Below are 144179 nucleotides of genomic sequence, written 5' to 3'. Positions count from 1 at the left end.
TGCTTTCGTCTCCTGAGTCCTGACGTCAGCGGGGATTTCTCAGTCCCGCCCGCCTCTCTTCTGATACGTTAACTATAGTCAGCGGGCGGGACTGAGAATTCCCCGCTGACGTCAGGACTCAGGAGACACGTGAGCGGAGAGCAGAGAGGGAAGAGGAGAGGGGCGGGACGGCCGGGAGTCACATGATCGTATACCGGCAAAATTTGGTATGAAGTGACATCGTTTTTTAAAAGCACATACAGCGGGGGCACACCATCCTTTGTAATATATTTATTAAAAGAAAGTAATTGGGGGGGGGGGGTCAGTGATGGCTGCGTTTGGCGGGCACAGGTGGCTGCGTTTTGGCACAGGTGGCTAAGTTTGGTGGGCACAAGTGACTGCGTTTGGGCACAAGTGGCTGCGTTTGGGCACAAGTGGCTGCGTTTGGGCACAGGTGGCTGCGTTTGGGCACAGGTGGCTGCGTTTGGGCACAGGTGGCTGCGTTTTGGCACAGGTGGCTGAGTTTGGCGGGCACAAGTGGCTGCGTTTGGGCACAGTGGCTGCGTTTGGGCACAGTGGCTGCGTTTGGGCACAAGTGGCTGCGTTTGGGCACAAGTGGCTGCGTTTGGGCACAGTGGCTGCGTTTGGGCACAGGTGGCTGAGTTTGGGCACAGGTGACTGCGTTTGACGGGCACAAGTGGCTGCGTTTGGGCACAGGTGGCTGCGTTTGGGCACAGGTGGCTGCGTTTGGGCACAGGTGGCTGCGTTTTGGCACAGGTGGCTGCGTTTGGGCACAGGTGGCTGCGTTTGGGCACAGGTGGCTGCGTTTTGGCACAGGTGGCTGAGTTTGGCGGGCACAAGTGGCTGCGTTTGGGCACAGTGGCTGCGTTTGGGCACAGTGGCTGCGTTTGGGCACAAGTGGCTGCGTTTGGGCACAAGTGGCTGCGTTTGGGCACAGTGGCTGCGTTTGGGCACAGGTGGCTGAGTTTGGGCACAGGTGACTGCGTTTGACGGGCACAAGTGGCTGCGTTTGGGCACAGGTGGCTGCGTTTGACGGGCACAAGTGGCTGCGTTTGACGGGCACAAGTGGCTGCGTTTGACGGGGGAGGTTCAGTATTTTTCAGTTTGTTTGCGCCCCCCAAAAAAATTTTGAGCACCAGCTGCCACTGGTCAGCACAGAGACAGTACAGGGAACTTCACAGGGCTGTTTGTCATCTGTGGTTTCTATCCCTTTTGACCTCCCAGCAGCAGTGTGTGTGAATCTCTGTACCTTGTAGTGCACCGGATTAGTGCACTTTTTAGGGAGTGAGGTTATTTTTAATTCAAAGCGGAGTTCCAGTCAATTTTTTGTTTATTAGAAGTCAGCAGCTACAAAAAAAGTGCATCTTCTGACTTTTAATAAAAAGACACTCACCTGTCCCACAATCCAGCGACGTGGCCACCCAAACCCTCCCTTCTCTCCCCCGCCTGTCCACAGCGCTGGCAATACTACTGTGGGCATCCGGCTGTGACAGCTTGCAGCTTCACAGCCGGGTGCGCATGTCTCACTGCGCTGTCCTGCATAGCCGGGCAATCTTTTGGGAACTGTGATGTGTCCCAGAAGATTGCAGGGTGGAAGGGCCACCTAGGCGGCCCAAGCGGAAGTGGGAGCTCGTCGGTAATCGTGATGCATCGTGATGCATCGCGGAATCGAATCGAATCGTTGACCAGATAATCGTAATCGAATCGAATCGTGAGACCAGTGAAGATGCGCAGCCCTACTTGTCATGCGCCGCTGCTGCCTATGGAGGGATCGGATGAAAACGGACAGCATATCCGTTTTGGTCAGATCTCACCCGATCCGATAGCGACAGATCTGGAAGTAGGGCCATCCGTCTGCTTTTAGCGGATCGAAAGGGGTCAGATGTCAGCGGACATGTCTCCGCTGACATCTGTTGCTCCATAGGCTAACATGGAGCGCCCGTTCAGGTCCGCCGTCAAAACTGACAGGCGGACCTGAACGGTCTGATCGTGTGAAAGGGGCCTTAGTAATGCTAGAATGCAGATAGTGATGCTATTTTGTTGAGGCTTGTGTGTCTTCTGTATTGAATACTAAAATCTAAACATTTTCGTCCTTTTCTTTGTTCTTGTTCAATATGGATACAGACATTAACATATTGGCTATATTACTTCTGTATTCTAATTGGTGTATTTTGACACTATTTGTCCTTTCTGTGTGTTACTCTTTCTTCTTGTATAAAATTGTCTCCTAATTAAGAATTTATTTATTTAAAAAAGTTTCCAAAGCAGGCCTGTATCTGATGGGAGATTGTAAACTTTCTTTTGTTCCTTTTTTGTGGGAAGGACAGCAAGGGGCATGTTTTGGGTTTGTTTAAAAATTCCTCTCCTGCATTCCAAGCAGTGATTCCTAGATCACTGACAAAAGGGGGATTGGTGGACTGGTACATACATGTACAAAAACATACACCCTAAAATGCTTTACATTCAAGATGGTGCTGCTATAAGACTAAAAACAGTACAAAACACTTTATAGTATATAGCACTATATGACCATATAGTGTGACCAAACCCCTGTATTTTTGAATATGTTCAGGTGTTTTTAACTAGCCTTGCGGGATAAATGTCATTTTTGTATGTGTGTGCTGTAATCTGTTTTGTACTGGTACATACATGCACACTCTAAAATTATTATTAGTTATTATTTCAGATTTTCTAATTTTCGGATTTCCGATATTTCCGAATTTTCAATTTTTTTCAAATTTCCGATTTTTTTTCGAATTTACGTTTTTGTTTTTTTTTTCGAATTTCCGAATTTTTTTTCGAATTTCCGATTTTTTTTCGAATTTCCTTTTTTTGGGGGAATTTCAGATTTTTTACGAATTTCAGATTTTTAACGTATTTCAGATTTTTTTTTAGTTGACGAATTTCTGATTTTTTTCCAATTTCTGAATTTCAGTTTTTTTACGAAAAATTTACGAATTTTTCAAATTTACGAATTTTCGAATATTCTAATTTATGAATATTCTGAAAAGTTTGTTAAACTGGTTTTCGTTAATTCAGATATTTCCAAATTAACGAATTTGTTGACATTCATTAAAAAACAAATTCGGAACGATACAAATTGCACAAGTCTACTTGGGGGTACGGGATACACCCAAAAAAAACCTCAATATATCTGGAGTGTATATCCTAATTGCTCTATGCCTTTTTCCCTGCCACTGCTCCCCTACCGCAAACACCGGTGATTGTATTGCATACTAAGAGCCGCTGGCAAAATTCAGCCAGTGTAAAACGACACTTGCAAGTGTCATTGGGTAAATACAGTATAACAATTGTTACCTTGTATTAATTTTTTCTTTCATATATAGCAGTGGCGGCTGGTGCTCACAATCTTTGGGGGGGCACAAACAAACTGAAAATATTTTTAAAAAAAAACATCAGCCACTGTGCCATCAAACGCAGCCACTGTGCCCATCAAACGCAGCCACTGTGCCCATCAAACGCAGCCACTGTGCCCATCAAATGCAGCCACTGTGCCCATCAAACGCAGCCACTGTGCCCATCAAACGCAGCCACTGTGCCCATCAGACGCAGCCACTGTGCCCACCAAACGCTGCCACTGTGCCCAAAAGCTGCCACTGTGCCCATCAAACGCTGCCACTGTGCCCATCAAACGCTGCCACTATGCCATCAAATGCAGTCACTGTGCCAAACGCAGCTACTGTGCCCATCAAATGCTGCCAGTGTGCCCATCATATGCTGCCAGTATGCCCAACTGCCCATCATATGCTGCCAGTGTGCCCATCAAATGCTGCCAGTGTGCCCAACTGCCCATCATATGCTGCCAGTGTGCCCAAATGCTGCCAGTGTGCCCATTAAATGCTGCCAGTGTGCCCAACTGCCCATCATATGCTGCCAGTGTGCCCAAACGCTGCCAGTGTGCCCAACTGCCCATCAAATACTGCCAGTGTGTGGGGCGTGGCCTGCTGCAGCATGGAGTAGGACGTGTTGGACCAGAGCTCCGTCCAGTACTCTTTAATCCATGCCCATCCTGCTTCCCAGCATCATCATCCAGCAGACCGAGGTACCTCCTGAGCCCCCTATAAACATACTGACCGGTTCCTGCAGGGTTTTTGATCGGACGGGCGTCCGAACCGGCACGGAGCTCCTCCGCGGCGGCAGCCGCAACTACAGGCCGCGGCTTCGGGCCTACTGGAATCCGGAGGCCATCCTGCCCTCCTGGGCCTCCCGGTCATCTGGCTCTCATCCCGCTCACGGACCCTACCCTGAGGGCTTCCAGAGGAGTCTCAGGCGGAGCGGTACAGGCCCGCACGGCGGTAGCCCCAAAATTTAGGCCGCGGCTTCGGCCTAGTCCGGAGCTCCGGTGGCCATCTTGCTCCTCCAGGCCTCTCCGAGGGTGCTGCGATCTGGCCCCTGGGACAACTAGCTTCCCTGCTACCAGCTGACCCCCCTGCATGGGACCCTGAGAGAAGACTGAATCACATAGTGCCCCCCCACACAGCGACAGTCTCAAATCCGAACCGGGGACCTGGCCTAGTCCCGGCGGCCATCTTGGTGCTCTCAGCCTTCCCACCAGTATAGTATCCTTACTTCCTGAGCTCTGCACCCTGCACTATCCGACCTGAAAGTGAACACAAACAATACCGGAGCTTCTCGGGACCGGTATGACCGGAGGGAGACACTCCCAGGCATCTCGCAAGCCCCGGAGTACTCCGAAGAAGCAGGCCTCCGTGGTGCGCTTGTCTCCCGCCGCGGCGGCTAGCATGGCGTCTCAGGCAGAGGAAGGAGAGGCAGCTCTACGGGAACAAACTAACTTTGAAGCCCTCATGCAGGCTATTACTACCTGCCAAACTACCCTGACGGGGAAAATAGAGTGCATACAGCTAGACATCAGCCTCATTCGTAGAGACATGGACGGTTTCCGCTCCAGGCTCACTGAAGTTGAAAGAAGAGTGGGGGAGGCAGAAGATATACTACAAGACCAGGGAGTCTCACTCCGCACGCTGCAGACCAAAATAAAAGTCCTGGAGGCCCGTGCGGAGGACGCAGAGAACAGAAATCGAAGGAACAACCTCCGGATAGTGGGACTGCCAGAGGGCGCAGAAGGTAAAGATCCTACGACGTTTACTGAGCGCTTGCTGTGCACCCTTCTTCCAGATGCCAAGTTCTCTGATGTCTTTGTGGTGGAGAGGGCACATAGAATGCCTGCTACCCGGGGGCCCCCGGGAGCTCCTCCACGCACATTTATTCTAAAACTCCTCAATTTTCGGGATCGGGATCTGGTTTTGCGGGAGGCGAGAAAGATCGAGGTGCTTCGCCATGAGGGAGCGAGGCTCATGATCTTCCCAGATTTCTCCATCGATACACAAAAGGCAAGAAGATCGTTTGATCAGATCAAATTGGATCTCCGCAATCGCAAGATCAAATATAGTATGCTATTTCCCGCCCGTCTGAGAGTGCAGGATGGAGAGTCAGCGCGGTTTTTTACATCTCCAGAAGAAGCATCCAGGTGGCTTGAAACAGTACCGCGAGGCTGATCCGATCGTTCTTACTAAATCCCCTTATAACATGTGTTTTACTGCAACAAAGATCACCTTCATCTGCTGACTACACTACAAGCCCGAACCCTTTACCTCGACTTGTCCAACTAGATCAGAATAAGTCACTTCTATATTCTTCTTAAGATCCGGTTCTGTGAGTATATATGCCCACTAGTTATAGAACATTTACGCAAAAAGAGATGAAGAATTGTTTGTGATCGTGTTTAAATATATGGTAAGGGGATCGGAATCCTCAGTTTGCAACGTGTTTCAGTTTAAGAATAGTACCCCCGGACTTTTGGGAGACAGTTTAATATGCTGGGATCGTTTATCCGGGAATTCTGGGTCTTGTTGGCTGCTCTTTATGAACACAGACTAAGTCGCTCCGATGGCTCACTGTTCACGAGCCCCACGGGCAGTTGCCACAATTGGTTTTGGGGAACGAGCATCCCGAAGTTTGGGGGGTGGTGCGGGGAGGGGGGAGGGTGGGAAAGGTTGGTTGCTGGGGTTCTCACCCCAGATCAGTTTTACGTTATGTTATTTTACTTTTACTTATTATACATTTGGCATTTATCTGCTCCAGATTGTACAATCAGTGCTCTACTCAAGGCAAGACATGCAGTATCAATCTGCTAATACTAGAGAGGGAGGGTTATTCGGTTCACTGTATTATCAAAAATGTGCATCTCACTAAGAGTATTATATTATCGTGTGAGCTCTGTATGGAGCGTATGCTGTACCAATCCTGTGGCACATGTATCAGGGCACCAGAATGAATCTCCTTAATGTTATGTCCTGGAATGTACGGGGCCTAAATTCCAAGATAAAACGCTCCTTGGTTTTTACTTATGTAAAAAAATACAACCCCCATATCTGCATTTTGCAGGAGACCCATTTAACGGGGAGCAGGACGCTGGCTCTGAAAAAGCCCTGGGTGGGTTCATATTATCACTCTACATACTCTACCTATTCTAGAGGAGTCAGCGTTCTGGTCCATAAATCACTGCCCTTTACACTGCTTGATCTCCACCTAGATCCTGAGGGGAGGTATGTGGTCGTACATGCCATGTGCGACAGGATTGAGATGGTAATAGTGGGTTTATATATTCCACCCCCAGCCTCCATGGCGATTTTACATAAACTGACCCCTATATTGGCTCAATACCCGGCTGCAGCCATTCTTCTGGCTGGAGACTTTAATATGCCACCGGACCCCAGTATGGATAGGCTGGGTGACGATGGAGCTTCTGACTCCCCACTGAAGAGATGGGCGGAGGGATATGGCCTTAGTGATGTGTGGAGATGGCGTCACCCCAGGGATAGGCAATATACTTGTCACTCTGCCACGTATGCCTCCTTCTCAAGAATCGATCTGTTCTATGCCGGGGGACCCATTCTCTCCCGTGTCCAGGAGGTTAAGATTCTGCCGCGTGGCATTTCTGACCACGCTCCCCTCCTATTGCAACTAAACACGGACTCGACAGCGGGCTCCGGCCTATGGCGGGTCTCGGGTTTTTGGATAACGGATGAGGGTGTTGCCCCTGAGATAGAGGGAGAGATGAATACATTTTGGCTACAAAATAAAGCAACGGCCTCCCCTGCAATGGTATGGGATGCCTTTAAGGCATATACACGAGGTCAGTACCGCATGGTTGTAAATAAAGTTAGGAAACTTAATAGGCTCGCACTGGAGGAGGCTGAGGGGCGGGCTCAGAGCTTGGGATCCCGCTATGTGACCACCAAAGACACGGGAACCTATACCACGCTTCAAGCTCTCCACCGTGAGATTGCGTTGTTGCGAGCAACTGCGACCCGCAAGCTACTGCTCTCACAGTCCCAGAGAATATTCGAACAAGGTGAGAGATCGGGGAGGCTGCTGGCGTGGCTGGCCAAGGAGCGCTCCACCATAGCACACATTGCCAACATTAAAGATGACATGGGGAACCTTTTGGCGGATCCCGCTAAGATCAATGCCAGATTCGCACAATTTTATGAACACTTATATACATCCAAAACTGACTACACCCTAGATACCTTGCAACACTTCCTAGGTCAAATAGAGTTCCCAGTCCTCTCGGAGGAAAATAAAACTAAATTAGATGCACCCATTACCCTCAAAGAAGTACAGACGGCAATCTCTTCACTGCAATCTGCAAAGTCCCCAGGCCCAGACGGTTTACCGGCCGAGTTTTATAAAACTAATAGTGAGTCATTGGCCCCTCAGTTTCACGAACTTCTTCTGTCTATGCTGGAGGGTCAAAACCTTCCTCCATCAATGTCAGAGGCGGTGATTGTTGTAATACCTAAGCCCCGCAAGGACCCCGAGCTATGTGAGTCATACCGGCCCATTTCGCTATTAAACGTCGACGCTAAGATCATCACAAAAATTCTAGCGAATCGGCTTAATACTGTTATCCTTTCTCTGGTTCATGGAGACCAGACGGGTTTCATGCCAGGTAAGGGAACCGACATCAATTTGCGACGATTGTATACAAATATATCCCATGCCCTTGCCAGAGGTACCCTCGGAGTAGTGGCCTCCCTAGACGCCGAAAAGGCGTTCGACTCGGTCGAATGGGAATATCTTTGGCATGTCTTGGAAAAATTTAATATTGGGCCTAGGTTTATCTCTTGGATAAAACGGATGTATGCTAACCCCACTGCCAGAGTCAGAACCAATGGGTCCCTCTCACCCCCCTTCAAATTACAAAGGGGTACTAGACAGGGATGTCCGTTATCCCCGGGTTTGTTTGCCCTAGCTATTGAACCTCTTGCTATCCTTATTAGGTCCTCCGTGGCTGCAGGGGGGATGGAGGTGGGCCCTCTACGGGAACAGATCTCCCTCTACGCGGATGACGCTTTTCTTTATCTCCCAGATGCTTCCCACTCCCTCGAGGAGACCCTAAGGATCATAGACTTATTTGGTTCCTTCTCAGGTATACGCATAAACTGGAACAAATCCATGCTTTTCCCGATCTCCCAACCGCCCCTACTCCCTCCCCACCATATACCCCTGCAAACGGTCACTAAGTTTCGGTATCTGGGCATTGAAATACAAAGGGATCTCTCTTGTTACCTGACTGATAATGTATACCCCATTCTACAGCAACTAATAAAATGCTGCTTAACATGGAAGTCTCTTCCCCTGACACCGGTGGGTAGGATAAACCTCCTCAAAATGATATTCCTCCCCAAATTCCTGTATGTATTTAGAAACACTCCAGTACCTATCCCTGAATCATTTTTTAAGCAACTAGATCGGGTGATTACTAACTTTATTTGGGCGGGACAGACCCCCAGAGTTGCCAAAACGAGCCTGCAGCTTCCCCTATCGGCGGGTGGGCTGGCATTGCCGTGCTTCAGGAAATATTATTGGGCGGCGGTGCTGGTGACGGTGCGCTGGTGGTTTGTTCAGTCTCGACATAACCCAGCGGTCAATTTAGAAGCAGCCATACTGGGGTCATATTCAGCATTGAGCAACCTGGTATTCAGGGGTCCAAAAGCACAGGGTAGTATGACCATCCCCATGCGCACGACCGCCAAAATTTGGGAACAGCTGACAGCTAAGCTCAACCCACCACAAACTTATTCACCCTATACACCACTCTGGGGTAACCCTAAACTACCACATCTGTTAATGATCCCAGACCCAGCAGTCTGGGCTAAATATGAAATTAAAATCTTACAGCATATAATGCCAGAGGGTAAACTTCTTACATTTGACGAACTACGTAATACCTTCCAACTCCCTACTAAAATGTTTTTCCGCTATTTGCAACCGAGACACGCAATTCAGGCTCAATTCCCTTCAGAAATTCAACTACAATCACATATGGTGGAGCGCTTCCTTATTTCCAAGCATGTGGACCGTGTCCTCTCCTCTTTGTATCTCCGGGTGTCCCTGGGAACTGATAACCAGGGGACTAGGCTATTTAACAAATGGAAGCTGGTTGTGCCCTCCCTGACGGATGACGATTGGGAAGAGGGAGTCCAACAATATATTCCTTTGATGATATCCGCCGGGGACAGGTACATCCAGCTAAAATTCCTTCATCAGGCATACTACACACCTCAACGGCTTGCTAAAATATATCCCTCTCACTCTGATAGGTGCCCAAAATGCAATACGGACATAGGTACTTTCTTACATGTGGTGTGGTCGTGCCCCCTTCTTCAACAGTACTGGAGGGAGGTGGTGCAGTACATCAACTTAATTGGGAACCTGACACTTACACTGGATCCCCGGGTCTTTCTCCTGGGGATCTGTGATACCCTCATCGCAAACACCCATAAGAGGCTATTCGTTTTCTATGCTCTATTCTATGCAAGGAAAACCATCCTATTTAAATGGAAACAGACAGACCCCCCAACAGTGGGACAGTGGAAAACACTCATTGATAAGACCCTCCCCCTATATAAGCTCACATTTATGAGCCGGAAGTGTCCCAAAAAGTTTGAAAAAATTTGGGGTCCATGGGTTTCTAAGTAAATGGCCACTGATGAAGATCCCCCCAGGAGAACTCGCTGAACTTATATACCACTAGATCGATTACGAAATATTTAGAATACACTTAAAATTACCACTAAAATATACCTCCCCCCTCCCCCCCCCCCCCCTTTTTTCTTTTTTTTTTTTTTTTTTTTTTTGTTTTGAGGAGGAGGTATTGCTCCTAAAATACAACCTTGCAGTGATATGAATACTTACAACTAAGATCTGAACTGATGTGCCTTGCTTTTTGATATAATACTTGAGATTATTTAACCTAGATTGTCACCTTCCTTCTGGAAATGGTTTTTCTTTGCCTCTCTTATGTAATCCTCTCTTATTGTGCCCTTTTATATTTCTATGTATAGGTATATGTACATTTATATATATATATATTTGTGAATGTACGTCTTTTTATCTTTGTATTGAAACTTTTCTCCTTTGGAGATGAATAAAAACGTAACTGTTAAAAAAAAAAAAATACTGCCAGTGTGCCCAACTGCCCATCATATGCTGCCAGTGTGCCCATCAAATGCTGCCAGTTTGCCCATCATATGCTTCCAATGTGCCCATCAATGGCTGCCCGTGTGCCCATTAAATGCTGCCAGTGTGCCCAACTGTCCATTATATGCTGCCAGTGTGTCCATCAAACGCTGCCAGCGTGTTCATCAAATGCTGCCAGTGTGCCCATCAAATGCTGCCAGTGTGCCCCCCGCCTGCTCGCCGTCTGCCCTGCACTTACCCTGTGTCTGGGGGCAGCGAGTGATGGTGACGAGTGGGGTCCTTCATGCGTCTTCTCTCCTGCCTCATCTCCCATCCTCTCGCTTTCAGCCAATCAGGTGACAGGTAAAAGACCCGAGCACCTAATTTGCGGAGAGGCGGTTCAGTGTTAGGAAAGCGAATGGTCATTTGTTGAAAGTCCGTGTTTCCCAGCAACAGCCCCAAAACATCACTGCTCTAGAGGAGATCTACATGGAGGAATGGGCCAACATACCAACAACAGTGTGTGACAACCTTGTGAAGACTTACAGAAAACGTTTGACCTCTGTCATTGCCATCAAAGGATATATAACAAAGTATTGAGATTAACTTTTGATATTGACAAAATACTTATTTCTTTCTCGAACATCACGGGACACAGAGCCTCAGTAATTACTGATGGGTTATATAGGTATCACTGGTGATTGGACACTGGCACACCCTATCAGGAAGTTCAACCCCCTATATAATCCCTCCCCCTTGCAGGGATACCTCAGTTTTTACGCCAGTGTCTTAGGTGATGGACGTGTAAAGATGTCCTGTGCTGAGCTCCAAAGGGAATATCCTAAGATCCTATACTGGGGCAAGCCAGGCGAACCGGATCCATTCAAAGTGTCTTTTCATGGCCGAATTGAATGGTACCCGGGCCTCGTGTCCGAAGAAACGAGGTTTTACCCGTAATGCTTCACTTTTTAGAGAGCTGGACCCCGCAGATCAGAAAATGGCTTTAAACTTCCTAATTTCTGGCGAGGTGCTTTACGGTCCCAGAACTGTTGGATCCCCCTATTCGTAGGGGGCCCCAGTCTCTGACAGTTTTTTCAAACGGAGCCCACCGTGAGAGGTGAAGATTGGGTCTGTGTAAACAGCACCCTGCAGCTGGATAAGGTAAGAGGAGATTCCACAGAATTTTTGAGTTCTAGTGGCTTTTCTCCTTTAAGGTAAATGCATGCTATGCCTATTGTGACCACCGGGGGCTGCCAAGAGCACAAACCTGCACATGCTGACTGTTTGTCTCAGTGTTTTCATTGCTGATTATGTCCCAACGTCTCAAGCCGGCTGCAAAAAGGTAAGATGGAAGGGGGGATTTCTCATGTTTGAATGTTCCCCCCCAGGCTAGAGAGGGGCCACAGGGGTCTAGAAAGTGGTTATACCACCCGGGCTCTGCGGCCTAATGGCCACCATCTCTGAAGATAGCCGTTTAGGCAGATCTTGTTACCAGCCTCCCTCCCTCCCCCCCCCATCCCCAGCCTTTCTCCAGAAGCATGACAGGAGAGTCGGCCAGCGCGGGAAGCACTCGTTTTTTTCAAAACTCGAGGGGGGGCAGGACGTCAGCACAGGTGCTTAGACTCCCACTCAGGCCAGCTGCAGGCTATTAAAGGCACTCTGTACAGGTGCACACAGCCTTCTGAGAGACACAGAGCTGACGGTCGCATGTAAGGTGGGACACAGGCATTCTCCTAGGCAGCATTTACTGAAGTAACACCAGACTGAGCATTGGGTAGCAAGGCTTTTAGCCAGACTACATCGCTCAGCGGGCAGTGTTCATTTGTATACCTCACACCTTGTTGCTTTGCACTATGGGTAGAAGAGGTTCAAGCACCCCAGGAACCAGAGACACTAGGGGATCTCGTTCAGGTTCTGAGGGCCCCCTGTTGGCAGCATCCTCCCCCCCTAAAGATGGGCCAGGGACGGCTAGCCAGGGAGAGCCATCAGGTCAGGGGCTACACCTGCTTCTGGCACTTCAGCCCCTGTATATATTACACAAGAGGTTTTTTCCTCAACCATTAATGGTCTAGAGGAAAGATTAATGGCCGTGATTACGTCTTCACTCAGTGGAAGAAAACGCACTAGGCTTTCTTCTGTTCCCCAAGACCCTCAGACAGAGGAGCTCTGGGATAAAGGAGATGAATCCCTTTCAGAGGATCGGGATGGGACGGATGATTCCTCTTCGGAGGAATCAGGTGGAGAGGGACTCTCTGCGACTTCCCAAGAGGAGAAAGTCTTAGTGCAGATCCTTACTGGATTGGTCCGCTCCACATTTAAGTTGCCCATACCTGAAACTGCTAAAGAATCCTCTTCTGCTTTGGGGTCACTGAAACCTTTCCAAGCAGCACATGCTTTTCCTGTTCATACTTTACTTGAAAAGCTCATTTATTCTGAGTGGGATCACCCAGACAAACGTTTTTTTCCGCCGAGAAAGTTTTCAACACTTTATCCGATGGAAGAAAAGTTTATTAAAATGTGGGGAATACCGGCTATTGATGCCGCCATTTCATCCGTAAATAATAGCCTGACTTGTCCTGTAGACAATGCTCAGATGCTCAGGGATCCTGTAGATAAAAGGATGGAATCCCTATTGAAGGATGTTTTCTCCTTAGCAGGATCAGTGGCCCAACCTGCAGTAGCAGCGATTGGAGTCTGTCAATACTTAAGAGACCATGTTAAGCAGGTCATCAAAGTATTACCTGAACAGCAGGCCCAGGGGTTTGCTAACCTTCCAGCGGCCTTATGCTTTGTGGTTGACGCCATTAGAGATTCTATCGTGCAAACCTCCCGTCTTTCACTGGGGTTGGTGCATATACGTAGAATCCTATGGTTGAAAAATTGGTCAGCTGAAGCACCATGTAAGAAGCTACTGGCTGGGTTTCCATTTCGTGGTGCAAGGTTGTTTGGAGAGGACTTGGATAACTATATCAAGAGAATCTCTTGTGGGAAAAGCACTCTCTTACCTGTCAAGAAGAAGAGTAAGCGTCCCTCTTTCAAACGGACTCTTTCCCCAGCGCCGGGGGCTTCAGCCTCCAGGCAGTCTCGACGGCCGCCTCCATCGGGGTCCAGAGACAAGAGTCAACCCCAGGGACAAAAGAAGTCCTGGGGAAAGAAGCCTACTAGGCAAAACACTAAGACCTCTGCATGAGGGGGCGCCCCCGCTCACTTGAGTGGGGGGAAGACTGCGACAGTTCTCAGAGCTCTGGCAGGAGGACTTCCAGGACAGATGGGTAATCTCCACGGTAACCTTAGGGTACAAGCTGGAGTTTCAGGAATTCCCCTCTCCTCGGTTCCTCAGATCAGGTGTTCCCAGAGACCCAGAGAAAAAGCAGTCGCTCCTTCTAGCGTTAGAGCGACTTTTGTCGCAGGAGGTCATTATGATAGTTCCCGCAAAGGACCAGGGATTGGGCTTCTATTCCAACCTTTTTACGGTCCAAAAGCCAAATGGGGATGTCAGGCCCATTCTGGACTTAAGGGATCTGAACCGATTCCTAAGGATTCAATCCTTCCGCATGGAATCAATTCGAACAGTAGTTCCCACCCTGCAGGGAGGAGAATTTCTGGCATCAATAGACATCAGAGATGCATATCTGCATGTGCCCATTTTTCCTGCTCATCAGAAGTTTCTGCGCTTCGAGGTAGGAGGGCGCCATTTCCAGTTTGTGGCTCTGCCTTTCGGGATAGCCACTGCCCCTCGAGTGTTCACAAAGATCTTGGCTCCTCCTCTGGCCAGATTAAGGGCTCAGGGTATAGCTGTCATAGCATACCTAGACGACCTGCTCTTGATAGACCGGTCGGTAGCCTCTTTGAATGGAAACTTGAGGACCACAGTCAGGTATCTAGAACACCTGGGTTGGACCCTCAACTTAGAAAAGTCTTTCCTAAAACCAGTAAGAAGACTGGAGTATTTAGGTCTGATTATAGATACAGGCCAGGAGAAAATATTTCTACCCCAGGCAAAGATCACTGCTTTGAGAGAGCTGATTCTGACAGTAAGGACCAAGAAGGGTCCCTCAGTCCGCCTTTGTATGAGGCTACTAGGGAAGATGGTGTCTTCATTCGAAGCAGTTCCCTATGCTCAGTTTCACTCAAGAATGCTGCAACACAGTATTCTGTCGACCTGGAACAGGAAAGTTCAGGCATTAGACTTTCCGATGCACCTGTCGCATGCGGTGCGTCAGAGCCTCAATTGGTGGCTCATACCCGAAAACCTGCAGAAGGGGAAATCCTTTCTACCGGTTACCTGGACGGTGGTAACAACAGATGCCAGTCTGTCAGGTTGGGGAGCAGTTCTGGAACAGGCTGCGGTCCAAGGGGTATGGTCCAAGACAGAGAGGACCTTACCCATCAACATTCTGGAGATCCGGGCGATACACCTAGCTCTAAAGGCCTGGACTATCAGGCTACAGGGTTGTCCGGTCAGGATCCAGTCCAACAATGCCACAGCAGTGGCTTATGTCAATCATCAGGGAGGCACCCGGAGCCGAGCTGCTCAAAAAGAGGTGAACCAGATCTTAGTCTGGGCAGAGATGCATGTGCCATGCATATCGGCAGTTTTCATCCCGGGAATAGAGAATTGGCAGGCGGACTATCTAAGTCGCCAGCAGTTACTTCCAGGGGAATGGTCTCTGCATCCCGACGTCTTTTGGGCCATATGCCAAAGATGGGGGGTTCCAGATGTAGATCTCTTTGCATCCCGATTCAACAAAAAGATAGACAGATTTGTGGCAAGGACAAAGGATCCTCTTGCATGCGGGACGGATGCGTTGGTGATTCCGTGGCATCGGTTCTCACTGATTTACGCATTCCCGCCTATTCTGCTATTACCACGACTCCTTCGCAGGATCAGGCAGGAAAGGAAGTCGGTACTTCTGGTGGCCCCTGCTTGGCCCAGAAGGACTTGGTATGCAGAAATAGTAAGGATGACAGTAGGTTCCCCGTGGACACTACCAGAACGCCCAGACCTGTTATCTCAAGGTCCAGTGTTCCATCCTGCCTTACAAACGCTAAATTTGACGGTTTGGCTATTGAGACCCACGTTCTGAAGAGTCGTGGGCTCTTGGGTCCTGTCATATCTACCTTGATTAATGCAAGGAAGCCAGCTTCCAGGATGATTTATCATAGAGTCTGGAAAGCTTATATAACCTGGTGTGAATCCAGAGGTTGGCATCCCAGGAAATATGTCATAGGTAGAATTCTTGATTTTCTACAATTAGGATTAGAGATGAAGCTGGCCTTGAGTACCATCAAGGGCCAGGTCTCTGCTTTATCAGTATTATTTCAGCGGCCACTTGCTTCGCATTCTTTGGTCCGAAACTTTATGCAGGGGGTGATGCGTCTTAATCCTCCGGTTAAAGCGCCCCTAAACCCCTGGGACTTGAACTTGGTCCTGGCTGTGTTACAGAAACAGCCTTTTGAACCAATAAGTCAGATTCCTTTGGTCTTGTTGACAAGGAAGTTAATTTTTCTGGTGGCCATCTCTTCTGCTAGAAGAGTGTCAGAATTAGCAGCTCTTTCCTGTAAGGAGCCTTATTTGATTATACACAAGGATAGAGTGGTACTACGCCCTCATCCTAGTTTTTTACCGAAGGTGGTTTCTGATTTTCATTTAAACCAAGACATTGTTCTACCTTCCTTTTTTCCAGATCCCTGTTCTCCGGAAGAGAGATCTCTACATTCGTTGGATGTAGTAAGAGCAGTTAAGGCCTATCTAGGGGCAACTGCTCAGATCCGCAGGACGGATGTTTTGTTTGTGCTGCCAGAGGGTCCCAATAGAGGACAGGCAGCGTCAAAAGCTACCATTTCTAAATGGATTCGACAGTTGATCATTCAAGCTTACGGTTTGAAACAGAAGATTCCTCCGTTTCAGATCAGGGCACATTCCACAAGGGCTATTGGTGCTTCTTGGGCAGTGCATCACCAGGCCTCTATGGCTCAAATCTGCAAGGCCGCAACCTGGTCTTCAGTTCATACATTCACCAGATTCTATCAGGTGGATGTGAGAAGGCATGAGGATATCGCCTTTGGGCGTAGTGTGCTGCAGGCAGCGGTACAGGGTCCTCAGGTCTGATTGCACCCTACTTGGTCGTGGTTCCCCCCCCCTCAGGTAGCATTGCTCTGGGACATCCCATCAGTAATTACTGAGGCTCTGTGTCCCGTGGTGTTCGAGAAAGAAAATAGGATTTTTTAAAACAGCTTACCTGTAAAATCCTTTTCTTTCGAAGGACATCACAAGACACAGAGGTCCCGCCCCTCTTCTAATACACTATATTGCTTGGCTACAAAACTAAGGGTATCCCTGCAATTGGGAGGCATTATATAGGGGGTTGAACTTCCTGATAGGGTGTGCCAGTGTCCAATCACCAGTGATACCTATATAACCCATCAGTAATTACTGAGGCTCTGTGTCCCGTGATGTCCTTCGAAAGAAAAGGATTTTACAGGTAAGCTGTTTTAAAAAATCCTATTTTTCCACCATAATTTGCAAATAAATTATTTAAAAAAAAATCTGACAATGTGATTGTCTGGATTTATTTCCACATTTTGTCTCTCATAGTTGAGGTATACCTATGATGACAATTACAGGCCTCTCTCATCTTTTTAAGTATGAGAACTTGCACAATTGGTGGCTGACTAAATACTTTTTTGCCCCACTGTATTTATGGAATTTTAATTTTTAAAATTTTTTTATTATTAATGGTGGTGATCAGCAATTTTTAGTGGGACTGTGACATTGCGACGGACAAATCTGACACTAACACATTTTAGGGACCAGTGACACCAATACAATGATCAGTGCTAAACAAAATGCACTGTCATCAGGGGCGATCAAAGGGTTAAGTTTGTTCCCTGGGAGTGCTTTCTTACTGCATGGGGGATAGTTTAACTGTAGGAAGACAGAGATCTGTGTTCCTGCTTAGCAGAAACACAAGATCTCTGTCCTCATTACTAGCAGAATGGCGATTTGCCTTGTTTACATAGGCAGAACGCCGTTCTGCCCCTTGGGAATGATCGCTGGGTTCCCAGTGGATAGCAGGTCCGCCAGACTCGCTGATTGGCTCCTGCTGTGTCCAATCAGGGTTGCCCCAGACCCAAAGAAAAAAATAATGTATAGGTACGCGATTTCACGCTTAAGGGCCACCCTGCCACAGTATATGTACATGGGGCGATCCTTAAGCGGTTAAAGCAAACTTACAGTAAACAAGTAAAGATGGCCATACACTGGTTGAAATTCACGCGGTTCAGCAGGGACTGGCTGAATTTTGATCAAGTGTGTGGATTTCCTTGCTCAGTGCAGATTATTGTATTCTGACAGTGGAGGTGCGGCTAATAATACAATACAATGTCCCAGTGGGAGGGGTAATTTCTCCTTCCACCTCCTTTCTGTGGATGAAGAATTCTGTTAGTTTTTCCCCATTCAGCAGTCTACCTTTTTTTTAATTTTTTTTATTACTATTATTTTTTTTTAGTTTCGCAACAGCTGGAGGGCCGACAGTTTGAGACCCCTGCTCTAAAAGGTTCTGCTGTATTGTAACTGTACTGTCTCCCTTACCTACTTGCCGACCGCCTAACAGGGAATGTACGTCGTGATTTTGACGTTAAATACCGGGGTTTTTCCTTAGGTGGCCGGTAAAAGTGATCCCAGTGGCAGATTTGTCACTAGATCACTTTTATAAGCGGCAGGAGAGGTGCCCCCATCCCGCCTCTCGTTGGTTCCCAGGCTAACGTTACCATTTGCTGAGCATGGGGACCATCGGGCGTTGGCTGTGTTTTTGTATAGGGATGAGTGATGCTAGATGGCCACCTCTCATCTCTATGCCCTTGGAGGACCGGAGTGATGTCAACGTCACTCCCAGGTTCTCGAGCCATGTAAACATGTTTTTTTTTTTCCTAAAGCAAAAGATAAGACTTTTTTTTTTTTTTACGAGCAGAGAAGAGATTTGGGGTCTTTTAGACCCCAGATCTCTCCATAAAGAGGATCTGTCACACTGTATAGTTATCGCAAGGGATGTTTACATCCCTTGTAATATCAATAAAAGTGATCGATATTTTTATTTTTTTAAAGGGACAGTGTAAAAAAAAAAAAAAATAATAAAAAAAAAATGAAATCGGAAATTCAAAAGAAAAATCAAATTCGGAAATTAAAAAAAAAAAAAAAAAACAGAAATTCGAGAATTAAAAAAAAAAACTTGTGATAGCAATACAAGTGATCAAATTTTTTTTTTTTAAGGGACAGTGTAAAAATAAAAAAATATATAATAAAATAATAAAAAAAAATTTGAAAACGTCCCCATCCCTTCGTGCTCACGCACGGTAGTTAAAACCTATGCCCACGTATGTAAATGGTGTTTGCACCATGCATGTGAGGTTTCACAGAAAACATCTGAGCAAGAGAAATAATTCTAGTAATAGATCTTCTCTGTAACTCTAAACTGGTAACCTGTAGAGATTTTTAAAATGTCACTTGCGGTGATTTTTAAGTACCATAGTTTGGCATCATTCCACAAGCCTGCGCAATTTTAAAGCATGACATGTTAGGTATAGATTTACTCTGCATAACATCATCTTTCATATTATACAAAAAATTGGGATATATATTATATTTGTTTTTTTTATTCATTAAAGTGCACCAATTATTGCGTTTGAAAGACCACTGCGTAAAAAACGTGTAAAAAAAAAATATAAAAAAACACCATTTTATTCTCTAGGGTCTATGCTAAAAAAATATATATATAATGTTTGTCTAGCAAAAATTACTGATTTTAACTTGTAAGCAACACATATCAGAAAAAAAAGGCTCAATCAGCAAAAAGGAGAAGAATAAACAAAGCTTTTTTGGCTGTGGGTCACAGGAGTGCAGTTAGTTCCACACTCCTGTGACCTGTTTTCAGCATACAGCAGGCTAAAGTCTGATGTCGGCTGCCTTCACAGAGCCAGTGCAGGCTCTGAAAAAATCCCATCAATATGTTCGGGATCTGCACAGAAGTCTGGACCAACAGCTGGCTGAGCCTTTCAGCGAGCCGATGGGAGCCTGAGCCAGCTGCTCCTGCCCCTTCCACAGCCCAGCGCTCCACTGAGTGCTGGAGGGGCAGAGCACAGAGTCATTGACTGACAGTCACTATCTCTCTGCAGGCTGAGGACCAAGAGCTGAGCAATCAGCGGTCTTTGACGGCTCAGTTCTCGGTCTTAAGCCCTGTACACACGGGCCGAATGCCGGGAGTCGGGAGACATCATCTGGTGCAATAAAACGCGCCCCACATTCGGCCCGTGTGTATAGCACCCTGTCCAAAAGCTGGAGAACCAGCAGCCGACCAGCTCCCAATCAGCGCTCTCAGCCAATGGCAGGGGAGATGGCTGTACTAATGTTGGTTCATTATTACAGCGGCTCCGTTTGAAGCTGTCAGTTTTTTTTTCGTTCAAAAAAATCTAGTAGTTTGTACCACTGGTGCTACAGGGATTGTGATTCCCACACCTCTCTTTCAAGTAGAAGTGAAAACAAATCTTTTTTCCATCTTGAATAGAGTAAAAGAGGGCTATAATCCCTAACAGTTTTTTTTTTTTTTGCCATTGGGAAACTTTCCAATCTCCTCCTGTTCCATAACCAAAGCCAAAGCAGGAAGTTAGATGATATCCCTCCAAAGTGAAGGATTCCCTGGTTGTCACCAAAACTAGGAACAACCCGAAATGTGGGATTTTATTTTACTTTTGGTGATATTGGTAAACAGGACAAATAGAAAGGGGGCGAATCTCCCTAAAGGGGGCACAGATAGCAATAAAACTTACACTTACTTACACTTTTCACTTACAGATAGCTTGCCACAACAAAAAACTGGTGGCTGCACAAAACTGTAGCATGGTCCGAGCAGTGAAGTTCACTGGTTGTTTGTTGTGGGCATGCTACCTAAGTGCATCTTATGGTTTTAACCACTTACCAACCGGCCCATAGCCGAATGACGGCTGCAGGGCGGTTGGATAACTCTGGGTGGACGTACTATGACGTCCTCCCAGAATTCCCCTCTCGCGCGCCCCCTGGGGCGCGCACCCGAACACATCCGTGACCGCCGGGTCCAGAGGACCCGGCGCATCACGGATCCCGGTAAATGGCCGCTGATCGCGGCCGTTTACCATGTGATCGCGCCGTCAAATGACGGCGCGATCACATGTAAACAGACCGGCGTCATCTGATGACGCCGGTTCCTCTCCTCCCCGATCGGTACACAGTGAGCGGGGAGGGGGGTGGAGGGATGTCTGCAGCGCTGTGGGCTGTATGTGTAGTGCCCACAGCGCTGCACAGAGACATCCAGGCATCCATCCATCCATCCATCCATGCTCAGCCATCCCCACTACACTGCAATGCTGAGCAATACTCTGCAACACCCCCACAATACTCTGCAATACCCCCACAATACTCTGCAATGCTGTGCAATACTCTGCAGCACCCCCACAATACTCTGCAATACCCCCACAATACTCTGCAATGCTGTGCAATACTCTGCAATACCCCCACAATACTCTGCAATGCTGTGCAATACTCTGCAACACCCCCACAATACTCTGCAATGCTGTGCAATACTCTGCAATACCCCCACAATACTCTGCAATGCTGTGCAGTACTCTGCAATACCCCCACAATACTCTGCAATACCCCCACAATACTCTGCAATACCCCCACAATACTCTGCAATGCTGTGCAATACTCTGCAATGCCCCCACAATACTCTGCAATGCCCCCGCCATACTCTGCAATTCCCCCGCAATACTCTGCAATGCCCCCGCCATACCCTGCCATGCCCCCGCCATACCCTGCCATGCCCCCGCCATACTCTGCCATGCCCCCGCCATACTCTGCCATGCCCCGCCATACCCCGCCATACTCCGCAATACCCCGCCATACTCCGCAAAACCCCGCCATACTCTGTTATACTCTGCCATACCCTGCAATACCCTGCAATACCCCGCCATACCCCGCCATACTCCGCAATACTCCGCCATACTCCGCCATACTCTGCCATGCTCTGCAATACCCCGCCATACTCCGCAATACTCCGCCATACTCCGCCATACTCTGCCATGCTCTGCAATACCCCGCCATACTCCGCAATACCCCGCCATACCCCGCAATACCCCGCCATACCCCGCCATACCCCGCCATACCCCGCAATACCCCTCCATACCGAGCCATGCTCAGCTGTACTCGGCCTCTGTATGTGGCCAGGCTGTGGAAGTCTCACACATGTGGTATCGCCGTACTCAGGAGGAGCAGGGGAATCTATTTTGGGGTGTCATTTTTGGTATGTACATGTTATGTGGTAGAAATATTGTATAAATGGACAACTTTGTGTTAAAAAAAAATGCGTTTTAACCACTTCCCGCCCACCGGCCGTCATACAACGTCCTTGACTTTGTGCGGAGATATCTGAATGATGGTTGCAGCTACAGGCATCATTCAGATATCAGCTTTTTCAGCCGGCGATTCCCTACACCATGAGAACGATCATAGCAGCTGTTCCACTGCTTGATCGTTCTTACGGGAGGCGAGAGGGGATGTCCCCCCCTCCCGCGCTTCTACCGACTCACCGCTACGATCGAAGCCAGGATCGTTTTTTTTTTTTTTTTTTATTTCAGGCTTCCCAGCCTAGAGGTGAGATGTGGGGTCTTATTGACCCCATATCTCACTGTAAAGAGGACCTGTCATGTCATATTCCTATTACAAGGATGTTTATATTCCTTGTAATAGGAATAAAAGTGGTCAAAAATTTTTTTTTTTGGAAAAAAGCATCAAACTAAAATAAATAAAGTAAAATGAACAATAAAAAAAAATAAAAAAATTTTAAAGCGCCCCTGTCCCTGCGTGCTCGCATGCAGAAGCGAACGCATACGTAAGTCCCGCCCACATATGAAAACCGTGTTCAAACCACACATGTGAGGTATCGCTGCGATCGGTAGAGCGAGAGTAATAATTTTGGCCCTAGACCTCCTCTGTAACTCAAAACATGTAACCAGTAAAAAATATTAAAGCGTCGCCTATGGGGATTTTTGAGTAGCAAAGTTTGGCGCCATTCCACAAGCGCGTGCAATTTTGAAAGGTGACATGTTGGGTATCTATTTACTCAGTATAACTTCATCTTTCACATTATGCAAAAACATTAGGCTAACTTTACTGTTTTGGTTTTTGTAAAGCACAAAACAGTTTTTTTCTCAAAAAAAAGCGTTAAAAAAAATTGCTGCGCAAATACCGTGCGAGATAAAAAGTTGCAACGACCGCCATTGTATTCTCTAGGGTCTTTGCTAAAAAAACATATATAATGTTTTGGGGTTCTATGTAATTTTCTAGCAAATAAATGATGATTTTTACATGTAGGAGAGAAATGTCAGAATTGGCCTGGGAGCTACAGAACGCCTGAAGGTGCTCCCCTGCATGTTGGGCCTCTGTATGTGGCCACGCTGTGTAAAAGTCTCACACATGTGGTATCGCCGTACTCGGGAGTAATAGCAGAATGTGTTTTGGGGTGTAATTTGTGGTATGCATATGTGATGTGTGAGAAATAACCTGCTAATATGACAATTTTGTGGGAAAAAAAAAAAGTAAAAAAAAAACCTTGATTTTGCAAAGAATTGTGGGAAAAAATGACAACTTCAAAAATCTCACCATGCATCTTTCTAAATACCTTGGAATGTCTTCTTTCCAAAAAGGTATCATTTGGGGGGTATTTGTACTTTTCTGGAATGTTAGGGTCTCAAGAAATTAGATAGGCCGTCAGTAATTCAGGTGTGATCAATTTTCAGATATTCGCACCATAGCTTTTGGACTCTATAACTTTCACAAAGACCAAATAATATCCACCGATTTGGGTTAATTTTACCAAAGATATGTAGCGGTATAAATTTTGGCCAAAATATATGAAGAAAAATTACTAATTTGCAAAATATTATAACAGAAATGAAGAAAAATGCATTTTTTTTACAGATTTTTCGGTCTTTTTTCTTTTACGGCGCAAAAAATAAAGAACCCAGCGGTGATTAAATACCACCAAAAGAAAGCTCCATTTGTGTGAAAAAAAGGACAAAAATTTCATATAGATACAGTGTTGCATGGCTGAGTAATTGTCATTCAAAATGTGAGAGCACCAAAAGCTGAAAATTGGTCTGGTTAGGAAGGGGGTTTAAGTGCCCAGTTGTCAAGTGGTTAAATTATTATGGGGCACATGAACTTATTGCCTCAGTTGACCTGAGCCTTGTTTCCTTCTGTTCAACACTGGGACATTAAAGGCTCTTCATGTTCATCCACCCCATTATCAACATGATGGTTTCAAATCTGTGGATTGGTTTGGGGTATTATTGCTGAATGAAAGACAGTAAACATCTTCTTGACTGCAACCTCCTAATGTTCTTTTTCCACCCCGGCAAAACACATTGGGGTCTTCTATTCATCCACAAACCGCTCTCCCTGAATAATTCATACCAGAACCCTGGACGCTGGTTACTCCTGGTACTATTGGTTAATTGCTTAATTTAAAAGTATTTTCATAAATAGTGGATAAATATTCCCAGAGGGTTTGCAATACATTTCCGGTTTCTTTGTGTTGTATTTCTTTGAATAGATTTTAATGATGAACCCATTTGGTAACCCATTTTTTTAAAAATAGGGTTTGGTGGCCTCAAGCTATGTTGTAAATAAAGGCTATGTTTTAATCTAAAAGTTGTAATGTTTATAAAAATTCACGCTTTAATGGTGTTGTGGGTTTTTCCAGACTATGATGATTAGTGTTCATTGTCTAGTTTATGCTATACCTCTTGGAATTGAGCTATTTGGATATAGTATTACTTTTAACTTTTACATTGTGTTATGACTACATAGAGCTCAGGGTTGCTACCTAGTCTTAGTCTACTGAATTTCTGTGACAAATTACTTTTGCTATCCAGTTAAACACCCCCCCCCAGTGCTTACTAGATTACCATTTGTAAACGTGACTCCAGGGATTGATAATTCTTGGTTATGAATGTTTCATCAAGGCCAATTTTATTCTGTTATATTTAGACAATATTTGTTTATGCTGGAGTTCAGCTTAAAACCTGCAGTCCCCAGCCCAGTGATGCCACAGGGGCATGTCTTTAAAAGCCAGGGCTCACAGAAAGTGGTTTGGATGATGTTGGACATTATCCAATCTGGAAAATAAATGGTGCTTGAAGAGGCAGGTCTGTGGAGGACATTGTTGTATATAAGGTGAGCATAGCGGCAAAAGTTGCTTTTTTTCATATTACAAGAAGGAAACTATCAAAAAACAAAAAAACAAGACTACCAAGACATGGCCGTTCACCTAAACTGAAAGGCCGGGCAAGGAGAGCATTAATCAGAGAAGCAGCCAAGAGGCCCATGGTAACTCTGGAGGAGCTGCAGAGATCCACAGCTCGGGTAAGAAAATCCGTATACAGGAAAACTATTAGTCGTGCACTCCACAAATTTTGCCTTTATGGAAGAGTAGCAAGAAGAAGAAAAGAAAGCAAAGAAAGAAAGCCATAAGAAGCCTCGTTTGCAGTTTGCGAGAAGCCATGTGGAGGACACAGCAAACATGGAAGAAGATGCTCTGGGCAGATGAGACCAAAACACTATGTGGCGGAGGTTCACCTTCCAGCAGGACAACGACCCTAAACATACAGCCAGAGCTGTACAGCTAGATCAAAGCATATTCATGTGTTAGAATGGCCCAGTCAAAGTCCAGACCTTAATCCAATAGAGAATCTGTGGCAAGACTTGAAAATTGCTGTTCACAGATGCTTCCTGTCCAATCTGACAGCTTAAGCTATTTTGCAAAGAAGAATGGGCTAAAACGTCACTCTCTAGATATGCAAAGCTGGTAGAGACATACCCAAAAAACTTGCAGCTGTAATTGCAGAAAAAGGTGGTTCTACAAAGTATTGACTCAGGGGGGCTGAATACAAATGCACCCCACAATTTCCACATATTTATTTGTAAACAATTTTGAAAATTATTTATAATTTTCCTTCCACTTCACAATTCTGTGCCACTTTGTGTTGGTCTATAACATAAAATCCCAATAAAATACATTTACGCTTTTGGTTGTAACATGACAAAATATGGAAAATTTCAAGGGGTATGAATACTTTTTCAAGGCACTGTATTCATAAATTTAATTGTAATTTGTAAAATGTCAGTTTCTATTGTTATAGCAGTGTGAATGTAATATTTTCTCTAATGCACCGTACACACGGTCGGACATTGATCGGACATTCCGACAATAAAATCCTAGGATTTTTTCTGACGGATGTTGGCTCAAACTTGTCTTGCATACACACGGTCACACAAAGTTGTCGGAAAATCCGATCGCTCTGAACGCGGTGACATAAAACACGTATGTCGGGACTCTAAACGGAGCAGTAGCCAATAGCTTTCATCTCTTTATTTATTCTGAGCATGCGTGGCACTTTGTGCTTCGGATTTGTGTACACACGATCTGAAATTCCGACAACGGATTTTGTTGTCGGAAAATTTTATAGCCTGCTCACAAACTTTGTGTGTCGGAAAATCCGATGGAAAATGTGTGATGGAGCCCACACACGGTCGGAGTTTCCGACAACAAGGTAATATCACACATTTTCCGTCGGAAAATCCGACCGTGTGTACGGGGCATAACATTTGATCCTAAGAGAAAAAAGCCTTGAGAACATTCCACCAGAAGAGTTGAAATGGTTCTAAGGGTAGAAGGTTTTTTTTTTGTTTTTTTTACCTTATTGCAATACAGTTGTGCTCATAAGGTTACATACCGTGGCAGAATTTATAATTTCTTGGCCATTTTTCAGAGAATATGAAAGAAATGTTTTTGTTTTATCATTCACTCATGGTTAGTGTTTGGCTGAAGCCATTTATTATCAATCAACTGTGTTTACTCTTTTTAAATCATAATGGCAACAGAAACTACCCTAATGACCCCGATCAAAAGTTTACATACCCCAGTTCTTAATACCGTATATTGCCCCTTTTAAAATCAATGACAGCTTGAACTCTTTTGTGGTATTTGTGGATGAGGCTCTTTATCTTCTGGAAAATCTGACCATTCCTCTTGGTAAAAAGCCTCCAGTTCCTGTAAATTCTTGGGCTGTCTTTCATGAACTGCACGTCTGAGATCTCCCCAGAGTGGCTCAATGATATTGAGATTAGGAGACTGAGATGGCCACTCCAGAACCTTCACTTTATTCTTCTGTAGCCAATGACAGGTCGACTTGGCCTTGTGTTTTGGATCATTGCCATGTTGGAATGTCCAAGTATGTCCCATGCGCAGCGAGTCTGAACACTGCTGATTGGCATTCTCAATTCCTTGGATATCTTTTTATGTCCCTTTACTATGGGCCAGTGTTGGAAAGGCAACACGTCGAAGTGTATGAGGTGATCTATTTGCAGAGAACAAATGGCCAGGTAATGGATGCCTTTGCTATTCAGGCATCATCTCATTCTGAGGAACAGTCAATGACAGCTAGGAGTATATCATCCCTATGCTAGAGGGATTGCCTTGTACTTGGTGGACAGCGGGTATTATTCCAAAGTTTATGAAGTGGCATGCCGTTGTCTTCAACCTATGAAAGGCCCTGACCAGGTTAAGGTCGCAAGCCCCCTTATGCTTGCCGTTTGGTAAGCGCGCATTTCATTTTTAGTTATCACAGTGGTGCGGTGAAGGATCCACTTTGTATCTGCATTCCTGCCTCAGACTGGGGCCTGTGCCTATGTCTCTTCACTATATCCATCTGGACTCCATTTAATGTGTTCGGACTGTTACCATATATCTCATGTTTTTGTTTATGAATTAAGTTATCCAATAATTGGGTTTATTTATCTATCCCATTTACACTGGTATATTTTCACTATATAAGTTTTTTTCACAGCGCTGCTCATTTATATTTATTTACGAAGTGTATGAGTGCCCCTCTGTCCCGGGGATAACTCGGTGGAGGTGGTCCTCCGAGTTGCATGCTGGGAGAGGGTATTTATGGGACAGACGCCATGTTTTGAGGTCGTTTTCCGTCCACCTGCTGGCCCTCCTGGCCGACAGGTATGCGCTAAGAGTACTACCTCGTGGTCCTCCAATCGGGAGGCCTACGTACCTTCTGTGTGTGGGTGGGCCCAGAAGCCTGTCTGGGGCCTACCACAGTGGCAGAGGAATGGTCCTGGGCTGTCTATCCTGTGTGAAGAAGCTGGACAACTGAATAGATCCCAGGGGAGGACCCGTCATGGAATGATCATGCAGAGTGCTGGTCTGGAGAGGGGCCTGGTGACTCAGTTGGAGGACGTATCCTAAAGTAATCCTATCGCATAGCATTGCCGGGTTGGCTTAAAGGTTCTAGTGCTGTGTTTGCTATTCACCGTAAACCATTACATCCTGTGGCAGAGGATCGTACAGGTTTTGTTCCGATCAAGTCTGTGGCAGAGACTTTTGTTCGTGCTGCGTGCTGGCTGCTAGGTTGGTGAGAGAAACCTATCCAGGCGGGCAAAGATTTAATTCTACAAAGAGAATGTAATCAGCTACGAGCTTTCAATTCCTAAAGTTACATTAAGAACGTTAAGAAAAGGTATTTGAGCTTCCCTACAGCTTTCCTTCTACCTTTTTCCTGCTACTTCCTGCAACTCAAGTTTATTAAAGCATTGGAAAAGATAATCAAGTGTCCGGTGCCTGCATTGTATGATGGTAAACTCAACAGGACCCTAGACCCGGTTCTGGTGAAATAAGCGTAGCGAAGGTGACGGTAACAGCCCGCTTTAAACCAGCAGCTCCACCGAGAGTTATTGCTACACTAATTACAAGCAAACAAATCACAGGTGAGGATGGTTACCTTTAATAGCCATTCAAACCCCTTTGTGTCAACTTGTGTGCATGTTATCAGGTCAAAATCACCAGGGTATGTAAACTTTTGATCAGGGTCATTTGGGTAGTTTCTGTTGTCATTATGATTTAAAAAGAGTAAACACAGTTGACTGATAATAAATGGCTTCAGCCAAACACTAACCATGAGTGAAAGAAACATTTTTGTGTTATCATTCATATTCTCTGAAAAATGGCCAAGAAATCATAAACTCTGCCAGGGTATGTAAACTCACGAGCACAACTGTATATACATTAAGGTAAAAAACTTTCTACAATGCATTTCCCAACTTTTACTCACCTGAGCCCAATCTCAATCCAGCAATGTGCACAAGATCAGTGTCTCTTATGGCTTGCATTGGCTCCTGCTGCAATCAATCACAACCAGTAAGGAGGGAGTGAGCTGGGCTGAGCCATGCTCTGTATGTCTTATGGACACACAAAGCCAGCTCAGGAGAAAGCACGCACAAGTGTCCCCATAGCAAGCGGGCACTCAGCAGGAGGGAGGAGCCAGTAACACCGGCTGGGGACCCAAGAAGAGGAGGATAGAGGCTGCTCTGTGCCAAATCATTGCACAGAGCAGGTACAGTAAGTATAACATGTTTTTATTGCCAACCGGGCCATTTCTGACACTTCTCTCGTATATGTAAAAATCTGTGTTTTTTGCTAGAAAATTACTTACCCAACCCCCAAACATTAAATATTTTTTTAGCAGAGACCCTAGAGAATAAAATGGCTATCATTGCAATATTTTATGTTACACAGTATTTGCGCAGCGGTCTTTCAAAGGCAATTTTTTGAGGAAAAATACACTTTAATTAATTGAAAAAAAACCTACAATAGTTATTAACTTTTTTTTGTATAATGTTAAAGATGATGTTACGCTGAGTAAATGGATACCTAACATGTCATATTTCAAAATTGCGCACGCTTGTGGAACGGCAACAAACTACGGTACTTAAACATCTCCATAGGCGATGCTTTAAAACTTTTACAGGTTACCTGTTTAGAGTCACAGAGGAGGTCTTTTGCTAGAATTATTGCTCTTGCACTAACGTTTGCGGCGTTACCTCACATGTGTGGTTTGAACACTGTTTACTTATGTGGGCTTGACTTATGTATGCGTTTGCTATTGCACGCGAGCACGAAGGGATGGGGCGCTTTAAACTTTTTTTCTTTTTCATTTAACTTTTTTAATTTCTACACTGTCTCTTTATTTATTTATATGTTTTGTATTACTTTTATTCCTATTACAAGGAAAGTACACATCCCTTGTAATAGAAATAAGGATGACAGGTCCTCTCTATTGAGAGATCTGGGGTCAAAAAGACCCCGGATCTCTCATTTACCTTTAAAAGCAAAATAAAAGAAAAAAAATGTTTGCATTTTTACGTAAAGAAAAAAAAAATCAATTGTTTTGACCCGAGAACCGGAAGTAATGTCAGACGTCGCTCTGGTGCTCCAAGGGCATAGAGACGAGTGGGGGCCATCTTGCCCTCACTCAACTTCCTGCCCAGCAAACCACCGCATCGGAATGTTACTGGGCTTTACCAATGGATCTGGCAACCCTCCCGCCGCTTCTAAAAGTGATCCCGTGGCAAATCCACTCACAGGACCACTTTTATCTTACACAGAACCGATCATAGTAAAAAATGATACGGGAGGCAACTAGCTGCTGCCATAACACCGGTATTAAACATCAAAGTAATGATGTATTTTTACTATGGACTGGTCGGGCAAGTGGTTAGGGAATAAAATGGCAATTGATGGATGGTATTTGCATAGCAGTTTTGCAATCGCAATTTTTTTGAAAAAAATACACTTGAATGAATAAAAAAAAAACACTATGTAACCCCAATTTTGTATAATATGAAAGATGATGTTACGCCGGGTAAATAGATACATAAAATGTCATGCTCTAAAATTGCGCACATTTGTGGAATGGTGGCAAACTACAGTACATAAAAATCTCCATAGGTGACGCTTTAAACTTTTCTACAGCATACAGGTTTGGAGTTATTGAGGAGGTCCAGTGCTAGAATTATTGCTCTCACTCTGATGTTCCCGGCGATACCTCACATGTGTGGTTTGAACACCGTTTACATATGTGGGCGTTACCTACGTATGCATTCACCACTGTGTGTGAGCACAGGGTTACTTTAAAGAAAAACATTTTTAATTATTTTATTACTTTTTTTTATTATTACACTTTCCCTTTTTTTTGATCACTTCTATTCCTATTACAAGGAATATAAATATCCCTTGTGATTATTATTATTACTATTATACAGGATTTATATAGCGCCAACAGTTTACGTAGCGCTTAACAACTTAAGGGTAGACAGTACAAATATAATACACTTTAATACAGTAGGAATCAGAGGGCCCTGCTCCTTAGAGCTTACAATTTAAGGAGGGAAGGTCAAGAGATACAAGAGGTAATAACTGTGGGTGATGTGCTGATTGAGAGAATAAATGTACAGTTGTTAGGTGGGGGCCAGATAGGCTTATCTGAAGAGATGAGTTTTCAGGGATCGTCTGAAAGTGGATAAAGTAGGAGAAAATCGGACGGATCGGGGTAGAGCATTCCAGAGGATGGGAGAGGCTCTGGAGAAGTCCTGAAGTTGAGCATGAGATGAGGTGACAAGATAATAAGCAGTAAGAGGTCCTCTTTATGGAGAGATGTGGGGTCTTATTGCCTCTACAATATGAAGCATTAGATAAACAAACATCTTTCCTTCGCTCATCTCTGTTACCAGCCGCCGCAACTGCCGGATCGGTTCCCGGGCTCACCAATCGTCCAGGCAAGCCTAACAACCACCGGGAAGCAGCAGGAGGAGGGGGGAGATCCAGCAGTGAATCCGCCGCTCTGACCACTTTTATCGGTTAGAGAATCGCCGGCTGAAAAAAATCAATACCGGGGTTATGGCATGTTGCTGCAGCCATTACCGAGGATGTCATTTGTCTATGGCCCGTTTGGCATGTGGTGTAGCCTCCCTGGCGGTTTTCCCGAGTGTGGTTCGGGGTTAAAATTCAGGACCATTAGTGGTAACCCCGAGCCACACTCGGGATTACATCGCAGGATCCTGGTGTGGCTTTACTTACCTTGTCCCCGGGATCCTGCGATGTCCCCCGCTCTGTCTGCGGGGTCTGTCCTCCTCCGAAGCCTCTCCTTGCCAGGCTCCGTTCCCTGCGAGCGTCGTGACGCACGGGGCGGAGCCTGGCGGCAAATTCAAAAAATGTAAAACTCATAACACATACAGTACTGTAATCTTACAGATTACAGTACTGTATGAAATGATTTCACATCCCTTTTGTCCCCAGTGCTTTGTCCAATGCCCTGCATGCAGTTTTATGTTATATATACTGTTCTTTCTGCCTGGAAACTGGAGATTGTCCATAGCAACCAAAAAGTGTCCCTTTACGTCAAAAGTGGCTTTAGACCAGCTAGAAAACAGCGATAGTAAATTAGAACACTTGCAGAAATGGACGATAGTGAATCGTGGGGAAATGTATTTTATTATTTATTTATTTTTTTTTAATTATTTATTTTTATTTATTATATTATAATTTATGTTTTTGTTATTCAAACTTTATCATACCCGGGATATCTACTAGACTATTGTTTGGACAGATTTAAGTGTGTTATTGTTAAGAATTACAGACCTACAATATAAAATGCCAAATTTCCATGCAAAATAATTGTACCGCTTTCAGCACCTAAAATCCGAAATAATCATACCGCCAGGGAGGTTAAGAACATTCAACCAATAAAGAAAATACCCTAAGACTATAGGCTTAAAACATTTGATTAGAAGAGATAAAGAACATTTGACAAATAGAGGAAATAGTCTTAATACTATAGGTTAAGAACATTTCATCAGAAAAAATAAATGTTGTACTCTGTACAAAGTGTATGGAGATTCCTGTGGTCATGACCAAAATTGTAATGAATGCAGTGAGTGAAGTGCTATACAGAATTGATACAGTGCTGCAGTGACCGAATTTCATCTTCTGGTTGAATGTTTTTAGCGCATAGTGTTAAGTTATTTTCTCTGTTGGGTTGAATGTTCTTAAGGCTTTTTTGCTTAAGATTGAATGTTAGGGAATGTTACATCTGCCCCGTGAAAGGAAACAAATAGAAACTGATTTTTCACACATATTATAAATATTATGGGTATGATATGTAATTTTTTATTTTTTTTTATAAATAGACCCCATAGTGTGTGTCCACCCAGTGTGTTCACTGTGACTTTCAATCAAGTGACAATATAGTCAATCCAACTGAGACATTACAGAGCATACATGTATGCAAATCAAAACAAATAATAAATAGAGGAGGACACCACAAGAGCGTAGACACAATGAGGAATGGCTTAGGGATAAGTGTGTTGAAACGTCCGCCTCCTCATCTGTAGACTTGTGTAACCTGTTTGCTCATGTGAGTCTCTATAAAGCAAGGCATCCCCAGCATGATATACAGAACTCATTTCCTCTCTGCAAGGAGTGAACACAAGAACATAACATAGACCATGCTGGGGGCTGCACTACTCCTCTTGGCACTGCTGCACTGCCAGGTGCTAGGTGAGTTTGGGGCACTGCCCTATAGGAAGAGCTCCTATAATTATTGTATGGTGGAAGCTATTGGACATTTTTTCTGTTTGCTACTGCAAAAACAGACTGCTTGTTAGTGAAACTTAATTTATAGCACACTGAATTAATAGTTAAACAAAAACAATAAAGTAGTTGAATCTATCAGTAGTAAAGTATTTTGATTGCCCATGTAGCCCTATACATTAACTTTTTACAAAGCTGTCATGTGTGAATAGAAGATCAAATGTCAATGACTTGCTGGGACATCGTAGTGTAGTCTGGGGTGAATTGATAAGTGTATTTCCGTGTTTGGTTTGCATACATGTTAATTTTAAAGTCCATGTATTGTTTGCAATGAAAGTGTATATAGACTTTGTTTCTCTAGCAGTAGATCAGATTACAGCAATCAATGGACAGCCTCCAGGCTTTGGGATTGTGTGTGATAACAAGGTATGCAGGCTCCACTTTTCTGCTTCTCTTCATAACAGGTTTTCATGCCTTCGACACACCCAAACCTGGAGAGCTGAGTCTGTCCCTGGAAATATTCTTTGTGCTTGAGATTTTTCAAATATGACATCCAGTGGTGTGACAGTAGCCAAAGAAGCCCATATGGCTGTTATGGGGTCTGGGGTAGGAGGGGGCCCCATTACGAGAAGCTGCTTCCAGTACTAAAGGGCTGAAACCAGGCTTCAGGTTGCTAGTCATAGATTCACTTCTGAGCAGTAAAGCATTTGCTTAGCTGTATAATGCTGGCCATACACGCTACAAATGTATATCCTGCAGCCACAGGTGTTGACAGGGGAATCCGCAATTGTCTTGTACCGGTGGGGGGTCGAAGCTATCCCTGCCGGAAGAAGACAGTGATTATTGCTAGTGGCTATAGCAGCCACTAGCAATAATCGCAAGAGAATCCGGCAGGCTGATCAAATTGGTGCATTCAGCCTGCCCATTAACGGGGCAATCTTGGCCAGTTCCTGCTGAACTGTCCGAGATTTGAACCATGTATGGCCGGCCTAAGTGAAGATGTATTACCCTCTGCTAAAGACTGAAATTAACCTTTGTAAGCCTAAATTAATCAAGAATCCCAGAGGCTCTCTGCAGCGAAAGCATTATAGGACAGCTGAGGTTTGTAGCACTAAAAAACATTCACGTGAAGTGTGATGGAACTGAGTTGGGCAGCTATTCCAGTGCAGCTCCATGGCAGGACAAGTCAAAATGCCTTGTTTTCAATGTGCCCGGTTCACACAAATGCATTAGTGTACACTGAAAAAAAATAGGGCAATCCACTGGCTCGCACCACTCAGAGGCCAACAGAACTTAGTGAAATGTCAGTGTGACACTTCATTAAAATTTGTTAAAAAAAAAAAAAAAAAAAAAATGAACAGTACAATCTGACAATCGCGTTGGATTAGCACTGCAGTTATGCAGTTGTACCCCTCCACATAGCAGCCACCAGCCGCTGCATTGTAACACAACAGCTGGTGATATATGGACCCTTAAAGTTAAGGTTTACATTTTTCTGTATTAGGAGTATAGAGTAACGTACTATAAAGAAAATCGGGCAAATATTTTCTTCCGAGGAACTTTCATACAATTTTCTGATAGTGTGTACACAACTTTCGACAGCCCATTCCGACCTTCCGAACAAAAATTTCCAAAAGGGACAAACTCTAAAATTTTTCTCGTACAGGAACAGAACCAACGATTTTCGTTTAACATGTACTGTTTTCGTACAAGAAATATCTGAAAGACTGCGCATGATCAGAAACAACAATAAAAAAGAATCCTTTGTCGTAGGAGAATTTTCATACATTTTTTTATTTCTAGCCTCAGTTTTTTTTCTATCCTCAGTTCTGACTTGCTGTGAAACATCGAAGGAAAACTGGCCGATCGCTCACCCAATTTTTCTCATAGTGTGTATGGGGCATAATTGTGGCATTAATCACTTTGTCATAAAATATAATTATAGTTATTATTATTATTATTATTGGTACTACAACTATAACTTTAATCCAAACACTAACCCCTAATAGTGTAAAGCTGTTCAGTTCCTGATGAACCATCTGACATTTGCTCAGTGGGCGGCTCTGTCGGCCCCCATCACTTGACATCCTTTGATTGGGTGGCAAATTGTCTGACAAACAGCAGCTGCAGCCAATCAGATATGGGCTGACCGTCAAAATACAATGGCCGAAGTGGGAGATTCATATACTATAATGTGGATGGAAGAATCTGTTTATTTTTTCTGTTTATCCCGCAGGCTGAACAAAAAAAAAATGTGCTTGACCAGCTTTTAGGCTTCATGTACACATAGCTTACCTATTTTGCCGTGATTTCAACCAGCCGTCAAAATGCTCCTATCCTGAACGCGATTCTTCCACGTTCAGGAGAAGAAGGTTGTAGAAGAGGTTGAACCTACTCTATCCGCAGCAGCTCCTAGATAAGGATGAGGTCAGGCGTGTTCGCAACTCTACGTGCCCGCGCCCACCAGGAAGCTCCGCAGCGCTAATCACAGGCAGTGAGTCATTTCATGAGCCGCGGCTGCACAGATCGGGAAACGTCTCACTACCTGTGATTAGCGATGCGGAGTGTCAGCTTCCGCGCGGGTGCGTAGAGTTGCGAATACGCTTACTTCTAAACGATCCTAAAAGCCTATGTGTACATGGACACATAGGGTTTTATGGAGTTGAGTTTAGGAGCTTTGGCAAAAAAAAAACACCAAAAGCTCCTAAAGGAGCTGTAGTGTACATATAGCCTTAAGCTAATTCACAGGTTTTAGTGATTTTTAAATAGTTTGTTTGGGCCAAGCTGGTCCAAACAAACTATTTCCTTAAGAGCCCTTGCACACTGGGGCGGTTTGCAGGCGCTATTGCGCTAATAATAACGCCTGCAAACCGCCCCGAAAGTGCCGCTGCTGTGTATCCAGTGTGCAAGCCCCGAGGGCTTGCACACTGGAGCGATGCGCTGGCAGGACGGTAAAAAAAGTCCTGCCAGCAGCATCTTCGGAGCGGTGAAGGAGCGGTGTGTATACCGCTCCCTTACCGCTCCTGCCCATTGAAATCAATGGGACGGCGCGGCTATACAGAGGCGCTTTGCGGTGGTATTTAACCCTTTCTCGGCCGCTAGCGGGGGGTAAAACCGCCCCGCTAGCGGCCGCATACCGACGGTAAAACGCCGCTAATAATAGCAGCGTTTTACCGCCGACGCCGCCCCCCGCCCCATTGTGCAAGGGCTCTAATGAACAAGTGCAGGGCTGTGTGCGCTTTATAAACTGTAAGTAGTGTCAGCTACATACACTATACAGTACTGTATTCCACCAGCAGGACACTCCCAGGACAAAATCGAGTCGTGCTGAGCGCTGCTCAGCCATTCACAGGAAGCTTTTTATTCTGTGATTGAATACAAAGCTTCCTCCGTATGGCTGAGACGGATAACATTACACTCTCAGCCAATCATAGAAGGCCAGCTTGGCCCAAACAAACTATTTAGAAGTTCACTGAAGCTTGGAGTTCTGCTTTAAGGACTATGCTGACATCTCCTGCTGCCTGTTCTCAGGGCCGGTGCTAGACTATTTTGCACCTTAGGCAAGACCAGCTACTTGCAGCCCAAAAAACAAAAAATAAAAACTGTACATATTGCTCCCCCTCCTTTAACCCTATGCTCCCCTTCCTGTATACACTGCCCCTTTAATCCTCCACCCCCGCTTCCTGTACACACTGCCCCCCTTTAATCCTACACCCCCTTCCTGTATACACTTCCCCCTTTAACCCTACACCACCCTCCTGTTAACACTGCCCTCCTTTAACCCTACACTTCCTTCCCACACAAATTGCCCCCTTTCCTGCACACACTGGCCTGCATAGACTATACCCCCCTGTGATGTGTGTTGCAGCAGCTTTAGAAGTGACATCTACCAGGGATGAGGTGGTGACAGGAGAGAAATGTGGTACTGGCCATGGCTGCGCCCTAGGCGGCTGCCTAGTTCACCTAGTGGTAGCACCGGCCCTGCCTGTTCTTGATTTAGACATTCTTTATGGTAGGATCAGTGATATGTGTGCAGGTGCCACTGCCAGTTGCTACAATGAAAGTTAGCCTGGTTACCCCTATCAAAGGTTTGCAATGAGACTCCATCGCCCCTGCATGTGCGATTACATTTTCACAATTTTAATTCAAGTCGCCTCTTCTAACAGTTAGCCCTGGTTCACACTATGAATTGCACAGAAATGCGCAGCGTATTCCTGTGCAATTCACATGTGATGTAGTGCAGTGCAATTTGAACTCATTCATTTTGAATAGGCTCAAATTGCATTGCATTGCACAAAAAGTAGTGCATGCACTACTTCTGGAATCGCAGTGCAACTGGATCGCATGGTGCTTTTGTACCATGCAATCCCACGCAGGCAAATGCACTGCATCTGGGGTGTCATTACCATAACACAATGTTTCTCAATTCCAGTCCTCAAGTTCCCACAACAGGTCATGTTTTCAGGATTTCCCTCAGATGAAACGGCTGTGGTAATTACTAAGGCAGTGAAACTGATCAAATCACCTGTGCAAAATAATGGAAAGCCTGAAAACATGACCTGTTGGGGGTACTTGAGGATTGGAGTTGATAAACATTGCCTTAACATTGACAACCCGCTGCAGATCGCAACTGATCATGGGATTCCCTCAACGCTTTTTAGGGTGAACCTAGCCGAAGGCTCCATTCACACTGGTGCGACTTGTCATGCAACTTTGGACATCAAAGTCACATGACAAGTTGTTTTCCAATGGTAACCATTCATATATGTGCGATTTAAAGTTGCAGCGACTTCATGCACTACTTTGGTCCGACTTTCTTGCAACTTGAGGGCTATAGACTTTAATGTTAACCCTCAAAATTTGCAGGAAAGTCATACCTGAATGTTATACAATGCAACAGTTGTCCATGATCACTGGTCAAAGCCAAAGTCGTATCCAAGTTGCACCCATACAAGTTCGAATGGAGCCTAAAGAACAGACTTAAATTGCAAATAATTTTTTTAATTAAATATTATACTGTAATTGGGTATAGACACCTTGTTCAATAAAATATTGTAAAGCCTTGATATTTTAGTTACAGGTAAAGGCAGCCCAAGTCAGCCCCTGGCTTCTTCTATAGAAGCTCCAAGAGCAGGATCTGTCTGGAATAATCTGCCTCCCTTCCTGTCCACCTGGGATTTTTTTCTCTGTTTCCGCCCAGCTCTGCATGTTCCAACACCTCCTGAGTGTTCTCTATATCTATACGATAAAATGTATTGAAAATCCAGAAAGGAAAGGAAGACCCCCCCCTCATAGCATTCAAATCAGACAGATACAGAAATTAAATTGCAGAGATCTCCCCCCAAAAATATATAAAAAAAAACTGTCAGAATCCTCCAAAATCTGAAATGCATATTTCAGATTAGTTGGAATTGCAGTTTAAAGGAAAATTTGTAATTTTTTTTTTTTTTTAACTTAAAATAAAAACACTTTATACTTAACTGCTCTGAGCAATGGTATTGCACACAATGGCCCTAAACCTCCTCCTCTGGGGTCCCCTCACTGCTGCTGTCTAACCCCATAGCAAGCGGTTTGCCATGGGGGCAGATATGAGGTCTTGCTCCCAAGTTGGCACACCCCTTAGTAAAAAAACAGCACACAGTGAATACACCAAGCACTGATAGGCACACATTTATCTTAATCCCCCTAGATGTTAACCCCTTCCCAGCCAGTGTCATTAGTACAGTAACAGTGCATATTTTTAGCACTGATCACTATTAGTGTCACAGTCCCCGCTTATAAGTCACTGATTACCGCCATTACTAGTATAAATAAATAAAAATTCCAGTAAATATATCATAGATTGTAGACATTATAAGTTTTGTGCAAACCAATCCATATATGCTTATTGGGATTTTTTTCCCAAAAATATGTAACAGAATACATATTGGCCTAAATTCATGAAGAAGTGGTGTTTTTTTTAATTTTTTTTTTTTATTAGTTATTTATTTTAATTGGATATGTTTTATAGCAGAAAGCAAAAAATATTGGGTTTTTTTTTCAACATTTTCTGTCTTTTTTTTTATAGTGCAAAAAATAAAAAACCCAGAGGTGTTTAAATACCACCGAAAGAGAGCTCTACGTGTGTGAAAATGTATTAAATTAATTTGGGTACAGTGTTGCATGACTGTGCAATTGTCAGTTAGAATAACATAGTGTTGTTAAAAAAAAAAAAAAAAAAAAAGGGGAATGATCATAAAGGGGGGTAAATCTTCCGGAGGGTTAGTGGTTAATGCAGGGAATGCATTAAGGTAAAACCAGTGTCATGACTTTACAATCACTGGGGATCCTAACAAGCTGGAATCAGTTTGAAGACGCCAATAATTCAGTGAAAAGGTTTTCATGTCTTTTGTGACTGATATGATTGGGAAGTAAATTGTATGATAGATTTTTTGCAATTGTTGTGTTTTACTCATCAATAGCAATTTCTATTGTTGTCTTATTTTACAACTGGCATATTTGTTCAGTTTGTCACCTAGTGACATTGTAGGTATTGAAGTGTATGTAAAGCCAAAACTTTTTTTAATTTTAGATAATAGGAAATTATTAAATCAGCTTTCGAGCTGTTTTATTTTTTTTTTTTGCCATCTGTACCCAATGGAGAGGCTATCCTTCAAATCTGTTTTGTAGATACAACAGGAAGTGAGAGAAAATATGTGAGAGAAAAGCGAGGGAAATCCCCCTCAGAGTTGTCACAGGAACATTTGTTCCTCCTTGGAAGGCTTCTTAACTCTTCTTGTTCTAGTTACCACTCAAACATTTTGGATCTTCCCTCACTTAGGGCATATGTTTGCAGTTGGGGTGTGGTAAAAACACTTGGTTAACCCACGTTTTTACCACCCCCAACCACTCCCTTTAAGCTGCAAATGCAACCAGATGGGTGTTGTACACATGCCATGACCATGATGCTTTGCCCTGCAGCCACAGCAAAAATTATCCCCCTGTTGGGTTCAGCAGACAGTAGCACCACTGAATGCAACCCATTCAAGTGAATGGGGCCATGCCGCAACTACGTGAAATGCATTTATTTATTTTTGGCATTTTTTTGTTGAGTGACAGAGATGAGCTCATCACTGTGCTGATTCTCTCTCTGTTCATTCATAGGCTAGACAACCGGGTCTCAGCAGAAGTGGGTTAAATGATATTGGTCATCAGACATAAGATGTCTAGTGCTGCAGGGAAATTCCTGCATTAAAATGAATATTACAGCAAAGTCTGGTTTTGTTATTTTATCTTTTTAAATGGGCTATTTATTTTTATCTTGCTTTTTTTTTTTTTTTTTTTTTTTGTGTGTATCGAGTTTGGAATTAAAGGGATTGTATGGGTTCGTTTTTTTTAAAGTAACAAACATGTTATACTTTCCTCCACTGTGCAGTTCGTTTTGCACAGCGTGGCCCTGATCCACCTGTTCTGGGCTCCTCCCCCCTCTGGGAAGCCCTATCCCGAGGGGGTGAGCTTGTGGGCGCGCTCCCTGTCATACACGCTGCGTCCATAGACACAAAGTGTATGACTAGGTCCCGCCCCCCCCGGCAGGCTGCGTCATTGGATGTGATTGACAGCAGCGTGAGCCAATGGCTGCGCTGCTATCCATCTATCCTATCTATCCAGTCAACGGCCAGACTCAGCGGAGAAGAGGACGCCGGGGGACGCGCACAGCAGGTGAACGGGCTCAGGTAAGTAAACGGGGGGGGGGGGGGGCAGTCATTGCCAGGTGTTTTTTCACCTTATTGCATAGGATGCATTAAGGTGAAAAAACATGAACCTTTACAACCCCTTTTAACCTCCCTGGCGGTTTTCCCGAGTGTGGCTCGGGGTTAAAATTCAGTACCATTAGCGGTAACCCTGAGCCACACTCGGGATCGCATTGCAGGATCCTGGGGCGGCGTTACTTACCTTGTCCCCGGGATCCTGCGATGTCACCCGCAGCGTCCGAGGGCTCCGCCCTCCTCCGAAGCCTCTCCGTGCCAGGCTCCGTTCCCTGCAAGCGGCGCGACGCACGGGGGCGGAGCCTGGCGGCAAATTAAAAAAAAAGTAAAAATCATAACACATACAGTACTGTAATCTTACAGATTACAGTACTGTATGAAATGATTTCACATCCCTTTTGTCCCCAGTGCTTTGTCCCATGCCCTGCATGCAGTTTTACATGATATACACTGTTCTTTCTGCCTGGAAACTGGAGATTGTCCATAGCAACCAAAAAGTGTCCCTTTACGTCAAAAGTGGCTTTAGACCAGCTAGAAAACAGCGATAGTAAATTAGAACACTTGCAGAATTGTGTGATAGTGAATTGTGGGGAAATTTATTTTATTACTATTTTTTTTAATTTTTTTTAATTATTTATTTTTATTTATTATATTATAATTTATGTTTTTGTGTTTCAAACTTTATCATACCCGGGATATCTACTAGACTCTTGTTTGGACAGATTTAAGTGTGTTATTGTTAAGATTTACAGACCTACAATATAAAACGCCAAATTTCCATGCAAAATAATGGTACCGCTTTCAGCACCTAAAATCCGAAATAATCATACCGCCAGGGAGGTTAAGGATTATTTGTGAATGGCTGAAGCCTTGTTTACTGGTATAGGTTGTATTTTATTATTTCTTCGTTGGAGTTCCTTGGTGCTTTAATACATGTACATTTAGATACGTAGGGTCAGCAGCACAGTGTCCATTAGACCCCTTTCACCCTGCGGCTGCCTTCGCAGTAATGCGGCGATTGTTTTAGTGGCGCTTTACCACTGTTTAAGCGGCGCTTTTCGGACACTAGCGGGGTGCTTTTAACTCCAAAGAAGGGGTTTGGACAGGGCATTTTGGGAGTGCTAAATACAGCGCTTCCAACCTGCCCCAAAGATGCTGCTTGCAGGACTTTTTGGAACGTCCCGCAAGCGCACGGCCCCAGTGTTAAGTCACACTTGAATGAATGGGAGGCGGCTTTCAGGTGCTTTGGAGAAGCGATTTCCAGTGCTAAAATGCCTGAAAACCGCCCCAGTGTGAAAGGGGTCTTAACATTACTTGACAGTGTTGGCTGTTCTGAGACTTCTGAGATCCCATTGGTTTACATAGTGGTTTTCATGGTGGGGGAAGATATGGTAGCTTCTGGGTAAAGTAAGTTCCTTCGAAAGGACATTGCTCAATCGCTGCGTAGTCTGGGTAGTTCCTAAGGAATGTTCTTGTTTTCTTCCCCTTTGGCACCTTTTACCATTTATGGAGCAATCTCACCGGGATGACTGTGCCAGCCACTTATTATGATTCATGCACAGGAATGGGTGATGACTTGCAGTAATAAAATATTACAATGATTTTAGGTACAGAGCATTGTTCCTAACTTCCTTTTGTTTCTGTGGTCAGTTTCATCCCGCGTACACACAAGCAAACTTTACGGCATACTTTGTCCTGCGGGCTTTTCGACGGACTTTATGACGGATTTTCCGAATGAACGGACTTGCCTACACACAATCAACCAAAGTCCGACGGATTCGTACGTGATGACGTACGACCGGACTAAAACAAGGAAGTTCATATCCAGTAGCCAATAGCTGCCCTAGCGTCGGTTTTTGTCCGTCGGACTAGCATACAGACGAGTGGACTTTTTCGACCAGACTCGAGTCCGTCGAAAAGATTTGAAACATGTTTCATTTCTAGGTCCGTCGAACTTTTGGGGAAAAAAAGTCCGCTGGAGCCCACACACGATCAAATTGTCTGACGGCCTCCGGTCCGCCGAACCAAGTATGCCGTAAAGTCCGGTCGTGTGTAGCATTAGGCTACTTTTACACTGGGGCGTTGGGGGGGCGTCGGCGCGGTAAAGCGCCGCCATTTTCAGCGGCGCTTTACCGTGGTTTCCGCTGTGCTTTTCGGCCGCTAGTGGGCCGCTTTTAACCCCTGCTAATGGCCGAAAAAAGGTTAACAGTGTCCGCAAAGCGCCGCACTTTGCTGGCACTTCAGCGGCGCTGCCCATTGATTTCAATGGGCAAGGGGCGCTGTAGGAGCGGCGTTTAGGAGAGGCTCTTTACAGGTGCTATTTTTAGCCCTATAGCGCCTGTAAAGCGCCTTCGTGTGAAAGCAGCCTTAGTTAGAGATTTGTCCCTAGAACATGTTTTTGCATACGGGCATTCTTTCAATCCATAATTAGTCAGATCAAAAATGAACTGCAATGTATCCCTAAGCGTAGCCGAAGGTACATTAGGGTATATTCAGCATTGCTGGACTAAATGCAATATGTTTGCATCCAAACCTGACTGTATGTAGAAAGATATAGGGGGACGCATGTCCGTTTACATCCATTCACCATAGGGTCTGTTTTTCCTCCATCAGGAAAAAAACAGAATGCACACGGATGTCACACATGCAACAATTGTTTCCATTCTGATCCAACTCGATCTAGGATCCCCAGATAAGACAGAAAGGAAGGCTTCTATATGAGAGGGACTGTAGTGATAAACCCTGATTGGTCATTATGATTCACCTTGGTGTATAACTTTTTCTAGGCAGTGGGCTAGTTCTCTGGCGGGGGGGTTTTAAATCCAACATTTGGAGAGATATTGGACAGATTGATTCGGGTAATAAAGTATTTAACCCCTTTGCGCCTAAGGGTAAAACAAATCTAATGCCTAAGCACAATTTTTGCAACTTTGACTTAGTAAAACCGTAAATATCATCACAACTACTTTATGCATTCAGGTAGATTATACCTTGTTTTTTTTTTTCAGGACAAATTAGGCTTTCATTTGGTGGAAAATGGTAATGGATATCTCCTGGGTTTTTTTTTTTTCTCTATTATCAAAAGGAAACTGGGCCAATATCGTAAAAAAAAAAAAAAAATTTTTTTTTTTTTTAAATTTAGCTGTACATTTCTTGCAACTACCACCAAAGAACAACTCAAATTAAATTCTCCTGCTCCTGACAATCGCAGAAATACAACATATGTGTATGCTGTTAGGTTAGTTGTTGTTTGTACCCGTAGTTCAGCCCAAAAACAATGGTGCGCATTTTCCTTTTTTTTTTTTTTTTTTCTATCCTACCTTAAACACACTGACACTGATACTTAACTTAAAACAAAAAAAAAATTCCGGTAAAAGAAAAAAAAAAATACTGATCCTGACCTTGACCCAAACACTAACCTTGGCACTGACCTAGATTAAACCGTGATCTAGGTATTTTTTTGTATTTTTTATTTTATTTTTTATTATTATTTATTTATTTTTACACACACTTTTTATTTTGAGAGAGAGAGAGAGAGAGAGAGAGAGAGAGAGAGAGAGAGAGAGAGAGAGAGAGAGAGAGAGAGAGAGAGAGAGAGAGAGAGAGAGAGAGAGAGAGAGAGAGAGAGAGAGAGAGAGAGAGAGAGAGAGAGAGAGAGAGAGAGAGAGAGAGAGAGAGAGAGAGAGAGAGAGAGAGAGAGAGAATATAAGTATCTCTTTCCTCCATTCAGAGAAGGAAAACACAGGGATGGGCTTCACAGTGATAGCCAATCGGAGGCTATCACAGCAATCAGGTGACCCGGAATCAGGAGATCCAGGTCCCAATCATTAGAACAGGGCTCTGGGCTCCCACTGAGACCCTGGACTCTGTGCTGAGAGCGTGGCATGCGTTGCGCTCCCAGCACAAAGGGATATACGCAAATATGCGGCCCCATGGAAAAAAAGCCCAGTACAGTGGGGCCGCATATTTGTTTACGGTCGGCGTCAATTGGTTAAAGAGGACCTTCAGGTTTTTTTTATACTGTAGCTGCTGAGTTTTAAATATCAGGTACTTACCAGTGCCTGGAGTCCAACGCTGTCTTCCCACTGCCTTCTTGCTGCGGGTCTCTAGTGCCACCATCTTGGATATAGGTCCCCACTATAAATGCACAAGCCCACATGGCACACTGTGAATGGTACTGCAGCCCCCTAGGACATGTGACATCTCCCAGGAGGGCTACATAAGGGGAGGGGGTGAGGCAGGCCATCCTTGCCTAGTCAAGGAGTGGGCACCTATAAAAATCAGCACTTGCTTTCCCCCCCAAAAAAACTGGAACTCAATTACAGGCTGGAGGGAGGAAGCAAACAAGCACTACTTCACTTTTTGAGTGAAGTTCCACTTTAAGGAGGGTTCCAGTGCAAGAAGCTTCATCAATTAGGTTTGAGGAGAAGTACAGAGACATATTATTTGTATATTTCTAAGACTGTCTATTCATGGTATATCATTTTGGGGGGGCTTCCGTGATGACCAATGACCAATGTCAGATGCGTCTTGGTCTTGTGCACACAGGTATGCAAGTGAACACTTGCAAAAAATCTGAAAAAGTGAAAAATCTGGATTTTGTTGGACTCGAAAAATGTTTTTCACTGTGAGCATTGATCAATAATCATTGCGAAATCCTATTCTACAAATGCATACAGCTTGAGGCAGCTCAAAGTGCGCTAGTTATTTCCTGGATTTACATGCACATTACTCAGCATTTTACTTAATATATAGAAGTATTCATATCCGCCCATACCCTTGGATGAACTTAAAGGTAAAGGCTGAACTCCAGGGCGGCTGGTGCTTAAAAGTTTTCGGGGGGGTGCAAACAAACTGAAAAATTCAGGAAAAAAAACCTCAATTGCAGCCTCACTGTGGCCATCAAACGCAGCCTCACTGTGGCCATCAAACGCAGCCTCACTGTGGCCATCAAACGCAGCCTCACTGTGGCCATCAAACGCAGCCTCACTGTGGCCATCAAACGCAGCCTCACTGTGGCCATCAAACGCAGCCTCACTGTGGCCATCAAACGCAGCCTCACTGTGGCCATCAAACGCAGCCTCACTGTGGCCATCAAACGCAGCCTCACTGTGGCCATCAAACGCAGCCTCACTGTGGCCATCAAACGCAGCCGCTGTGGCCATCAAACGCAGCCTCACTGTGGCCATCAAACGCAGCCGCTGTGGCCATCAAACGCAGCCGCTGTGGCCATCAAACGCAGCCACTGTGCCATCAAACGCAGCCACTGTGCCATCAATTGCCAAATTGCATGCCAAATCGCATTATGTGAACCTAGGCTGAATGTGGTTTTCATTTAGGAAAAATTATAAAAGGCACAAATGTAATAAAATGTAACAAATGACTTAATGGAGAGAAATACTGCTATGATTTTTCAGAATTTTCATACAAGCATTCAAAAGAAATTCTACTGGTGTATTGTCAGCTTTAACGTGAAACTAAACCACTTAGGAATGTTGGGGTCTCCAGGAGCTTTAGTCATCATTTGAAGTATGCTGAGCATCTTTGCACATTATGGCATACTTACCTTGTGAATGTCCTACTCCAGTGATGCGACTCCCACAGCCTCCATTGTCTCTGGCTCTTTAACCTCTCCCCCGTTTTAGTCCAGGTTCAGAGTGTTTGACCATCTTGATTGTCTAGGCCAAAATGACATAACTATGATGCATGTACAATGAGCTGCTTGTGCACGGCTTTGTGTTCACTTCGTAAAAAGAAGCATTGACAGGCAGGGAGAAGCATTAAAGTGGTTCTAAAGGCTAAAGTTTTTTTTTTTACCTTAAAAGAGAAGTATGGGGGATTTTTTTTTATTTTTATAAGAATCATACTTACCTAGGTGGATGCAGCATTGGTCCGATCCTGCATCTGTCCCCCACAGGCTCTAAGACTGAGATCTGAGCCTTTGGCTCCTGCTGCTGTCAACCATAGCCAGGGAGGAGAGAGTGGGGACAGGGTGGTGCGGAGCCGAGCTCTGTGTGTGAATGGACACACAGAGCACAGCTCGGGTGCGAGCCCACTCAAGTGCCCCTATAGCAAGAGGCTTGCTGTTGGGGGCACTCAGCAGGGGGGAGGAGCCAGGACTGCCAGCTGTGGACTTAAAAAAGAAGAGGATTGGGGCTGCTCTGCACAGAGCAGATAAGTATAACAGATTTTTTAAAATATATATATATAATTTTTTTTTATTCTTTCCTTTATAATCAATAACCTAAAAGCCTACCTTTTCAGCATTTTTTTCAAAGATAAGTTTTAGTTCCTCTTTAGCATTTGTGTTTGTGGTCATCCAGTTCCTAAATTTCAAGGGTATTTCCACTTTCACAGTCAAATTTGAGAGAACCCCATGTTTGTTATATGTTCCCCTAAGCATTCACGGGATGCCTAAAAAGTTTTTTTTTTTTTTTTTTTTTTTTTTTTTTTTTTTTATATTTCTTATCTTTTTTAGATGTTTCACGGGATGAGATTAAATGCTTGACTGCAAAGTTTTTTTAAACAATGTCAGAGTGAGACTGTCCCAAGTCTGTCCTTATTAACATCCAATGCAAGAAACCCAACTTCTACCCCCCCCAACACTTGTGCGGGTGGTTGCCACTGCTAGACCGCATCTGTTAATCCTAATGGCACCTCCACGCAGCATGGTTTCCTCGCACTGGAAACTGCACTGCACTTGCAGTTTCGGTGCTGGCCGCGTTTTCAGAAAAGGTGCAGGGACCTTTTCCCTGCGTTTTTTAGGAGGCAAAGCAGCCCATTCAAATGAATAGGTTGCTGTGCCCATGTAAATTGCAGCTCACAGAGCTGCACAACTGTGAACCTAGCCTTAGGACAGACAGTTTTCAAATCTAGTTAAAAATGATAAAGAAGATCTGCCTGCACAGTACATACAGGATTATATATGGCAAACACCACTGCCCAGCCCTCTCATAAATATGGTAAACTAGTAGGATTGTTCCTTGCTGGAAGGTCCAGAATGGAGCATCTAAAAAAGTCAGGTACAATCTTTAAATGTTTTTTAAGTTCTGCTACATGAATGGGGACATGTAACAAATATAGGATTTTTGTTTACAATCGAATTTTTATTATTGTAGTAGGTCATAGTTTAGTACAAATGTTTAACAGAAACATAGGTACACAAATATAAGATTTTTGACCATAAATAACCCACAACAATAAAAATCAGTCTGTATATGTAGTAAAGTATGCTTGTTGTACTCACTGTGGAACCTAAGAGGTTAATCCTGCATTTTGTGTAAAAACGCTGTTTGATCCTGTCTTCTCTGATCCTCCCCTTCTTCCATTATCCCCAATCTGTCTCCTAATAGAACAGAGCCTTTAGAGTCACTCTGTACCTACTCAGTTTGTTGTGTATTGATATTTTTTTTTTTCTTGGGAGAGTGCATGTGATCGGCACAGGACCAATCAGCACTGTCCAGACACAGGGTCAGGGGTCATGCTGCCTCATAAGACAGTCAGAGTAGAATGAAAACTCCTCCTACAAGCTTTAGCCAGACACTGAAAAATGCCATAAGACTGCTATATGCTGCTGATGAGAAAAGGTATTTAGCAGTTTATATTTACTTAAATAATTGCATTTCCATGTTCTGTATACTATGAGAGACCAGATATAGTGAATGCAGGGTCCTGGGTTTAGTAACACTTTAAGCTTTAAGCGATACATGCAAGGCTAATAATACTAACCCAAAGTAACCAATCACATTCCCTTAGTTATGGTATAGAATGTAAATAATTTAGGAGGATCCTATATGTAACTGTACTTAGAACACATCTGTTCTCTTTGCTCTATATTACTGTGTTAGCATGTGTGCATAAAGCAGAACTATACTCGCCTCTCCACCAGCAATGAAGCATCTGCCAGCTCCCTCGCTGGCGCTGGGAACTTTGCCTGATTTTTCTTACAGGTTCTGGATCTTCAGCCATTTTAATTGGCATTGGCATATTTGGATAACAGCCCCACTCTCCCCATTCCCTTTGTTTACATTTAGCTTTCGGCTGTAGAATCTCCCAGCCATCAGCTGAATGGAAGAGGGGATCCACCACTGTGCAGGAAGTTGTCCCATTCATGACCGGTTCTCAGCACAGACATGCCCTGCTCTGAGTGAACTGGCAGGAATTATTTAAGGAGGAGCTCCAGGCTCTCCACCCCCCCCCCCCCCAAAAAATGTAAATGTCAGCAGCTACAAAGACTGTAGCTGCTGACTTTTCATATAAGGACACTTACCTGTCCAGGGATCCAGCGAAGTCCTCACCCGAGCCGATTCTTCAATTGGCTTTGGTTGGGTGCAGTCGCTGCTTGCGGCTTCACAAACAGTTTCCTACTGCACATGCGCAAGCTGTGCTGCGCCTTGTGAATCGTCCTGTAGTCCTCTTGGACCTGTGATGTGTCCCAGAAGACGGGGGTGGGGCAAAGTGAGAATGGGTACCTGTCAAAACCAAGTACCAGCTCCCCCCCCCCCCCAAAAAAAAATACCAAATGTGGCAGTGGAGGGGGGGGGGAGGATGCAAACAAGCAGAAAGTTCACTTTTGGGTGAAGTTCTGCTTGAAGAATCTGGTACTGCCATAGTGGCGGGTTCTTAAAGTGGTGGCAGATAGCACTACTAGAATTTTTCACCCATCTTGTTAATGTTGCCAAATATGACACAAATGGTTGCCTGAATTAGGCGCAGGTAGTGCTAAAGGAACCCACTGCAAGAAAGGTTAAAGAATTTCCTCTTGCATCTGTCTAAGTCTAGACAGGAATTGAGCAAATTTCCCTTGCCATGTTCTGTCTGACCCTTATTAATAAGAAAGGAAGTTCATTAGTTGAAAAGCTGACAGAGGGCTTTATCCTTCCCCATTCTATCTAAAACTGGCAATATAATTGTCTGAGATGAACTTCAGCTTTACCTACAGTCTTGCACAGTTGTACAAGCTCCTCTCCTGTAATGAAATCACATATTCTGATTTCACTGCACACTGTGAGCTTCTCACAATGTGCATTATAATCTTCGTAAGTCAGCTAGAGCCCGCCTCATTTCCTGGCTGGAGTGCATCCAGCATCAGCTAGCCTTTTCCTTCCCAATCTTACACTGACCTTTCCCTTTTACTTAATTAATTTTAGTTCTTTCAGTCATAGAGTCTCTGCATCTCATGTGCCTAGGGCAGCCAACATGCAAATGCAGTCTGCTTAGGAATGCCTACTACTGCCTACTGTACTGACATCAGCGCAGGGTGCTGTGATATTTTCAGAAAGCACCCTGATGGCCCCTCCTACCAGTCATGATCTGCTGCATTGCATAGAGAAGCAAGGATGCCCAGTGATGACATTGCTGGGATTGAAACAAAATATGTAAAAAAAACAGATTTTTTTTTTTCATGAAAAAAGTAATTAGCAAATTAACAGAGTGAAGGGAGGAACCAGGAAAAGCAAAATATAACCAAGTTAAATTACAGCTTTAACCACTTAAGGACCAAGCCTATTTTTTACTCTTGGTGTTTACAAGTTAAAATTATGTTTTTTGCTAGAAAATTACTTAGAACCCCCAAACATTATATATTTTTTTCAGACACCCTAGAGAATAAAAAGGCGGTCGTTGCAATACTTTATGTCACACCGTATTTGCGCAACGGTCTTACAAACACATTTTTTTTTTTAAATACACTTTTTTTTTTTTTTAAATAAAAAAAAATAACAAAAACAGTAAAATTCGCTCAATTTGGGAAAAAAAAAATACCAGTTTATGAGCTCTTTCCTATGAATACCATTGGTAACATGCCCAATTTCACTGGCCTAGCAGTAAAATTCTGGCCAGGTAGTAGCCACTCCTACTGAGGCTTTAGACAACAGGCACATCGATAGGACACTTGATAAACCACAAGGTACCTGCATATACCCTACCAGTTCTTATGTGATCCTACATGCAGCAAGGTCTCTGGCCCTGTCCAGTCTAATGAGGACCAACCAAGGCCAAAGATAGCTGACATCCTTCAATATATAGTGGGTTGTGAGGCATAGCGGGTGCAAAGATGGTAAAAGTCATTGGACGCCAGGCACTTCTTGGATGTAAAAGAGGTTTTATTTCTTTTGACAGTCCTTTTTTGCATTTTTGGGGGAAAGGGGGTTAGGGCCAGGACACCCTTAAGTAGTTATAGATTCAATTGGCAGACTCAGACTTCAATAGGAGGACAGCCGTGCAAGGGAAAGACCCCAGCAAGGCGCCACTTCTGCACATGCAACAGTCCTTTAAAAGTTCCTAACTCAAACGTAACAGTTCTTCCAGCTCCACTAGCAGCCCAGGGCGTATGACTCTTGTCCACCCAGACAGCCGTCCAGGTGGCACAGAACATCGATCACCTGACCTCACCCAAATATGTAGGTTCTGCCAGCAAGCCAAGGGACTCAAGAAAACCTCTACCTATTGGCTGAGATACCCCATATACCCATAACCTGACCTTGGGTTGCCCTTCTCATATCTAGTACCACAAAGTTCCCGGCCACCTAGTGGTAGAAGAGTAGAAAAGTGCAACAAGGCCAAACTTAGGGAGAAATCAATAGATCTCTATCAATCGACCAAGATGACTACTCTTGGCAAGTAAATTTGTGAGGAGCAACCCTGACTAAACCCCAGGGTGCTACATACACATCCAGGGGTCCCCCAATATGGGTGTGTGACATAAAAATATAGAGATGAGCAACAGCTTGCAGTTTTGGAACTTCTCTTTATTATCACACAACGCAGACTGCGGATGCATTTTATTGTGGAATGGCATGAAGAGGGAGTGAGTGACAAAGCTTTGACTGCTGCAGGTATAAGATGCAAGCAAGCAAAGATACAAAGCTTTCCTACTCCTTCCTGTTTTCATCATATTCCCTTTTGTTCCGCAAGAGCATCTTTCATCGGCTGGATAACTATGTACATGGGTCTTGGCTTATTCTGACTAATGAAGTTTATGATCAGAAACTAATGTTTTGTTTTTTTTTTTTTCTTTTTTTCTTCCTTAGCAATGCATGGACTCCCAAGAGGGCTGGAGTATGAAGTTGTCTTTCCAGAGAAAATCCATTCTTGGCACAAGAGGGACACAGAGGTAAGTCGTACCTACATAATTAAGCTATCTGATCTGCACCAACCTGTTTCTTGTTACACATTTTACTCTGATCTGTCTTGTGTTAAATTAGAAATAAATATCTAGATTGATTAATATATCAAATATGCCACTGATAAGATCAGCTGATTTTGCTTGAAAATCTAGGCACAGGATTTCACTTCTGGAAACCAAGGTACTGTTACCTTGGAATATATACAGTATAACCATACAGATTATTGTGTCATTGGGTCCAAAACCCTACTCCATAGAAGCCATGGTTTCCATACACTGCTTTGATAATCGCCAAAAAGCCTGAAACATCTGTATGCACTTTGTAATAAATGGTTTTATATTATTAGGCCCTATTTATCTGATACTCCGATGGTTCTGCACAAGCATCTGCCCAAAGGGGCATAAAGCTTTTTGGATGGCTCAGCCCACTGTCCTGAAATGCAGAATAATCCATACATTTTTAGGATATGTATTAGAATGAGACTTTGGAATAACTTCTGTTCTAAGAAAGCTTTACTGTGCTATGGTTGAGATATATACAATTAGCAAATAGAGATTTGAGAGGATCTGCAATCCATGGATACACTATATAGCAGGGATATGCAATTAGTGGACCTCCAGCTGTTGCAGAACTACAAGTCCCATGAGGCATAGCAAGACTCTGACAGCCACAAGCATGACACCCAGAGGCAGAGGCATGATGGGACTTGTAGTTTTGCAACAGCTGGAGGTCCCCTAATTGCATATCCCTGCAATATAGAATCCTCTTTTTTAGCTTGAGTGGGGAGATGTTAGAGTTTTTTTTTTTCCTTGCTACTACTTTTCCTAATAATGCCCCTTTCTTTTGGAGATACCTGATCCCTCTATTCTAGATAATTCATGAATGACTCTCTGGTAGCACAGCAAACATTAGTGTTTAAGATCGGATTCTCAGCTGGTGGCGAGTCTACTTTAGCCTTTCTTTCACTCCCTGACTGCTAATGCTGGGTACACACTGATGAGATTTTTTTTTTTTTTCGTTCAATCCAGCGGGTTGAATGAGACAAACTAACAGATGGTCGTACCAACATAAGTGATGATAGTGCGGCGATCACCCCTGCTGTCCCCCACCAGAATTCACAGAGCAGTACTCACAGCCATTGGCTGCAAGTGCTGATCGGATACTGGTTTTCCAGCACGTCACTTCGCTAAAGATGGAAAATTTGGTGGTAGAGGCTGTTGGACTGTAATGGTACCATAATGATTAGGATACACAATTATGTAAAACAAAATACATTTTATTAATTTAACATAGACATTATTAAAACATACATATTTCTAAAATTATATCTGTCTGCTCAATTAAAAGAGGGGGGTAGAGCTGAAAATGAATACCAATTCACCCGGTGTTAATTAGATTGGCATGCTCGACATGTTTCTCGGATATTCACCACTTCTTCAAGAGCTTTATATTGCATAGTGTGAACAGAGACCATATATAATGTGTCAGCCAATCAGAAGGAAGAATCTCGGATGGCTGAGACACTCGTGGACATCACTGGACAGAGAGGGATCTCAGGTAAATGTGAGGGGGGGCTGCTGCACACAGAAGGCTTTTTATCTTAATATGCATTAAGATAAAAAAAAAACATCTGCCTTTAAAACTCCTTTAGGATAAAAAACCTGATGTAACACAAATATGCAGCCCCCACTGGACTGGGCTTCTTTCCAGGGGGCCACATATTTTACATACCTTTCCTTTTGTGCTGGGAGTGCGCCGGGCTCAACGAGAGCCCCGGGCCCCGTTTTAATGATCAGGGCCTGGAAATACTGCTTATGGGTCACCTGATAGCTGTGATTGCCAATCAGGGGCTATCATAGCAATCAGTCACTGTGAAGTCCACCCCCGTGTTTTCTGTATCTGTGAATGGACGAGAGAGATAGGAAAAAAAAAAGTGTGTGTAGAAAAAATAATAATTAAAAAAATAAATAAAAAGATTTGCTCTAGGGCAGTGCCAGGGTTAGTGTTTGGGTCACAGTCAAAGGTCAGAGTCAGTATTTTTTTGGACAGGATTTTTTTTATTTAATTAGTAATAGTGTCAGTTAGACCCCTTTCAGTGTCAGTAGTGTCAGTTGAACCCCTTAGACCCCTTTTCACACAGGCACTACAGTGCTAAAAATAGCGCCTGTAAAGTGTCTCTCCAGTGTGAAAGCCTGAGGGCTTTCACACTGGTGCGGTGCACTTGCAGGACGTTAAAAAACTCTTGCAAGCAGCATCATTGGAGCGGTGAAGGAGCGGTGTATACACCGCTCCTTCACCGCTCCTGCCCATTGAACTGAATGGGCACTGCAGCGGCTCTTTGTGGGTTGTTTTAACCCTTTTTCAGGCGCTAGCGGGGGTTAAAACCGCCCCCCTAGTGGCCCAAAACCCCCAAAAAAATGACCGTAAAGCACCGCTAAAAGTAGCGACGCTTTACCACCATTGGCGCCAATTCCCCAGTGTGAAAGGGGTTTTATGCCCCGTACACACGGTCGGACATTGATCGGACATTTCGACAACAAAATCCATGGATTTTTTCCGACGGATGTTGGCTCAAACTTGTCTTGCATACACACGGTCACACAAAGTTGTCGGAAAATCCAATCCTTCTGAACGCGGTGCCGTAAAACGCGTACGTCTGGACTATAAACAGGGCAGTAGCGAATAGCTTTCGTCTCTTAATTTATTCTGAGCATGCGTGGCACTTTGTGCGTCGGATTTGTGTACACACGATCGGAATTTCCGCCAACGGATTTTGTTGTCGGAAAATTTTATAGCAAACTCTCAAACTTTGTGTATCGGAAATTCCGATGGAAAATGTGTGATGGAGTCCACACACGGTCGGAATTTCCGACAACAAGGTCCTATCACACATTTTCCGTCGGAAAATCCGACCGTGTGTACGGGGCATAAGTGTCAGTGTTAGTGTGTTGTAGGTAGATTAAAAAAAGAAAAGTGCCCACTATTGTTTCTGGGCTGTACTAGAGGTACAAACAACAAACAATATACATGTATGTGGTATCACTGCGATTGTCAGGAGCAGGAGAATTTATTTTGGGTTCCTCTTTGGTGGTTGGTTATGGTAGTAGCAAGAAGTATACAGCTAACTTTAAAAAAAAATTATATATTTTTTTTCTATTTTGGGCCAGTTTTTCTTTTGATAACAAAAATTCCATTACCATTTACCAAATGAAAGCCCAATTTGTCCTGGGAAAAAAAAAAAAAACAAGGTATAATTCACCTGGATGCACAAAGTATTTGTGGTGATCTGTATGGTTTTACTAACACATGTCAAAGTTGCAAAATTTGGCTTGGGCATTAAAAGTGTTACTAAACAATTTATTTTTTATTAAAATAACAAACATGTTATACTTACCTGCTTTGTGCAGTGGTATTGCTCAGAGCAGCCCCGATTCTCCTCTTCTGGGGTCCCCGGCGGCGATCTTGGCGCCTCCTCTTCTTCTGCGGGACTGCCATAGCTGGCTATGGGGAGAGGTGGTCCCTGTGCTCCCGACCTGTGTGTCTATGGAGCTGCGATCCATAGACTTACACAGCGGGACTTAGGCCTGTCCCCCCACTTCCTCTGACAGCAGCAAAAGCCAATGGCTTGTGCTGCTCCTCGAATGCAGTGTAAAGAGAAAGTAAGGGGAGAAAAGATGCAGCCCTGCACATTGCTGATCTCTTCTCCCCTCTCTTCCCCTTCACACAGGGACACTGAAAATGTTTTTTACCTTAATGCAAGCAATTTTAGGCTTAGTAACACTTTAAGATTTATTTTACTCTTAGGCCACGAAGGGGTTAATCTCCAGTGCTGTTCTAGACTTACTCCTAATCTGTTGGTATCAAATATTTGCCTTGCAGTGTCTGATAACCAGTGCCTTGCTTTGATGCTAATACACTAGTATAGCTTTTTAAAATCAGGATTCAGTTTTACATCAGATTTTAGTAAACTTAAAGCCAAACTCCAGCTCTACCTTTTTAGTCTTGCACAGTTGTACATGGTCCTCTCCTGTACTGAAATGGCTTATTCTGATTCCAATGTATACTGTGAGCTTCTCACTGTATGCATTAGAAGCTGTGGCAAGTCAGAACCCACCTCATTTCCTGAGTGGGGACATCCAGTATCATCTAGCCTTTTCTTTTCCTCCCCAGCCTCACTGCCCCTTGCCCACCCATTTCATTCATTGGATTTTTAGTTCTTTCAATTAGAGGCTCAGCATCAGTGGACTGCCCCGGGTGACACACATTGGGGGGTGTCAGGCACTGCTCAGAGACCCCAGGTGCATCTGGGGCCCATGCACTTTCCATGGGCCCCAGAAACATTTCATATTCCTGATATGTACCTGCTGTACCATGTACTTGTATGAAAAAGCATCTTGTTCTCTTTGTATTGCTCCCTTTGTGTGAATTATCTGGTGTTCCTACTAGTCCCTCTGGTTTCCTATTAAAAACTGACCACACTAAGCAGGAGAGCACACCGTGATCAGTTCTCTAGCTATGCTGGGAACTCAGCCTGATCTCCTCCAAAGATCAGATTTGTCCTGACACGCCCCCCCAACAACCTTTCGCTGGGAAGCTTAGTGTGCTGCTGCTTCTCTTCCCCCAGCTCTTATGCATCTGAGAACAGAGAAAATGTGACCACTTATAAAAAGGGGGGGGGGAGAGGTTTTTATATTTATGCACAAATGTTTTGCCTTTCATTTCTATTTTAAACTGAATGAGTTGTTTTACAAGGTGATCGTTTACAATCACTTTAATGGCACAAGCATTGCAGAATCTTGATTGTCCAGAACTACATCTGAAAATGCATCATTTAACACGCTTGTTTCATTAGCATGTTGGTAAGGGAAGGAGGGAAGAACAAGAGGAGGGATAGTTTAAGCAGGTTAAAATTCAGCTTTAAATTTGACATAAGAAATCAAAGGCATGGATGACATTAAAAATCTGAAAGAAATTCTACCCATTCCCCACACTTTTCAAAACTTAAGACATGTTTTGGCTGGAGTTGGGTTTTAAGCTACGGTTTATCAGACTGCTTCTCATCCTCCATTTTTTTGTGCTTAACATGGGCTGCAGGAATACTGAGAAATGATACAATTTAATCTCATTTTTTTTTTTTTTATTCACCTTCACTAAACATTTTGTGTCTCCAGAGCAAGTATCCAGATTGGACCCAGTACAAGCTTTACATGGAGGGGAACCATGTACATTTACACCTCAAGAAGACTGAGTGAGTGACATCACTGTCATACAGCAATATATTTATTATTATTTATATGTGTTTGTATTCACTTAAAACATATTCACACAATACTAAGGATTTGTAGCAAACTACTCTTTGTGCTTTGTCCTGCAGTGCTCTAACTCTAATGCCCTGTACACACGATCGGACATTGATCGAACATTCCGACAACAAAATCCATGGATTTTTTCCGACGGATGTTGGCTCAAACTTGTTTTGCGTACACATGGTTGCACAAAGTTGTCGGAAAATCAGATCGTTCTGAATGCGGTGACGTAAAACACGTACGTCGGGACTATAAATGGGGCAGTAGCCAATAGCTTTCGTCTCTTAATTTATTCTGAGCATGCGTGGCACTTTGTGCGTCGGAATTGTCCACACACGGTCGGAATTTACGCAAACGGATTTTTTTTGTCAGAAAATTTTATAGCCTGCTCTCAAACTTTGTGTGTCGGAAATTTCGATGGAAAGAGTCAGATGGAGCCCACACACGGTCAGAATTTCCAACAACAAGCTCCGATCGCACATATTCCTTTGGAAAGTCCGACCGTGTGTACAGGGCATAAGTGTAATACAAACTAAGGGGCTCTTTTGTGATCAAAAATTTTGATATTAGGTCTACCCAAACCTGAAATTTCAGTTGGGTGGATGTTTTATTTTATCTGCTTTTAGAGAGCTATAGTGAAACGTTCTGTTTTCTATGTTCCCAGCTACAACTACTTGCAATGAGATCTGTGGGAGGTATCCCAGATTCCCAACTAGATAGCCTATTAAATTTTAATCTCTTATGAGCAGGGCCCTCTTAACCCTCTTGTATGTTATTACAGTGGTCATCAAACCTGTCCTCAGGGCCCACTAACAGGCCAGGTTTTATGTATTACCTTGGGGAGATGCAGACTAGAATACTGCAATCACTGAGCAGCAAATTATATCACCTGTGATGTATTTCCGTTATCTTGCAAACCTGGCCAGTTAGTGGGCCCTGAGGACTAGGGATGAGCTTCGAGTTCGAGTCGAACTCATGTTCGACTCGAACATTGGCTGTTCGCCGAACAGCGAACAATTTGGGGTGTTCGCGGCAAATTTCGAATGCCGCAGAACACCCTTTAAAAGTCTATGGGAGAAATCAAAAGTGCTAATTTTAAAGGCTTATATGCAAGTTATTGTCATAAAAAGTGTTTGGGGACCCGGGTTCTGCCCCAGGGGACATGGATCAATGCAAAAAAAAGTTTTAAAAACGGCCGTTTTTTCAGGAGCAGTGATTTTAATAATGCTTAAAGTCAAACAATAAAAGTGTAATATCCCTTTAAATTTCATACCTGGGGGGTATGCCTGTAAATGGGTGCATGTTTCCCGTGTTTAGAACAGTCTGACAGCAAAATGACATTTCGAAGGAAAAAACCCATTTAAAACTACCCGCCGCTATTGCATTGCCGACAATACACATAGAAGTTCATTGATAAAAACGGCATGGGAATTCCCCACAGGGAAACCCCGAACCAAAATTAAAAAAAAAAAATGACTTGGGAGTCCCCCTAAATTCCATACCAGGCCCTTCAGGTCTGGTATGGATATTAAGGGGAACCCCGGCCAAAATTTTAAAAAAAAATGACGTGGGGTTCCCCCTAAATTCCATACCAGACCCTTCAGGTCTGGTATGGATTTTAAGGTGAACCCCGCGCCAACAAAAAAAAAAAAAAAAAAACGGCGTAGGGTCCCCCCAAAAATCCATACCAGACCCTTATCCGAGCACGCAACCTGGCAGGCCACAGGAAAAGAGGGGGGGACGAGAGTGCGGCCCCCCCCTCCTGAACCGTACCAGGCCACATGCCCTCAACATTGGGAGGGTGCTTTGGGGTAGCCCCCCAAAACACCTTGTCCCCATGTTGATGAGGACAAGGGCTTCATCCCCACAACCCTGGCCGGTGGTTGTGGGGGGTCTGCGGGCGGGGGGCTTATCAGAATCTGGAAGCCCCCTTTAACAAGGGGACCCCCAGATCCCGCCCCCCCCCTGTGTGAAATGGTAAGGGGGTACTTACCCCTACCATTTCACTAAAAAACTGTCAAAAATGTTAAAAATGACAAGAGACAGTTTTTGACAATTCCTTTATTTAAATGCTTCTTCTTTCTTCTATCTTCCTTCATCTTCTGGCTCTTCTGGTTCTTCCTCCGGCGTTCTTGTCCAGCATCTCCTCCGCGGCGTCTTCTATCTTCTCCTCGGGCCGCTCCGCACCCATGGCATGGGGGGAGGCTCCCGCTCTTCTCTTCATCTTCTTCTTCATCCTCTTCTCTTCTTCTTTTTCTCTTCTTCATTTTCTTCTCCAGGCCGCTCCGCATCCATGCTGGGATGGAGGGAGGCTCCTGCTGTGTGACGGGGTCTCCTCGTCTGATGGTTCTTAAATAACGGGGGGCGGGGCCACCCGGTGACCCCGCCCCCTCTGACGCATGGGACATGACGGGACTTCCCTGTGGCATTCCCTGTGACGTCACAGGGAAGTCCCGTCAAGTCACCGTGCGTCAGAGGGGGGCGGGTCACCGGGTGGCCCCGCCCCCCGTTATTTAAGAACCGTCAGACGAGGAGACCCCGTCAAACAGCGGGAGCCTCCCTCCATGCCAGCACGGGTGCGGAACGGCCCGGAGAAGAAAATGAAGAAGGAAGAAGAGAAGAGGATGAAGAAGAAGATGAAGAGAAGAGCAGGAGCCTCCCCCCATGCCATGGGTGCGGAGCGGCCGAGGAGAAGAAGATAGAAGACGCTTCGGAGGAGATGCTGGACGAGAACGCCGGAGGAAGAACCAGAAGAGCCAGAAGAAGATGAAGGAAGAAAGAAGAAGCATTTAAATAAAGGAATTGTCAAAAACTGTCTCTTGTCATTTTTGACAGTTTTTTAGTGAAATGGTAGGGGTAAGTACCCCCTTACCATTTCACACAGGGGGTGGGGCCGGGATCTGGGGGTCCCCTTGTTAAAGGGGGCTTCCAGATTCCGATAAGCCCCCCGCCCGCAGACCCCCACAACCACCGGCCAGGGTTGTGGGGATGAGGCCCTTGTCCTCATCAACATGGGGACAAGGTGTTTTGGGGGGCTACCCCAAAGCACCCTCCCAATGTTGAGGGCATGTGGCCTGGTACGGTTCAGGAGGGGGGGCCGCACTCTCGTCCCCCCCTCTTTTCCTGCAGCCTGCCAGGTTGCGTGCTCGGATAAGGGTCTGGTATGGATATTTGGGGGGACCCCACGCTGTTTTTTTTTTTTTTGGCGCGGGGTTCCCCTTAAAATGGTATGGAATTTAGGGGGAACCCCACGTCATTTTTTTTTTTAATTTTGGCCGGGGTTCCCCTTAATATCCATACCAGACCTGAAGGGCCTGGTATGAAATTTTGGGGGACTCCCACGTCATTTTTTTTTTTTTTTAAATTTTGGTTCGGGGTTTCCCTGTGGGGAATTCCCATGCCGTTTTTATCAATGAACTTCTTTGTGCAATAGCCGCGGGTAATTTTTAAATGGGTTTTTTCCTTCGAAATGTCATTTTGCTGTCAGACTGTTCTAAACACGGGAAACATGCGCCCCTTTACAGGCATACTATAGACACCCCCCAGGTACGAAATTTAAAGGGATATTACACTTTTATTGTTTGACTTTAAGCATTATTAAAATCACTGCTCCTGAAAAAACAGCCGTTTTTAAAACTTTTTTTTGCATTGATCCATGTCCCCTGGGGCAGGACCCGGGTCCCCAAACACTTTTTATGACAATAACTTGCATATAAGCTTTTAAAATTAGCACTTTTGATTATTCATGTCCCATAGACTTTAACGGTGTTCGCGTGTTCGAGCGAACTTTTTTCCTGTTCGCATGTTCTGGTGCGAACCGAACAGGGGGGTGTTCGGCTCATCCCTACTGAGGACAGGGTTGTTGACCACTGTTTTATTGTATTGTAACTGTATTATCTGCCTTTATACTGTAAAGTGCTGCACACACTGTTGGCGCTATATAAATCCTGCACAATAATAATAGTCCTTTTTAATTTCAGTGTAATCCTTTTACCCCTAGGGTCAGATGACCCCCAACAGTTTAGTAGGTACACATTCTAAATACTCCAGTGCACTTACATTAGACTGAGCATCACTTCTAAGTGTAGGATCAATGGCTTGTACCAGGCAGGGGCGGATCCGGGGGGGGGGGTCAACAGGGCAATTGCCCCCCCCTGAAATAATAGCACACTCTGATGAAATGTCATTGTCTCCTGCCGCTCCGCTGCCGGCCCGAGTCTCTCTCTCACATGTGCCGATTGGCAGTGCCGAGAGAGAGACTCGCGTCTATGTGTGTGGTACGTACGGGCGGCGGCGGTCACTCACACTGAAGAAAGGAATACCAGGAGGAGGTGGGTGGAGCCTCTTCCCTGCACTCGATGCTAGATGCCAGGCGGCCCTGGCGTTTGCAACGAGTGACGTCAGGTCAGTCACAGTGAGTGAGTCACCGTCACGTCGGAGGTCGGACTCGAGTCTCAGACTCAGAGCCGACCGACGAGACAGTGTGACAGCCGCCCTGGACACGACACTAGATGCTCATCATGCTGGATGCTGGAGACTGGAGAGAGTAATAGGCAGACTGTCTGAGACTTCCGTTCTTCCGCCTCCCCTGTTACGTGGGGACGGCGGCCAATCAACGGGCAGGGGTGCAGAGAGATGACATCATCTCTCACCGCCCCCACATCTCTGCAGTAACTTCCGCCCTCACTGTGAAGGTAGCGTGGGCAGCAGGGAGATTACATTATCTCTGCCTGTCTCTGGGACAAAGAAACAAGAGACAAGCAGAACACCACCTTACCTGGCACGTGACAATACACATCTGGTGGCAGATGACGTGGCAAGTGACAATCCGCATCTAGTGGCAGGTGACGTGGCAAGTGACAATCCGCATCTAGTGGCAGGTGACGTAGCAAGTGACAATCAGCAACATGTGGCAGGTGTCAATCTGCATCTGGTGGCAGGCAAGTGACAATCCACAAAATGTGGCAGGCAACGGTGGCAAGTGACACACTCGGGGTTCCCACTGATTCTGCATTATGGTGAGTTGAATGATTTCATTTTATATTACAATGTATTAATAGAAATAATGCGCTTCAATCATCCTGACATCATAACAACCATGGTGCCGGGATGATTAAAGCACCAACAACAGCCATTTCCCCGATAAATTGTCCTCAAAAAAAAAAAGGTATATTCTGGCAGTGCCCCTCCCGAGATTAGGCTCTGGATCCGCCCCTGGTACCAGTTTGAAAAATACCTGGGCGCCAGTCACTTTAAGAAGTTACAAAGTGTATATTAGGCAGCGTAAAGTCAGGGAGGGGGCACAGGGTACATGAAAACAAGCAAAATTATGCAATCTTCCAACTACAGTCAATAGGAAATAAACCTTGAAATCAGCACTGATAATCTGAATTCATCCGACTGTAGATAACTTCAATATAGCACACTTGTTCCTTGGATAAGCTACCAGTACTTCTTGCAAGGCCTGCTGACAATAGATTCCACTAAGCTTCCCAGGATGCACTTCTGCAGCAAAGTCTTCACCCCGGGTGCTTCAGTCCAGAAATATCTTCCTACATCTCTACATTAAGCCCTAATGGGTGAAATGTGAGCAGTTCCTAGGCCTTGTTGTTGGCTTCATGGAATAAAGTTGAGCAAATTGTGACATCATTGGTATGCTGCAGTTTGTTCCTTCAAAGCCTCTGCTTCAGAACCTACATAAGATAAGACACAGGGATGAAGGAGGGTTAGTCACTGACTCATGACTTAAATAACTAACTTGCCATAAACTTGTTTGAGGAGATTAAGGAAATGAAAAATCCAAACCCAACCACCCTGTGTTTACACTTCCCTTTTATGTCTATTCTAATGAACACCAATCTCGGCACAATGTCCTGACAGCTTGTTGAAACGGCACATTCTTTAGCATGCCCCTGTCCAATATAAAAATTACTGGGGTCTGGTGATTGGCTAACAGCCCCCAAGTGCTACATTTTGGAAGTAAGGGGGTACCTCTTACTCTACCATACCTGGTAGTGTTTGTATTTTTACTTAATGGAGGAGTGGATCAAGCACCTACTTTATTTCTGGTAGACAGAGACCATGTGATCTTTGCCTAGACTTTAAGGCTACTTTCACACTTAAAATTCCGGCTGTAAGTGGTAAAGCGCCGCTCGGTTCAGGGGCGCTTTTTACCGCTGTTAGGCATGCTTTTGTGCTGCTTTTCGGTAGCTAGGGGGGAGCTTTTAACCCCAGAGAAGGGGTTAAAAACGATGTGTTGCGGCGCTTCCGAATCGCTTTTCAGGCGCTTTGGAAGCGCTGCCTATTCATTTCAATGGGCAGGGCAATGTATACAGCGCTCCCAAACCACCTCAAAGATGCTGCTTGCAGGACTTTTCCTAATGTCTCGCAAGCGCATTGCCCCAGTGTGAAAAGATACACTGAAATGAATGGGAGGCGGTTTTCAGGCGCTATTTAAAGGCTATTTCTAGCGCTAAAATGCCTGAAAGCCACCTTAGTGTGAAAGGGGTCTAAGTCACTTGAAGAAGCAATTGAGCAGCATTTTATTTGTATTCAGATTAACAAAGAGGTTCAATAGTACAACAGTACTTACAACATTTGATAGTACTGATGTATTCTAATAAAAAAAAAAACACGCATCCCTTTTACTCAAATGATAAAAGTGAATATTATATCATCACAAAAAAGAAGTTTAAAAAAAAAACTTAATATTAAATCAGCATAAATCATAAAAATCAGTCTAATGTGAAAGTGAATGTCCAAATAATTGATCCATGCTCAAAACAGACAACTTCCATCTTACATTTATGTCTTTGAACCCATGGGAGATTTAACATCTCATATGAGTCCAGCTGACATCCTGGGAAACCTGTAACAGCCGAGCTGAGATATATAATATCTTTGATGGTTGGAGCTTTCTAGGAGCAAATTAGATCGCATTAATCTGAGATCCTACCCTTCTGGTAGGAGGTGTGTATATGTGGAGATGGCACCCTTCTAAGCACTAGTGTACACAGTGTAATCTGTTTTGAGCACGGATCAATTATTTGGACATTCACTTTCACATTGGACCAATTACTTTGGGGCTGAATTTATAAATTTTCTATGCTGGTTTAATATTAAGGGGTTTTTTCAACTTCTTTTTTGTGATGATATTATTTAAAGTATTCACTTTTATTATTGGAGTAGGAGGGATGCTTTTTTTGACATGAGTAGCAGCACCTTTTTAGGTTGGTTATAATTGGGATAAGTCCTGGGTATTTTATAGTTCGAATACCGATGTATCCTGTTGATTTTCAAGAGTTGGTCCACTTTTAATATTCATAAACAAGATTGTGGCACAGACAGCTGATTTTCATTTTTTCATTATTTGGACATTGCAGACTGACGTAAATAATAGAAAATGATTTTAATGAAAAGAACGACTGTGCTAAAATGGGACAGTTGGTAGCCCCAACAAGCACAGTGGCAGCATTGGCTCTGTATAGATAGAAAAGCTAGTACAAAGCATGCAGTGTGTCAGTGACTTGTCACAGGGAAAATGCCAAAGTTTGTGTCTGCTGTGAAGGGAAATTTTAATAAGTTGCACAATATACTGTACAGGATAATAACATTTCGGATTTTTCTTTACGTCACAGCTGCCTACTCTTTCTCTGGTTGTATTTTGTACTTCCTCATTCCACACTGTCTATCAAGCTATCAAATCCAAAATCTAAAGAGAATTCTGTTTAATAAAAAAATATAATTGCCTGAGAAATAGTAATTGGCCGTGGAAAGATGTAAAAATGTTACAATTTCTCCTGTAACTGCTGAAAATCTTCATTCTCCGATCATGCACCTAGACCCTTAGCATTGGTTGTGTGGTGTCTGGCAAAAGGTTCAGGAAGAGTCAACCACAGGAACACTCTGTCTGCTTTCTGCTTCCCAAAAACCTTGTGACCAGCCTTTGAAGGGTAAAGATTTCCAACGGGGGGAAAGGGAGGGAAGAATTGAAGTGAGGATTGAAGATTTGTAGTGTTTACAAGAGAAAAGGTTCCTCATCCATTAATTAAAGCCCAAATGAACTTTCAGTTTAAATCCGCTAAATATTGCATTCTATGGTGCATCAAAACAAAAGATGCACAAAGACTTAAATGGGGTATACATGGACTGAAAATTGTCCGGTTCAGCAGAAACTAGACAACTTTTGGTCCCTGTGTACCACTGACTGTACAACAAAAGCCGGTCTGATGACCACTTCTGTCAAATGATCATGCTAGAAAACCAGCATTTGACCAGCTCTTGCATCCAATGGCTACAACCCCACCCAGCCGTAAACACTTAGGCAGGACATTGATCAGGTAGGTTAGGTCACCTTCTCTGATTTTTCCCTTTGAGTTAAATGGAGCAAGTTTAATCTCTCAGTGCCCTCATCTGTTCCCCTCTGGGATTCTCTGCTTAGCTAAATGTTCCTGTCCATACACTCTTCGGCCAATTCCATTGCCTAGCTGAAGTGTTGCAAATTTACATCCAACTGTTCTTATAGGATCATAGACAACCTACCTCTTGCTACTCTGTACATAGCTGTAAATGTTTAGGTCATGAAAATCACATACTGTATACTTGGAACCTTTTCTAGCTCTTGGTAACTGATTTGTATAAGGCAGCATTTTTCAACCTTTTTACTCAAGAGGAACCAATACATGATTTTCAGGCCTTGTAGTACCCCCCTGCTAAAACCAATTAATTGAGGGTCAGTAGGAAAAATGCACCAAACATTGGTGGTGAACGCAAAGAATGCTCCCTATACAGTGGTTGTCAGAATGCTCTCCTTACAGACAGCTAAAAACATCATTGGTGTCATGCCACTGGCTCTGCCAAGTGGAGTTAGCTCTGGAACTATGCAGGCAACTTTAAATGAGAGGTCAATTAGCCACAGCTCAAGAAGCCCCTAGCAACGTCTGGAGGAAACCTATGGTTCCACAGAACCCTTGCTGAGAATGGCTGCTCTAAAAACCAGAAGACAGGGAGCTCTCCAGTCTTCTGGTAATTTTTATCAATGATCCCTCTTCTGCTAATAATGAATGCAGTAACAGAAAAAAAAGCTGTAATATTCATGTGATATGGCGCAAAATGTCTAAAAAAACAAATTGCTAAATCTACTGTATTAACTGAGTATGGCATTAAGATATGGCTTAAATTGTTTTTCAGATCATGGGACTATTCAAATTCGTGTCCTATGATCCGGGTTGCAAAACAGGATTGACTGATGACCGCACATGCACAATCGTTAGCAAGCTTAATGTTTGACAGATTGGATAAAAATGTGTTTAAAAATTAATAATTGTTTTGCTTGGCTACCTGGAGTTAGTACAGGGCTTAGGAAACAAATATTTACTTTTTTCCCCCTAAATTGAATGACACTGTCATAAAAACTAACTACAATTATAACCGTTTACCTTGTGTTTTATACTGTGTTAGTGGTGCTGATTGGCATCTCACTGATCTATAAACTTCACTTTCACTCTTATCTCTTGTTAAATAATAAACTCTGCATTCTTGTTTGTATAAAACAGATATTTTTTACTGCTTATAAATTTGTTTTTGAAAGTACAGCTGCATATTTATTTATTTCTAACTCAAGGACTTTGTAAAATGACTTTAAAGTAGAACTACGGCCTTGCACTAAAACATATCTGTATTGCGGCACTATGCAATGCATTACAGTCTGCCTGCAAGGTTCCACAAATAATACTCATTAGACCTGTTGGTAAAGTCCATCTAATGCATCTTCCTGTAATAGTGTGGCAACAATGCTGCACTGCTCCTGAATTGAGAGTAGAGTTGCCACTTATGTAGGCTGTGTCTGCTTGCACTACATAAGGATGAGAAGATGTTGCAGGTGTTGGGCATATATGGTGCATCATGTGGCCTGTTGATTTGTTGACAAGCCTTGTGTACCCTTGGAATGTCTCTGCTGAGAAGCAGGAGAATATTGGCATTTCTGTCAAGAGCTGGTATGCAGTCAGCTATGCCTCTCAAGTTAGAGTGATGAGAGGAGGCTGCAGGAGTAGGGATCTCCTCTGTGTTGGTTGGAATCTGGTTGCATTTAATGAGAGTGGAAAAAAGTATTTCTACACTGCCATCCAGGGGAGCTATTAGAGGACCAGTGGCTCCCCTGTCTGAAATTTCTGTAATGCCAGCATAGATGTGCAGATTATATGGTATTTTTAACAGGTCTAAAAGGCTTTGATCTTGCAAGAGACCTGTTGCTATTATCATCTAGGACAGTATACAGTCTTTTCAGGTTGAACCTTAAAGTATACATTAACTAAGCATATTTTGGCACGGAATTTGTCAGAAGTCCTTCTCCACAAACATCTTTACATGTACAGAATCTGGAGTTTGAGGCAATGTTTGGTTTGTGCTCCTCCTGCCATGCTTTGCCTCGGGAGGATTACCTGTGGACAGAGTGGGACTGTCTTGAAATTGTGACAGTGATGATCACATGCAAGCACTTCATCTTTCTATGCACTTAACAGTAGCCTTACAGTCTTTAATATGGTGTTCAGTAGAAGCACAGCATTTGAAGCAACCCCATATTTTTTTAAAAGCTCTTCACCTACTTTCAAGGGTTTATTTTTGAAGACAATACATTTCCTAAGCAGGTGTGGTTTGTTATGTATGGGAGAATTGGTGATTTGGGTGCTCAATTTTCTTGTCCTGATTAGCCTTTCAGGGACTGGAGTAAGTTCAAGTAGAATATCAGTCCTTTTCACAGACACCACTTGGACCTCTTTGGTCTCCATGTAAAATGTGTGAGCTTGGAGAAGGTGGACCAAGAGGATTGGACTCCCTAAAGAAGCATCTGCAAATCTCTTAACTACTTGCCGAACGCCCATATACGTCCTCACTTTGAGGATGGATATTGTTGTTATGGCAGCAGCTAGCTGCCATAACTCCGGCATCCCTGTGTTTGGCCGGCAGTCGGCTACAAGATAAAAGTGGTCTCGCCGCGAGACCACTTTTATCGGCGGCGGGAGAGGGGCCCCCCTCCCGGCGCGCCCTGGTGCCCCCCGCTGCTTACCGGAGCCACCGGCAGCAGCAGAGGCGATCGGGTATGTTCCCTAGCTGTGCATGGAGATGAGTGAGGGGAAGATGGGCCCCCACCTGTCTCCATGACACTGCAGGGCGGGAGCGACATCAAAACGTCACTTCCGCCCATAGCTCTTAAAGGGCCATTTTTTTATTTTAAATAATCTTTTTAAATGACAATTTTTTTTTTTTTATTCTATTGCAATTTAGTGTAAATATGAGATCTGAAGTCTTTTTGACCCCAGATCTCATATTTAAGAGGTCCTGTCATGCTTTTTTCTATTACAATTTTTTTTTAAAACCGTGTAAAAATAAAAAATAAAAGGTAAAATAAATAAGCAAAAACTATTTTTAAATGCGCCCTGCCCCGCCAAGCTCGCGTGCAGAAGCGAACGCATACGTGAGTAGCGCCTGCATATGAAACCGGTGTTCAAACCACACATGTGAGGTATCGCTGTGGCCAGTAGAGCGAGAGCAATAATTCTAGCCCTAGACCTCCTCTGTAACTCAAACATGCAACCTGTAGAATTTTTTAAATGTCGTCTATGGAGATTTTTAAGGGTAAACGTTTGTCGTCATTCCACGAGCGGGCGCAATTTTTAAGCGTGACATGTTGGGTATCAATTTACTTGGCATAACATAATCTTTCACAATATAAAAAAAAATTGGGCTAACTTTACTGTTGTCTTATTTTTTTTTAATTCAAAAAAGTATATTTTTTCCAAAAAAAAGTGCGCTTGTAACCAGTGCACAAATACGGTGTGACAAAGTATTGCAGTGACCGGCATTTTATTCTCTAGGGTGTTAGAAAAAAAATGTATAATGTTTGGGGGTTATAAGTAATTTTTTAGCAAAAAAACAGTTTTTAACTTGTGAACAACACATCTAAAAAAGAGGCCTGGTCCTTGAGTGGTTAATTAATTTTCAGAAGTAGGAAAAAAAACTTTATTTTCTTCCTTGTACCTTGATCCAAGTGTTGCCCATTTTTCCTGTATACCATAAGGTAACTTGGGGACTATTGGGTTGACCCCTCAAGCTGTATCTAGGTAACTGAGGCTGGGTAGGTAGGTATCAGCTTTGGCAAGTTGAAGCTACAAGAGAAGGTCACTGAGCTCTTGTAAGTTTAGATTGTCTCTGCTTGATATTTTTGGTAATTTTAGCAACCTTTTAAATAAAGCATTCTCAATGGCTTCTGGGCTGCTGAAGCCACGCTCAAGTCTGTCCCAAACAGTGTTAAGAGCTGCGGCAGGGTTGTCAATGTGAACAGCTTTGAGCCTTTTGATTTCAGTAGATTGAGAATCTAGCCACTGGATAAGCAGATCTAGTGCTTCTGTAGTTCTGACAGCCCCCTCGCATGGAGAGGAGATCCTCCTCCCACCCCTCTCCTGTTTCTGCCCTGCCCACACTCCAATCCCTAGCAGTGCTGTTCCTCACCAAAGAGTATGTGTAGGCAGGAAGTTTGAAGCCCAACAGCTGGATGATCAAAGCCGTCAAACCATGCTTGAGCCCTCGTGGGTGAGTGAGCTCCCCCTTACATCAGGGTTCCCCTTTACAGTCCACAGCATTCCCCCTTACATCAGAGCCCCCCCCCCCCCAAAATCAGGGTTCCCTGAGCTCCCCTTACACCAGAGTTTCCCTTTACATTCCAGAGTCCACAGAGCTCCCCCTTTCCACAGACTTGGATGTAAGGGGAGCTCAGCAGACTCCAATGTAGGGGGGCTCTACGGACACTGATGCTACAAAAGACTGTCAGAGACTGCGGACCTACCAGATGAAATGACCTGTGGTGTGTTTGGAGCATGGCGAATTGCTGTAGAATACAGAGACCTGGAGGATATTACTGAAGATTGCTAGAGATCACTACTAATGTAACCCCTTTTAAAATCAGTGCTTTCACTGCTGGCTGCTGAGGTTAAGAGACACACAGCAATTGCCAAGGGACCACAGGCTGAGCACCAGAGGTGTGGATCCAGCACTCCTAGCTTTGTGCTAACAGGTCAAAAAGACTGATTTCAGCAAACATGGCCTTTTAACATAACACAGGGAGTGATGGCTCTGTACAAGCATGTTAATTTGCTCTGAAAGGAGACTTGTGGGTGAGAGGTCATTAGTACAATAGGAACTACACCTAGGCAGCGCTGCACAGCAGACACGCAGATATGTCCTGTCATTAATTCACGCTTGTTCGTTATGTGCCAATCTTATGAAATGCAATCTGTTACATGTCTATACAATTGTTAATGTTTTTATTCTTTGCTATCATCTACAGAGGATTGTTAGCAAAAAATTACACAGAGACCACATATCTGGATGATGGGACTCGAGTGACAACCAGCCCAGAGAATCAGGTACACAGGAAATTTTATGTTCTGTTTTTTGGACTCAGTGACTGTTCTATAATGAAAACTAGTGGTTTGTTTATAAATGATTGACCTTCTTGAGGATATACTATACTATACTATACATCCAATACCCAGTGTCGTTTAAGTGATCTCTCTACATATCCTACAGCTCACAGCCACTGTCAGCCTTTACGCTACCTTTTATAATAGCAAAAATGATTCCATTGTTCCAGCATACAAACACCTACATTTGTGTAGGTGAATGGATCTTTGTACAGTTGCTCTTACAAAACTGGAAATGTACAACAATTTGATTTTTTGGAATTGTAGAAAGCTGAAGTATTAGTGGAACAGTTGCCCATGGCAGATTCCTTACTTGATTTGAAGATAAAATACCAGTTGGTTACTCGGGTATACAGAAATAGATTCTGCAAACCAGGCTCCTCCGATTACTAAAGTATCACTTTTGTATAGACTAAAATTTTAAAGCTGGGGCTGGGTAAATGTGTAGGAAAACCCAATGGTTTGGTAACCTGTGCATAATGGCTCTGTAGTGTGCCCTCCTCATGCAATGCCTGTGCTCCTCCTTGTTATTCTGTCTCCACTTTTGTTGTTCCCCTGGGTCTGGCTTCCTCTAGGTCTGCCATATTCCGTTGGGCAGTCACTGATGATGTACACTTAGCTAAATTTTTTGCATTCTACAGACTACTCTGCACATGTGTTACAGGCAGTGTATAAAAAGTAAAATGTTGCTAGATGCCAGACGATTATGTTTTTTGTCAGAATAGAAACTGTATTTCTCATCTGCCAGAAAACTGTACATCCTGACATTTTTTTTACTTTTGGGACTTTAGTTTAAGTTATGTATATTGCACACAAAGTGTATTATTGGATTGTAATTTGTGTGGCCAAACTTAAATACAGCGTTCAAAGTAGGCACTGTATAGTGCCTGAACATCTCTGTGCTTCCCTACTACCCAAACCAAAGCTAAAAAAAACCTTCCTTTTAGAGAGTCACAATATGCACAGGGCTTTATAAGCTCTGATATACATATGTGTTCCACTTTTATTAGGTACACCTTGCTAGTACTGGGTTGGACCCACTTTTAGATTCAGAACTGCCTTAGTACCTTGTGGAATAGATTCAACATGGTGTCGGAAACATTCCTCAGAGATTTTGGTCCATATTGACATGACAGCATCACGCAGTTGCTGCAGATTTGTCGGCTGCATATCCATGATACAAATATCTCGTTCCACCACATCCCAAAGGTGCTCTATTGGATTGAGATCTGCTGACTGTGGAGACCTTTAGAGTACAGTGACCTCACTGTCATATTCAAGAAACCAGATTGAGATGATTTGAGCTTTGTGCATTATCCTTCTGGAAGTAGCCATCAGAAGATGGGTACATTGTAGTCATAAAGGGATGGACATGGTCAGCAACAATACTCAGGTAGGCCGTGGCATTTAAATGATGCTCAATTGGTACTAAGGGGCCTAAAGTGTGCCAAGAAAATATCCCCCACACCATTACACCACCACCAGCCTGAACTGTTAATACAAGGCAGGATGGATCCATGTTTTCATGTTTACGCTAAATTCTGACCCTACCATCTGAATGTCACAGCTGAAATTGAGACTCTTCAGACCAGGCAATGTTTTTACAATCTTCTATTGTGCAATTTGGTGAGCCTGTGCAAATTTTTTCTCAGTTGCTTATTCTTAGCTGACAGGAGTGGAACCTGGTGGGGTCTTCTGCTTCTGTGCCCCTTCATATATCCCATAAAGTCCCGCAAATGTGTAGAACTCAACAAAAAACATGTCCCTCAACAAAACACAAACAATACAATATATCCTTTTACCACTAGAGTACTGATACAAAAACAACAGTGAACTTCCACACCCTGTCCCTGCTGATTTAATGGTCAACAACATGGTAAACATTTGGCAATATTTAAAAAGGATGACAATCCTTAAAACCCCGTACATACTGACCAAATATCGGCTGAATTCAGCCGTTACAGTAGAAACGGGCCGATTTTCAGCCCATGTGTACAGCTGCTTTCCAACAGAAGCTGATCTCACAATTGGCTCCTGTCGAACGAGCATGCTGGAAAACCAGCAGCTGATCAGCATCAGATCAGTGCTTGCAGCCAATGGCTTTGAGCGTTGACTGGTGTGTTCTTGTGGGAAGCCTGCTGGATTGAATGAAAAAATGGAAACTTAACGTATGTACCAGGCTTTAATTCCACCTATGCTCAGTTGTCTATTATTCCTAAAACACTGTCACCTGAGACACAAATCCAGAATGTATGAAATACGACCTGTAGCATCAAGTTAAGAGTTTACACAAAATTAGTGATATAGGAGCACAACCTGGTGTTTCTAGCAATTTTTTTTTCAACATTTTTGTAAATTTACCTGGGCATTCTCTGTTAGTATACAATTTTTTTCTCTGGAATAGTAGCAACTTTTGGGTAATGAGATTTTGTGTGGTAAACAGTAATCGAGTTATGGATGTATATATCTGAGAAGTGAAGAGTTCATCCACCAACCCCAGAATACATATTTTGGGATCCAGGGCTAGGTTTGCATGAAACATAGCGGTTTATTTACTAAAAACAAATAGCCTGTCATTTGTTGCTGCACTCTGCAAGTGCAGTTGCTCCAGAGCTTAGTAAATGAGGTAAAGTTCACTTTACAGAGAATACCCAATCACATGCAAGGTAAATTAAAAAAACTGAATTTTTGCTTGAAAATGATTGGATGATGTAACTCAGCAGAGCTCTCCCTAATTTACTAAGCTCTGGACCAAATGGAATTGCAAAAGTGCAGTCTATTTGCCTTTAGTAAATCAACTCCATTGTGTTAGTTGTATTAGGAAAATCATTCCAAAATCAGAATAATTTAGGACAACCTCATAGTATATTTATAGGGATGCCTGCATTTCTCACATTGTGTACATAGAGGACTATCCCTTTGTCCCCACCGGTGTAATCTCTAAGGAGAATAAGAAGTCCTATGTAAGATAAACGATGAGTAAGCTTCTGAGCAAGAGAAACTGACACCACAGGGATTGCCCCTAAAGCCTTAGGACCAGGCTGCATCTGTAAACAGCCCCACATCTGTATCTCAGCCTTTCCTGCATGGCAAGGAATCACTCTGCACATTTTGAAGTAAAAGCATTTTGTGGACATTGAAAATAAGACCTACACAGACCCATATACTAATTTTGGATTGCTGCTGCAGAACGTGCCGTAATTGCACATATTGGTAGAATGTCTGTTTTGGTGTCACATATGCCTTGAAAGGTTTTCGAAATTCTGTTTTGACAAACATGGGATAAACCATGTTTAAATATTGTGATTCCCGCACTGTGATATATGTGCAAATTCAGTGAATAACCTAAATGGACTGCTACTGGAAATATACGGTGTTTATTCCTGTAAAGTATGTTATATTTGTGCCCAGCACTGTCTAAATATATCTTTCATATTAATATAAAAAATAGTTACTGAGACAAAACGGTACAAAGAGCAGCAATTGGCTACTACACATCAGAAGTTTCCAAGAAGCAGAAAGTAGGAACCAGTGACCAAAGATGACATTTGGAAATTTCTGGACTTAATACTTCAGGGAGTGGTGGGTAAACCACTCCCTGAAATTACTTGCCACTCCATTCTTTGGCATGGTCATGTCAGTACAGATTTTCCCTGATCATGAAATATTTACACTTTGAAAACAAAGAAGAATTTGATGAAACTACTCATCCTGCACCAAAGCTAAAGAAATTTGGGAAGTATTCTAAATGATTCTAAAGAATTTCCAATGGAGCTATGTGCCAGAAAGAGATATCAGCATAGATGAAAGTCGAACGGCCTACAAGGGAAGGCTCAGCTGGGTACAATACATTGCATCGAAGAGAGCATGATTTGGCGTAAAATCCTATATGCTATGCGAATCGTCAACTACATTTGAAATTCAGTCCTATACACTGGAAAAGGAACAGAATTTAATCCAAAATACAGCAATTATGGAATTGCAACATCTTCCGTTCTTTCACTCATTGAGCCATTGCTAAATCAGGGCTATTGCGTAACAACCGACAACTTTTATACCTCTCCTGTACTTTCTGAGTTTCGTCTGCAAAACAAAACAGATGCCTATGGAACCGTTAGGGCTAACCGGTGCGACATGCCGCTAATGTTTGGCAATAAGAAGCTGAAGACTGGAGAAATGGTTGCCTGGCAGGCAAAATGATTGCACTGCGATGGCATGACAATTAAGATGTGTGCCTAATCAGTACAGTTCATAATACTTACACTGTTATGGTAAGCACGAAAGGTGGGAAAGAAATCATGAAGCCACAAGTAGTGATAGACTACAATAACACCATGGGAGGTGTCAAGCAAGCAATGACATTCTATCCAGCAATGAGGAAACAGCAAAAGAAGTACTAAAAGATCTTCAGGCATCTTCTTGAGCAATGCTTGTGGAATGCCTACATTCTGCTCAAAAAAATGAGTGACAAGCCTGTTATTTATTCTGACTTCATTTGGAAAGTTGCCGAACCTATCTTTGCCAACCACCAAACAACATCAATGTCTGTGAAGAGAGCTGGACTTTGTGCTGTTGGTGTTGTCAACCCAGAATGCCTGACTGGTCATCACTTCATGGACTACATCCCACCAACCAAGAAAAAGTCAGCACCTACAAGGATGTGCGTGGTTTGTTGCTTGACGCAAGATGACAGTGGAAAGAAAATCAGAAAGGAAATCAGGTTCCATTGTCCTGATTGTGACGTCGGACTTTGTGCAGTCCCATGTTTCAACATTTTTCATACCCGGGATGTTTACTAAACCAATATGCAGTGACTAGTAAAATTGCACCCTTGTTTGAACAAATGTCAGTGTTTTTGGTTTGATTACATTATTGAATAAAATGCATTATATTATTATTTTATTATATTATAATTTATGATTTCGTGTTTCAAACTTTATCATACCCGGGATGTCTACTAGACTCTTGGACAGATTTAAGTGAGTTATTCATAAGAATTACAGGCCTACAATATAAAACAACAAATTTCGATGCAAAACAATGTACCGCTTTGACATTTAAAAATACTGACATAATCAGACCGCCAGGGAGGTTAACTACTGTTCATAGTTTTTGCATCCCACATATTTATCACATTATGGGTTTTTAAAGGCCTTAAATGTCTTACTAAATCTCTTGATCTCTTGCAGGATCACTGCTGCTACCAGGGATTTATAAAGCAGGATGCCAATTCTCGGGCCACTATCTGTACATGTGATGGACTTCGGTAAGATGTTAGGAAACACAAAGATAATTCTGTCCGGCTTTAATTAGCTTCCATGCTCTGTGCCTCTTAGAATTATAGATAATTATCTTTATTATAGAGCAATCATTAGCGTCTTAAGTTTGTTTTCTGTTCTTAAATTTTTTGTTTGGATACAACTGACCGCTGCACATTATAGCGCTATGATTAGTTCCACTTTATTAATGTATTGCACAATAAGTCCAAGAAAAGCGAAAACCAATAACCAATTCATTTTAAAGAAGCACTGACCTCAAGTATGTCAGGTGTAAAGGATTACAAATGATGAAATAGATCAATAATGTTGCTGTGTACTTTATGAGCAAACTCAAGTCATCTACCTACTTCCTTTTCTCTTACTGCCTGTGTGGGCTGACAATGTCATACTCCCCTCCCCCCCCCATAATGTCACACAAATCTATACCTAGAACCTGTACATAATGGGTAATGCCCTTGTACTTTTCTCCTCTCTTCTTTGTCAGCCACCATCAAATTAGGAAGAGGGAGTTTTGAATACTGATTGAATAAGTGGGAAAAAGAATTTAGGAGAAACCCTTGAACAGGCAGATTGGAAAACAAATTGGACAGCTACCTTGAAATGCTCTCTTAATATACTGATCCAAGAAAATGCATAATAACTTGCTTTCTTGCTGGTATATGACACCAGATTGTATAACCAAGTTTGTTTCTAGCATTTTCCTGACCCGTTTCCAAGGTTGTAGAGAGCAAGATGCCTCTCTATACATTTGTGAGCACTGTGCCAAGGCCACTCGCTTCTGAATACGTGTCTACACAACATGCTCAGAACTGTCGTAAACATTACTCTTGCTTGTAATCCCTGAGAATCCCTTATTACACAGGCCAATCCAGATCTCCCTAAATGTGTGTGGAGGTTGATGGAGTTTGCATTCTTGGCAGCTAGGCAAACACTGGCTTAAGAATGGAAACCATCCACTATTAAGTTTGCAGAAGTGAAACACAGAACGATGGGCATTATGGTATGTGATTATATAGCACACACGCGCACACTTCCTCAAGATCTCAACTTTATGACTGGAGTACAATATCCATGTGAACCTCGATCATTCCCTCCTTTCTCTGTAGCTGCACTGTACAGCTTATATTTAGTTGAATGCCCAGCCAGACTCCACGGATTTCTCCTGTCGATTTCCCCCTCATTATCAGGAACTCCCACCTTTTTATATATCCTTCTTTCTTCACCCTTCTTTCTCATCTATTCTCTTTCTTTTTTCCTCTCTCCACTGGTATACTGTGCAGTTCTGAGGCATAGTCCAATTAAAAAAATTCCCCTTCTAAATAATACACATTGATCCATCGAAGAAGAATCCCCTATGGGTGTATGTTATCCGTTTTAGACTACCCCAATAAACTTGAATAGCCATCCTAAGCTGTAATGACCTCTGGTTTATATTTTGTTTATTTTCCATGCTTTGTACATTTTTAATTTCTTTCCATTTGACAAGTGCACTTGTTTGCCTAAGATCTATGCTTTCTTCCATTGTTTAATAATTTATAAACCCAATAAAACTTTTGTGAAATAGCTGTGGACATTTAAGTAGTGTATATTCGTAACTAGCAGAAAATGACTGTTATCACTGATTTCTGTAGTTGCAGGTTCTGTGCAATACATTCACCCTGGAAGCAATGAAGTCTTTGTATGAGGCAGCTCAGCTCCCCTGCTCCCACTTCCTGCAGTGACCAAGTAGAGTTCCACCCTTCTAATCTTTAATCTAAACACAAAGCGTATTCCTTGGGAGGGGGGAGCAGGGTAAGCTTCGCTGCAAAGAGAATGACTTGAATGACTTCTGTGCTGCTGTGTACTTAGTGGATGAATTGCTACAGAGGCAGCAAATGTCTGTTTTAGTGCTCATTTACTGCTGGCTAGGAACATGTAAATACTTGAGTATCCAAAGCCTAACCAAGGGGAGAAAGACAAAAGAAGGGGAGCAAACAGGTAGAAGCATATGGACAAGAATACCTTTAAAAATGATAAAATGAGATTTCTTTTACTATCATTTCAGTGGTGCCATTCATACTCGTAATCGCCGATTTGTAATTGAACCTCTCAATCAGACAGACGATGGAGGACATGTTATATATGAAGAAAAAGAGACCCCCAAAACCTGTGGCGTAACCAATACAACTTGGACAGAGGGACGGGTTTTTAAATCTTCCCGATCGGGTAGCAATGCTGAGGTGTGGCATCCTATCATCCTGTAAAATCGAATATGTTGTAGTAAAGATAGCATAAGCATGCAAAATGATTAAATACCGTCCCATACACCTACTATGAGAAGTCATAGCTTACAGAGGAACGCAGAAGGTTTGAGTGAAATTGAGAATTTTTTCTTTGCTGAAATTTTTGCATAAATATGTACAATTTGACCATTTTGGCAAAATGTATTGGGGTCATTTGGGTTGGGGAAATTAAGGTGGTTTAACAGGTACACTGGGCATTAAATGGCTCCTAAAGGTGAGGGGAGGTTCTTGCAACTATCCTGGACATGCTCTTATGCCAAACGGCTCCCTGTTGGCTGGGAAGAGCACATTAGATATCGAGGATCACGAAACATAACCTTTAATCACTTCCGGACCGGCTCACGCAGATATACGTCGGCATTTTGAAGAGGGATATCGTTGTTATAGCAGCACCTAGCTACCATAACCCCGGTATCCTCTTCGTCAGTGAGCGGTCCGGTTTTAGATAAAAGTGGTCTCTGCAGCGGATTCACTGCAAGATCACTTTTATTGGCGGCGGGAGAGGGCCCGCTCTCTGGTGCCCTCCGCCTTACCGGAGCCGTCAGTAGCGGCGGAGGCGATCGGGTCCTCTCCCTGGCTTAGTATAGATACCATTGCAAGGGTGGAAGCGACGTCAAAATGTCACTTCCACCCATAGCTCTTAAAGCAACATTTTTTATTTATTTATTTATTTTAATGACATTTAATTTTAGTGTAAATATGAGATCTGAGGTCTTTTTAAACCCAAATCTCATAGATAAGAGGTCCTGTCATGCTTTTTTTCCATTACAAGGGATGTTTACATTCCTTGTAATAGGAATAAAACTGACACTTTTTTTTTTTTTTAAAGAACAGTGTAAAAATAAAAGGTAAAATAAATAAGAAAAAAAACGTAAAAACTTTAAATGCGCCCCGTCCCGCCAAGCTCGCGTGCAGAAGCGAACGCATATGTGAGCAGCACCCGCATATGAAAACGGTGTTCAAACCACACATGTGAGGTATTGCCGCGATCGGTGGGGTGAGAGCAATAATTCTAGCCCTAGACTTCCTCTGTAACATGCAACCTGTAGAATTTTTTAAACGTTGTGACTTTTAAGGGTAAAAGTTTGTCACCATTCCACGAGCAGGTGCAATTTTGAAGTGTGACATGTTGGGCATCAATTTAGCAGGCGAAACATTATCTTGCACAATATAAAAAAAATTGGGCTAACTTTACTGTTGTCTTATTTTTTTTAATTCAAAAAAGTGTGTTTTTAAAAAAAAAAGTGCACTTGTAAGACCGCTGCGCAAATACGGTGTAACAGAACTTATTGCAACGACCGCCATTTTATTCTCTAGGGTGTTAAAAAAAAAAATATATATATATATTGTATTTTTTGGGGGTTCTAAGTAATTTTCTAGCAAAAAAAAATGTTTTTAACTTGTAAACACCAAATCTCAGAAAGAGGCCCTGTCCTTAAGTGGTTAATAGAAATGGGTAAAAAAGTGATTTATTTTTTAAACTTTTATTCTAATATTGTTTTTTTTTTGGACACTGACTTTTTTTAGGAAAAAGGTTGCTTTCTAGGTGCACATCAAGTACATCTAAATAGTAAAATTGTTTAGAAAGGAAGCCATGTGACTTACACCTGACACAAAGTAAGGTTTCTGTTTACCAACAAAGCCATTCGATCACGATGATCTGACTAGCAGGATCATGATCACACACCATGTTTTTTAATTTTTTTTTGTCAAATTTTGTCTAAACCAGGGGTGTCCAACTTGTGGCTCACAGGCCGCATGTGGCCCAACACAAAATTGCAAGCTTACTTAAAAAATGTTTGTTTTTGTTTTTCTATAATTTTTGTAAAAATGTGTTTACACTTAGCGAACACATGTGGCCAAAGAAAATTTTGACCGTATCCCTTTACTGGAATTTTATACGTTTTTATCTTCCCAAAGAAAAATATCCCACTCTACAGAATCACTCCTTATTCATGTCATCAGTTTTTAGCAGCACCTATATTTTTGAGCAACTATTTCCAAGAATAAAGCACACAAAATTAAAACCAAAATATTTGATAAGCACCTTGAGAATTGCTGCTCCATCCATCCAACCAGATATTGATGTGTTAATCAAAAACCGTGTCAAATATCACACTAGTTTTGTCGCCCTTTTTTTACTTTTTATAATAAAACATATTACATTACATAGTACATTATCTATATCTGTGATCGTTCGCTTGTGATCTGTCCCGACTTTTTCTGCTCATCATCTATCCTTATTAAGCCTAGGACACACGATCAGAATATCGTCCACAAAATACCGCTTTTGAAGCGATCGTACTTTAACCTGATTGTTAGTACACAGATTTCATCTGAAAATTTTCGACAAACACGAAAAATTTTCTCATATGATACCAGATCGTACGAGTTTTATTTAATCAGTACAGTTTTTGTCCGAAAATACAATACAAATACATTACATCACTTCCAAATTTTTATTCTGTCGTACGAGAATTATTGTACTAGTAACCTATTCATTTTTGATATGGAGACTAGCATGCAAAAAAAAACAAAAAAACATTGTGTGTACTAGCAGTGGCGTAACTAAAACCTTCAGGGCCCCAATGCAAAAAATCATGAAGGGCCCCCCCGACCATCATGAAAAGCATCAAACGCTGCCACTGTGCCCATCAAACGCCACTGTGCCACTTAAATGCTGCCAGTGTGCCATCAAACGCAGCCACTGTGCCATCAATTGCAGCCACTATGCCCATCAAACGCTGCCAGTGTGCCCATCAAACGCTGCCAGTGTGCCCATCAAACGCTGCCAGTGTGCCCATCAAACGCTGCCAGTGTGCCCATTAGATGCTACCCGTGTGCCCATCAAACGCTGCCACTGTGCCCATTAAATGCTGCCAGTGTTCCATCAAACGCTGCCACTGTGCCCATCAAACGCTGCCACTGTGCCCATCAAATGCTGCCCGTGTGCCCATCAAATGCTGCCAGTGTGCCCTTGAATGCCCCCAGTGTGACCCCCGACCGCTCATCGGCACTTACCCTGTCTTGGTGGGGCAGCGGGTGACTGCGACGAGTGGGGTCCTCCATGCGTCTCCTGCTGTCCACATCTCCTGTCCTCTCCTCCTGATAGGCGTCCAATAGCGGCGCCTGTCGTTTCAGCCAATCAGGTGACGGGTAACAGACCCGAGCACCTGATTGGTGGAGAGGCAGTTTAGTGTTAGAAAAGCGAATAGAGTGGCCTGTGAAGGTCACCGCTTTTGATGCCTATTAGAGCCTATGGCTCTAATCCGGTGCTTCAAAAACACCCCCCGCCGCTGTAATTCAGGTTCCCTGTGCCCATAAAGGGGCTGGGCGCATGAATAGGGGGTGGCAGCGGCGGCCATAGATAGATTCATGCAATGCATGAATCTATCTATTGGTGCTAGAGGGGTGGCTGGAGAGAGAGGGCGGCGCCCATGCGCCCTTAATGCATGGACCACCACTGCATCTAAACACACACATACACATAGATAAACACACACATAATATACACACACATATACTGTATATACACAAACACATATACATATATAAGAACACACATAGAAGAACACACATAGAAGAACACACACATACAGAAAGCCTTTTAAAAAACGGCAGTGCTTTACCTCACCTCTTCCTGCCGGTGCTGCACTGTAGGGGGAGACAAAGAGCACAGCACACACTGCTTTCACTTTAGAACAGTGTGACAAGCTCCCTGCACAGTGCTGATTACAGGCTGATCGATCGATCTCAGCCACTCCTCCTACCAAGATAAACAGGGGGGCCCTCAAGGGCCCCCTGCAGCATGGGGCCCAGTCGCCATGGCGACCTCAGCGACCCCTATACTTCCGCCACTGTGTACTAGGGTTATTGTATTTTATGTGTGGCCCAAGACATTTCCTCTTCTTCCAATGTGGCCCAGGAAGATAAGATAATATAATTTACTGTCATTGTATACATACAACAAAATCAGGATACTCTTTACAACAGCAATAAAACACTTCTCAATACAACACATACCTACTCCTAGCACATGCCCACGTATCTGTTTAAATATAACAAAATATAAAATGTTATTTTAAAAAATTCCAGGTCAAAAGGTTGGACAGCCCTGGTCTAAACCATTCAAACCTTGAGGCCAAATGTGAGCTGCTCACAAAGTTGTATAAATGTTCGCTTACATTACATTGTGCTATCCTTATATTTCCTTTCATTCTCTGCAGAAGCAAAAATTCATGAATTCTCAAAAGTATGTCCAGCTTTACCTTGTGGCAGATAAAGCACTGGTAAGTATAATGTGCTCCTGCATATGATGGAGTGTAATACAAGGTCATCTACTGTAGGTGTCATTTTCTGCAGAACTTCTAAAGCCGTGTACACATGAGTGGAATGTCCGACAGAAAAAGTCAGACGGAAGCTTTTCATCGTCTATTCCGATCGTGTGTATGCCTCATCTGACTTTTTTTTTGGAAAATTTTGACGGACCTAGAAATAGAATATGTTCTAAATATTTCCTACGGAACCAATTCCTATCGGGAAAACCGCTCGTCTGTATGCTGTTCCGACGGACCACAAACTACGCATGCTCTGAAGCAAGTACGAGACGGAAGCTATTGGCTACTGGCTACTGAACTTCCTTTTTCTAGTCCCGTCATACGTGCTGTATGTCACCGCGTTCTGGACGGTCGGACTTTGGTGTGACCTTGTGTAGGCAAAACCGCTTAAGCAGAATTCCTTCGGAGTTCCGTCAGAGAAGCATTCGGAGTTTATTCCGATGGCAAAACCGGTCGTGTGTACAGGGCATTAGAGCTTTGAATCATTTGCATGCATAACACTTATAGGTGAATCTATGAAAACACTTATGCCGCATACACACGATCGGAAATTCCGCCAGCAAATGTGAGCTCTTGGTCGGAAATTCCAACCGTGTGTATGCTCCATTAGACTTTTGCTGGCCGAATTTCCACCAGCAAAAAAATTGAGAGCAGGTTCTCTATTTTTCCGAAGGAAAAAGTTCCTATCGGAAATTCCGATCGTCTCTAGCAATTCCGATGCGCAAAATTCCTACGCATGCTCGGAAACATTGAAGCATTGAACTTCATTTTCTCGGCTCGTCATAGTGCTCGTCACCGCGTTCTTGACGGTCGAAAGTTCAGAGAACTTTTGTGTGACCGTGCGTATGCAAGGCAAGCTTGAGTGGAATTCCGTCGGAAAAACCTTTGGATCGCGTGTACGCGGCATAAGGCCCGGTTCACAGTAGTGAGATGCCAGACATCGCATGTGATTTGCACCGCATTGCTGGGTAGTTCACATGCCATGTCTGTGCAATGCGAGTTCAGCCATACGAACCGTATGGCTGAATTTGCATCGCATTCGGACCAAACTCGTGCAGGACCCTTTTTTTTTGTTTTTTGTTCGCAACAGAATCAGATCGCATGGGTGTTCACACCCATGCGATCCGATTCTGCAAATCGTGCTGCGTTTTGCAAACTGATTGCGGAGTGTCATTAACTTAACTTACGCTCCGCAATTAGTTTGCATGAACAGGTTTGCGATTTAGACGTGGTGCGGATTTGCAGCGAATTTGCTGTGAATTCGCACCGCATCTAGTGTGAACTGGGTCTAAAAGTGGAACTTTAGTCAGAAAATGAAGTCCTGCTAGATCACTTCAGGCTGGCCCCTTTTGCAGGTATAACTATGTAAAACATTAACAATAAGTGCCTATACTGTTTAAAATCCAGTAATACACCACCTCACCCTGCAGTGCACATGCTCAGTTGCTCTCCATTTTTAGGTACTGCTGAGTTTTTAGAGGTCGATCTGCTGACAGCCTTAAAGCGGAATTAAACCCCCTATGCTTTACAGCCAAGGTAGCTGCTTCTGTTTTAACTGCAACTGCCCATGTAACCAGTTTTGACACCAGCCATTTGATGGTTTGACAGTTTTGTTGAGGACACAATCAAATGTCACCATTTGCATTTCCAACATTCCAGGAATGTAACTGTTTTTTGAAACCGATAAATCAATGGGCTTAGTTCCTCTTTATGATTTACTGCTGTTCAAGGGTTCTGGGCTTTAGCAAAATGGCAGCCTCCAGCAAAAAGAAACAGTAGCCATGCTGGAGGCAATTTACAGCGCACACACTAATTTTAGGTAGCGTAATTATTAATGTGGAATGTATGTTCCTTGTTAAAGAACATTATTTTTTTATCAAGTTGTTATGGGTAAAGTTCCACTTTAAATATACACAATTGTAGATGGTAACAAATTAGAGAAGTTCATTGTTGCGGTTTACAGACACTTTATGAAAACTAGAGAACTAAAAAGAACTAAAATGAAAAGTGTCATAACAGTTCACATTTTATAAATGAATATTTTGAGTAGCCTACTGTGTGTGTGTCTATCTATCTATCTAGTACTTATAAAAGAACAGTAGGGGGCACTAAATGCACATTTCCTTTGTGTCTTATTACCCTTTAGTGTGAAAAGTATAACAAAAGCAATGAAGTCATCAAACAAAGATTTTTTGAGATAATAAATTATGTCAATGAGGTAAGTTCACATTCTTACTGACTGTAGACATTTTGCAGTCTTTCAATGATGGTGTACTGTACATAAGTCTGTACTGATGTAGTTAATAAGAACTATCATGCAAGTCAAAATGAAATGTATGGATGTGCATTGCCTGTTTATTGCAGCTACATCTAAAATCAGAGCCAGATTTACCATTAGGAACAACAGGCATGAGCCTATATTTATGTGTCGCCTTCTCACTGACTGTTTTGACCCCAGAAATGCTGTGCCACAGTGTAGGGTGGGTAAGGCTCAGTCACATTCGTCTGAATGGGCCATGTTTGGCGACAGTACTGCCCACTGAACGTGAACGGGGGGGATCATTTTTGCCACAAAGCTTTGCATGGATGGCGGTGTACATTTGCCATGGCTGTGGCACATATACATGCTCACCCATTGCCTACGCAGCTTAAGATGGGCAATGGGGGGATTGTAAAAATGCAACTCAAAGGCATGTTTTTACACACACACACACACACACACACACACACTTGAAGCCTAAAAGGAGCCTTTAGAGTAGAAATTTGCAGACTTGACACTTTATGTGGAATAAATTAAATGGACACTAATAAGGTTTCATTATTTTGTTGTATCGATTCATGTAAAATTGCACTATGTTTATTTATGTATTTATTTACAGAAATTTGCACTATGTTTTTTTTCTTTTGTTTTTATGGTTTTGTGCACTTCTTGACGTTTATTTGCGTAGCTAAACACCAGTGCTAAAGAGCATCTGTGTCTACACCAATACAATGTACTTCTTTGTCTGTCACCCACCTGCAGCTGAAGGCCTCTTGAGCCCCTATAGGGAAAGAGCCTTGACTGATGAGGGCATGGTGCCGTACAAGGTGGTTGATGGTCACCAAGGATTGGTGGAAATATGGGGGATGGGCTGGACCTGAGCTCAGAAAAAGATTGCCCCCCCAGGGAATTCTGGGTCTTTTGAAGAAGTGGATGGAAGAGCTGCCCACCCTCCTGCCCCTTTTTTCCTTTATGGTATATCACAGCTTTCTGTGGTTTCTTGACCTTGCCAGCATTTAAATTTGCTGTAATGGGCTATGCCCTTGATGGAAAATTGGAAGTAGGCTGTCTGTCCAGCACTTATGGTAAGGACAGGCCCCCTTTGGAATTGCGTGCTCACAGTACAACTGTGACTGGCACTGGTTTAAAGTGTTCACATGTTATGTGTTGGAATTTAAATAAAGCTGTGGCCTTGCCCTTTCCAACCTAATGGTTGTAAGTGTTTTTATTTAATGGGGTGAGGGGGCAAGGGTGTTTTTTTTTTTTTTTTTTTCTTTATCCCATTATGTTACAGTTCATTTGTACCTAGGCCCATTGCGCCTCAGCAGTCATTACCATACATGGGAAAACACTGAGAACTGTACACTAGTGGACATTTGTGCCTCTCACTGTCCATGTGTATGAGCCCTGTATTGTATTGTAAATATGAGTTTAGTACAGGTATAACAAATCTTTTACTCTCTTCTAGGTGTATAAGCAAATCGGAACATTTGTGGCGCTCGTTGGGGTAGAATTCTGGAATAAGACGGATATGTTTCAAGTCGCAACCTCAGCCTCCATCGATCTTGACCGGTTCTGTAAATGGAGAAAGGAAGTTTTGCTCCCAAGACAATATCATGACAATGCCCAGTTTGTGACGTAAGCACCCCATCATTGTGTACCATACTATAAAAAGTTTTGGATATAGGGAATATTTTAAAGCGACCAAATCGCTTCCAAAAATACTTTAAAACAAAGCCCTGAATGTAAAAGAACATTAATACTTTCCTGTCCTGCTGCCCGAGCCACCAACCTTTCCACTGTTGCAGAGCTACTGCAGACTGGAGAAACTCCGGCATCTGACAATTCATCCCCCTCCTGAGCTCTGTGGTTCCTCCTTCTTACCCCTAAGGCACTTCAGAAGGAATAACAGTGTGCACCAGGTGACACGGGCATCAAACACGCCTTAAAGTATGCCAGATGCAGACATTTCTTTGTCAGCGGTAGAAAGTAAACATCAGTATAGTAGGCAGAAGGACAGGGAAATACTGTTTTTATAGGAAGGACTTTATTTAATGCTTTTCGGAAGCAACAGGGTCCCATTAAATTGGAGCAAAGCTACATCTGACCATTTAAAGAAGGATTCACAGCTGAATCTGTAATCTAGAATGACATTTTTTTCTGTTTTGTGATAACGTGTACCTGTTTTGTATAGGTTTATCAATGCAAAAATTAAAAAAATTCCCTTGAGTTGTTTTGGTGGAAAGAATCATAGTACATCAATTCTGAAGAAAGTTTTTTTTTTTTTTTTTTTAAATCTTTATTTTTATTTTTGAAAGAGGTAATCATATGAAAACACAGAAACAATCCCTTAAAATAAAAAATGAATACATACAATAACAGTCTCGTCCATGGCACTCCGATGTATAGTCTTCTATACATAAGTAAAACTTTTCGTTATCTATGGGGTACCCTCAGATTGTAAAGGAAAGGGAGGCTCTGTATGACACACGACCACTCTTTAAACGGCAAATACCATATTTTATATAGAGAGGAAAATAGTGTGAATCACTTTGATCCGGGATCAAGCGACCCAAGAGAGAGAACCAGAGAAGAAGAAGAAAGATGAATAAATGAGAAGAAAGAGAAAGCGAGGAGAGGAGAAAAAAATAAATAAATAAAACGGGGGGGGGGGTGGGGGGGTTGGGGAGGAGGTAAACATACCCCCGACCAGTTTCGCCACCCGCTTCGGGGGAAACATGCAAGATCGCTGTAACGTGGGTTAGACCATCAGCTCATTGTATTCCGCAGAGTATACAAACTCGTGCCACCAAAACCATTTTTTGGAGAATTGTTCACTAAGGCCTCTTTCTGTGGCCACCAGGTCTTCCATTGCCCTGATTTCTGACACCTTTCTCAACCACATGGTCACCGATGGGGGCTGCGCCCGCCTCCAACACAGGGGGATGCAATTCCTCGCTGCCGTGATCAGGAGAGGGACAATTGATTTCTTATAGACTTTGGTGGGAAACTCGTGGTGTTGAAGAAGAAAGAATTCAGGGGTCTCAGGTATCTCTCGGTCCGTGAATTTTTGCACTATGCGCCGTACTTCCGTCCAGAAAGGACGGAGGGTTCGACATGACCAGAAGACATGTAGCAGGGAGCCGGTCTCCTCTCCACATCTCCAACACAGGTTTGAACTCTGGGGGAACATCTGATGAATTTTTTCCGGGGTATAGTACCACCGAGCTAGAAGCTTGTATCCCGCCTCTTGATGTCTGGCGCATACGGATATCTTATGAGCAAAAAGAAAGAGCCGATCTATTTGTTTCTCTTTAAATTTCACCCCTAGATCCTTCTCCCACTTGGATATGTAGAGAAGTCTGAAGTCCTGAGGTTGATCAAGTAGCAGTTGGTAAGTCAGGGAGATGGCATGTCTCAGTGGAGTTTGTTCCACACACATCAGTTCAAAGGTGGTTAATTGCCTCTCAAACAACTCAGGCGTAGGCAGCGAGCCAATAAAATGAGTAAGTTGAATCTTCTGCCAAAACGACAAACCCGCCAGGGCTGGATCCTCTGTGATTTGTTGCCTGTTCTTCCACTGACCGTCGATAAGAAAGTGTCTTGCTTGAGATCGCTCAACCTCCAGCAGCTGCAAGAATCTGGGGTCATCAAGACCTGGGGCAAACGCTGGGTTTCCAACAATGGGGGTGAGTGGGGACGGGAGCGGAGCGACCAAAAAATCGCGGAAGACTTTGCGGGCTGTTTGCCACATTTCCCCCACTGTCGGGTGTTTAATTATTCGGTTGGGCATGGGCTTATGACACCAAGGCAACGATTCCAGTCTGGTTCCTGCTAAGGCGTATTCTATTTGCACCCACTGCTTCAAGGTACTGTGTCGGCACCAGTCTAGTATCCTGGTTAAGTGACATGCCATTAAGTAGAGATTCGCATCTGGTAAGGCAATACCCCCTCTTAGCTTTGGTAATCTAAGGGTGGTCTGGGGTAAGCGTGGTGGTTTTTGAGCCCAAACGAAACTCACAAATGTTTTATTAACTGCTTTAAGGAAGGAAACAGGAATACGTACAGGGAGAGCCTGGAAATGGTAAAGTAACCGTGGCATAATGTTCATTTTTAATATGGCACACCGCCCAAACCATGAAAACATTCCTTTCTGCCAGGTCTGGAGATCCTTTTTTATAGCCGTTAAGAGGGGAGGGAAGTTGAGAGAGAAGACTTCTTCTATTCTGCTTGGCAAATAAATGCCCAAGTATTTAATGTGGGATGAGGCCCATCTGAAAGGGAAGTCTACTCTAATCAACTCAGCCAAGGAAGGTGGCAGATCGATCTCTAGAGCCTCGGATTTCTGGTAATTAATGCGGAATAAAAACAGTTTTTCATAGGTCTTCAGTTCTGCAAGCAGATTTGGCATGGACGTCAGTGGGCTGGTCAGAAAGAAAAGCAAATCATCTGCAAAGGCAGCTATTTTTGGGGAAAGGGTGTCATTCAATCTAAGCCCCTTGATATTCAGGTTATCCCTGATAAATCTTAGGAAAGGTTCGAGGGTCAGAATAAATATCAGAGGCGATAAGGGACACCCCTGTCTTGTCCCATTTGTTATTTGAAATGATGAAGACAGGTGGCCGTTCACCTTGACCTGTGCCAAAGGGCAGGAGTAAATTGCTTGCACCCAGTTCATCATGCGATCTCTGAGACCCAGACTCCGGAGGGTTTCGAAGAGAAAAGGCCAGCTTACCTTATCAAACGCTTTCTCCGCGTCTGTTGAAGGAGCACCATCGTAGTTTTCCGTTTCCGTGCCGCAAATATTAGGTTGATTGCTTTAGTTGTATTGTCACGTGCCTCCCTCGAGGGAACAAATCCCACTTGGTCAGAGTGAATCAATTGAGGGATCAGGTCTATAAGCCGAATGGAGAGAATTTTTGTGAACATTTTCAAATCAATGTTTAGTAATGAGATCGGCCTGTAGCTTTGGCATAGTAGGGGGTCTTTGCCCTCCTTTGGAATAACCGTAATGTAAGCACGTAGTGTGTCTCTGGGAAGGGCAAGGCCTTCACCTGCAGCGTTGTATGCCGAAATGAAATGCGGGGTCAAAAGACCCCCAAAGGTCTTGTAGTATAGCAGGGAATATCCATCCGGACCCGGGGCTTTACCCAATTGCATGCTCGCCATCGCTCTGGTTACTTCGTCCGCCCAGATGGGTTTCTCCAGTGCTGTTAAATCCTCGTCTGTTAGTTGAGGCAAGCCAGATCTTTGTAGGTAATCTTGTATCTTACCCTGTTCCACCTGTGACGCCCCTTCAGAGGACGGACGTGTCAAGTTGTATAAAGAGGTGTAATACTTTCGAAACTGTTCTGCTATGGCTTCTGTGGTGTGAACCTTATGGTGGGTTTCAGTATATATTTCGGGGATAAACGTTCGTGCTCGTTGGGCTCTGAGAGCTCATGCCAGCAGTTTACCACTTTTGTTACTGTGCATATAGAACGTTTTCCTGCATTTGGCTATCACCTCTTTTGCCCTATGTAGAGCCATGGTACGTAATTGATTCCGCAATGCTGTTAAATCTGCCAATGCTTGTTCAGCGAGCGACCATTTGTGGGTGGCCTCCAAGGATCGGATTTTACCTAGGAGTTCCAAGGTCTGTTGCTCTCTGGCCTTCTTGATGCGGGACCCTATTTTTATTAAGAGACCCCTAATGTAGCTTTTGTGGGCTTCCCAAACCATTGTTGAGGCTGTTTCTGAGTTTGTGTTTTCGGCAAAAAATTGCCTCAATTCCTTAGACACCTCCGCGACCACCTCAGGCATCTGGATCAAAGAATCGTTGATCTTCCACATCCACTGCTTGGTTGTGGGTGTCAAGATGTCTATGTCCACCATAACCGGGGCATGATCTGAGAATGTAATAGATCCGATCTATGCTGACGTAACCCTAGACAGAAGGGATTGGGGCATCATAATTAGATCAATTCGGGTGTATGAGTCGTGGGGGTGCAAGTAGAAAGTGTAATCTCGTTGGTTCGGATGAAGAATCAGCCACACGTCTACTAGATGGAAAGCATAAAAGCTTTTCTTTAGGCGTTTCAGTGCCGCATAGGAGAGCTGGGAGGTGGTCTTAGATGAGTCCAAAGTAGGGTCCATGATGAAATTCATGTCACCTCCCAGTATCATTGCCCCTTCACCAAACTCTCCCAGCTTGTTCAAGACTGGCTCTAGGAAAGTAATCTGGTTTGTGTTTGGGAGATAAAGGTTCACTAGGGTAACCATAGAGCCGCCCAGTGTCCCTTTCACAAACAATGCCCTACCCTCCGTGTCACTCCACTTATCTTTCTCCTGCCACGGAGTAGTATTGCGAATTAGAATGCTTACCCCCCTGGACTTGGAATCCGACGCGCACCCATGGTAAGCCATCGGGAAGAGACGATTCTTGAGACCAGGTATTTTGTCAGCACGAAAATGCGTCTCCTGCAGGAAACAAATGTGAGCCCCTGATCGTTTCAGATTAGACATAACAATAGTGCGCTTCTCTGGGGTGTTCAGACCCTTTACATTAATCGAGAGCAAGCGAACTGGTTCCTGACCACTCCTGGTCATGGCGAGAACTGGCGGAGGGGGGAAAAAAAAAAACAAAAAACAAAAAAAAACAAAAAAGGGGGGGGGGAGAGAGGAAGATACGAGAGAAGAAAGAGAGAACAGAAACAAAAATACACAAATACAAAGACAGCTAATACGCAAACGCGTATGGGAGACCTAATCTCCAAACACCCTAGTGACCCCAAAAGAGAAGCCACTAACTGGATGTAACCCTATGTGGGGAAAGTGGTTGTGTACAGCAGGGCATAGAGGCTCCCTATCCCCCACCAGTCCATAACATAAAACAATGATAATAAATGACTGATATGTCCGGCTAAGTCTATGTAATGGCCCCAAATCTTTGAGCTAGCTAATGGCGTAGCCCTGACTGGATATTTAACATTGCAAACTCTGTCAACAAAAAAACACCATCAAAATAAACTTGTATAAACAGGGAAATCTCTCCTCCTCACTGCCCAGGAAGAGGGATTTACCAACAGAGTGGAGGATATAACCCCACTGCAAGAAGTCCCCGGGATATTCTGCATTACCCCAGCAGCCGCTTGGCAATTAATCCCCTGAACCACGTCCCCCACCCCCAATGAAGGGGCGGGGAAATGCGGAAAGGACGTGGCAGGGAGAAGGCAAGGAGGAGGGAGGGAAGGAGACGGGGCAAAGGGGGCGGGTAAATAGGAAGGAGGAGCCATGAACTCGCGGGTCAAGAGGAGAGGATGGAGGAAGGAAAAGGGGGGGGAGTGGGGGGTGAGGGATGTGCAAGGAAGAGGGAGGGGGGTCCTCTAATACAGGCCGAGCAGCATCTCCAGTATATCCGCTCATTTCACGAGGTTACCCTCAACTGGATGCTGTGTCAGCCTGCCCCAATTGGGACATTAAGCTCCATACAATTAGTCCCCCCTTAGTAAACCCGCAGACAACACCCCCCCCCACTCGACCCTCTTGAAATCAATGAAATAGGACAGAGACAATACATTTTACACGTAAAGCAAATGCTAGGCAAATGATCTCTGATCCAACTGTCCCTCCAAGCAAAGTCCTCTGTACTTGATCCGCATCTCTCCCCGTAGCTATCCTCATAAGTTCGTGCTAAGGAATAAGTATTCCCCCGCCCTCCCGGCCACTCCCCCCCCCAACAAGCTCCCAACCCCCCCCCCCACCACCCAAAAGCTAAAGGTCCCAGTGCAAACAGTTCACACAATCAACTGGTAACCTTATTGCTGCTTCGGGTTCCACAGTCTGAGTAGGCGTCATAAGTTGGATTCCCGTGCATACCAGAGATGCGAAATGGTATCACTGTCCCGGGGTCGGGAAGAAGCGCACACCGGGTGAGGGGAAGGGAGGGCGGAGGGCCAAGACAGTCTCACACTTCCAGATGGGGAAGGGGGGCCAGGATCCGATCGTCTTGGGGTCAGACCTCAGGGGCCGCGGGCATAGCTAGAAAGCAGGGCAGGGAGGGAGAGGAGAGAGGGAGAGGGGGAAAGTCCTTTAGCCTAGCGGCAGAAAGTTCAAGTCCCGGGAACACTCACTTGTGGGCTTCCGCTGGTGTTACGGCTCCGGATCTTGGGCTCTGATCGGTGTGTGATCCCTCCGTCTGCGTCTTGAAGAGCGGCGTGGCTGTGTCGGAGGCGGCACCTGTGGCCTCAGACGAAGATCTCCACCAGAAAGATAGCACAGCCAGTCCTGGATGGGGATCTCCTCCATCTCCAGGAAATGAAACAGCTCCGGGAGATCCGAGTGGCGTCTCAGTGTGTAAGAGGTGCCCGCCTTACGGACCGTTAACTGTAGCGGGAATCCCCAGCGGTATTGAAGTTGAGCGCCGCGCAGATATTCCAGCAGGGGTTTGAGCACGGCTCTCCTCCGTAGGGTTGCCCGAGAGATATCCGGAAAGACAGAGATAGCCGCCCCGTCGAAATCCACCACTCCCTTCTGCCAGGCGGCTCTCATGATACTTTCTTTCTGCGCGTACCTATGAAGCCGGCAGATCACATCTCTGGGACGATCTTGTTCCCCTGGCCGGGGGCCGAGCGCCCTATGCACCCTGTCAAACTCCCACTGCACAGCGGGTTCTGGCTCCATGATCTTTTGTAGGATTGCCCGCACAGTCTCCTGCAGATTCTCAGACTGCAGATTCTCAGACCCCGTGGCCTCAGGTATCCCTCGAAGCCGCAAGTTGTTCCTGCGGCTTCGTTTCTCGAGATCCTCTGCATGCAGCTGCATCTCCGCCAACTGTTCTTGGCTTAACTGCTGTGTCCTTTCTAAGTGAGCAATACGAGCCTCCAGAGCATCCATATTTGCCTCCCCGCTGGACAGTCTCACATCTATACTCTGCACTTCCTCTCGCACCTGCTGGAAGTCACGGCGGTGCTGCTCCTCCACCTGCGACACCATGGCTGCCAAGTCTGCTTTGGTCGGGAGGGCTCTCAGTAGCGCCCTGATGTCGTCCTCATCCCTGGGTGTGAGAGTAGGCATCCCCTGGCTGCTCGAAGTGCCGGACTGAGAGTCTAACAAAGGCGGGATGCCTGTGAGGGAGTTATGCATTGGGCTGTGTGAGACCTCCATGATGGGAGAGAGGGTTGAAGAGGGCCCACTGTCGCCACGTGTTCCTGTGCAGTTCACTGCCGGCGCGGAGCGGGGTTTGTCTCTGAAATATCGGTCAATCTGGTCCGCCTGAGCCGCTGTGGACGATCCTCTGCCCCTCTGTCGCTTATGATATCTCATGGCCAGCAGAAATGTTGTTGAGAACGGGCATATCAGCCAGGTTAGACTAGCCAATCAGCTTCTAACTTCAACTTCTTCAATTAAGCTTTGACAATAAAACTAGAAGTTTCTATGCACAGCTGCACCATATTTTGCACGCTTCAGTTTTAGTAGATTCCCCCAATGTGTATTCTTCCTTGAATCTTGGATTGTGTATTTCTTCAAGATCTGTGCAGTAATCTAGTGTGAAACTTTGTACAGGAGCTTCCTGTCATAAAGGCCACGCACTGCTGCTCTCTCCTTGTGCAGGGTGACTGGTCTTGCCTCCGCCCCCTCCTATAGTTTTCTGCAGGCAGCCTGTAGTGGGTGGGGCCTGCTGGCCCCCTCCCACAGCTCTGCTGCCTGCACAGTCTATGTACAGCACAGTAATGATATCACTGCTAATTGTACAAGGTATCTGGGCTTGCAAAGACATTTTGTGCACACAAAATACATTTGTATCCTTTGTGGCTCCTGAGGAATATATCTGAATGAGTTTATGTGCCCACAGTTCAGCTTTAAACTAAAATTCCACTTTCCAGTAGTTATTTGCATGTCCCACAGGAGAGTTCCTGCATTGCAGAGTGGCACACAGGCTTTCTTAAATCTCAGGCTTCTTCCAGTTGTGGATTCCCCCAGGTAGAGAGACAGTAATAGACAACTTTCCAGAAAAAATGGTTGGGCATTCTATGGTAGCCTGTATTCTTTGGAAAGCATCAAATATAAAGTATTAGACCTTTATTGAATAGATTATACATTTATATGAATGTGTGAAATGAAGTATTGTTAAAGAAATTACATATTCAAAATTGATCTGTTTGGGTTTGCAGGAGCACAGATTTTGATGGACCCACAGTTGGTTTGGCCTTTGTGGGTACTATATGTTCTGACTCCCATTCTTGTGGTGTCATTCAGGTAAGCTGATATTTTCATTTTATTCTTTAAGCTGGATAAAAACTGAATGTGGCCACATCACTGATCATCACTTATCATTGTCACATTACTGACCATGAATACATTTCTGATCATCATCACTTTACTGATCAAGTGATCATCACTGATCACATCACTGATCATCACTTATCATTGTCACATTATTGACCATCAATACATTTCTGATCATCACTGATCATCATCATATCATATTACTGATCATCAATACATCACTGATCATTATCATAGCACTGATCATCAATACATCATTGATCATTATCACATAACAAATCATTAATGCATCAACAATCATCATCACATTACTAAATACTAATCATCACATTGCATCACTGATCATGGCTAATCATCATACCATCACTGATCACCAATGACCAATGATCACATCAATGAACATCACATTGATGGAATACAGTGTGCCCTTGTACACCTTGCACCCCCTAGAGTCCTCCTAGAGTCCATGAGGTTATATCTATACAGGCTCTTATGTGACAGTCCAATGACCTGTAGTACATAGATAGGACTGTACTCACCCCCCGCACTGTCTGCTCGGACTCCAGGCCGGGATGGAGGTGTCAGTGTAGAGAGGAGGGAGGGCTGTTTGCTGTCTTACAAATTCGGGAATCGGATTCTGAATAAAAAAAAAGCTCCGCTCGGGCCGTGCGTTCCACGGAGCTGCTGACGTCACTTCTGGTTTATCACTGGCACAGAAAAACCGTAAGTGATGCCACAACTTCGAGGGAAAGCACTGCTCATGCCCTAGGGCGGTGCCAATCAAAAACAAGGCATCTGTAGTAACACTACGGAAGGGAGTATTCCGGAGCACTGCATTGCGCCACAAAGCAGGCCAAAGCCCCACAAATGAAGCTTTTCGTTTGCACGTGATTGCATAGATGTCACGCTTCCCATAGTCCTCAGTGTCCGGCGCCTGAACACAGTGCACTTAAAGGACCTTTTTTATTTATTTATTTTAAATGGGCTTTCTTTTTTTTTTTTTTTTTGTGACTGCCCTAGAGGGGGCGGCGCCCGTGCGCCCCCTATGGATGAGCTGCCACCGACCCTGACAATGGCTGCATGTGCTAAAAGTATTAGGCCTTACTGTAATGTCAAACCTGCATTTATATGCATTTAGAGGACATTTCTAAATGCATATACTGTAAATGCATGTAATGATTCTTCAATGGTGCTATTCACATTGTGCGTTTCGTTTAGCTGCATGTAGAGAAAATAGAATTCTGTGAGTCCAGGCTTCAATTAGACACTCCAAATGTGTGTAAATGTAGATAAACACATGTAAATGTGACTAAACATTCCTAAATGCAACTAAACCTGTTTTTAAGAGCATGTAAACACAAGAAAAAACAATCAGGGAGACATAAGGCCCCATGCACACTGTGCTTTTAGCCCCGATGCACGGAGCCCTGGTGTTAAGTTGCAGGAGGAGGGCACAGGTGCATTGGCTAGCCCTGGAGCTGGTAGCCTGTCAAATACTATGAGATGCTGACAGCTGCTGGGGCTGGACAGTGCATCTAGCAATACAAACATTTAGGGCAGTATAAGTTCAGGGACTAATACCCGCAAAAGACTTCTTGAGACTTTTCTTGTTTCATGCATTCCTCCCTAGGTACATATTGCCCTAAATGTTCGTACCACTACATCCACCATCCAGCAACAACAGCTGTCAGCCTCTCATAGAGTTTGGCAGGTTGCAGGCAGTCGGGGTGGATGGTGCACCTGCCCATTGCCTGCAGCTAAACGCCACAGCCTCATGCATGGGAGCTAGATTTGCATGTTTATATTGCCCAGATTACTTTTCCAAACACAGGAATGCCAGTGTAAATAAGGCCTTAAATTAAATATGTGCCATTGTGTATCGACAGCTGTAGCCATGGCAAACAGCAGTGGGGTTGATTTACTAAAACTGGAGAGTGCAAAATCTGGTGCAGCTTTGCATAGAAACCAATCAGCTTCCAGGTTTTTTTGTCAAATCTTAATTGAACAAGCTGAAGTCAGAGCCTATTGGCTACCATGCACAGCTGCACCAGATTTTGTACACTCCAGTTTTAGCCCTGGTTCACATTGATGCGATTTGGCATGCGATTTGACATGTCAAATTGACGGCAATTGCCGACAAAGGCACCGTCTGTTTCCGTACTACTTTTGGCGATTTTGAGGTGCGATTTTTATTGACAGAAACCCGCACAGATGTCTCTGAAATCGCCCCCGAAGTCAGGACTGACATGCGGGAATGAAATGGTGCGAGTTCAGAACTTGCACAATTTCAGTGAACCTAGGCTGAATAAATCAACCCCTATGCGTACGTGAAATAACATTTAAGTCTGACCTGATTTGGTTCAGAAAGCGAAGTTACTGTCATTCACTGTCCATTAAAGCGTATGTGAAAGCAAACGAAAAAAAAAATGCAGTACATTTCTACAATACATGTATATTTACCCATGTGTTATCACTTTAAAGACTTTAAAGCTGATCTGTCAGAAATGCACTCGGCTACTTGTTTCTTTTTTGTGGGCTGATGACACAGCATTGTGTCAGCTCTGCCCAGTTTTTTTTTTTTCCTAAACTACTTAACCGTTGTCTTATTCTTTAAAACATAGAAGTTAATTGACTTTATAATTCCAAGATGAGAACTGGGAGGGCTAAATAATCTCTTTGCAATAGCACAGGCAGAGACAGCTCTGAATTTCTGACAAGTTCAACAGAAAAACAGATATCCCAAAATACTATCAATGGTACATTTTTAACAAAGCAAAAGGGAGCAAATAAAAAAAAGTTGATTGGGTTTGCAAAGACTTTAAGATTGTCCCAAGCGCCATCTTCTCACTCTTCTAATATGATGTTTCCTGTTTTACTCTCTCACTTGCTTCCAGGATCACAGCAGGGTCGCCATATCTGTCGGTGCCACAGTTGCCCATGAAATGGGACACAACCTGGGGATGAATCATGACACCGGCTCCTGCACCTGTTCTGCTGATTCCTGTATCATGTCGCCCACTCTAAGGTGGGTTCATGTACTCCAAAAGCCCCATACACGCTATCAGATTTTCTGCTGATTTTTGTCTTCAGATTTACCAAAACCATATAATATGAGGTCAAACCTTAAGAGTTTCAATTTGTATGCAATCATGCAGGCCCTTGCACTACATGGTTTTGGTAAATCTGAAGACAAAAATCAGCAGAAAATCTGACAGTGTGTATGGGACTATACAGTATTTCTTATAAACTCATCAATCTCTGCCAGGAGCAACAAATCTAATTTCATCTATCATTTTTTTATTTATTTATTTAATTTATTTTTTCCTATAACGATCAGGAAACAAATGTGCATATTTAATTGTTTGCTAAGGAGACCAATGTTTCAACATCACCCATTGTGCCACTTAAAGCTGAACCCCAAGGCAATATAAATATAAGTGCAGCGATAAAAGCACCTTTGTACTTTACAGCAAGCAGTTTAAGTGCCTGAATTCAACTTGGTGTCAGACTCTTCCGATCCACTATACAGCAAAGCTTTAAAGTGGTGTTCCGGCCAAAATTATACTTTTTAAATAAAAATACCCATATAATACACAAGCTTAATGTATTCTAGTAAAGTTAGTCTGTAAACTAAGGTCTGTTTTGTTCGTTTATAGCAGTAGTTTGTCATTTTATAAACTTACAGCAGGCCGTGGCCATCTTAAGTGTGGGCATCTGAAGCCAGATTGTATTTCTTCCTGGATCTCATCCTTGCAGATCTCGCACATGCTCAGTGCAGCACAAGCAGTGTAATAGGTTTCAGGTCAGGGTTTCCATAGCAACGTCAGTGTCAGAGGAAGTTGCCGCCCCTTCCCAGAAGGCATTGCAAACAGGAAATGATGCGATGAGCCACGGCTAGGGAGGAGGAAGTGAAAAATGAATACAGCAGATATACAGTAGGTGCTGAGAAAAAAAATTTCAAAATATCCAATTTGTTTGCAGTGCACAGTTTAGTGAGGGATGCTGAAGAGTTGTAAAAGTGGGTGGAACTCCACTTTAATTGGGAGAGGGAACCAAAAGGGCCAATCCGTTGTATGCTGATTGGAGGAGAGATCACAATGACAGAAAGATGAGCTCATTAGTCTACTGCTTCTCTTTTCATTGTCCAGTCAGTCACACACTGGGGAAAGGACAAGACCTGTAAGAGCTATTTAAAGGAGAAGTTTGGCCAAAGCTCTTCACTGTGTTGATGGGGGAATGCCTCCCACAGCGCTTTTGTGTTCTGCCAGTCTGGCCGGCAGAACTCAATGATTACTGCTAGTGACTATAACCGCCGGCAGTAAATCAAATGCAAAAGAATTCGACAGGCTGGTTGTACCCAAGACAATCGATGGATTTTGAGGCTTCTGGGGTGCATTTTGAAGTGTGGGACATCAACCACTAGTGTTGCTATCACTTAAAGGAAGACTTCAGAATCCCTGTTCAGAACTGCGTTGTGGAAAGATACCGTATACTTCACTTTGTTGCGAATACCACAGGGACACAGGGAAAATGGTTTGTATGTTATTGTGTAAATACCATTGCACATTTTGGAGGACACGCTGTCCTGTTTGAATGGTGGCAGAATGAGGGGTTATTTTTCTTAGTGTTTGCGATAGGGTAACACTAATTATAGGGAATGCACATCTTTAAATTAAGCATCACTTATGACAGCACATTACTGCAGGGACCTGATCATCATCATTTTCTCTCCATACAGCTATAACACCCCCCATGTCTTCAGTTCCTGCAGTCTAACAAACTTCCGGGAGTTCATTTATGACCGGATGCCAGCGTGTATGCAAACTGAGCCATTAAAAGAGTTTATTGAGTCCCCTTCTGTTTGTGGCAACAAATTCACAGAGATGGGAGAGGACTGTGACTGTGGCAATGTAAAGGTAATCATCTGGTAGAATATCTGGTGGATATTTAATGTGATTGTCTTTTTTAGTATATTGTAAACTTGCAGAAATACCTTTTTATTGGTGAGATGTGCTCAAGTTGAAAAGTCAATTCTTGTAAAAAAAAAAAAAAAATTAAAAATGTGTAGCGGTACCCCCATGGGGGCTGCTGATTGACTCTATATCCCACTGGCTACCCCAACTCTGCAGATGCTCTATTACATCTGACACCTTGGGTTCCATTCTGCAATGTGACATTAGTAATAAGAAACTCACACGATATCACTGAACCACTCAGAAAAGTTTACTGAGATAAGTAATGGAACACAATAAAGCACATGAATGAACACAAGTTATGATTAACAACGGTCATCACTTAATACACATATACAAAACCTATAACCTTATAATCACCTCAAAGAGTATATGTGAACAGGTGCACAGGATAGGTACTCAATATCTCCAAGACATATATTAAATACCTTCCCACTGAGGCTTCAACACACAGACCAAATGCAATATATATTCTTTGCATTCAAGAACACAGGCTATACCTAGGCTATAATTCAGAGATCAACTTGTGGGTAGAGCAGCAATGCTTAGTAAAGAAGAAGATGGTGAAAGTTCTTTTAACTCTTCAGCTAGCCTAATGGTTAAACTGCAGTATATTGTGGTAATTTGTAATCCACAAAGACAAAGGGAAAGAAATGACTGTAGAACAAGAGGTGTGCTGATGACTGCTTAACTGAAGAAATATCACCACTTGTAGATTCCTCTTTACATGTGAGTACAATACAGTACTAACCTTACAGCACAGGGGGAGAAAGACAAGGCCACAAAGTCCAGCTGTATGATGCCTGTGAAGAAGTAGATTCACCTCCGTGGAACTTCAAGTCTCACCAGCAGTCTGTAGAAAGAACTCACTCAGCAATACTGTAATCTCTACTGGAATAGGCAGGTGCCCTCTCACCACAATAGACTCCAATGGCTGTGAGGCTCCGCCGATCCCCTCCTGGTGTCTGTCTGGTGAAGATGGCGCTGCCACGCCGTGCTGCAACTCCCGATGGACTGAAGTGCAGGTGGCTTCCAGTTGCTCTGAAGCGCAGGCCGATCCACTTGCTGGAATAGCAGGACTGTCCTCGATATCCCTCAGAGGCGGGCGATCCGGCTTTCTGCTGTATAGGACGCGCAGTCTCTCACTCCTGGTCACACACAGACCTTCTGCTGGCAGGTGTTGAATGGCGTCCAGAGAGGCTAAAAGCAGGCCGCGCCTGTCCTTTTATCACTCCTCCCAGCAGGCAGTTCTGCGTGCTTTGCATTGTCTGTCCTGTAGTTCAGGGCTGATCCAGCTAACAGAGTCACTTCCTCTTCCAAACTACATCTCCCACAATACTTTGCTGCATTCCTTCTCAAAGAGTGAGGAAAAATCCTGACAGTCCAGCAGCCACTAGGGGGAGACAAACTCCTTTGCAAACGCAAACAAGCTGTTAAACTATAATGACTATAGTAGCAAACCCTTGACTACATATGTTTATTAAAAAATTAGCTAATGGCTACAGGATACATACTAAATTACAGAATATAAAATAGTGTAAAAAGGTTCAGTTATATAGTTGAGATAAGGTTTCCTTGTTAAGTATGCATATGTGTATTTGTGTATAGGTCCTTCTTAATGTGTGCTGCAAAATCTTTTGTCTCCAAAAAGTGCAGCTATATGCCCCTTCCTTCTAATGAACAGGCTGACTTAAAGAGCAACTGCAGTCTGCTCACATACTTTGTAATAAAAACATCTTTGCCATTATGAAACTTCCCTCCAACCACTTTGCATATTGTTTTATATATACTGTAATTCTGTACTTGGCAAATATGCTGCAGAAATCTCCCTCCTCTGAGTCTGGCTGCATCCATTTTAACTGTGGGCAGCTGAAGCTGCTGCCTGTTCACTTCTTGGATTTACACAGACACACAGAGGCACACCTCCAGCTCTGCAGCTCTCATTGGCCTGCTTATGACTCCTCCCTCCCATCCTGCCAAACTCTCACAAGAGTGAGATACAGAGCTGTGCATGATTAATGACCAGACAAGAAACAGGAAGTGGGCTGTAAAAGGTATTTACAGGCAGAATAAAAATGTTTTACTATCCAAATTTAAAACAACAAGGGCAGATGATTCAATAGAGGGAAAGTTGAAAAAAAAATGACTGAAGGTAATATTAATCGTACAAAAGTACAATTCATACAAAAGTTACATGCCACAAAAGTAGCAGGCGTGGGTGCATCCATGATTAGGGTAGAGAGCTCCATCATTTTGGTTAACATGGATCTGTCTTGCCTGTGTGTGACTACCCAGGGGTCTGCTAATACATTTATAGCTAGGGGGAACTGTTGGTGTTTAGCTTTGGTCATATTTATATGTTGCCGATTGTTTTGTAGGAATGTACCAATCCTTGCTGTGATGCTGCTACCTGCAAATTCAAAAATAAAGCCCAATGTTCAGATGGAGAATGTTGTGAGAATTGCAAGGTAAGTGGAATATAGAGGATAGGGAAATGTAAGTTTTTTTTTTTTTTTTACATCTTTCCATTCACATTCTAAAGTTAGCATAGAGGAAACAATCCCAGCATCTTTACTACTGTACCTCCCAGCACTCCAGACACTACACCCTAACACCCAGGGCCGTCTTTAATATTGATTGGACCCTGGGCAAAACTTTTCTTGGCCCCCCCCCCCAGTTTACTGAATCAGATCAGGCAGCTATTGCGATTGGTTGCCAGAGATCACAGTGTATCATTACCGCTCACTGACTGGTTGCTAGAGGTTACAGCACACATTACGGCTCACTGATTAGTTGCTAGAGGTTACAGCACATGATTTCTGCTTGTTGATTGGCTGCTAGAGATTACTGTGGATATGACCTCAGGGGGGCATGATATACATATCAATGCCACCGCCCGCCGCTATTTACATATGATTGCTGCCGCTATTTACATATGAATGCCGGTGATTTACATGTAAACACAGGGTCTGCAGGTGAGTCATCTGTACACAACAAAAGGGCAGAGCTGGGCAGCATTAGTAGCAGCACTTCACACTGAGATATTGGGACACAGCATGGGACTAAAACCTCAAGGGACGAGGGAATTTAAACCAGGATAGTTGGCAAGTATGAGGCAGATGCTTTGGGCCCCACAACAATGACAGGGCCCAGGGCAGCTGCCCCTTTTGCCCTGCCTTAAAAACGGCCCTGCTAACACCCCAGACACTGCATTATTCTGCCAGCAATCCTGCCAGTGCATACTCAATCCCTGCTTCCCCTTGTCACCTTTGTCAGGGATGTGGATAGAGGACAAGAGGCTGAAACCTCAGTTTCTGGAGTCTTTACCCACTTCCTCCTCCCTCTGATAACATTGTCTCCTCCCCAGTACCGCTTGTAGGGACCAGTCCAGTATTTCAATTTTGCTGGCCTATGAGAGTGCTTTTGCTTGAGAAGCCATTTAAATTGCTGTTGCAGCTCAATAAACCAAGGCAAATATTGAGTGCAAGTTTTAGGGTGCTATAGGTTCTACAGCAGCTTCATGAATCAGATGCATCCATATTGGTATTTGGGCTCTCTAGTTTCTAAGAAGAGCTGGGTACTTGCCAAGCTATAACAAATTAAGAGAGGGTCACACAATGAGAAGCTGAAAGTTTTTACTTTTCGCCTTTTCATATTTTATTTTATTTAAAGTGGGAAGTTAAAGTTTGTGAAACATTTGTTCAAAAATGATTAAAGGAGGCAATCGTAGTTGTCTTTACCAACACATCTATGGCCGGCAGAGCTATGATTAAAATTATTGTCCTCTTTCTAAGGCTAGGTTCACACTATTGCGAATTGGAATGCGGGTTTCCCCGCACCCAATTCGCATGTCAGGGGACCGTGACCAGTTCACACCGCTCCGGGACGGCTGCGGAGCAAATTGCACAAGAGTTCTGTGCATTTTCTGGTCCGAATTCAACCAAAAATTCGGACCGAAATCGGACCTGTGAATAGGGACACACCGGACCCCTGCTGTGAGCCGCTCCACCCGGCAGTGTGAACCCACCCTTAATCAGACTTTCTACTCACATTTCTTGTCTCCTTGCAGATCAAGAAAGCAGGCATTGTGTGCCGACCTGTAAAGGATGAGTGTGACCTTGCAGATATGTGTGATGGGAAGAATCCAAAATGTCCATCTGATCGTTTCATATTTAATGGACAACCCTGCAATGATGGCCAGGGTTTCTGCTACAATGGGACGTGTCCGAGTTTGGAAGGCCAGTGCGTGAACCTATGGGGAGCAGGCAAGTAAACCTTAACAGCTTTTTTAACTAGGATATATATATATAATAAATATACACACAGTATCTCACAAAAGTGAGTACACCCCTCACATTTTTGTAAATATTTTATCATATCTTTTCATGTGACAACACTGAAGAAATTACACTTTGCTACAATGTAAAGTATTGAGTGTAGAGCTTGTATAACAGTGTAAATTTGCTGTCCCCTCAAAATAACTCAACACACAGCCATTAATGTCTAAACCGCTGGCAACAAAAGTGAGTACACCCCTAAGTGAAATGTCCAAATTGGGCCCAATTGGCCATTTTCCCTCCCCGGTGTCATGTGACTCGTTAGTGTTACAAGGTCTCAGGTGTGAATGGGGAGCAGGTGTGTTAAATTTGGTGTTATCGCTCTCACTCTCTCATACTGGTCACTGGAAGTTCAACATGGTACCCCATGACAAAGAACTCTCTGAGGATCTGAAAAAAAGAATTGTTGTTCTACATAAATGGCCTAGGCTGTACAAAGATTGCCAAGACCCTGAAACTGAGCTGCAGCATGGTGGCCAAGACCATACAGCGGTTTAACAGGACAGGTTCCACTCAGAACAGGCCTCGCCATGGTCGACCAAAGAAGTTGAGTGCATGTGCTCAGCGTCATATTCAGAGGTTGTCTTTGGGAAATAGACGTATGAGTGCTGCCAGCATTTCTGCAGAGGTTGAATGGGTGGGGGGTCAGCCTGTCAGTTCTCAGACCATACGCCACACACTGCATCAAATTGGTCTGCATGTCTGTCGTCCCAGAAGGAAGCCTCTTCTAAAGATTTTGCTGAAGACAAGCAGACTATGGACATGGATTACTAGAACCATGTCCTGTGGTCTGGTGAGACCAAGATAAGCTTATTTGGTTCAGATGGTGTCACGTGTGTGTGGCAGGAACCAAAGAAAAGTGTGTCTTGCCTACAGTCTAGCATGGTGGTGGGAGTGTCGTGGTCTGGGGCTGCATGAGTGCTGCCAGCACTGAGGAGCTACAGTTCATTGAGGGAACCATGAATAGCAACATTTTACTGTGACATACTGAAGCCGAGCATGATCCCTCCCTTCGTAGACTGGGCCACAGGGCAGTATTCCAACATAACGACCCCAAACATACCTCCAAGAAGACCACTGCCTTGCTAAAGAAGCTGAGGGTAAAGACGATGGACTGGCCAAGCATGTCTCCAGACCTAAACCCTATTGAGCATCTGTGGGGCATCCTCAAACGGAAGGTGGAGAAGCGCAAGATCTCTAACATCCACCAGCTCCGTGATGTCGTCATGGAGGAGTGGAAGAGGACTCCAGTGGTAACCTGTGAAGCTCTGGTGAACTCCATGCCCAAGAGGGTTAGGGCAGTGCTGGAAAATAATGGTGGCCACACAAAATATTGACACTTTGGGCCCAATCTGGACATTTTCCTTAGGGGCGTTTTCACTTTTGTTGCAAGCGGTTTAGATATTAATGGCTGTGTGTTGAGTTATTTTGAGGGGACAGAAAATTCACACTGTTATACAAGCTGTACACTCACTACTTTACATTGTAGCAAAGTGTCATTTCTTTAGTGTTGTCACATGAAAAGATATTATAAAATATTTAAAAATGTGAGGGGTGTACTTACTTTTGTGAGATAGTGTGAGTGTGTGTGTGTGTATTTTTATATATATATATTAGGCATAAGCCCATCTAGTTCAACCAATAAATATATATTTATAGAGAGAGAGAGAACACATATTGTTGGGTGATTGCAGTTATCATTAACTGTATGTTGATTACAAGGCTTGGCACATTTTTGTGAGGAAGTATTTAGTGAACAAAGATTTGTCAATTGATCAGTTGACGGTGATGTACAACTTAGAGCCAGTATATATTATGTTATTTAATGTGACAGCAGCTGTCATCAAATCCACTTGCTATAAAAAAAAAAACTGAGTCTGTTTAGAAAATATTAATTGTATGAAGGATTGGACCAAATGTCATTTTCTGTAATAGAGTAATTGAATTACTGTATCCTCTTTGCCATCGAGTGGCCAAAATGCAGAATAGTTTTCGGAAATACCTACAGAGAAAATATACTGCCGTTTGGCCACTAGATGGAGCTAACAATATAAGAATTATTCCATTACAAAAAAAAAAAAAAAAACAGGTAAAAATCGTCCAGGCTGCATAAATACTTCTGATGAAAATTAATAGACCCCTATTAAGAAAATTAATAAAAGGATCTTTGATTATATCACCCCCATTAAATCATTCTCTGCAGCTATTACTTTGTACCACTACCCCCTCCCTTTAGAATGTAAGCTCTGCGAGCAGGGCCCTCCTCTACCTTTTGTATTGAACTGTACTGTAATTGTGTTGTCTCCCCTATACATTGTAAAGCGCTGCATAAACCGTTGGCGCTATATAAATCGCATATAATAATAATAATATCAGCACTGAGTTCTTTGGGATCTCTATCTACAGCTGTTTTTTATTATGATTAAAAAGGTTTAAAAATCAGTCATTGATGATCAGTTTACCTCTTTCCACAGGTGCTTCAGTAGGACAGGACTTTTGTTTTAAATACAATCAGAGAGGCGCCAACTATGGATACTGCCAGTACATTGCCAATAACTATGTCGCATGTGGGGAAAAGTGAGTATTCTATTGCAGCTTTGCCTCATTCATAGCCTGTGAGAAATATGGAGGCTCTTGTGGCTGTCCTGAGCTCCTTTTGAAAATGCTAGCTGTCTGGTTGTCTGACTTTCAGAGCAACATTGCAGAAAATAAAGTCAGAATCCTGATCTACATAATTCTTCCAGTCAATGACCCAACATTGTGAAGCTAGAGAACCAAAATGACAGAACTTTTTTAAGCCAATGAAGGTCACTCATTTCTCTCCAATTTTCACTTCTAACCCTTCAACCAATAGTATGGTAATATTATGCAATATCCTTCAGCCTCTACAGGGAATCAGAGTAATATGTAAATTAAAAAAATGGTGGGGAGTGGGGGCAAGGTGTCTTAATGGACTTCTAACACTAGGGGCTCTAATAGGCTTCAAATATAGGGTGGACTCGGGGCACAGAGCACTGCGCTCAGAACCCACCCAGTTGTGTGACAATAGTGAATTAATATTTGCTATTGTCACACTGATCCTCCTCCCGGCCAATTAAGAAGCGGGTCTTGAGGCCTGTCACCCAATTGTCTGAAAGGGCAGGCAATCCTATTGGACGCCAAGTAGGAGGAGGGAGGAGACATATGACGGAAGCCACCATGATACAGAAGAGGAGAAGAGAACACAGGAGCCGCTGCCCACTGCCCATAGCCTGGGGCGGGTGGTTGTTTGCCGCCCCCCCCGCAAAAAAAAACACCAGCTGCCACTGTGTATACCCATTCTTTCATGTGATATTTTTTATATCCTAATTCTAAAGAACATTTTTACATGGTTTATCTTTTTACAGAGATCTAAAGTGTGGAGTGCTGTACTGCTCTGGAGGAAGCAAAGATCCCAAAATAAATGCGGCTGTTGCTACAATTTCCACCTGTAAGGGGGTTTTACACTCAGAGGGAATGGTGAAGAATGGAACAATGTGTGGAGAAGGAATGGTAAGCACAGAGAAAAGATAAAAAAAATATATATATATATGTATGTATATGTAGATATATATATTACGGTGTGTATAAGTGTGTGATGAATAAATATATATACATATATTTATAGTTGTGCTCATAAGTTTACATACTCTGGCAGATTTTATGATTTCTTGGCCATTTGTCAGAGAATATAAACAATAACACAAAAACATTTCTTTTACTCATGGTTAGTGTTTCGCTGAAGCCATTTATTATCAATCAACTGTGTTTACTCTTTTTAAATCATAATGGCAACAGAAACTACCCAAATGACCCTGATCAAAAGTTTATATACCCTGTTGATTTTGGCCTGATAACATGCACACAAAGGGGGTTTGAATGGCTATTAAAGGTATCCATTCTCATCTGTTATCTGTTTGCTTGTAATTAGTGTGTGTGTGTGTGTGTGTGTGTGTGTGTGTGTGTGTGTATAAAAGGTCAGTGAGTTTCTGTTTTCAATTATTTTTAATAAATTATTATACTAATATAAAACCTTACATATCATTCCAAAAGCATATATACAAATCATTCAAAAACACAAGAATGGATCTGTCCTAGGATATATCATCCTCAAAAATGTCAAACTTCTTAGAAAAAGTAAAAATTGAAAAAAAGCTCATATTCCATTAACTCACTCCGCTCCCCCCAACCTCTTCTACAAACACCCCCATTTCCTGTTACATAATGTGAAGAAAAAAAAGGGGGGGGGGTGGATTTTTCCACTATTGTGTATAGTAGGTCATTCTCCTTATTCCCTCCCAAGTTATTAAATACCCCTACCAAATTTTCTATTTGTGTAAAGTGAATTCTTGTATTTCCCTTTTATTTAAAAGGGAGCGATAGTCTCAACCCTCAACCCCCATTTTACCTAATTCCTTCCCCAAATTTATCAAATATCCCTACCGAATTTTCTATTCCCAATGTCCCTTACTAAACCATGAATTACAGTGTGTATCAAAAATGTGATTATAGTTTAACTTTTAAGAGGGTGGATCCAGGGTAGGATAACTACATATATCCTGCCCCTAGATTCCAACCAAAAAAAAAGGGAGGGGGGGGGATAGAGGAGGAGGGGGAAACATAGGGAGGGACTATAAATAACGTCCTCACTACCCATGTAACTCAAGTAAATAAAGGATTGTTTGAATTCCAACCAACTCTTCCAGGTTCTATAAAATCTTACTTCAGAGTCATTTTGTAAGTATATTAATTCTTCCATTAGCCTAGTTTTATCTACTTCCCTAAACCAATCCTTTATCGTCTGTATTTTCTTTGATTTCCATAGCTTTCGGGATTAATGATTTCACTGCATTTAACAGGAATGGGGTAGTTGCTGCTCTATAGTTTTTCCTTGAATCACCCATCGCATGGAACAAACATTGCCAAGGGTCTTGCCCAATTTCAGCCCGGCTGATATTCCTAAGTATAATACTTCCTCCCAATATGGCTGAATCAAAGGGCATTACCACCATATATGAGCATGGGCTCCCACCTCCCCACATTCCCTCCAACACAGAAACGAAATATCGGGATTGCTTTTATTCAATTTTGATGGAACATAATACCACTTAGTTAATAATTTATAATTCATTTCTTTTGTCCTTGTGTCTGTTGAAGTGGAATGTATCTAATCAATAACTTTACGTTTCAGCGTTTCTGACAATGGCTGATTCAATTCCATTTCCCAACTCTCCAAAAGACCCATGGACCCAGAATCTGTCAACATCTTATATATACTAGAAATCCCCTGTCTATTTATTCCCCCATGGTTAACAAGTCTTTCCCATGGGCTTTACCTGCTGACTGGTCGGAGAGGTTTTGCAAGAGACTCCACAAAATGTTGGAGTTGTCTGTATCTCCAAACATCCCATGGTGTTGTGCCATATCTTTCTCGCAATTCCAGTAATGAACAAAGAACATTTCCTTTCAGAAAATCTTTTAGTCTCAGACAGTCCGAGACGGTCCATTTTATGTACAGCTTATTCTCTTTCCCTGGCGGGAATAAGTTAGTATTTGAGAGAGGCATCAAAGGACTATTATGTTCCCATGATATACTTTTAAGTAGCTTATCCCATGATCTTAAAGTTTTTATTGTATTTGGGGCCATTTCTCTAGAGAGACCTCTATATTAGGAGGGATATACAACTTAAGCGAGGTCACTTTAACACATAAAGAGATGAATATATTAAATCTAGGCTTAAAATGTGGCCTGAAAAGGCCCATTAGTACATTTGACGTGTGTATGTGTGTGTATATATATATATATATATATATATATATATATATATATATATATATATATATATATATATATATATATGTATGTATGTATGTATGTATATATGTATGTGTGTATGTGTGTGTGTGTGTACATGAGGAAGCTTAATATTAAAAAAAAATATTTTTTCGGTAGCACCCCGAATCCTGTATATACCAATAGCCACCCTTCAGGGCTAGTAGATAGTGGCCTTGACCATCTCACTCCTAAAAAGAACGTAAATACTAGACATATACAGGAAGGAACTGAAATGTTGAAAAAGAAAAAGGAGATAATAATTAGGCCTGCGAACAAAGGAGGAGGAGTGGTTATTTTGACGAAAGACTTTTATCATGGCCACATTTCAAAAATGCTTTCTGAATCTATACCTATTTTACAGGATGTGGACTTAGCAGGAAAAGACGAGGTACTGCTTGTAACTGCTGACGTATCATCTCTCTACACAATGATACAGAATTAAGATGCCCTTTTGGCCCTGAATTGGGCTTTAAGTCAGAGAGATGACCTTCCATATAATCAAAGTTTTTTTGAGAAACATTCTAGACTTCTGCTTATCCTACAATTATTTTTGGTACGGTAATAATTTTTTATCCCAGCAGAGAGGTGCTGCCATGGGCGCGAAATTCGCTCCCAGTATTTTTCATGGGAGAATGGTAGGATAAGATCATTTTTAGTGTAAAAAGAGAAGAATTAATCTTTTACAAACGATACATCGATGACTTGTTTTTCATATGGGCAGGATCAACAGAATCTCTCCAACAGTTCATTCAGAAACAAAACAATAATAATAACATTAAGCTTACAACTCAGTGGAGTAGAGAAGAAATCAACTTTTTGGATGTCAACATATACCGTCATAATGATAAATTAGAGACAAAAGTTTTCTTTAAGCCAATGGATCGAAACAGTTACCTCCCAATACAGAGTGGACATCACCCACTCTGGTTAAAGAACATTCCCAAGGGTCAGATCATAAGAGTGAAAAGAAATTGCTCTCAGACTGACAACTTTATCTCCCAGTCAAAAATATTGAGAGACAGGTTTGAGGCTAAGGGATATAACCCACAGTTCCTAGACAACATAGTGGAAGAGGTACGAATAATACCTAAAGAGGATTGTCTAAGGGAAACCGCACCGATTAGACAGAATAACAGTCAAGAGTGAGGCTTTATCTCAGGGTTTCATTCACAGTTTAGAGAAGTGGAATCTATCTTCAAATAACATTGGCATGTATTACTTTTAGATAAAAAGTTCAATACTGTACTTCCTTCTACTCCTAAATGTATTTACAGGAAAGCACCCAGCTTTGGTGATAGGGTCATAAACAAAAGTATTAGATCCACCCACCAGACCTCCCTCCTTTTGGGATAAGGAAGGCTTTTTTGCATGTAGAAGATGTAGAGCTTGCAGGGAATTAATAAGAGCTTTAACATTAGGAAATTCATCACCACACACATGGTATACGCCCTAGAATGTCCATGCAGGCTTATGTACATAGGACACACAAAGAGACCCCTAAAGGTGAGAATAGCCGAACATGTTCAGAATATAAAAATTGGATTCAAAGATCACAATGTTTCTCTACATTTCAAACTGAAACACAATCAGGTCCCATCAGGCCTGAAATTTTGGGGTGTTGAGTGCCTTAAACCAGTTTGTAGAGGTTCCAACATTCTAGGGACCTCTCAAAACAGGAAACTCATTGGATATTCCTTACAGACACTCTTTCACCCAAAGGGTTAAATATTGAGTTGAACATCAATTGTTTTATCAGTGATTCTTAAATGAGTCCTGACACAGCATATTTTTTAATATATTTTTTACTATAGAAATCTTCATTGTTTACATATGATGGTCTGAATCTATGTGATAAATTAAATTGGGTTAACTGGGAGGATATTTTGCTAGGGAATGTTCAGAGGATGCCCTTGGGGTATTTCTTCTGAATGTTTTTCAAAATATTTTTCCAAAATATATATAATTTTCTTATATATTAATTTTTCATTTAAAATTTAAAAATGTTCTATTAGTTCATATATCTAAAAGGTTTATTTTATGAATTTTTAGAGTTTTTTAAAACGTTTTCTCTGCTTGCTATTGACTTAGTATCTGGTAATTATTTGGAAAATACGTAATATTACGGTATTTGCCTATGCAGATTTGTTATATTTGCATTGTCACTGAAAGTGGCTATTTTATATTGTATTGTTTTAATAATAAAAATATGTTAGGATTCCGCCACTCGGCTGTTGGTGCCTGTAAATTTATTTCCCCCCCCGGTGCCGGACTGTAGTATGTTGTGTGCATAGGAGGAGGAATGATCGGCACATAAAGGGTAAACAGGCCGAGTCACAGATCCTATCCTATTTTAGACCGGATCGTAGCGTCATGAGCTCACCTCCTCAGTTGAAGTCAGAAGTGACGAAACGCGTCAGTTACGTGGTCTCCACGATGAGCGGAAGTGACATTTGCGTGTCACGGTCAGCTGGGAACCACCAGGAAGAAATTAACGCGACTGTTCGTATGATACAGGCGGCTTCCTACACAGCAGGACCGGTGACTACGCTACGTTTTTCTTTTAAATTGCTCTATTGTTTTAACAAGCTAGTACATATATTATGTATGGGGGGCTTTTGGCTACAATAAAACTTTGAAAAACAGGATTACGCTATGTGGCAATTTTACTTTTTTATATGATCCTGCTGCATTGGAGCCATCTACACCTCCATCCTAACAGAATTAGTGGATGACTTGCCTTTAGAGTTACAGCAAAGGATTACCTTAAGGTGTACGAAATATTAATATATGGTGAGTGTATACCCTAAGGGGAGTGTTACTCACGTGGTGGCATTCATGGCATGTGGTGCACGAGTGGTGACAACTAGGATCACCATAACAAGAGCTTCACCCATTTAAAGAAGTCATTTCACCTTTTCTTTTTCTTATGTGGAATCATATAAAAGCTTGTTACATGTGGATGGACTGACATGAGCGCTGCTATGGCATTTTAAGAACATAGGATGTGTTGGACATTTTAAATGCTATTACTTCTATTTAGACCTCTATATTGCCTTGGGATCCAGATAATTTGGCCCAAAGCTAATTTACTTATATTTTCCTCCAGTGACATCCATTTTTCAGAAGTGCTATGAACCCAGTCTATTATTCACCGCAGTACATGGTACTTCTCAAAGTCTGGAAGGAATACGCCCCCCCTTTTCTTTTGGTCTACTCATTATTTTATAGGCAATATGTTTACCTCTATTTTTCCATATGAATTTCTGCAGTAAGTCTAAAGGTTCTAAAGTATGCCCCCGGGATGTTAATCGGGAGACTTTGAAAGATATATAAGGCTTTCGGGAGAATCATCATTTTAATTACACTTATCCTGTCAATAAGTTTCTGGACTCCTGACAGAGCCTTGCATCTTTCATCCAGTGCTGCACTGATGTTTCTGGATTCTGAGTCATGGGGAAAGCAAAAGAATTGTCAAAGGATCTGTGGAAAAAGGTAGTCAAACTGTATAAAACAGGAACGGGATATAAAAAAGATATCCAAGGAATTAAGAATGCCAATCAATAGTGTTCAAACTCTAATCAAGAAGTGGAAAATGAGGGGTTCTGTTGAAACCAAATGACAGTCAGGTAGACCAACTAAAATTTCAGCCACAGGTGCCAGGAAAAATGTTCGGAAAGAAAAAAAAAACCCACAAATAACTTCAGGTGAAATACAGGACTCTGAAAACCATGTGGTGTGGCTGTTTCAAGATGCACAATAAGGATGCACTTGAAGAAAGATGGGCTGCATGGTTGAGTCGCCAAAAGAAAGCCATTACTACATAAATGCCACAAAGTATCCCCCTTACAATACGCCAAACAGCACAGAGACAAGCCTCAAACCTTCTGGCACAAAGTCATTTGGAGTGATGAGACCAAAATTGAGCTTTTTGGCCACAACCATAAATGCTACATTTGGAGAGGAGACAACAAGGCCTATAATGAAAGGTACACCATTCCTACTGTGAAACATGGAGGTGGATCGTTGATGTTTTGGGGGCGTGTAAGCTACAAAGGCACAGGAAATTTGTTCAAAATTGCTGGCAAGATGAATGCAGTATGTTATCAAAAAATACCAGAGGAACATTTGCATTCATCAGCCAGGAAGCTGCGCATGGGACGTACTTAGACATTCCAACATGACAATGATCCAAAACACAAGGCCAAGTCGACCTGTCATTGGCTACAGCAGAATTGAGTGAAGGTTCTGGACTGGCCATCTCAGTCTCCTGATCTCAATATCATTGAGCCACTCTGGGGAGATCTCAAACATGCAGTTCATGCAAGACAGCCCAAGAATTAACAGGGTCTTGAGTCTTTTTGCCAAGAGGAATGGGCAGCTTTACCATCTGAGAAGATAAAGAGCCTCATCCACAAATACCACAAAAGATTTCAAGCTGTCATTGATGTTAAAGGGGGCAGGCAATACACGGTATTAAGAACTGGGTATGTAAACTTTTGATCAGGGTCATTTGGGTAGTTTCTGTTGCCATTATGATTCAAAAAGACTAAACACAGTTGATTAATAATAAATGGCTTCAGCCACACACTAACCACGAGTGAAAGAAAAGTTTTTGTGTTATCATTCATATTTTTATGAAAAATGGCCAAGAAATCATAAATTCTGCCCAGGGAATGTAAACTTATGAGCACAACTGTGTGTGTGTGTGTGTGTGTGTGTGTGTGTGTGTGTGTGTGTATATATGTGATAACACTGAAGAAATTACACTTTGCTACAATGTAAAGTAGTGAGTGTACAGCTTGTATGACAGTATAAATTTGCTGTCCCCTCAAAATAAAACAACACACAGTCATTAATATCTAAACCACTGGCAACAAAAGTGAGTACGCCCCTAAGTGAAAATGTCCAGATTGGGCCCAAAGCGTCAATATTTTGTGTGGCCACCATTATTTTCCAGCACTGCCCTAACCCTCTTGGGCATGGAGTTCACCAGAGCTTCACAGGTTGCCACTGGAGTCCTCTTCCACTCCTCCATGACGATATCACTGAGCTGGTGGATGTTAGAGATCTTGCGCTCCTCCACCTTCCATTTGCGGATGCCCCACAGATGCTCAATAGGGTTTAGGTCTGGAGACATGCTTGGCCAGTCCATCATTTTTATCCTCAGCTTCTTTAGCAAGTAAGTGGTCGTCTTGAAAGTGTGTTTGGGGTCATTATCATGTTGGATTACTGCCCTGCAGCCCAGTATCCGAAGAGAGGAGATCATGCTCAGCTTCAGTATGTCACAGTACATGTTGGTATTCATGGTTCCCTCAATGAACTGTAGCTCCCCAGTGCCGGCAGCACTCATGCAGCCCCAGACCATGACACTCCCACCACCATGCTTGACTGTAGGCAGGACACACTTGTCTTTGTACTCCTCCCCTGGTTGCCGCCACACACGCTTGACACCATCTGAACCAAATAAGTTTATCTTGGTCTCATCAGACCACAGGAGATGGTTCAAGTAATCCATGTCCTTAGTCTGCTTGTCTTCAGCAAACTGTTTGCAGGCTTTCTTGTGCATCATCTTTAGAAGAGGCTTCCTTCTGGGACGACAGCCATGCAGACCAATTTTATGCAGTGTGCGGCGTATGGTCTGAGCACTGACAGGCTGACCCCCTACCCCTTCAACCTCTGCAGCAATGCTGGCAGCACTCATATGTCTATTTCCCAAAGACAACCCCTGGATATGACACTGAGCACGTGCACTCAACTACTTTGGTCGACCATGGTGAGACCTGTTCTGAGTTGAACCTGTCCTGTTAAACGGCTCTATGGTCTTGGTCACCATGCTGCAGCTCAGTTTCAGGGTCTTGCCACTCTTCTTATAGCCTAGGCCATCTTTATGTAGAGCAACAAATCTTTTTATCAGATCTTCAGAGAGTCCTTTGCCATGAGGTGCCATGTTAAACTACCAGTGATAAGTATGAGAGAGTGAGAGCGATAACACCAAATTTAACACACTTGTTCCCCATTCACACCTGAGACCTTGTAACACTAATGAGTCACATGACACCAGGGAGGAAAAATGGTTAATTGGGCCCAATTTGGACATTTTCACTCAGGGGTGTACTCACTTTTGTTGCCAGCGGTTTAGGTATTAATGGCTGTGTGTTGTTATTTTGAGGGGACAGCAAATTTACACTGTTATACAAGCTGTACACTCACTACTTTACCACAACAAGTAGTTCTGAAATACTCCTGTTCCTCCTAAATATAATAACTATATACACTTTTCTTGTAGGTTTGTTACAATGGGAAATGTGTCAGTGTAAACAGTGCCTTCCGCTCAACAAACTGTTCTGCCAGCTGCCCGGGACATGGGGTAAGATCTTACTATGCAGTACTGTGGACATGTTGTTGGGTGTTGTATATTAAAGGGAAACTTGTGTTGAGACAATTATGGGCTGCCATTGTTGACCTCTGTTTCTGAAAATGCCATTTACCTGGCTATCACACTCACTGATCCCATGGCTTCAAAACACTCTGGGTCATTGACTCAAACGACATCTATAGTTACTTTTTATTTATTACTGACTACCCGATTTACATAATTGTTCCAAATCAGTGACTGAGAAAATTAATGAAGCCCAAACCCAGGAAATTTGAACAGTATCCCATTGCACTGGGGCTGGACTCACACGGCTTGTTTAGTCTAGGGTTGAGGAGAAGCACTTTAACCTACCTGATCCTCTTCCCCTTTGAGAGATGGCGCTCCCCTATGCTCTGGTGGTGGACTGTCCCTAGGTGTCCTCACATCCAGTGCAGGGCTATGGACCCTGCATTGGTATTGATGATGTCAGGACCTTAGACTACTGAAGCATAGGGGTAAAGATGGAGCGAAGGATACCATAAATCTATTAATTAAAGTGGTTGTAAAGCCTTAGGGTTTTTTTACCTTAATGCATTTTATGCATTAAGGAAAAAAACCTTCTGTGCTGCATGTGCCCCCCCCCCCCACCCTTCTTATATTTATTTGAGCCTAACCCTGATCCAGCACAGCGGCTCTCCCGACTCTGTCCCTCCTTACTGCACAGATTGATAGCAGTGGGAACCATTGACTCCTGCTGCTGTCAATCGATTTCTGTGATTAGGGAGCAGGAGGCGGGGCCAAGCTGCCAGGTCTGTGTGAATGGACGCAAACAAGGTGGCTCGGGAGCGAGCCCGCACAAGTGCCCCCCATGGGAAAGCCGCTTCCTATGGGGGCACTTGCCGAAGAGGAGGAGCCCAGAGCGCCAGTGGGGGACCCCAGAAAAGGAGGATCAGGGCTGCTATGTGCAATACCATTGCACAGAACAGGTAAGTATAAAAGGTTTGGGTTTTTTTTTTTAAAGGAAAAAAAATTGCGTTTTAGTGCTTTAAGTTTCCCAGGGTTGGGTTTTAAAGCCATCATCAGCATAATAACTGGGCAAATAGCATTTTTAGATGCAGACATAATTAGAGAAATTAACAAAGCGGCTTATTGCCTGCAGCCCTGCACCACCCTTTTATAGCAATTCAGCTGCAGCTGCATACAGATTCCTCTGACTGCCATCCTACTCCTCCATTAGCTTGGATGGAAGGGAATAGGTGTATACCAATGTAGTGTGCAGAGAGGGGCATGTAACATGTATGCAAATAGTCCACATCCTAAGTCCAGTCTGATGGGGATCCGTGTCAGTTTTCTATATTGAAAACTACTGCAATCCCCTTTGTTGATTTTGTGCAGAAGCCTTCACTCTGAAATAGAAACTGGTGCAAGCGGTACAGCTAGACCCAAAACAGGTCTTTCTGCTTTGTTAATGTGGCTCACGCCACTCACAATGATTTTCTGTACCATTATAATGGGATAGGAACCTTTAACCGCAGTTTTGCAAAGTGGGATATACATGTCCCTTTTTTTTCTTTCTTTTTTTTTTTTCTCTTTTTAATAAAGGTTACTGATAACAAATTAGGTGGGGGGATCCTCTTTGCGCATTGAACCAAATATCTGCTGTTCAGATAAAAAAGCCTGTTCTGGTCAATATTTAATATATGTGATATTAGTAGCTAATACAGTGCCTTGAAAAAGTATTCACACCCCTTGAGATTTTCCACATTTTGTCATGTTACAACCAAAAATGTAAATGTATATTATTGGGATTTTATGTGATAGACCAACACAAAGTGACACATAATTGTGAAGTGGAAGAAAAATGATAAATGGTTTTCAATTTTTTTTATAAATAAATATGTGAAAAGTGTGGCGTGCATTTGTATTCAGCCCCCCTGAGTCAATAATTTGTAGAACCTTCTTTCGCTGAAGTTACAGCTACAAGTCTTTTTCCGTATGTCTCTATCATCTAGAGCAGGGGTAGGCAACCCCCAGCACAGGTGCCGCAAGCGGCACACAAGACCTCTTTTACCGACACTCGGCTCCCTCCCCATCAGCAGAGCAGTGCAGGGAAGTGTCAGTGAGACACTAATGCATTCCAATTTCAGAGTTCCCCACACTGCACCTGCACTGAGGGGGAGGCACTGTGCCCCCACACATTGTAAAAGATGGGAAACATTGTTTGGTTCTCTAACTTTGCTGTAGCTGCGATCGTCAGCTTTTGTGATGGGGAAGAGATTGGGTGCAGTTCTGCAAGGGGGGCGGTCCCTGTTTCCAGAAGGAGGAGGACTGTCATTGGCCACTGCTAAAGCCAATCACAGTCCTGCTGGCCCCGTCCACCATCTGGAGGAAGATGACTCGATGGGTTGCCACAGCACAACACATCTCAGAAAGAAGAGATTTCACTGTGATTTGAGAAAACCACAATCAGGTGACAGTTTGTGGAATGACTGTTGAGCTTCTGGGAACTTTGTTGAAATTATTCCTGAACCTTTGTGTCACTTACTACTGAACCCCGGCACTCTGTGTCCCTTTAAGCCAGAGCCAGTATTCAGCGCAATGAAAATCACACACAACTTTTGATTTCGGCGCAGAGCACCGCACTTTTTCTCAGCTTCAGGGGCTCAACTTATGATCCTGCACACAGGCCCACTGCTTTCAGAAAATGCCCCTGACCTGAGCTCATCATTGCACATCCATTCCAGATACTTGTATGTGACATCCCATACATCCCATACATCCCATACATCCCATACATCACATACATTACATACATTACATACAAGCACGTGGGCTGGATGCGAGAGGTGGATCAGCAGGATTAGTGTGCCAGGACAGGTAGATGTGTCTCATCTCTGCTTCCTTTCACCTCTCTGCATATCATGCATACCATAGATGAGCAGGAGGGTACAGCGGTGGGAAAAATGAGCAGGAGAGGTTTAGAGGTGGAACAGAAGAGCAGAGGGGTTACAGTGGTGGGACAGATGAGCAGGGGGGTTCAGTGTTAGGGCAGATGTGCAGGAGTTACATTGGTGGGGCAGATGAGAAAGCGGGTTACAGTGGTGGGGCAGATGAGAAGGTGACTCAGTAGTGAGACAGAAGAGTATGGGGATACGGCAGTGGAGCAGATGTGCAGGGAGGTACAGTGGTGGGGCAGAAGAGAAAAGCGGTTACAATGGTGGGACAGAAGAGCAAGGGGGTACAGTGTTGGGGCAGATGTGCAGGAGGTACAGTGGTGGGAGGGATGAGAAGGGGGTTCAGAGGTGGGACAGAAAAGCAGAGGGTACAGTGATGGGTTAGATGAGCAGGGGGTTCAGTGGTGGGACAGAAGAGCAGGGGGTTACAGCGGTGTTAAAGGAGGTGCATTGGTGGGACAGATGAGCAGGGGGGGTACAGTGGTGAAACAGATTTTCAGGAGGGACAGTGATCTAAGGGGTGATGGTGCAGCAATTGGGGCTGATCTGAGGCGTGAGAGTGCAGAACGTTAATTTCTCACTTCTTAAGTAGTCTACAGCATTTACTTTATAAAAAATCCTTTTCGTGATTGAGAGTGTGAGAAGTTGACATTTTTTTGTTATAAAATCGCCATGCTCAATTTCTTTGAAAACATTTTTTGGCACACTGTGCTCAAAAGGTTGCCTATCCCTGATCCAGAGTGACATTTTGCTCATTCTTCTTTGCAAAATAGCTCTCAAGTTCTGTCAGATTGGATGGAGAGCTTCTGTGAACAGAAATTTTCAAGTTTTGCCACAGATTCTCAATTAAATTTAGGTCTAGACTTTGGCTGGGCCATTCTAACACATGAATATGCTTTGATTGAAACCATTCCATTGTAGCTCTGGCTGTATGTTTAGGGTGGTTGTCCTGCTGTAAGGTGTCAAGTCTTTTGCAGACTCTACAGACTCTAACAGGTTTACTTCTAAGATTGCCCTGTATTTGGCTCCATCTATCAACTCTGACCAGCTTCCCTGTCCCTGCTGAAGAAAAGCACCCTCACAACATGATGCTGCCACCACCATGTTTCACGATAGGGATGGTGTGTTCAAGGTGATGTGCAGTGTTAGGTTTCCGCCACACATAGCGTTTTGCTTTTAGGCCAAAAAGTTAAATTTTGGTCTCATCTGACCAGAGCACCTTCTTCCACATGTTTGCTGTGTCTACCACATGGCTTCTGCAAACTCTTCCATAAAGGCCAGATTTGTGGGGTGCACGACTAATAGTTGTCCTGTGGACAGATTCTCCTACCTGAGCTGTGGATCTCTGCAGCTTATCCAGAGTTATCATGGGCAACTTGGCTACTTCTCTGATTAAAGCTCTGCCTGCCCAGCCTGTCAGTTTCGGTGGACGGCCATGTCTTGGTAGGTTTGCAGTTGTGCCATACTTTTTCCATTTTCGGATGATGGATTCAACAAGGCTCCGTGAGATGTTCAAAGCTTGGGATAATTTTTTATACCCTAACCCTGCTTTAAACTTCTCCACAACTTTATCCCTGATCTGTCTGGTGTGTTCCTTGGCCTTGATGATGCTGTTTGTTCACTAAGGTCCTCTAACAAATCTCTGAGGGCTTCACAGAACAGATGTATTTATACTGAGATTAAATTACCCACAGGTGAACTCTATGTACTAATTAGGTGACTTCTGAAGGCAATTGATTCCACTAGATTTTAGTTAGGGGTATCGGATTAAAGGGGGCTGAATACAAATTCACACCACACTTTTCAGATCTTTATTTGTAAAAAAAAAAAAAAATTAAAACCATTTATAATTTTCCTTCCAGTTCAGTTATGTGCCACTTTGTGTTGGTCTATCACATAAAATCCCAGTAAAATACATTTACAATTTTGGTGGTAACATGACAAAATGTGGAAAACTGCAAGGGGAATGGATACTTTTTTTCAAGGCACTGTATGTGAACATATTCTGCTGTGTTTTTATACTTCGCTTTCTTTTTATAACTTATTATAAGAAACCTGCATAAACCAATCAAAGATTATAATCGATTATCTTAAGCACATTCTGATTTCTGCTTGGTTTCTATAAGATACAGTATACCATTACTTTTTTATGGAATACATCTTAAGATGGTTGTTTGTGAAATAGTAAAGCAATCTGTCTTACTTGATTTCATTCAGGTCTGTGACCATGAGCTGCAGTGTCAGTGCCAGGAAGGCTGGGCACCCCCTTTCTGTGACTCCACCTCTGATACCAGTACGTATATTGTATCATTGACCATTAAATCTGAACTGGTGGGCTAATCACCTGTCAGCTTTCTCAAAGTCCCCAATGTTAAAACAGGGATAATAACCACGATATATCACTTGCACTGTTGTACAATTCAATGAATTATACTGATTGTTATGGTATAACAACTGTTAATTTCAGCACTGAGAGCTAAAAACAATCATTTAAAAATGTCAATTATTGCAGCACATAACACTCATTATAGCTTGGTGAATTCAGCCTTTAGTTACTTATTGACAGACAGTTTCCCCTGATGTGTGTTTCTGAGAATAGAGCGCTCTATCATTTTGGATAGAGTAAGAAAGGGTTATGATTTTTTTTTTACATCTGTGTCCCATTGGGGAGATTTCCCTTCACTTCCTGTTACATAACCAAAACAGGAATTTAGAGGAAACCCTTCCCAAGTGGTTGAATCCCTGGTTATCACCAGGGTCACCATTGGAAGACTTCCTCTTTTATTCCTGTTCAACTTGGAATTTTCATTCACTTTCACTCATGGTGATAAAAGTAAAAAGGACAAATAGAGAGGGCAGCAATGAAACCTGACAGGTGTTCTAGTCTCCCTCCACACTATTGCCTTTAGTTATACATTAAAGGAAATCCGTACAGAGAGAAAAAAACTTAGGCTACCATTGCTAGAGTTCTTCTTCTAACAAGTGCTACTTGCTTGAGTATATACACACACTCTAAAGGCAATTGTCTGTAGACATCTGACCATCACACCTACTATACCTATATGGTCAATTGTATATGGACATCCCTCTGAATTAGTTCAGTATTTCCAGTGAAGTGCACTGATAATACTCCAACTTGCAAAGACATTTTAGGCAATTGTGCGCTTATAACAACAATTTGAGGAAAGTCATTTTCTGTTACAGCTTTGCTTTGCCCCTGTGTACAAAGCCAGCTCCATAAAGACATGGGATTAATTTACTAAAGGCTAGTAGACTATTCACCTTGCAAAGGAATTTTCCCCAGACCTTAGTGAATGAGGTAAACCTCAGCTGACTGCCATCATCCAATCACGTGCAAGCAAAAATGCAGTTTTTTCTTTTATTATTTTTACACACGTTGGGTATTCTTTGCAAATTAATTTGCAACATATAAGTTCCTTTGCAAAGTCTAACATCCATTGTGAAGTGACCAGCGTATTTGCCTTTAGAAAATTAACCCCATGGTTTTATGAATTTGGGGTGTAGGAACTTGAGCGACTTGCACATGGCACTGACATCAACCCTATAGAACACCTTTGGGATGAAATGACAAGCCAATTTATATCCAGGTATTCTTATCCAACAGCAGTACTTGAGCCCACGAATGCTCTTTTGGCTGAATAGGCACAAATTCCCAAAGATAGACAAAGTATTACGGGAAGCCTTTCCAGAAGAATGGAGGCTGCTAAAACTCTATATTAGTTCCTGTGGTTTTGGAAAGCAATGTTGACCAAGCTGATATAAGTGTGATGTTCAGGTGTCCACAAACTTTTGATCTTATAGAGAATCCTTTGATCCAGGGGCTTCAATATTTTCTCAGCCGCCAACCTGTAACAAATCTGGAATGTTCTGACTTCCCCCATCTGCTAATTTACGTCAGGTCAGTGACTCAAATGTCGTGAACACACAATCGAACTTCTTGTCAGAAAAAGATATGACGGCTTTTCCGACGGGATTCCGCTCAAGTTTGCCTTGCATACACATGGTCACACAAAAGTTCGCTGAACTTATGACCGTCAAGAACGCGATGACGTACAACACTAAGACGAGCCGAGAAAATGAAGTTCAATGCTTCCGAGCATGCGTCAAATTGTTTCTGTGCATGCGTAGGAATTTTGCGCGTCGGAATTGCCACAAACTATCGCATTTTCGGATAGGAACTTTTCCCGACCAAAAAATTGAGAACATGCTCTCAATCTTTTGCTGGCTGGAATTCGGCCAGCAAAAGTCCGATGGAGCATACACACGGTCGCATTTTCCGACAAAAAACTCTCATCTGTCTTTTGCGGGCCGAAATTCCGATTGTGTGTACGCGGCATAAGAGTAATGACCACATGCATTTTTTTCCCTACTTTTTTCCTTGTCAAAAGAAGTTTATTGAGTATACAATGTTATAAAGATACATAAAGTAAGTTTACAAGGATCTATAAAGTAAGCTCATTGTTTTACAGTAGGGTTTCTATAGGTAAATATAATGAAATTTCAAATATTAAACATTGGGTTTACGTAAACCTAAATTAAAGATATATATCATTTCCTTAGTTACTTTTGTAGGTATTTAAATGATTTATACCTACTATACATATTGTTTACAAGTAGAGTGTATATAGGTCAAATAAATTCTGATAATGAGCTTTAATCGTAAGGTGGAGAAAAGGAAAGAAAAAGAAGAAAAAGGGTTGAAAGGTAGAGGTATGGTCCACAAGGTTGTCCTGCTCGTCAGTTTATTATTCTTTTTAGTTCTCTTTGAAGCCTTAGAATGGGTGTCTCTGTAAGTCATTTAATCTGTTACCATGGCAACAGGACAGAGTCATTGAAGTTTGACAGGAACTGTTGTTTTATCCAAGGATGCCAAAGTTTTTCAAATTTTGGAATTTGATTTTGATCGATGGCTACCATCTTAGCATGGGACATTGTATTATTCATTCTGTGAATTGTTTCTGCTAGTACCAATGTAGGAGATTTCCATGCCTTGGCCACTGTTTGTTTTGCAGCCGTTATTAGTTGGATCATAAGTTTGAATTGAGAGAGTGTTAACCATTCCGGTTTTAGATTAAGTAAAGTTAAATATGGATCTGGTTGTATTATTTTTTTAAACATTTTAGATGCATTCCCTACTTTTTTCATTTGCTTTTTTTAAAGTAAGAAAAAAATGTCATGGCCGCCTTTGCAGAGGGAGGGAGGGGGATGTGCTGAGATCTCAAAGGAGGAGGTGGGGTAGTATGTACTTCACCAAGGTCTTGCAAAGTTTAAGAAGTCTGTGTGTGAGCATTTTTTTTTTTTTTACCAGGACTGGATGTTGTGGCATTATATTTCACCTATGCTGCCACTTACAGGCAGGGCTGGACTGGGACAAAAATTTGGCCCTGGACTTCATCCAGACCGGCCCACTTTAATTTTGCAAACACACACAAAAACAGTATACGCCCTGGCTCCCCCTCCTCCTACGTCCCCGGGCCGCCTCCGCCCTCCGGCCGTGAGAGTGACGTCACGGCGCCGGGACAAAGAGGTCGCCAGGGGAGGGCTGGCAGCCTTAGGCCTGGGGGGCAAGTCCAGTCAAGTGGCCCATTGAACCACTGAATCAGCCCCGCTGGCAGGGGGGGTGACAGATGAGTCTGCTGGCGGGGGGAGGGGAGGGTGATAGATGAGTCCGCTGTCGGGGGGGAGGGTGATAAGTCCGCTGGCAGGGGGGGTGATAGATGAGTCTGCTGGCAGGGGGGGTGATAGAAGAGTCCGTTGGCGGGGGGGAGGGTGATAGATGAGTCCGCTGTCGGGGGGAGGGTGATAGATGAGTCCGCTGGCAGGGGGGGAGGGTGATAGATGAGTCCGCTGGCGGGGGGGTGATAAGTCCGCTGGCAGGGGGGTTGATAGATGAGTCTGCTGGCAGGGGGGGTGATAGAAGAGTCCGTTGGCAGGGGGGAGGGTGATAGATGAGTCCGCTGGCGGGGGGGAGGGTGATAGATGAGTCCGCTGTCGGGGGGAGGGTGATAGATGAGTCCGCTGGCAGGGGGGGAGGGTGATAGATGAGTCCGCTGGCAGGGGGGAGGGTGATAGATGAGTTCGCTGGCAGGGGGGGGAGGGTGATAGATGAGTCCGCTGGCGGGGGGGAGGGTGATAGATGAGTCCGCTGTCGGGGGGGAGGGTGATAGATGAGTCCGCTGTCGGGGGGGAGGGTGATAGATGAGTCCGCTGGCAGGGGGGGAGGGTGATAGATGAGTCCGCTGTCGGGGGGGAGGGTGATAGATGAGTCCGCTGTCGGGGGGGAGGGTGATAGATGAGTCCGCTGGCAGGGGGGGAGGGTGATAGATGAGTCCGCTGCAGGGGGGGAGGGTGATAGATGAGTCCGCTGTCGGGGGAGAGGGTGATAGATGAGTCCGCTGGCAGGGGGGGAGGGTGATAGATGAGTCCGCTGTCGGGGGGGAGGGTGATAGATGAGTCCGCTGTCGGGGGGGAGGGTGATAGATGAGTCCGCTGTCGGGGGGGAGGGTGATAGATGAGTCCGCTGGCGGGGGGGAGGGTGATAGATGAGTCCGCTGGCGGGGGGTTGGTTGATTGCCGCCCCCCCCCAAAAAAAACACGAGCCGTCACTGCCAAAATGTCAAATTGTAATGATGATGACTATGCTATGCATCATTTCTACAATTTACTGGTGAATGGGGATTTTCTACAATAAGTCATTTTGTAAAGGCTATATCGCATGGGTCATCACAACTTACTTCAGGCTGGGGAGCGTTGTGTTTCAGTGAGGAGACAGTGACACTGAGCCAGGTCCTTGCTAGCGCCAGTAGACTAGCCCAGCAGGTCACGTGCGACGTGACGTTCTTGACGCTGGGCGTCCCCTCCCCTGACATGCCACACGACCTGGCCTGCCTCTGAGACTCCTGGGAGGTGGGAGTTGTAGTTTGCTGCGCTCACACCACCAGGAACTTTAGCGCTGCCAGACTACAACTCCCACAATGCAGTACAGGCTGGCCAGCAGCATCGAGCTAACCAATCGGCGGCCGCCGCGGCCGACATCTATTAGCACTGCCGCCCACTGTGTAACCCAGGCCGCTGCGGCGCTGCCTGTCACAGGCTGGAAAAAAAAAATTAACAGACAGCCAGCGGCCGTTTTAAAGATAATGTAGGCGCCACCCTGCCCCCCGGCCCAGCCCGCCCCTGGAGGCCGCCCAAGGCTATAATGTTAGGGGGAGTGCCTGGGGGAGTGAATAGCGTGATGATGCCTGTGTTTGTGTGACGCCGGCGCCGCCAGCCGAGTGCAGGAGCGGAGCCGCCCAGCGTTAATGACAATGGAGACTCGGTGAGAGACACTGACACTGACAGTCAAAGAAGTGTAGTGGCCCGCTGCCAATCGGCCCACCGGGAAACTCCCGGTAGTCCCGATGGCCAGCACAGGCCTGCTTACAGGTAACGTTTGGTATGATAGCATGACTATTTAGAAGAATGGTGCATTATGAGTACTATTGTTACTGAAAGATCAGTATTCAGGCATCAACATCAACAAAACAAGGTCTTGCTATCATTTTTGTCCTGCCCATTTTTGGGTACACCATAACATTTTACAGTAACTGCAGTGTAATGCAGAATAACATTCCTCCTAATTTATTCTTTCTTTGTCTTTGCAGATATTGTGCTCATCGTTGTTGTGGTCTTGATCGCTGTGGCTCTGATAGTTGGACTGGTGTTATTGTTGGTGTTCCGCAAGAAATTTAAGCAATGTGGACAAAAGTACGAACAGCTGTAATGAAAACTTAGAATGAAAGATAGTTCTAGTGGATGCTAAACCACAAATTTGGTCTATATAGGTGGGAAAACTGAGCTGGATAGGTTTCCTGGAGTAATATGAACCCTTTTTTTTTTTCTTTTTTTTTTAACATTCTTTAATCTGCCACCCCCTCTAAAATATTGGTGGAAAGTGATCAGATATTTCTCATATAGATAAATAATATCTATAGTGGCACATACGCCACATGGCATTTTTATGTGGGTAGAGATGAATTCTGGGTTAAAGAAAAATTGTCTAATCAAAAGAGCTTTATGTATTACTTAAATCTTGGGGGTCGATGTATAAAAAAATAGTCACCAAATAGATGTCTTAAGGATTCACACAGGAACAACAAATGATTGCCTCATTTGTTTGAAAAATAATTATCTTCTATGGTCATCTGCTCCATCTAGGGGCCATAATGCTTTTTTTTAATTGAGGTATTTAGGAAAAATATTGAATTATGGCACTAGATGGAGCTGATAATCAGAGGAGATAATCATATTACAAAAAATACAGGGGTCATTCCTGTGCGAATGCTTAAGACATGCACATGGAAAAAATTTTTATACAGACCAAACTCTGCTAGTGCAAGGATTATGCCACAGCTACATTTAGAATGTATTAAATGGGCTTGCAAAGGCATTTGGTTCACACAGAAAGGGAATTTATATCTTTGCTGGCTATTAAGGTGTAAATTTAAATGAATGTCTTTGTGCCCCAGAGTTTGGTTTTAACTCTGTCAGATGTGACCACATCCATAGCCAGCAGAAATTTTGCAGTCCCCAGTGGGATGGTGCTATAACAAGAGTGATTTTCCATGCTGTACAGAATGAGAACTGTTGGATATGTTTTTGACAGTAGCTGTGTCTCTGACAGATCTCCATCCGGAATATCAGGTGCTACAAATGCAGCATACATCGACCAGAAGCCACAGAAAAAGGCTCGCTCTAATCAATCCCCACCACAGGTAACACTTTAATATTATTATTATTATACAGGATTTATATAGCGCCAACAGTTTGCGCAGCGCTTTACAACATGAGGGCAGACAGTACACTTACAATACAAATCAATACAGGAGGGATCAGAGGGCCCTGCTCGTTAGAGCTTACAATCTAGAAGGGAGGGTCAAGTGGAAACAAAAGGTAATAACTGTGGGGGATGAGCTTATGGAAAAAATGAAAATACAGTTGTTAAGTGTGGGTAAGATAGGCTTCTCTGAAAAGAAGGGTTTTCAGGGATCGTCTAAAAGCAAAGTAGGAGATAAGCGGACAGATTGGGGTAGGGCATTCCATAGGATTGGATAGGCTTTGGAAAAGTCCTGGAGGCGAGCATGGGAGGAGGTGACGAGGGAGCTAGAGAGCAGGAGGTCTTGAGAGGAACGAAGAGAACGAGTAGGTTGGTATTTAGAGACTAAGCTAGTGATGTAGCTGGGGGCGAAATTGTGGATGGCTTTGTACGTAGTTGTTAGAATTTTTAATTTAATTCTTTGGTCGAGCGGAAGCCAGTGGAGGGATTGACAGAGAGGAGTGGTAGACACAGAGCGATTGTCAAGGTGGATGAGTCTGGCAGCGGCATTCATGATGGATTGAAGAGATGATAGACTATGTAGAGGTAAGCCAATGAGAAGGGAGTTGCAGTAGTCGAGGCGAGAGATGACCAGCGAGTGAATTAAGAGCTTTGTTGTGTCATTGGTTAGAAAGGGGCGTATTTTGCAGATGTTGCGGAGGTTGGGGCGGCAGGATTTGGACAGTGATTGGATGTGTTGCTTGAAGGAGAGTTCAGAGTCTAGGACTACACCTAGAACCTTGGCATGTGGGGATGGGCTTATAGTTGTGCCATCGATTTTGACAGAGAAAGGGGCATATGGGGGAGGAAAAATTATAAGTACGGTTTTGGATAGATTGAGTTTGAGGAAGTGGTGTGACATCCAGACTGATATATCTGATAGTAAATTAGTGATACGTGAGGAGACAGAGGGAGTGAGCTGGGTGAGTGAGCTGAGGGGTAGAGAAATAGATTTGGGTGTCGTCAGCATAGAGGTGGTAATGGAAGACATGGGAGGCTATCAGTTGACCCAGGGAGGCGGTATAGAGGAGAGGAGGAAGTAGAGTTGTAAGAAACACTAAAGGTGCGGTTGGATAAGTAGGAAGAGAACCAGCGAAGTGTACAGTCACGGAGACCAAAGGCGTGTAGTTTTTTGAGGAGGAGGGGATGGTCAACCGTATCAAAGGCAGCAGAGGTCCAGGAGGAGGAGTACAGAATAGTGTCGATTAGTTTTGGCCGTTAGTAGATCGTTTGTTAGTTTTAGGAGAGCAGTTTCTGTGGAGTGTTGAGGATGAAATCCAGACTGAAGGGGATCAAGAAGGTTATTATCAGCGAGGTGGATGCTCAGTCAGTTGTAGACCAGACATTCAAGGAGTTTGGATAAGAAGGGGAGCAAGGAGATGAGGCGTAGGTTGTTAAGATTGGATGGGTCCAGTGAGGGCTTTTTAAGTATGGGTCTGACAAGTGCATGTTTTAGAGAGTTGGGGAAGATGCCAGAAGAGAGGGAGAGATTGAAGATGTGGGTTACAGAGTGTAGCATAGGGCCAGAGGGTGAACGTAGCATTTGTGAGGGAACGGGATCCAGATGGCAGGTGGTAAGGTGGACATTAGCAAGTAGTTTAGCAACTTCGTCTGTAGTGGTGGGGTTGAAATAGGGAAGTAATGGGAAGTAATGATTGTGCCTGTGGGCATGAAGTGTAAAGCGTGGGGGGTATCAGAACAATAGAGATCTCCACGCGAATTGTATCAATCTTTTGTTTGAAGTGATTGGCGATCTCCTGGGTAGTGAGTGAGTTAGCGGGTGGAGGCGGTGGAGGATGAAGTAGAGAGTTGAAGGTGGAGAAGAGTTGACGGGGACGGGATGATAAGTTGCTAATGAGAGTGGTAAAATAGGTCTGCTTGGCAGAGAGGAGGCTGGAATTAGATTTTTGGAGGGCAGATTTATATTGGTTGAAATCTCTCTGAGACTTGGTGTTATGCCACAGGCGTTCAAGAGCACGACTACGTTTTTTCAGACTTCTAATATCATCTGTTTGCCATGGTTGAAGGGGTCGGGGCTTGATTCTGTGTGTAGTGAGGGGGGCCAGTGAGTCCAGTGAGGCTAGAAGAGAAGCATTGTAGACAGAAGTGGCTAGGTTGGTGCAGGATAGGATTGAGATTTTGTCATAGAGGTTGTTGATAGCAGAGTAGAGAAGAGAAGGGTTGAGATGACGTAGGGTAACTGCGGGTAACTTTAAGGCGGTTGGAGGGAGAGGAGGTGAAGGAAAGGGAGAGAGTGAAACTAATAAGGTGGTGATCAGAGAGAGGCAATGGATAGTTAGAGAGGTTGCATGGAGTGCAAAGGTGAGAGAAAATAAGGTCAAGGATATTGCCTTCTGAGTGAGTAGGAGCATGTATCCACTGCTTCAGGTCAAAGGAGGATGTTAGGCTGAGAAGTTTGGAAGTGGCAGGAGTGTTAGTATTAATAGGGATGTTGAAGTCCCGAGAATGATTGTGGGGATTTCAGAAGAGAGAAAGAAGGGTAGCCAGGCAGAGAAGTCATCAAGAAAGGTTGATACTGGTCCAGGGGGCCTGTAGATCACGGCTATCCTTAGAGAGATTGGAGTGAAAAGACGAATACAGTGTACTTCGAAAGAGGAGAGTGACAGAGAGGGAGGTGGCTGAAGTACCTGAAAGGTGCTATGTGGGGCTAGGAGGATCCCAACACCTCCTCCCTTACGTCCACTGGATCTAGGGGAGTGAGTCCAGAGAAGACCACCATGGGATAGGGCAGCAGAAGACGCAGTGTCGGATTCGTGGAGCCAGGTTTCAGTAATGGCGAGTAGGTTAAATGAGTTGGTGATAAAGAGGTCATGGAGAGAGGTGAGTTTGTTGCAGACAGAGCACGAGTTCCAAAGGGCACAAGAGAAAGGCAGTCTGGTCTTCGGAAAAATAGAAATGGGAACTAAATTGTGTTGATTGCGGCTGCTGCCAGAGGGTGCATATTTGTGCTCCAATGTTGATTTAATATTGTGAAGGTGACTGAGGTTACTAACATAGAATGTAACTGCGCACCTTGCAAAGGTACAGCTGCTTGTTGTCCAACTCAGGAGTGCAAAGGAAAGGATGAGAACACAGTAACTTGCTTGATTTGGCTTTGTCACCTGAGCAAAGGAAGCACTTGGGAACACTTTGCTGGTAGGATCCCCAGGAATATTTCCATTGAAAGCAGTAGATAAAAAAAAAAACAGAATCAAACTTTTTCACATTACAGGAACATGTGCAAAAACCTTTTTGGCTTCGGTAGGCCTGTGAAAATTAGCAGTAGAAGCAAAGAGACCAGAAAACACATTTTTGAAATATCCTCAGTAGAAACAGTTATCACACAAGCTTAGTTCTCCCCATCCCCCTGAGTGCTGCCCACCTGGTCTTATACTTAACATCACCTCCATTCCAGCAGTCTTCAGTGTGCAGTCCCGCTCCAAGCTGCCCAGAATTTCTCCCAACAATGTATGCTTCATACTGCATATGCATTTCACAGCCTTATTCATTCCGATTGTGACTGCTTGAGGCCACCATGAGTATGGCTTTCTCATTGGATTGAATGGGGCTAAAACCTGCCATTTGTGAAGGAAAGGCTGTGTTGTTTAGAGGGAGGCTGCACAGTAAAAACCTCTGGGTTGGGCTGTAAGCTTACATGAGACTGCATTTCTATTGATGATCTATTAAAATGTGTTTCTCTCTGCTTCTACTGACTATATGCACAGGCCAACTGAGTCAAAAAGTTAATGTGGCTCTGTTGTCATTAGATATCCACATGCATAACCAGATCTTTAGAAATGATCTAAGAATGGGCTAAACATGGTCTTTGTTGCAAAGTATATTTCTAATAGAAACTCTGCAAAAATACAAAAAAAAGTATAAATAAAAATATATAAAATGTAAACAAAATTAATAATACTATTAAAAGTAATAATATTTTATAATAGGAAAAAAACAATAATAATAGTAATAATAGATGTATTTTATTAGGATATTATAATAAAATAAATATAAATACATTTAAAAATATATACACAACATTTACAAAAACTTTAATACAAACTTTATGAACCAATCAGGTACTATGTGTGTGTGTTTTTTTTTTTTTTTTTTTAAAGCTTCAAATAAAATCTTGTCATTCAAAAAGTTTCAAGTAGCGTCAAAGCTTTCTGATGAAGCCAGTCAGTAAAGTGACATCCAGCACTACCATTATGATCTATGTTTAACATCTCCAAACAAGAACTAAAGGGCTGCTTTAAAGAGTTCAAAAAAAGTGTTTGGAGCTGTCTGAAATCTTCGTAAAAGAGGTCTGCACGCACTACTTTAATGTGAATTAAAGTTTGTGTGTACAAGGCTTAAGACTGGCCATGCACTCTTAGATTTCACTTGTTTCTCTATTGACTAGTCATCAACTCTAAAACAACATGGATGGAGGAATCTTCCCTGCCAGCTATTCTGACAGCTGATGCAACTGTCAGAGAACCTTAACAGTGACTGTAGCGAAATGGATGTACTCACTGTTTGGCTGACAATTTTCAGCTGCAGGTCCTCATGTACAGCTTCCTCTCCAACAAGGAGCACAGTGAGCAGCACAGTAGTGAAATTACCAAATTCTATTAGAATAGCAACTTACTAATCATTTTTTATTTCTTATTTCCCTCACAGCCACAGATCAAAGATGGATATTGGGCCCCACAGTACTCTGTGGTAAGTACACACCTACTTTACACTGATCAGTTAGAGCTTTAGGCGTGCAAGCAAAAATATCCTCCCCTTTCTCTCAGGAGACATGCATTACTCCCCTCAATACTGAGGGAAATTTTACTACACTTCCCATTTCAGGGATTCAACAGGAAACAAGAGGAAATCTCCTCAATGAAAGGAAAAATAGACTTTTTAAGGCTTTCACTGTAATGCCGCGTACACACGATCAGACTTCACGGCATACTTGGTCCGGCGTACCGGATTTCGTCGGACAATTCGATCGTGTGTGGGCTCCAGCGGACTTTGTTTTCTCAAAAGTTTGACGGACTTTAGATTTGAAACATGTTTCAAATCTGTCCGACGGACTCGAGTCCGGTCGAAAAGTCCGCTCGTCTGTATGCTAGTCCGACGGACAAAAAACAACGCTAGGGCAGCTATTGGCTACTGGCTATGAACTTCCTTGTTTTAGTCCGGTCGTATGTTATCACGTATGAATCCGTCGGACTTTGGTTGATTGTGTGTAGGCAAGTCCGTTCATTCGGAAAGTCCGTCGAAAAGTACGCCGGACAAAGTGTGCCATAAAGTCCGCTCGTGTGTACGTGGCATATCATGTACCTTTACTGGGAGATTTCTCTTCATGTCCTGTTCTGGCAACAAGCATTTATACGTTACTTTTAGCTTTCCCCTCATTTTCTTAGTCGGCAATCATTAGGGTAGAACGTTTTTAATTTAATTCATCACTCAGTACATTTTTTAAACTGTATATTTTAAACAAACTTTGTTATACGCGTATATATATAAATATGTATCTATTTTCTTTTGTCAACAGACTACATCAGTAGAACCAAGTAAAAATTCCCCGGTAAGTCATACCATAGCTCAAGACCTATAAGTAAAAAAGTGATTTAATTGTTTGAATTATGAATATGTGATATTAATGTGTGTGTCATATTTTAGGCAATACAGAGGCCAACCATAGCTCCACCACCTGTACCAGCCATGGCATCACCACCTGTACATGTCATCAAACCAGTACCAGCTACACCTCCACCACCAGTACCTGCTGCCAAACCAGTACCAGCTACAGCTCCACCACCTGCTGCCAAACCAGTACCAGCCCTGGTTCTACCACCTGTACCTGCCACCAAACCGGTACCAGCCACAGCTCCACCACCGATACCTGCTACCAAACCAGTTCTTCCCACTCCCCCAACAAAGGTACATTTAAATGGCTGCATCCATTTGTCTGCTACAATCTACACTATTTATAGTCATCCTAAAAACTTAGTTTTTTAGAAAACCTTTCAGGACCCTTATTATTTAAAGTGAAACTGTTATAATAGAATAATGGACAATTAAAACTTCTAGGAAATAAAACAAGAAAGAGTAATTAGATGTTTTACTGTTAAAAATTGCAACTAATGTTCTTGTTTAATGCACTTGGCAGATTTTCCTTTTTAACTATTAAATAAACCTCATAAAATAGTAATTACAATGGTGGACCCATGACAACCATTGTTTTCAACATATCAAGGAGAATACTATAGCAATGTAGTCCATTTTGTATCAAGTTTTCTGTATGCTCACATACAGGTGATAGTCCTAATGACAACCCAGTATGAGCCAATTAAGTGTGTAGATCAGTGGTTGTCAACGGGTAGCATAGGGAGCCTCAAATGCACCCTTGACCATGATGTTCAGTATATGTAATGCTAGAGAGGACTTTCAGACTTCAGACATACTAGAGGAAATGATGGTGAGATATTGCAGACAGGTTTGGTTAAAGGCTGGAGACATGCTGCAGAAGACAGCAAGAGACTGGGAACATGTTACACAAGGCTACTGGAGTCTACTGCTATTACACCTTTAAAAATAATGCTTCCAATCCCACTACTGACTGCTGGAGTCCAAGGACTGCACAATAAATATCAAAGGGCTGCATGTGGCCCCCAAGCCACAGGTTGGGCACCACGAGTGTAAGTACACTCACTCAGGGTCCTACATATAAAGTCATGTGCTTAAAATATTACCAGGACCAAGGACAAAAAAATAGTCAACACTATGACCAAGCAGCTGTGGGGTCTTGGGTTTAGTTTTCACTAGGGCCACTATCTGTAAAAAATTAGTATGGATTTCCTCCGGAGTGATTAGAAGCCCAAAAATATACCTGTAGGTAATTGAATTCCACTTAAATTGTTCCTGGGGCGTATGCATGACTAATAGGAGTAGTATGTTCAGGAGCAGAAACTGATTGGGATGTACTACATATGCTGGACATTGCATAATATACTTGTGTTAGGTAAATTACCAAAATATTAAAGTGACATGGTGCAGTCTTACATAGTAAAAAACATTCTAATACCTATTTCGAGTAATGATAGAGCCATAAACTGCCTGTACATGAATTGCAACAATATACTCTATCACCAGCACCCTGGTAGAAATTGTACCTGTAATTCGTTGTTGTTGGGGGAATTTCAGTTCTAAAGTTTATCACAATTATCACCTGCACAAATTTATTGTACATAGGTAAATGTTCTTTATCCGTACTTATTCATCATTCATACATCTAACCTAACCTATCACACCTGAAAAAGGACTAAAAATAGGTTGCTTCAGCTAAGCTCTAACCCAAAACTAAATCTCAAACTAATCCTTAACTTTACCTTCACTCCTAAACTTTTATCTCAAACTAACAATGAACGTCATATAAATGCCTAACCCTGATTATAAACACAGCCACATCACCAGTCCACATTGACCTAAACCATAAAGCTAACCCTAAAGCGGACCTGTTCTTTACCTATAAAAGGTAAAACATTCACTATACTTAAAGCAGACTTTCAGTATTCCCTTCAACTTTAATTCTGCTTGAGCCTGGGTTGACACTATTGTGAACACAGACATCGGATGTGATTCTCACCCGCACTGCTATGCCGATCACATGCAGTGTCTGTGCAATGCGAGTTCAGCCATACAGTTGTATGGCTGAACTCACATTGGATTCGCATAAAAAAGGTGCAGGGACTTTTTTTCCCATACTGGAATCGGATCGCATGGGTGTTCACACCCATGCGATATGATTCTTGTCCGAATCCACAGTTCGCACTGCTATTTGTGAACCGATCTGGGGGTGTCATTAACCTTGTATTGACACCCGCAGCTGTTCGCAGAGGACAGTGTGAACTGCCTGAGGGAGAGAAGCAATGCGGGAACCGGCGCTGGAATCTTGCTGGTTCCCGCATCAGTATAGTGTGAACCCAGGCTGAAGGGCCCTTCTCACCAATGTGTATTTTAAAATGTATTTTTTAACATTTGTTTTTATTTATTTATTGAGTTGTATTGCATTAAAGTAGTCTGTTCACTTTGAATGGGCACTTAACGAGCATGAAAAAACATACCTATGCTGTTTTTTGGCCAATTTGGCACACCACAATGCATAGTGCATTGTGGTGCTCAGGACAGGTGTGTTACATTAAACTTTAAGTACGTTAAGTAACATTCAGGTACATATCGTGCCTTCTGTGTTGAATTAATACGCATCACAGCGCCTGTAACTAGCACACTTGAATATATAATTCTCAATTCTTTTTTCTTTACAGGCGCTGAAGCCCCCAGTAAAAAAAGAACAAGGACAATAAAGGAGCTTATTTGAAATGCTCTTTAACGCTTAGGACTTGAATAGCCCTGTGTGGACTGACAGCCAAACTACAAGTCAAGGAAAAGCACAAGTGCAGTACACATCTCTGAGGGTTGCATTAATGGACTCTGGCGATGTAAGGATCGCCTGTAAAAACTATTTCATCCAGTTTATCTGAATAGACTTTTTTCTTCTTTTTTTCCCTGGCAATTTTTTTTATATATTGAAGCATATATTTTTAATGTTTTTAAAAACAAACAAAAAAAAAGCTTTTTAATATAGGATCAAACATGTTTATTTACATTGTGCAAAAAAAAAAATCTAAATGTTTTTGAGTCATGTGATTGAGGTTAATAGCAAAAAGTGTACATACTTTTAATGTATGAAAGGTTATATAATTTTTTTTGTACAGGGATAGGCGCTTTAAATTGACCCTGCTGCCAGATCATTAATTTCAACAATTATCCTATAGGATTAGATGTGCATTTGATGTATTTTATGCATGTTCTGTACCTGTAAAAGCCTCCCTTGGGTAGACATCCAAAAGCCTGGAGACTACAGCTTGATGCCACCATCTTGGATGTGATGTCAGCAGCCCTAGCAGACTCAGAGCTGTCTTGAGAGTCAGAACACCCTTGAGAGTCTCTTTAAAGTGGCAATAAACACTCCTCTCCTGCTGCTTACACTACTCCATTGAAGAGAGATCCCCAGCTGAAGTTTATTTGGAAGCTAAATCTTCCAGCATTGTTGGTCTTCCACTCCCCTTCCAAGATCAGTGGTTCCTCCTGCTGACCCCAACGTCCTAAGGGACACAGCACTGACTTTGGGTAGGTAGGAGAAATTACCAAGTGCTACATTTTCTTTTCAATGGGGCAACATCTAGTGACTAGGACAGCAGGAGAGGTAAGTATTTGCTTTCTCCTTTCAGGGACATTATTTATTGCCATGTTAAATTAGACAACGGGCTTTCTGGAAAAGAAGACTATATCCCACAACTGAAAATGTAATTTTATGTAAAAGAGCTGCTCAAAAGCAATCACAGGTGTGTATAAAGTACCTCTATTATGTCTTTTACCCAAACCAACTTTTTTTAAAGGGCCCTTTACAATAAAAATAAGCCCTTGTGTCTTCTTTTACAGACTGTTTACCATGAGTTGCTTTTTTTATTTCATTTGTAAATACTGTCAGTAGCTGGCTACATGGAGGACAAAAATGTCTTGCGATGGATTATGTTATTCCAGGGTTTATGTTCTACAACCTGTTACATTCCTTCAGATGCTGGTGCAATAGGCACTACTGTCTTCTAAACTTTTTAATAAGAACTTATTGTTACGGGATCATAGGTCTCTGTAGTAGGAGGCCACAATTTTTACTTTGTTTATTGAAATGTTTTTATTTATGTGTCACTTGTAAATAATAAAACTATATTTAAATATCTGTCTCAAACACTAGGGGACTTACTTATAAGAGAACTACGGCCAAAGCTCTTTTAGCCATATTACTCCAATGGGTCACAGGAATGCACTTAGATCTGCTTTCCCAGACTCAGACGACAGCTTCCTAAAGTCCACTGTTGTCTGACGTCACAGAGCTGCTCCAGACTCTGGAGGGATCCCAACAATAATGTTGTGATCCACCCAGATGCCATACAGGCACCTGGCTCTGCCTCTCAGTCTGCTGCTGAGAGCCTGAGACAGCCACTCCTGGTCCCTGCACAGCCCGGTGCTCCAGTGATCACTGGAGGGGCAGAGCGCAGAGGGGTGACTGACAGTCATCGCTCCTTGCTCAGAGCAGACCCGAGAACTGAGCGATCATCAGTCACATGATCAATCGGTTCTAGGGTTTAGAGTCGACAGGGGACAGCTTGCACTATTGGATCGATGCTGCAGCAGGTAGTTAAGTATGTGTGTTTGTATTTTAAAATACCCACACTTCTCTTTTTAAGCACATGTAAACAAAATGATGACATATTGCAGTTTATCAAACCTTAGATGAGGTGGCTGCACTCAGTGCTGCAATTGGCACACCTTCTGTCTCTTGGCGGCTACACTCCCTCCTCCATTCTACCTCTGGAGGGAGCCATTGTTGCCCCCCAGGCTGGATTTCAAGCATATCTTCATCTCTCTTACATGAAGGGTCTCATAAGTTCCCTGGGTGCATTGACATCTAAGGACTTGGCAACTAGATCATCATTACTAGGGAACCCTACAAATAAGGCAGCCATCGTTTAGAATATTAACATGAAATTTAAATGTATTTCTTTTACTTTCAAGGTATTTTATTTGAAATACAACACCACTATTTATCTCTCCTCCTTCCTAAACTATTGAACCCTCTATATCACATATGTCAAACACAAGGCCCGCAGGCCGATGCGGGCCCTCTAGGCCTTGTCATGTGGCCCTTGCACCCAGTTTTGCAGCTGGAACATGGTGGAACTCCATTCCCCCAACTCCGGCTCTCACCCTCCACTCAGGATTTCTTCTGTCACTTGAAAACACAGAAGTCTTCTGTGTTTACAAGGGACAGCTTTGCTCTCAGTGGCTCCCGAGTCTAACAGATCCCTGCACGCATTCATGGCGGGGACACATCTCTTGAATCTGAGGAACTGAGGTCGCACACCCTGCACTCTGTGCACAGCGCACCCCTGAACTTTGCACTCTGTACATAGCGCACCCCTAAACCCTGCATTCTGTACATGGCACTCCCCTAAACCTTGCACTCTGTACATAACACACTCCTGAACCCTGCACTTTGTATATAGCACACCCCAGATACAACTGGGCCTTTGAGGGTAACCATACTGCTGATGCCACCCACAATGAAATTTAGTTTGACACCCCTGCTTATTATTTTAAACATGCAATCTCTGTGTCAGGCTGAAACTAAAGGTGTACCTAAAGTTCAATTTTACTTCCTAATTCTTCTTTTACAATAAGGATAGCATAGAAAGTATAATATCCTTGAAGTTTGCCCGCTGGATCATCTCTGCTTTCCAGATTGGCTGGAATAATTTTTTTCTGCTGGCTTAAAGCACTATTCTTTCTCAAATCTGCTGCCAGACCATCTGCAATTACTGTGCGCCTTTACACAAAGTTAAAGATTACACAGGGCCAAGAAAGGGTCCTCTTGCCCTCATGTGACAGTGCTCAGGCACTGATTGGCTGCTAGGGCCTCACAGTGATTGGCTGGTCAGTAGAGCTGCACGATTAATCGTCAAGAATCATTATCACGATCTTGACTAAAGTCTTTCCCGATTCTTTCTATGCAAAGAATTTTCTCTGCTCTTCTGAAGCCACAGCCATCAAAAGAAAGGAAGAGAAAAACTGGGCAGTCTGCCAAGAATCAAAACATTCTTTATCAGTTGAACTAAGTGTGGTCAGGCACTAAACACTACATTTATGAGAGGCAGGTGAGAGTCACATGTACCTCCATATCCAGAAATACAGGGATTTTTACCCAAAAGCAAATCAATCCTGCACCTTATATTGCCTGCTACACATTCTGTTCACCATAAGTGGACGGATACACATTATCTCTAGCCACTGTCGGTAGAAAGCTTTGGCTTGGAGCACTGTACAGGTAGTGGGGAGTGCCGTCCTGAATACCGGTCTGTCAGCAACATGGTGGTGGACTGAGCTGTCATCTAGCAAGAGACACTTCCATCTTCCTCTGCATGGTAGTGCAGCCCTTACCTATGGTAGAATATGAGTGCAATACCATGTTTGGTTTTATCATTAGAATGTGTTTAATTGCGCCAGATGTGTGCACAATCTTCTCTCTGTTTTTCATTGAAGTTTCGTATGCACTCTTGTGCTATCCAAAAAAGCTGCAAATTGATATGGGATTGAAGGAGGACAATGAGATCAGTGATGGATTTTGCTAAGAAGCAGTGTGTTTAACGCAGATTGATACTTTTTTTTTTCTGTAGATTTTTCCTTACATGTTTTAAAAACTTGCTATAGAAAAATACCTGTTGCCATCTGATTGGTTACTTCGGGTGACATCTGCACGTTTTATTTTATGCACTTTTGGAAATCAGCCTTATGTTGTGTTATATAGTTTGATTGTAAGAATATAAGAATATAATTTGTCTCCTTTTCAACCATTCTAAAATTATATTGCCATGCTCTAGGGCTCATGCACACATGGGTACATTTCTTCCTACAGTGTAAACATAGACCTGAATGCGGGTATAGGCAGCCATATGCAGGTATGCACTGCTACTTGGCTCATGCATACAGATGTAACCTTCTGAACACAGACAGCCTGCATTGGATGGTACTTGTACTTGATGCAAATAGTGGCATATACCTGCATACAGCTGCCTACACCCATTGATTGTCTATAGATGGTTGTACACCGCACCAGGGGCTCCCAGCCACCAAAATTACACTAGCACATTTATGCTGTAGGGAGGAATGTACCCGTGCAAGAGCCCTTATACAGCTGGTTTTTATTTTGGCACATTATACTTGTCGCATATCTGTAAAGTCACCGTATTCTGCACAGTGCCTCTGCCATAGTTTTTGTCATGCAGATTTGTTTTTTAGTTCGACACCTATGGAGAAATCAAATAAAATAATATCATTTCAAGTGGCTTCGTGTGGTGTTTTCTTAGTTAGTTCACTGACTCATTGGGTTTGATTTACTAAAGAAGTACAGAATGTTCACTTTGAGAAAAAAATGTTAACTTAGTGAATATGGTGAAGCTATGGTTACTTGTAATACCACATTACGTGTAGTAAAAATGTAAAAGGATTTTTGCTTGTACATGACTGGATGATTGACTTTTCCTACAATAATTAAAAAAAAATGCACAATGGCTTGCCATGTTGAAGATAATAAATTAATGGAAGCCCTAACTAGCTCCCTCAAAAGGACAAACTCTAAGTTCCGGTCATGTGGTTCTACTGGATAGATTTCTTCATCAAGGAATACAAATGGCTCTTTGCCAGTCCCACTCAATCTAGCCCTGACCTAGGCCCTCCCCACTACACACTAAGTAACGGTACTAACCCACATCCCCATCTGTCTCTATCTTAACACTCTTATGCCCCGTACACACAGTCGGACTTTGTTCGGACATTCCGACAACAAAATCCATGGATTTTTTCCGACGGATGTTGGCTCAAACTTGTCTTGCATACACACGGTCACACAAAGTTGTCGGAAAATCCGATCGTTCTGAACGCGGTGACGTAAAGCACGTACGTCGGGACTATAAACGGGGCAGTGGCCAATAGCTTTCATCTCTTTATTTATTCTGAGCATGCGTGGCACTTTGTCCATCGGATTTGTGTACACACGATCGGAATTTCTGACACCGGATTTTGTTGTCGGAAAATTTTATATCCTGCTCTCAAACTTTGTGTGTCGGAAAATCCGATGGAAAATGTCCGATGGAGTCCACCCACGGTCGGAATTTCCGACAACACGTCCAATCGGACATTTTCCATCGTAAAATCCGACCGTGTGTACGGGGCATTACTCTCCCTCTGCTCCCTCTCATCCCACCATAATTCTTTCCTTCTTCCCTTTTACTTTGTTTGGGGAACACATGTCTGCACTGGCTAGACTTTCACCTAGGCCCAGAGCCTCCTGGGATACTTATGTCCGCATCCCAAGGAGGCCTCTGGGTACTTCACAGCGACTGAGCTGCAGTGTGGAATCAGGGGGCTGGCTGTCTCTTCCCAGTTCTTGCAACCAACTCCTGAGGATTTTAGAAAAGAAGATGGTGGCATGAGACTGGGTGACCAGCAGCAAAGTGGCACATCCATTAAAGAACGTTGCTGGATTTGCTGGACATATAAGTATGTGTTGTGTGTTTTTTGTTTTTTTTTAATAAATAACCTGGGAAAAGGGTAAGCTCCAGAGAGAGAGATATCATTTTGCCCCTGTACAAATCATTAGTAAGAACTCATCTGGAATATGCAGTTCAGTTTTGGGCACCAGTTCTCAAAAAGGATATTGGGGAACTGGAGAGTGCAGAGAAGGGCAACCAAACTGATAAGAGGCATAGAGGAGCTCAGCTACGAGGAAAGATTAGAGGAACTGAATTTATTCTCTCTTGAGAAGAGGAGATTAGGGGGAGATATGATCACCATGTATAAATATATAAGGGGTCCATATAGTGAACTTGGTGTTGAGTTATTCACTTTACGGTCAACACAGAGGACAAGGTGGCACTCTTTACTTCTAGAGGAAAAGAGATTTCATCTCCAAATACGGAAACGTTTCTTCACAGTAATAGCTGTGAAAATGTGGAATAGACTCCCTCCAGAGGTGGTTCTGGCCAGCTCAGTAGATTGCTTTAACCACTTCAGCCCCGGACCATTTGGCTGGCCAAAGACCAGAGCACTTTTTGCGATTCGGCACTGCGTCGCTTTAACTGACAATTGCACGTGCGACGTGGCTCCCAAACAAAACTGACGTCCTTTTTTTCCCACAAATAGAGCTTTCTTTTGGTGGTATTTGATCACCTCTGCGGTTTTTATTTTTTGCGCTGTAAACAAAAAAAGAGTGACAATTTTGAAAAAAACGCATTATTTTTTTACTTTTTGCTATAATAAATATCCCTCAAAAATATAAAAAAAACATTTTTTTTTCCTCAGTTTAGGCCGATACATATTCTTCTACATATTTTTGGTAAAAAAAAATGCAATAAGCGTTTATTGATTGGTTTGCGCAAAAGTTATAGTGTCTACAAAATAGGGGATAGTTTTATGGCATTTTTATTAATTTTTTTTTTTTTTTACTAGTAATGGCGGCGATCAGCGATTTTTATCGTGATTGCAACATTATGGCAGGTACATCGGACAATTTTGACACATTTTTGGGACCATTCACATTTATACAGCGATCAGTGAGATTAAAAATGCATTGATTACTGTGTAAATGTGACTGGCAGTGAAGGGGTTAACACTAGGTGGTGCTGTAAGGGTTAAGTGTGTGATTCTAACTGTGGGGGGGAGGGGCTACATGTGACACATCACTGATCACCGCTCCTGATTACAGGGAGCTGTGATTAGTGATAGTGTCACTAGGCAAACCGGGGAAATGCTTGTTTACATTAGCATTTCCCCGTTCCTCCTCTCCGTGAGACGATCACGGGTATCCCCGCGGACATCGAGTCCACGGCACCCGTGACCCTACTCACGGAGCTCGCGGCGGGTGCGCACGTGATGGTACGGCGGCAAAGTCAAAGGGACGTACAGATACGCCCATTTGCCTGGATTCATTCCTAAATGTACATAATATAACTGGATACTAACATTTATAGGTATAGTTGATCCAGGGTAAATTCGATTGCATCTCTGGGATCAGGAAGGAATTTTTTCCCCTGCTGTAGTAAATCGGATCCTGCTTTT

General features: G+C 43.3%; 1 protein-coding gene across 2 annotated transcripts; it reads left to right on the top strand.

Annotated features, from left to right (window-relative positions):
• Positions 1-32836: 32836 nt before the first annotated feature.
• LOC141133094 (zinc metalloproteinase-disintegrin-like VLAIP-B) lies at positions 32837-141405 on the top strand. 2 transcript variants are annotated; one of them, XM_073622225.1, is made up of 25 exons: positions 32837-33005; positions 51814-51896; positions 57081-57157; positions 70558-70636; positions 75883-75959; positions 78017-78191; positions 82481-82543; positions 84738-84809; positions 86320-86489; positions 95003-95087; positions 98012-98142; positions 99856-100033; positions 102469-102558; positions 104160-104355; positions 106902-107004; positions 107814-107958; positions 116568-116648; positions 121808-121883; positions 127255-127357; positions 128274-128364; positions 133131-133172; positions 133999-134031; positions 134127-134229; positions 134266-134387; positions 136772-141405. In XM_073622225.1, the coding sequence occupies exons 1-25, from the start codon at positions 32954-32956 to the stop codon at positions 136808-136810; spliced, it is 2466 nt and encodes an 821-aa protein (XP_073478326.1). In that variant the 5' UTR covers positions 32837-32953; the 3' UTR covers positions 136811-141405. The 2 variants fall into 2 exon arrangements, with proteins under 2 accessions (XP_073478326.1, XP_073478325.1); XM_073622224.1 differs by having other exon boundaries at positions 32838-33005; positions 134127-134387.
• Positions 141406-144179: the final 2774 nt, after the last annotated feature.

This window comes from Aquarana catesbeiana, linkage group LG03, assembly GCF_042186555.1.
Source record: "Aquarana catesbeiana isolate 2022-GZ linkage group LG03, ASM4218655v1, whole genome shotgun sequence".
In the NCBI taxonomy this organism is placed as follows: domain Eukaryota; kingdom Metazoa; phylum Chordata; class Amphibia; order Anura; family Ranidae; genus Aquarana; species Aquarana catesbeiana.
This window is presented reverse-complemented; position numbering and strand designations above follow the sequence as displayed.

What these genes read in the sequence shown, in the direction of transcription:
- LOC141133094 (XM_073622224.1), top strand. Translation starts at nt 32,954, where the DNA reads ATGCTGGGGGCTGCACTACTCCTCTTGGCACTGCTGCACTGCCAGGTG. An exon ending in GGCACAAGAGGGACACAGAG is followed by an intron (nt 51,897 to 57,080) that starts GTAAGTCGTACC and finishes TTGTGTCTCCAG; the next exon opens with AGCAAGTATCCAGATTGGAC. An exon ending in AACCAAGTAAAAATTCCCCG is followed by an intron (nt 134,032 to 134,126) that starts GTAAGTCATACC and finishes GTCATATTTTAG; the next exon opens with GCAATACAGAGGCCAACCAT.